Below are 144,179 nucleotides of genomic sequence, written 5' to 3' on the forward strand. Positions count from 1 at the left end.
TTCGGAACAGAGTAAAAGGAGCAGGATTCTGGGCACGATAGCATAGATTTGAGGCATAGTGTACAGACAAAAGGTAGGATGTGAGTACATTGGAGGTAAACCTAGGCATTGAGTAATGATGAGAAACTCTCTCGAGACGTTTAAACCAGGTGCTGTCATCACTTATGTAGGAGGTGGAACATGGTTGGTTAAGGCATATTGAGCAGGGCTAGAGGCTCTACAGTGAAATAAGACAGTAATGGACGAGGCATATTGATATTAGAGAGAGGCATGCGTAGCTGAGTGATCATATGGGTCCAGTGAGTGATTGGGCTGGTTGGGGACATGGCGATGCAGACAGTTAGCAGATTGGGGCGCTAGCAGAAGGGCCTTTGGGGGACGTCGCGATGGAGGAAAGTCTATTTTTGTCTCCTCGTGCGGTGACGTCGATAGACCAGTCGTGGATTAGTAGGGTTCCAAGTAGCTCTAGATTGCTAGCAGGATGGGCCTTCAGTGGATGTCGCGCCTGAGGGGGTCTGTTGGAATCCTCGGGCAGATTATGTCAGTATTCCAGTCGTAGAGGATCGGCGGGGTTCCGTGCCCCATACCGGCAGTAGAAGGGGTCCGGATATTGTAGCCCGGGAGTGGGCTTTGGTGGTAGCCCAGGAGCCCTAGCCAGGCTAGCATCAGGCTAATTGGTGCTTGCGCCGGGATGGAAACGCTAGCCAGGCGTAGTCACCCGGGATTGAGGTTAGCTAGTTGCGAAGATCCAGATGAAAAGGTGATGGAGAATGCACTGTGCATGCAGAGGGTTAACAATTTCATGGAATTGTGGTTAAGTTTAACCAAAATATGCCACAAGACCTAATTGAAGCATGCCTCCCATTCAAGTGCAGGCAATCAGCGCAATTAACCCAGCACTTTACACAATGTGACCTGGAGGCAATATGCATTTTGAACACAATTGAATCCTGAATGTTTAATTTCATATTACGAGGCATGTCTTACCTTGCTTCAAAGTAGTCTACAGGCAAAATCCAACCATGGAAACAAAGAGAATTCTTTCATAAATACCTAATAGGCTACGAGTGAGTTAAGTTTGGTAAAGCTTACAACTTATCCTACCATTTATACTGTTCTGCATGCCAGTAATGATTTTCATAATGCACATGTGGAAAAGTTTAGTTTTAACACAGTTTTTGCTTCTCATAATCAGTGGCATCTGGTTAACCTGTTAGGGCTAGGGGGCAGCATTGACACGGCTGGATAAAAAAACATACCCGATTTAATCTGGTTACCACTCCTACTCAGTAACTAGAATATGCATATACTTATTACATATGGATAGAAAACACCCTAAATTTTCTAAAACTGTTTGAATGGTGTCTGTGAGTATAACAGAACTCAAATGGCAGGTCAAAACCTGAGAGATTCCTTTACAGGAAGTGGCCTGTCTGACCATTTCTGGAACTTCTTTGCCATCTCTATCATTTACTAAGGATCTCTGCTCTAACGTGACACTTCCCACGTCTTCCATAGGCTCTCAGAGCCCGGGAAAAAAGAGAATGTCGTCATTCCAGCCCCAGGCTGAAACACATTATCGCCTTTCTCAAGTGGCCCATCAAGAGACACTAGCTTATGCGCGTGACCCCGACCGCCCCCGCCTTTGGGATTTTTTTCCTCTGTTTGCCGAAAAGGAGATTCCCTGTCGGAATATTATCGCTTTTCTACGAGAAAAATGACGTAAAAATTGATTTTAAACAGCGGTTGACATGCTTCGACGTACGGCAATGGAATACTTTGAATTTTATTGTCAGGAATTGCGCCAAGCGCGCGACACTTCTTTACTATTTCGGATAGTGTCTGGAACGCATACGAACAAAACGCCGCTATTCGGATATAACGATGGATTATTTTGGACCAAACCAACATTTGTTATTGAAGTAGCTGTCCTGGGTGTGCATTCTGACGAAGACAACAAAAGGTAATGACATTTTTATAATAGTAAATATGATTATGGTGAGTGCTAAACTTGCCGGGTGTCTAAATAAGCGAGCCCGTGATGCCTGGGCTATGTACTTAGAATATTGCAAAATGTGCTTTCACCAAAAGCTATTTTAAAATCGGACATATCGAGTGCATAGAGGAGGTCTGTATCTATAATTCTTAAAATAATTGTTATGCTTTTTGTGAACGTTTATCGTGAGTAATTTAGTAAAATGTTAGCGAATTCCCCGTAAGTTTGCGGGGGGTATGCTAGTTCTGAACGTCACATGCTAATGTAAAAAGCTGGTTTTTGATATAAATATGAACTTGATTGATCAAAACATGCATGTATTGTATAACATAATGTCCTAGGGTTGTCATCTGATGAAGATCAAAGGTGAGTGCTGCATTTAGCTGTCTTCTGGGTTTTGGTGACATTAAATGCTGGCTTGAAAAATGGGTGTCTGATTATTTCTGGCTTGGTACTCTGCTGACATAATCTAATGTTTTGCTTTCGTTGTAAAGCCTTTTTGAAATCGGACAGTGTGGTTAGATTAACGAGAGTCTTATCTTTAAATGGCTGTAAAATAGTCATATGTTTGAGAAATTGAAGTAATAGGATTTTTAAGATTTTGAAAATCGCGCCACAGGCTGCAAGTGGCTGTTACGTAGGTGGGACGAATTCGTCCCGCCTAGCCTAGAGAGGTTAATCTGGTTATTACTACTGCCCAGAAACTAGAATAAGCATATAATTATTGGCTTTGGATAGAAAACACCCTAAAGTTTCTAAAACTGTTTGAATGGTGTCTGAGTATAACAGAAATCATATGGCAGGCAGAAACCTGAGAAGATTCTGTACAGGAAGTGCCCTCTGACCATTCCTTGAGCTTCTTGACTCTTTATTGAAAACTTAGGATCTGCTGTAACGTGACACTTCCTACAGCTCCCATAGGCTCTCAGAAGCCGGGAAAAAGCTGAATGATGTCGAGGCAGCCCCTGGCTGAAAAACATTAGCGCGATTGGATAGTGGTCGGTCAGAGTACTATGAGACTGAGGCGCGTGCACGAGGCGACCCCATGTTTTTATTTTCTCTCTTTGTACTAAAAACAGATTCCCGGTCGGAATATTATTGCTTTTTTACGAGAAAAATGGCATAAAAATTGATTTTAAACAGCGGTTGACATGCTTTGAAGTACGGTAATGGAATATTTAGAAATTTTGTCACGAAACGCGTCACCCTTCTTTACCCTTTCGGAAAGTGTCTTGAACGCACGAACAAAACGCCGCTATTTGGATATAACTATGGATTATTTTGAACCAAACCAACATTTGTTATTGAAGTAGAAGTCCTGGGAGTGCATTCTGACGAACAGCAAAGGTAATAACATTTTTCTTATAGTAAATCTGACTTTGGTGAGTGCTAAACTTGCTGGGTGTCTAAATAGCTAGCCCTGTGATGCCGGGCTATCTACTTAGAATATTGCAAAATGTGCTTTCACCGAAAAGCTATTTTAAAATCGGACATATCGAGTGCATAGAGGAGTTCTGTATCTATAATTCTCAAAATAATTGTTATGTTTTTTGTGAACGTTTATCGTGAGTAATTTAGTAAATTCACCGGAAGTTTGCGGTGGGTATGCTAGTTCTGAACATCACATGCTAATGTAAAAAGCTGGTTTTTGATATAAATATGAACTTGATTGAACAAAACATGCATGTATTGTATAACATAATGTTCTAAGATTGATCTTCATCAGATGACAAAGGTTAGTGCTGCATTTAGCTGTGGTTTGGGTTTATGTGACATTATATGCTAGCTTGAAAAATGGGTGTCTGATTATTTCTGGCTGGGTACTCTGCTGACATAATCTAATGTTTTGCTTTCGTTGTAAAGCCTTTTTGAAATCGGACAGTGTGGTTAGATTAACGAGAGTCCTGTCTTTAAAATGGTGTAAAATGGTCATATGTTTGAGAAATTGAAGTAATAGCATTTCTAAGGTATTTGAATAACGCGCCACGGGATTCCACTGGCTGTTACGTAGGTGGGACGAAATCGTCCCACTGGCCCTAGAGAAGTTAAGTCTATGATTTGATAGAGCAGTCTGACTGAGCAGTGGTAGGCAGCAGCAGGCTCATAAGCATTCATTCAAACAGCCCTTCGCTGTGCTTCAAGCATTGCGCTGTTTATGACTTCAACCTGGGTGGGTATAATTTCTGGAATGTTCCAACAGGAATCTATTCCAAAACCTTCATAAATAACAAGGTTTCCAAAAAACAACGCATACAAAGTTGTATAGCGGCAGAATAAGATACCGGGTAGGGAGTGGTCTATTTCATTGCGTTTTTCACTCATCACGTTTATTCCGAAAAATGTCTGTCCTCACATGTCTGTTTGCCTATGGAGAAACATTAAGATTAAGCTACGTGGTGAGTTGATGCCTATTCGGCAGCTAGTTAGCTAGGTTTGTATGCGTTGTTGGTTGGCAACCTTTTACTTTACGTTTTTTGGAACAGATTCCTGTTGGAACGTTCCACAAATTATACCCACCCCTTCAAGCCTATCAACTCCCAAGATTAGGCTGGTGTAACCGATGTGAAATGGCTAGCTAGTTAGCCGGGTGCAGGCCAATAGCTTTTCAAACGTCACTCACTCTGAGACTTGGAGAAGTTGTTTCCCTTCCTCTGCATGAGTAACGCTGCTTCGAGGGAGGCTGTTGTCGTTGTGTTCCTGGTTTGAGCGAGGAGAGGGACGGAAGCTATACTGTTACACTGGCAATACTAAAGTGCCTATAAGAACATCCAATAGTCACAGGTATATGAAATACAAATCGTATAGAGAGAAATAGTCCTATAATAATAATATAATAACTACAACCTAGAACTTCTTACCTGGGAATATTGAAGACTCATGTTAAAAGAAACCACTAGCTTTCATATGTACCCATGTTCTGAGCAAGGAACTTAAACAGCTTTCTTACATGGCACATACTGCACTTTTACCTTCAACACTTTGTTTTGCATTATTTAAACCAAATTGAACATGTTTCATTTATTTGAGGCTAAATTGATTTTATTGATGTATTATATTAAGTTAAAATAAGTGTTCATTCAGTATTGTTGTAATTGGCGTTATTACAAAAACTAAATATAATCGGCCGATTAATTGGCATCGGCTTTTTGGTCCTCCAATAATCGGTATCGGCGTTGGGGAAAAAAAAAATATATATATATATATATAAAAAATAAAATAAATAAGTCGACCTCTAATAGAGAAGAATAATATAATTTGCAAATTTAATTCAATTTACCTCCCGATTGGACCCACCGCTACACAATCTCTGTTCTTTTCTTTTGATTTTCATAACTCTTTCATTGTCCAGAAGCCAAAATCCCAGTCATATTAGCAACCCATCTTACATCTTTACCTTCCCCCTCTAAGTTTAACCTCTCTGGGCTAGGTGGGACGAATTCGTCCCACCTACGTAACAGCCAGTTGAATCCTGTGGCGCGATTTTCAAAATGTTTGAAATACTATTACTTCAATTTCTCAAACATATGACTATATTACAGCTATTTAAAGACAAGACTCTCGTTAATCTAACCACACTGTCCGATTTCAAAAAGGCTTTACAACGAAAGCAAAACATTAGATTATGTCAGCAGAGTACCAAGCCAGAAATAATCAGACACCCATTTTTCAAGCTAGCATATAATGTCACAAAACCCCAGAAGACAGCTAAATGCAGCACTAACCTTTGATGATCTTCATCAGATGACAACCCTAGGACATTATGTTATACAATACATGCATGTTTTGTTCAATCAAGTTCATATTTATATCAAAAACCAGCTTTTTACATTAGCATGTGACGTTCAGAACTAGCATACCCCCGCAAACTTCCGGGGAATTCGCTAACAATTTACTAAATTACTCACGATAAACGTTCACAAAAAGCATAACAATTATTTTAAGAATTATAGATACAGAACTCCATGCACTCGATATGTCCGATTTTAAAATAGCTTTTTGGTGAAAGCACATTTTGCAATATTCTAAGTACATAGCCCGGCATCACAGGGCTAGCTATTTAGACACCCAGCAAGTTTAGCATTCACCATAATCAGATTTACTATAAGAAAAATGGTCTTACCTTTCCTGTTCTTCGTCAGAATGCACTCCCAGGACTTCTACTTCAATAACAAATGTTGGTTTGGTCCCAAATAATCCATCGTTATATCCGAATAGCGTCGTTTTGTCCGTGCGTTCCAGAAACTATCCGAAATGGTAAATAACGGTCGTGCGCATAGCGCATTTCGTGACAAAAAAAATTCTAAATATTCCTTTAGCGTACTTCGAAGCATGTCAACCGCTGTTTAAAATCAATTTTTATGCCATTTTTCTCGTAGAAAAGCAATAATATTCCGACCGGGAATCTCCTTTTCGGCAAACAGAGGGAAAAAAAATCTCAAAGACGGGGGCGACCAGGTCACGCGCCTAAGCCCACAGTCCCTTGATCGGCCACTTGAGAAAGGCGATAATGTGTTTCAGCCTGGGGCTGGGATGACGACATTATGTTTTTTCCCGGGCTCTGAGCGCCCATGGACGACGTAGGAAGTGTCACGTTAGAGCAGAGATCCTTCGTAAAAGATAGAGATGGCAAAGAAGTTCAAGAAATGGTCAGACAGGCCACTTCCTGTAAAGGAATCTCTCAGGTTTTGACCTGCCATTTGAGTTCTGTTATACACAGACACCATTCAAACAGTTTTAGAAACTTTAGGGTGTTTTCTATCCATATATAATAAGTATATGCATATTCTAGTTACTGGGTAGGATTAGTAACCAGGTTAAATCAGGTACGTTTTTTATCCAGCCGTGAAAATACTGCCCCCTAGCCCCAACAGGTTAAGAGATTTTTATCCCAGACCCATGGAACTGCTATCAGGTGTGCTGTTTAGAATTGCATTTTGGTTGATGTTTGAAAAATGTGTTTTATTGGCTGCATGTTCTGTTAAGATGCATTTCCATAATTTAAAGGCGATTTGTAATTCTGCGCAGTGTGGGTGGATGCCCTAATGTGTTATGCCCCAAAGCATATGGGTCTGATAAAGTTATCAAATGGAAGGTAAATTTTAATCTTCCCGGTCACGTTGTCTGATGCCACATTTTCCTAACGGAAACCCTGATCAGTGACAATGGTTGGCTGCTATTTAACCTGTCTGGGCGAGGGGGCAGTATTTTCACGGCCGGATGAAAAACGTACCCAATTTAAAACAGGTTACTACTCTGGCCCAGAAACTAGAACATGCATATTAGTAGTAGGTTTGGATAGAAAACACTGAAGTTTCTAAAACTGTTTGAATGGTGTCTGAGTATGACAGAACTCATATGGCAGGCAAAAACCTGAGAAAAAAAAAACCAAGCAGGAAGTGGAAAGTCATCAAAAGAACTACAATTCTCAAAGCTAGTGTGTGGGGTGATGTTGCACTTCCTAAGGCTTCCATTGGCTGTCTAAAGCCTTCAGAAAGTGGTTTGAGCATTTTCCTGTCACTGGGCAGATAATAGGAGCTCATTCACCGACTGGTCTGCCTGGCAACAAAGGGATTGGATATGCGCCGTCACGCCGTTCCTTCTTTTTCTTCTTGAATGAATATGCTATTGTCCGGTTGGAATATCGCAATTCTACGTTAAAAATACCATAAAGATTGATTTTAAACAGCGTTTGACATGCTTCTAAGTACGGTAATGGAACATTTTGACTTTGTCCCTCGTTCCGCGCTCACGCGTTATGCCTTTGGATAAGTGATCTGTACGCACGAACAAAATGGAGGCATTTGTACATAAATATGGAGTATTTCGAACAAAAACACTTGTGTTAGTAGCAGTCCTGGGAGTGCATTCTGACGAAGATCAGCAAAGGTAAGACAATATTTATAATACTAAGTCTGAGTTTAGGTTGCCCAGAACTTGGCAGCTGTCTGAATAGCTCACCGTGATGGCTGAGCTATGTACTCAGAATATTGAAAAATGTGCTTTCTCCGTAAAGCTATTTTAAAATCTGACACAGCGGTTGCATCCAGGGGTAGTCCATTCTTTAAATAATTGTTATAATTTTGTCAACGTTTATGATGAGTATTTTTGTAAATTGATGTGCACATTCACCGGACGTTTTGGTGGGAATACATTTTCTGAACATCACGCGCCAATGTAAAATGCTGTTTTTGGATATAAATATCAACTTTATCAAACAAAACATACATGTATTGTGTAACAATGTCCTAGGAGTGTCATCTGATGAAGATCGTCAAAGGTTAGTGCTTCATTTAGCTGTGTTTTGGGTTTTATTGACATGTCCTTGCTTGGAAAATGGCTGTGTGATTATGTTAGGAGAGTACATAGACAAAAATAATCTAATGTTTTGCTTTCGCTGTAAAGCCTTTTTGAAAAATCAGACAATGTGGTTACATCAAGGAGAAATGCATCTTTAACCTCTTACATCTAGACGTTCCGCTAGCGGAACACCTGCTCCAATATCCAATGATAGGCGTGGCGCGAATTACAAATTCCTGAAAAATACAAAAACGTACATTTTTCAAACATATGACTATTTCACAGCATTTTAAAGACAAGACTCTCCTTTATCTAACCACACTGTCCGATTTCAAAAAGGCTTTACAGCGAAAGCAAAACATTATATTATGTCAGCAGAGTACCCAGCCAGAAATAATCAGACACCCATTTTTCAAGCTAGCATATAATGTCACAAAAAACAAAACCACAGCTAAATGCAGCACTAACCTTTGATGATCTTCATCAGATGACACACCTAGGACATTATGTTATACAATACATGCATGTTTTGCTCAATCAAGTTCATATTTATATCAAAAACCAGCTTTTTACATTAGCATGTGACGTTCAGAACTAGCATACCCCCCGCAAACCTCCGGTGAATTTACTAAATTACTCACGATAAACATTCAAAAAAACTTAAATTATTTTAAGAATTATAGATACAGAACTCCTTTCTGCAACTGAGGTGTCCGATTTTAAAATAGCTTTTCGGTGAAAGCACATTTTGCAATATTCTGAGTAGATAGTCCAGCCATCACGGCTAGCTATTTAGACACCCACCAAGTTTAGCCCTGACCAAACTCCGATTTACTATTAGAAAAGTTTGATTACCTTTGGTGTTCTTCGTCAGAATGCACTCCCAGGACTGCTACTTCAATAACAAATGTTGGTTTGGTTCAAAATAATCCATTGTTATATCCAAATAGTGGCGTTTTGTTCGTGCGTTCAAGACACTATCCGAAGTGTAAATAAGGGTCACGAGCATGGCGCATTTCGTGACAAAAGATTTCTAAATATTCCATTACCGTACTTCGAAGCATGTCAACCGCTGTTTAAAATCAATTTTTATGCCATTTTTCTCGTAAAAAAGCGTTAATATTCCGACCGGGAATCTGCGTTTAGGTAAACAGACGAAAGAAAATAAAGCATGGGGTCGACTCGGGCACGAGCCTGAGTCTCACAGTACTGTGACCAGCCACTATCCAAACGCGCTACTTTTTTTTTTTTCAGCCAGAGCCTGCAAAGCCATGATTCAGCTTTTTGCCACCTTCTGAGAGCCGTAGGAAGTGTCACATAACAGCAGAGATCCCCTGTAATGGATAGAGATAATCAAGAAGGGCAAGAAATTGTCAGACAGGGCACTTCCTGCATGGAATCTTCTCAGGTTTTGGCCTGCCAAATGAGTTCTGTTATACTCAGACACCATTCAAACAGTTTTAAAAACTTGAGTGTTTTCTATCCAAAACTAATAATTATATGCATATTCTAGTTTCTGGGCAGGAGTAATAATCAGATTAAATCGGGTACGTTTTTTATCCGGCCGTGAAAATACTGCCCCCTAGCCATAACAGGTTAAAATGGTGTAAAATAGTTGTGTTTGAGAAAGTTGAATTATGACATTGTTATTTTTGAATTTGCCGCCCTGATATTTCACTGGCTGTGTCCTGTAGCGTCCCACCTAGCCCATAGAAGTTAAGTGACAGTCCTGCGACCCCCAGCGCATGACAAAAACCAACAGTACAAACCCAAAAGATATGGATCTGTTTTAAGCGATTGATCGTGTTGACTAAACATTTATACTAACGTCACCAATATGTGGTTAAAAGGATGCGTAATAACCCCAAATTGATGTGGTCAAACAGTCAGCTTGTGTAATGTACACTGAACCAAAATAAACATTAAACAACAAGATTTTACTGAGTTGCAGTTCATATTTTTTTTTTTAAATAAGTCCATTGAAATCAACTCATTAGGCCCTAATCTGTGGATTTCATGACGGGGAATACAGATATGGATCGTTGGTAAGAGTGTGGATCAGAAAAGCAGTCAGTATCTGGTGTGACCATTTGCCTAATGCAGCGCGACATCTTCGTTGATCAGGCTGTTGATTGTGGCCTGTGGAATGTTGTCCCACTCTAACCGCTGTGCGAAGTTGCTGGGTATTGGGCACATGGTCAATCTGACATTTACATTGGCCATGCAGCATTTACGGTGATATGGCCTCAGCAGAAGTCTGGGCATTCATTCATACTTCTTGCGCTTGATGGAGAAGTGCAGAGCCGTTGTCACGTGAGTGTCTTCTACAGGATGTATCGCCCTCACCTACCGTCAACCAATCATGTCTATGCTGAGATAAGGCAGAGGGCTCTGTATGTTACCAAATTTGTGAGGCGCATGGCGATGCGGTACGGAGCTCGATTTGGCCTCCACATGCATCCGGTGGCACCGCAATTGCATCACACCCTCCATATGGAGAGTCCTGGTCCAGCTGGTCTAGGCTGTCGTTGCTGCTTGCTGGTCTCGCAATTATTTTCTCACCAGCTCAAGTTCTCTTCAGTATATTCCAGCTCTAATAAATAGGGCTGTAGGTCCCCATGTAGAAGAATGTATCGTTGTTCAGCTCTTTTTGGAAAGAGGAATCAGACACACCCATTGTAGCTAATTATTTAGCAGTTGAGAATAGACTGGACAGTAACATTGCTCCCGTGAACCAACAAACTAAGTCCATCCCCGTTTTGAAAATAATGTCTTTGAGGATGGGAACAGGGAAGTATGGCTCCCGTCAAAGCTGTTTGTAACTAACCCAAGGTAGACCACTGCCTGTCGTTTCCAATGGGAAGCAATTAGTCAGTGGGCAGAACAAGCAAGGAGGGAGCGGAGTCAAGCACGAGCTAGCAAGATCCTATTGGCGCTTTCTCACATATTTCTGTTAGGTACCACCTACTTTGAAGTGTGCAATAAAGCAATTCACCCATGCACTCCTAAACTACAAAAAAAAAAGTCCCCTGTTCATAAAAGACAGTAGTTTTCTGAACAGAATTGTATTGAGATCAAATGTTTCATTGATGAACACATTTGCAGAACATCAGCCAAAATGAATATTGTGCCATCTTCTCCCACTGGGCTTCCTCACCATCATATTTTGTAGTGAATGCATCACACTTAACTTCTTATGGCTTGGGGGCAGTATATCAACATCTGGATGAGAAGCGTGCCCAAAGTAAACTGCCGGTTACTCAGGCCCAGAAGCTAGGATATGCATATAATTGGTAGATTTGGATAGAAAACTAAAGTTTTCAAAACTGTTAAAATAATGTCTGAGTATAACAGAACTGATATGGCAGGCAAAAACCTGAGGAAAATCCATCAAGGAAGTGGGATTTTTTGATGTGGGCATTTTCAATTGAATGCCTGTAGAGTATCTAATGGGTTAGGACCCAGATTGCAGTTCCTATGGCTTCCACTATATGTCAGTCTTTAGACAGGCTTGTTTTCTGAAAAATGAAGAATGAGACCTTTCTGTCAGTGGACTGTAGAATGATGCAGTGCTGATTTGCGCGCGTGACCGAGTGCACGCCCTTCATTGTTTTTCCTTTCTATTGAACATGCTGTTGTCCAGTTGAAATATTACCGATTATTTAGACAATTGACAACCTGAGGATTAATTATAAACATCGTTTGACATGTTTCGACGAACTTCACCGGTACTATTAGGATGCATTCCTCTGCATGTTTTGACCACCTTTGAGCCAGTGGATTACTGAACAAAACTCGCCAACAAAACAGAGTTTGGGATATAAAGAGGGACTTTATCGAACAAAACCGAACATTTATTGTGTAGCTGGGTCTCTTGTGACTGCAACCATATGAAGATCTTCAAAGGTAAGTGATTCATTTTATTGCTCTTTCTGACTTTTGTAATTCCTTCACTTGGTTGTAAAATGTTTGTATGCTTTTGTAAGCGGGGCGCTGTCCAGAGATAATCGCATGGTATGTTTTCACCTTAAAGCCTTTTTGAAATCTGACAAAGCGGCTGGAGTAACAAGTTAATCTTTAAGCCAATGTATAACACTTGTATTTTTTATGAATGTTTGTTATGAGTATTTTTTTATGACCATTTCTGTATTTTGAATTTGGCGCTCTGCAATTTCACCGGATGTTGTCGAGGTGGGTCGCTAGCGGAATGCCTGCGCCAGAAAGGTTAACATCCAGGGAAATATCAGTCTCTGTTCTGTGGGGAAGTCTTTACAAAGCCAGGCAAAATGCATCAACCTAGATATCCTGCAATGTCCTGGCAGATAGGAACCTTGTTGAGACAAGTCCCATAGCTCTACTGAAAGACATCTACTTGCGTGATCGTGCCATCAACGAAACACAAAGGCCACAATAACTACAAAACATGACTCCATACATTTTTCGATCAGATCGCAAGCTCAATTAAAAATGGCATCATTGGTTTTGCTCTCCTGTCATGAAAAAGCAAAAATAGAACTATAATGCATCATGTGTGAAACACCCTTTCATCTCATATGTAGGGAGACAGGAAAAAACAAAATTGTGTCTTGCGGTGAAGTTTCCCTTTAAAAAAAAAAAATCCATCACCATTATCAGACAACTTAGGATGTCCCACACCCTTACCTGGATTTTTATTTAACTAGGCAAGCCAGTTAAGAACAAATTCTTATAACGACGGCCAAACCCGGACAACATTGGGCACCGCCCTATGGGACTCCCAATCATGGCTGGTTGTGATACAGCCTGGTTTCAAACCGGGGTGTCTGTAGTGATGCTTCAAGCACTGAGATGCAGTGGTCTAAGGCACCTTCCTACATTGTCCGAAAACGTCTGAAAATGCTGGTGGAAAATAGTGTTTTATTAAAGGGAAACTACACTGCATTTGTTTTACTACGACAGTACATATTTGTCCAGTCCCCCTAGCGGCTCGCCATAAACGCTGCGCCTTCGCAGCCTGGAAGGGGAATGCTTTATGTATGAGCCGCCCATGGCACACGTGTATTACCGGGAATGCACTTCAATCCGAGACAATAGTGCAGATCTAGCGGCCACTATCGACTGCCTAGGCTACACGAGTTGTCCCATCCCCCCTCCAGCTAGGCATTATTCGGAAACACTTTGCACGTCACTTTGGTAACTACCGGACTTTTTCGCAGCAGGTTATGAAAATGGACGAAGCATGTTAATTATGAGACTGAGGTTAAGGTTATAAAAGGGTTATCGAAAATGCTATTCTAACCTGCTACTAAAATCACTTCGCTTCGAAGTGGGGTGAGAAGATTGTGTCCCGGAATTATTCTGCACTTTAGTTTAGGTTGTCTGTCACAATACCTATCAATTTAACCACTTTTGCAGTAAAATATTTTTACACAACCAACCATTTCATGAAAAGAGACACAAGTTATAAATCATGGTTGTGTTTTGTTCCACCTTGGGTGGAACATAGGGGATATCAAAAAAAGAAAAAAAGTGTAGAGCCGGCCTTGCCACTACGCACTAGCCTATAAACATTTTTGCGATATAGAGAGTAAACAGACTTGAATTCAGTCACATTAGTTAGTTAGATAAGTAGATGCCCCATTACTCATTCGATTATTTGAGTAGTTAGCTAGTCGGTATTCCCAACAACGAAAAAAAGTAATAAACATTAGCTACAAACAAAGTGGATAGCCGGTTAGTAGCATTGTTCGGCTGGCCAGAGAAGAGGCAGGGCATTTGAAACACGAGTCGACGTAGCTAAAGTTAGCTAGCTAGTTAGCCGTTAGGTTTGAGGCCAGACCCCCCCAAAAAAGCCTTACATTCCTGACTCGAGGAACAAGAGTACATAATGCCGTATTGACAAACCGGCTGGTAACGTTGGTTAAAGCTAGCTAACGTTAGCTACTTAAACACCTATGCTATCATGGCTTGCGATCCTTTCACCCCTTATCAGTTTGTGTAACGTTACCTTCTTGTGCAAACCGCTGCTCCCTTGCGCCGATAACTCCGATCAAATTCGAACAGGGACACACTTTCTTTAAAAATATTAAAGGGAACTGCACTCACGCCTCCTCATCAAATATTGCTTTGACAGGTACAAATCCAGTCAAGGCTTGTCCAAAGTAAAATGGCAACTGATAGGGGTGTTTCAGTTTTTAAGAGCTGAAAGAGAAGACGGGCGGAGTTTCGTCTTCTTCTTTGGTATAATGGCGTTCCCACATTTATTTGTGCATGCCGCCACCTATTGTGCGGTAGTGTGTGATCGTTACATTTTGTATTAAAATGACGGCAAAAAGAAAAAAATGGCTTCACCAACTCACCCCACACACCACTAATCCATAAAAATGTAAATCACCAGTTGTGATTTTAGCATGTAAATCTTGGTGGGGCAAACAAACCGAAAAAAATGGGGATGCATGCCAGCAAAGCCACTACACAACACTAAACAATACATTAATTGCACTATAACAGTAACAAAAGATGCCCACAAACTGTTAGGGCCTACACAAAGATGTCGCAAAAGCAGAGTCCCAAAAGCAGTCCCTTACAACAGAAACACCTTACCACCGTTACACCCGGCTTTCAGCGGACCCTTGTCTGGCAGTGAAACAGTTCATTCAGCCTCATTTACTGCCTTTTAAAAAAACATAGCTGATATGACTGACTTGCTTAAACAATTAAACAAATGTGGTTTCTAATGACAATTGAGATGTAAAAACTATGGCATAAAGGGACAACAAGCGGATAAGAGGCAATCCGTAATTCCGATTAAGACATTAATGAGTGAGTTTGGACGAACGTAGTCAATATAATTATTTGTTCAGCACTATTTAAATGTACAGCGACAGAATTCAGAACATGGGCCGTTCTTAGTGTTCTCCCTGCACACCAAGTCAGAACTGTAGGCGAAATTAAGAGGGAAATACCAAATTATTAGGGTGAGGCACATGGGATTCTAAAAGCTTACTACACAACATACACATAGTATTACTTTCTTAGCTACAGTATACATATCTCCCTGGCATATTACATCATTTATGTAGCAGCATACAATACATTTTTGGACTCACCTTGTTGTGCTGTGCTCACTTGATCAGGAAGGTGGCACGGCGGTCCTTCGTGGGCAAATTTTGTCATCAAACTTTGACATCAGTCTGTCATTCTCTGGATTTATGGTGCTTTCAAGACAACTGGGAATTCAGATAAAAAACAAGGTCAAATCAGTGATCTTCAGGTCATAGCTCTAGGCCCAACTTACAATACCAAGTTGGATGACCGTTCAAAATGTATTTTCCTAGTCAGAGCTCGTTTTTCCCCGAGTTCCCAATTGTCTTGAACTCACTGAAGTCAGATTTCCCAGTTCCAAGTTAACAGTTGTTTTGAGCGTGTCAGAAATCCTGTTGGATTGACAGCATGGCCGATGTTGAATGTTTATCATTTTAAGCTTGGAAAAGAGACCCTTAAACCCAGACTTGGGACCTCACAGCCACTCCACTGAATAGCAGGCTAGTGATTGCTTTGCAATGCTTGCAGTTAGCCACTGATTCCTTCCAAACCACTCATTGTTGAATTTGCGATTTCCAACTTGTTGTGTTATGTTTATGTCCAATGGCCGATGAGCACCGATACGTTTTATCTATAATTTCTGTACATTATTTCTCTTCATATGACAAGGATTAAAAAGGATTTGCCAGTAGATTGTCGACTTGATTCATGATGATGACTGCTAGCTAATATTGTGAAAGTATGATGTTGACATGATCAGTCCAATCAAAGCTACTGTAGATATAATGTGATTTGATGTCATTTTATCTGTGGCCAATGACCTTGAGCCTTTTTGGATGGGCACTTCTAATGTAACTCTATGGGAGCACCCAAGTGGCTTGAATTTTCGAGCTCTACCCTTAGATTTGGCGGTGAGCCAATCACGGCGCAAATAGAGAACATTACCCCTACGCTCCAAATTTTCCTCTGGCTGCCCCACCACTGAAAGCACTGAGCTAGGTTGAAACACCTGCCTTTTGGAGCTGCCGTACTCAAGAAAACAAAAAGAGACCATGTTTGTATGCAGCTTTATTAACTTTTTTACATTGTTTGCAAACTGATATGCGACACGTATTAATGCCCAAATAACATGCAAAACAGGCAAACCCAAATGACGGGTCGCCACTGAAAAGCACCACCCCATTCCAGAACTTTGACCCTAGCTGATCGTACACCAGGCCAATGGCCTGGGAAGACAGGACTCTTCTGTTCAACAGACCTTGTAACTCTTCTGCAGTAAACCTCATACACCCAAGCACTTCTCTACAGCTGTCACCACATCTGTTTTCTGATATTTACGTTCCATTTCTGCGGTACAGTTGATAACTATGGCAATGAATGCTAAGAAGCCAACCTTACTAACGCACAATTTTTTATTAATCTGTATTGGCTTAGGCCTACTACTCACCCTTGACCCATCATCCTCTACTCCTCACTGCCTCAGCATACACCTTCTGTCCTACTCTGACATTGGCAACCTCAACCCGCCTGTCGCACCGGGTACTTCTGATCCCCAGCAACATGGGCCTCCCCAAAATTGACATACATCTTTTTTTCCACCTATACTACACATTCCTTTGTCCCATGCCCACCTACACACTTCTCACATCTTGGAATCTCCTTCCTACACACTGTTGCAACATGACCATAGGCTTGAAATCTAAAACACCTTAGTGGGTTCGGCACAAAAGCTTTCGCAGGATAACTGACAAATCCTAACATGACTTTGTGGGGTAAAGAATCTGCTTCAAAACTCAAAAGGACTGACAGTGTCTTCTCAGTTTCACCACGCTTGCCACCGGGTCTACGTCACAAGCACGCCCATTAGACATTATCAGTGTCATTAAAAGGGAAAGTGGCGTGGTTTGGGTGTGTTCCCGCTTTGAGGATAACACAGTGCCACCGACGCGGCCCGCTCCCAAGGACTGTGGGCTCTCGTTATCCGTGGCCGACATGAGTAAGACATTTAAGCATGTTAACCCTCGCAAGGCTGCCGGCCCAGACGGCATCCCTAGCCGCATCTTCAGAGCATGCTCAGACCAGCTGGCTGGAGTGTTACGGACATATTCAATCTCTCCCTATCCCAGTCTGCAGTCCCCACTTGCTTCAAGATGTCCACCATTGTTCCTGTACCCAAGAAAGCAAATGTAACTGAACTAAATTACTATTGCCCCGTAGCACTCTCTTCTGTCATCGTGCTTTGAGAGGCCAGTTAAGGATCATATCACCTCTACCTTACCTGACACCTTAGAGCCACTTCAATTTGCTTACCACCCCAATAGATCCACAGACAATGCAATCGCCATCGCACTGCACACAGCCCTATCCCATCTGGACAAGAGGAATACCTATGTAACAATGCTATTCATTGACTATAGCTCAGCCTTCAACACCATAGTACCCTCCAAGCTCATCATTAAGCCCTAGGTCTGAACCCCACCCTGTGCAACTGGGTCCTGGACTTCCTGACATGCCGCCCCCAGGTGGTGAAGGTAGGAAACTTCCACTTCGCTGATCCTCAACACAGGGGCCCCACAAGGGTGTGTGCCCAGCCCCCTCCTGTACTCCTTTTTCACCCATGACTGCATGGCCACTCACTCCTCCAACTCAATCATCAAGTTTGCAGATGACACAACAGTAGTAGGCGTGATTACCAACAATGATGAGAGAACCTACAGGGAGGAGGTGAGGGCCCTGGCGGAGTGGTGCCAGGAAAATAAACTCTCCCTCACCCTGCTATCATCCAGAAGGTGAGGTCAGTACAGGCGCATCAAAGCTGGGACCGAGAGACTGAAAAACAGCTTCAATCTCAAGGCCATCAGACTGTTAAATAGCCATCACTAGCCGGTTACTCAATCCTGCACCTTAGAGGCTGCTGCCCTATAGACATAGACATGGAATCACTGGCCACTTTAATAATTGAACACTAGTCACTTTAATAATGTTTACATACTGCTAATGTTTACAGTATATACATACTCTCATATGTATATACTGTATTCTATTCTTCTGTATTTAGGTCAATGCCCCTCCGACATTGCTCGTCTTAATATTTATATATTTATTAATTCTATTATTTTACTTTAAGATTTGTGTGTATTGTTGAGAATTGTTAGATACTACTGCACTGTTGGAGCTAGGAACACAAGCATTTCGCTACACCCTCAATAACATCTGCTAAAAATGTGTATGTGACCAATACAATTTCATTTGATAATTTAAAGATCCATTTATTATTTGTCTTACATTTTCGGTGTTTACTAAGTCAGAAGATAAATATTTATGTTTCTACATTTATAATGGGAAAACAATTGAAAATATACCCTCGAGCGGCAATGAACATGGTTCACAGGATGAAACAAAAAACACAAGATCAGTTGGATAACAAAGCAAGCACTCTATCACGTAGGAACTACCTTAATTCTATTCACTAATCTTTCCCTATAGGACTAAGGAAAATTTTGGGAAGTTTAGTTTATTTAGGCCTATTCCTCCGGAGACAGCTTTAGTCAGTTCCACTATTTGCATAAAATATTATTTAACCGCTGGCTATAATTTTGTGTTCATAACAAGTGGGGAACTCTGAAAATACTACTTGTAAACTGGTAGAAACAAGTTGTGTGCGTTCACGCGCTTTGAACTCGTTGAGAACGACGATTGGCTAATAGAAAACAAGCTGCATTTACCATTAACTAAAAGTACAGCTATCATGCACATAAACACGTTATTGTTTTCAAAAACCATATTAATATATTGTTTATAAATAATGTTTTGTTTTATTTACCTGCAGAAAATGCTGTTATCAAGTTCATTTCCTTAGACTGTAACTTCAGTTCAGCTGCAGCATGTAGGAGAAGTCTGAGCTCAGAGATGATAGACGAGTTTCCCACTAATAATTACCAATTGGCTGGGTGTTCAAGTGGAATTTTCCCACTCCTATGCTTTTTGAAAACAAATATACAAGATGTTATGAACATGTAATGAGGCATAACACTTTAGTTGTAATCAAAGATTATCTATTGTATTGACCAGATACTCTAGTGGCCGCTCTAACAATGAAAATAAATAGTTTAATTAAAATGCTCGTCCTGCATGTGGGATCAACATCCAGCAAAAAATCATATCGCCATATTCATAACCGAACCATAACAAAATGTAATAATATTTTTTTTTCAAACATAGGACTATTTTATACCGTTTTATAGATACACCTCTCCTGAATCGAACCACGTTGTCCGATTTAGAGGAGTACATCGTCAAAGTAGCCACATCGCCATTTTCCGACCAACCACATGCGTCACAAATAACCAAAACACAGCTAAATGCAGCACTAACCTTTGACAATCTTCATCAGATGACACTCCTAGGACATCATGTTACACAATACATGCATTCTTTTGTTCGATAAAGTTCATATTTATATATAATAACAGCATTTTACATCGGCGCGTGACGTTGAGAAACTATTTTCCCTCAAATGCATCCGTTGAACCAGCGCTACAATTTACTAAATTACTATTCGAAAACATTTTTAAAATGTAATATTGTCATTCAAAGAATTATAGATTAGATTCTCGTGAATGCACCCGCATTGCCAGATTTAAAAATAACTTTACTGGGAAATCACACTTTGCAATAAAATGCTCAGAAAAATAGGCTAGGCGACAGGTTAGCGCCATCTTGGAACAATCTAATATCAAATCTACTCTTGTATACTATTGTAAATATTCCCTTACCTTTGATTATCTTCATCAGAAGGCACTTCCAGGAATCCCAGGTCCACAGCAAATGTAGTTTTGTTCGAAAAAGTTAATAATTTATGTCCCAATAGCTTCTTCTTGTTAGCGCGTTCCGAAGGCTACTCAAAATGTACCGTAGTGTGCGGGACTTGTCGTCACGAATGTGCAAAAAAAAAATATTTAAGTTCGTTCAAACATGTCAAACGTTGTATAACATAAATCTTTAGGGCCTTTTTCAACCAGAGCTTCAATAATATTCAAGGGGGACAATTGCATTGTGTTACTAAACGTTTCGAAAGGGGAGAGTAGCCAGGGGCACCTGCGTCATAATGGTAATGGCCCTCCCCCTGTGACCAAGTTCCACAGCCTCTCTTTCGGTCAGTTTGTACCGTAGAAGACTCAAACCACAATGAATCCTAACTCACAGTGTGTTTTATAGGCAAAGTGCTGAAGGTGAGTCCGCAAATCAGATTTCCACTTCCTGTTAGGATCTGTCTCGGGGTTTTGACTGCCATATGAGTTCTGTTATACTCACAGACACCATTCAAACAGTTTTAGAAACTTTAGGGTGTTTTCTATCCACATCTACTAATTATATGCATATCCTAGCTTCTGAGTTTGAGTAGGAGGCCGTTTAAAATGGGCATGTATTTTTTTCAAAATTCGCTGTAGCGCCCCCTATCCTTGGCGTGCGTTAAACCTGGAAGGCAGTCAGGGGGAGGCAAGATCAGGTGGGACCGTTCTAGCCAATGAAAGGGCAGATTCGCATACAGACAACAGGCACAACGGTTACCACTAGTTACCACTGCCACAAAGTCAAAATTGGCTGTATTGTAAAAATGTATGGACTTTTTTTTGCTTTCTGGTCTTAATTTAAGGTAAGGGTTAGGTATAAGGTTATCTGTGTGGTTAACCTGTTAGGGCTAGGGGGCAGTATTGACACGGCCAGATAAAAAACGTACCCGATTTAATCTGGTTACTACTCCTGCCCAGTAACTAGAATATGCATATAATTATTCGCTTTGGATAGAAACACCCTAAAGTTTCTAAAACTGTTTGAATGGTGTCTGTGAGTATAACAGAACTCATATGGCAGGCCAAAACCTGAGAAGATTCCATGCAGGAAGTGGCCTGTCTGACAAGTTGTGTTTCATCTTGGCTCTTTTTATTGAAGACTGAGGATCTTTGCTATAACGTGACACTTCCTACGGCTCCCATAGGCTCTCACAGCCCGGGAAAAAGCTGAACGATATCGAGGCAGCCTCTGGCTGAAACACTTTATCGCGTTTGACAAGTGGCCGATCAGAGTACTATGGGCTTAGGCGTGTGCCCGAGTCGACCCCATGCTTTATTTTCTTTCGTCTGTTTACCTAAACGCAGATTCCCGGTCGGAATATTATCGCTTTTTTATGAGAAAAATGGCATAAAAATTGATTTTACAGCGGTTGACATGCTTCGAAGTACGGTAATGGAATATTTAGAATTTTTTTGTCACGAATTGCGCCATGCTCGTCACCCTTATTTACCCTTTCGGATAGTGTCTTGAACGCACGAACAAAACGCCGCTATTTGGATATAACTATGGATTATTTTGAACCAAACCAACATTTGTTATTGAAGTAGAAGTCCTGGGAGTGCATTCTGACGAAGAACAGCAAAGGTAATAACATTTTTCTAATAGTAAATCTGACTTTGGTGAGTGCTAAACTTGCTGGGTGTCTAAATAGCTAGCCCTGTGATGCTGGGCTATCTACTGAGAATATTGCAAAATGTGCTTTCACCGAAAAGCTATTTTAAAATCGGACATAGCGAGTGCATAGAGGAGTTCTGTATCTATAATTCTTAAAATAATTGTTGTGTTTTTTGTGAATGTTTATCGTGAGTAATTTTGTAAATTCACCGGAAGTTTGCGGGGGGTATGCTAGTTCTGAACGTCACATGCTAATGTAAAAAGCTGGTTTTTGATATAAATATGAACTTGATTGAACAAAACATGCATGTATTGTATAACATAATGTCCTAGGGTTGTCATCTGATGAAGATCATCAAAGGTTAGTGCTGCATTTAGCTGTGGTTTGGGTTTATGTGACATTATATGCTAGCTTGAAAAATGGGTGTCTGATTATTTCTGGCTGGGTACTCTGCTGACATAATCTAATGTTTTGCTTTCGTTGTAAAGCCTTTTTGAAATCGGACAGTGTGGTTAGATTAACGAGAGTCTTGTCTTTAAAATGGTGTAAAATAGTCATATGTTTGAGAAATTGAAGTAATAGCATTTCTAAGGTATTTGAATAATACGCCACAGGATTCCACTGGCTGTTACGTAGGTGGGAGGATTTCGTCCCACTGGCCCTAGAGAAATTAAAGTTAGGATTAAAATCACATTTTAAGAAGAGAAATTGTAGGCAGGGTTTATGACTTTGTGACTGTGATAACGAGTGACGACTAGGCACAACTCCGATATAAAGTGTTTTTTCACAAAGTTGCCGGGATGTCACGTATCCTACTTATATCAATACACTCGTAACAACCTAACTATTACGGAACGTTTATTTGATAAAATAAGCCACACGTAGCAAATAAGCCATTCCATTTTTGTTAACCAAATTCAACACTCTTTCATTGACCTCTATACAACAACTCCTCGTTTGGTGAATGGAAAAAATAACACCTGCTGGGCCCAGTTATCCCTCTCCTTCAACGCTTCCTCTCCGGTGTAATCAGTGTTCCCGATAGATATACAATGTATGGAGCTGACAAGATTCTGTAGTCTACCTCAGTGTTTCTTACATTTACACATTTTAGTCATTTAGCAGACGCTCTTATCCAGAGCGATTTACAGTAGTGAATGCATACATTTCATACATTTTGTTTCATACTGGTCCCCCGTGGGAATCGAATCCACAACCCTGACGTTGCAAACACCATGCTCTACCAACTGAGCCACACGGGACCATTAGTCCATTGTTGACATAGTCCCACAATGTTTTGCTTGTCAGCAATCAAGTTTTCAATATATGTAACTTTCCAAATACAGAAATCACCCCCTTATGATGTAAAATGCAGCATCATATAATGCAAAATACATCATACAGGGATGATTATCAATAATAATCTCATAATGTAGGTAGCCTACCTGCACTGTATATGTGAGCTGTTGGCTAGAGCGCATGTGCCAAGACCAAAGTGGGCACATTTGCTATATAATGCAAACATTTTTGTGACAAAACCATCAGTAGAGTTGAAAATGCGATGGAAACACATTTAACTTGTATTTTCATTCGGTACATGGGAATTTAACAGCAAAAGCTATTTTTATGTGCATCACGCACAGCTTTTTATCCGCAAAAAGTCTGTTTGATGGAAACACATCTCTGGTGGGTAAATGTGCATATTTTTTCATACAGATTTTAGAATATTCACATTAAAATCTGTTGCAAATTGGATGGAAATTTAGCTTATGAAACAGATTATGACAAATGGCTTTATTTGACCGGACAGACCAACTACATCACGGATGACATGAGTTCTACAGTGTTTCCTTTATTTTGGCAGTTACACGTTAACACAGTGCAGGTATCGCAACCGTATGCCATTTATGCCTAAACAGACATTGTTAACATTCAGATGAGACAGACATATCCATATATTTAAAAGACTGTTGATGATTATTATGCATTATTAAAATGTTACAAACAAATTGTGTTACTAGTATTAGGCCATTCATTTACCACTTATTATTCACACCATCACCCTTCCATTGAAAAAGCTGATCCTAGAATAGCCATGGGCTCAATTAAAAATATTTTTTTTGACACTGTGATTTCTGATCATCATGGCAATGACATTTTATTACAACCAGACCAACCAGCATTTTTTTAAACCATCAGAATGTCAATATTTTACCATTTACTAATGATGATGATGAAAACTGTATGAAAGTGACTCCAAAGATGACAGATGTGGCATAGTTGTCAGTCTTCTATACTGAACACAAATATAAATGCAACATGCAACAACTTCAAAGATTTTACTGAGTTACAGTTCATGTAAGGAAACTCATAAAAATGTATTCATTAGGTCCTAATCTATGGACTTCGCATGACTGGGCAGGGGCAGCCATGGGTGGGCCTGGGAGGGCATAGGCTCATCCACTTGGGAGTAAGGCCTACCCACTGGGGAGCCAGGCCCAGCCAATTAGTTTTTCCCCATAAAAGGGCTTTATTGCAGACAGAAATACTCCTCAGTTTCATCAGCTGTCCGGATGGCTGGTCGCAGACGATCCCGCAGGTGAAGAAGCCAGATATGGAGGTCCAGGGCTGGTGTGGTTACACGTATTCTGTGGTTGTGAGGCCGGTTGGATGTACTGCCAAATTTTCTAAAACGGATTATAGTAGAGAAATGAACATTACATTTTCTGGCAAAAGCTCTGGTGGACATTCACTATTCCAACGTAATTTCTGGTCACAACTTGTAGACTTGTTTACGTGCTGCTGTGCGTTTTGTTGCTAACCTTACTTTGCTACCTGCCAACTTTACGGTTTTTACTTTTTAATTACCCTTTATATTTTTAGTTTTTCCCTCGCTCAACATTTTTCATTCAACTTTTTCACTCCAGATGCTTTATCTGGACATGTTTCATCAGGACCTCCACCAGCCGAAGCTAAGTACTAACATTAACATGATGCCTTCTAATTGCAGTCGCTGTACTCATAATATACAGGAGAACGATCGCCTTACGGCGAGGATAGTAGCTGTGCTGCAAGCCCAGCTTCAGACGCAATCGTTAAGCAAGGGTAATTTCAGTGTAGGAAAGGATGAAACAGCGTCTGTGCCACCAGTAAGTACAGATAGTAGTATAAATCCCCTTGCACAGTCCCCGCAGCCGACAACTTTCTCATAGCTTCTTGAAGGAAATGCTGTAGGAATGCTCAACCTGTGTTGCTCATTCACCCAAAAGAAACATTCAACCGGTTCTCCCCAATAAGCAGCGAGTCGGAGTCAGAGGCCGAGTCTTGTCTGGTCTCTACTCCTCCCGTTACGGGGTCTGAGACGCCGAAGCCTCCCACCATTAGCTCTGACAAATTGAAAACCCTAGTCATTGGCGACTCCATTACCCGCAGTATTGGACTTAAAACGAATCATTCAGCAATCATATACTGTTTACCAGGGGGCAGGGCTACCGACGTTTTAAGGCTAATCTGAAGATGGTGCTGACTTAAGCTAAAACTGGCGAGTGTAGAGAGTATAGGGATATTCTTATCCATGTCAGCACCAACAATGTTAGAATGAAACAGTCCTAGGTCACCAAGCGCAACATAGCTTCAGCGTGTAAATCAGCTAGAAAGATGTGTCGGCATCGAGTAATTGTCTCCGGCCCCCTCCCAGTTAGGGGGAGTGATGAGCTCTACAGCAGAGTCTCACAACTCAATCGCTGGTTGAAAACTGTTTTCTGCCTATCTACAAAGATAGAATTTGTAGATAATTGGCCCTCTTTCTGGGACTCACCCACAAACAGGACCAAGCCTGGCCTGTTGAGGAGTGACGGACTCCATTCTAGCTGGAGGGGTGATCTCATCTTATCTAGAACATAGACTTGGCTCTAACTCCCCTAGCTCCACAATGGAATAGGGTGCAGGCCAGGCAGCAGGCTGTTAGCCAGCCTGCCAGCTTAGTGGAGTCTGCCACTAGCACAGTCAGTGTAGTCAGCTCGGCAATCACCATTGAGACCGTGTCTGTGCCTTGACCTAGGTTGGGCAAAATTAAACATGGCGGTGTTTGCCTTAGCAATCTCGCTGGAATAAAGACCTCCTCCATTCCTGCCATTATTGAAAGAGATTGTGATACCTCACATCTCAAACTAGGGCTACTTAATGTTAGATCCCTCACTTCCAAGGCAGTTATAGTCAATGAACTAATCACTGATCATAATCTTGATGTGTCTGGCCTGACTGAAACTTGGCTTAAGCCTGATGAATTTACTGTGTTAAATGAGGCCTCACCTCCTGGTTACACTAGTGACCATATCCCCGCGCATCCCGCAAAGACGGAGGTGTTGCTAACATTTATGATAGCAAATTTCAATTTACAAACAAAAATGACGTTTTTGTCTTTTGAGCTTCTAGTCATGAAATCTATGCAACCTACTCAATCACTTTTTATAGCTACTGTTTACAGGCCTCCTGGGCCATATACAGAGTTCCTCACTGAGATCCCTAAATTTCTATCGGACCTTGTAGTCATGGCAGATAATATTCAAATTTTTGGTGACTTTAATATTCACATGGAAAAGTCCACAGACCCACTCCAAAAGGCTTTCTGAGCCATCATCGACTCAGTGGGTTTTGTCCAACGTATCTCCGGACCTACTCACTGCCACAGTCATGTTCTGGACCTAGTTTTGTCACGTGGAATAAATGCTGTGGATCTTAATGTTTTTCCTCATAATCCTGGACTATCGGACCACCATTTTATTTCGTTTGCAATTGCAACAAATAACCTGCTCAGACCCCAACCGAGGATCATCAAAAGTCATGCTGTAAATTCTCGGACAACCCAAAGATTCCTAGATGCCCTTCCAGACTCCCTCCGCCTACCCAAGGACGTTGGAGTACAACAATCAGTTAACCACCTAACTGAGGAACTCAATTTAACCTTGTGCAATACCCTAGATGCAGTCGCACCCCTAAAAAACAAAAACATTTGTCATAAGAAACTAGCTCCCTGGTATACAGAAAATACCCAAGCTTCCAGAAAATTGGAAATGGCTCCACACCAAACTAGAAGTTTTCCGACTAGCTTGGAAAGACAGTACCGTGCAGTATCGAAGAGCCCTCACTGCTGTTCGATCATCCTATTTTTCCAACTTAATTGAGGAAAATAAGTACAATCCAACATTTATTTTTGATACTGTCGCAAAGCAAACTAAAAAGCAGCATTCCCGAAGAGAGGATAGCTTTCACTTCAGCAGTGATAAATTCATGAACCTCTTTGAGGAAAAGATCATGATCATTAGAAAGCAAATGACGGACTCCTCTTTAAATCTGCATATTTCTCCAAAGCTCAGTTGTCCTAAGTCTGCACAACTCTGCCAGGACCGAGGATCAAGGGAGACACTCAAGTTATTTAGTACTATATCTCTTGACACATTGATGAAAATAATCATGGCCTCTAAACCTTCAAGCTGCACCCTATTGGACCCTATTCCAACTAAAGTACTGAAAGAGCTGCTTCCTGTACTTGGCCCTCCTATGTTGAACATAATAAACGGCTCTCTATCCACCGGATGTGTACCAAACTCACTAAAAGTGTCAGTAATAAAGCCTCTCTTGAAAAAGCCAAACCTTGACCCAGAAAATATAAAAAACTATCGGCCTATATCGAATCTCCCATTCCTCTCATTTTAGAAAAAGCTGTTGCACAGCAACTCACTGCCTTCCTGAAGACAAACAATGTTTACGAATGCTTCAGTCTGGTTTTAGACCCATCATAGCACTGAGACTGCACTTGTGAAGGTGGTAAATTACCTTTTAATGGCATCAGACCGAGTCTTTGCATCTGTCCTCATGCTCCTAGACCTTAGTGCTGCTTTTGATACCATCGATCACCACATTCTTATGGAGAGATTGGAAACCCAAATTGGTCTACACGGACAAGTTCTGGCATAGTTTAGATCTTATCTGTCGGAAAGATATCAGTTTGTCTCTGTGGATGATTTGTCCTCTGACAAATCAACTCTAAATTTCGGTGTTCCACAAGGCTTTGTTTTAGTACCACTATTGTTTTCACTATATATTTTACCTCTTGGTGATGTCATTCGGGAAACATAATGTTAACTTTCACTGCTATGTGGATGACACACAGCTGTACATTTCGATGAAACATGGTGAAGCCCCAAATTGCCCTCCCTGGAAGCCTGTGTTTCAGACATAAAGAAGTAGATGGCTGCAAATGTTCTACTTTTAAACTCAGACAAAACAGAGATGCTTGTTCTAGGTCCCAAGAACCAAAGAGACCTTCTGTTGAATCTGACAATTAACCTTGATGGTTGTACAGTCAGTCATCTCAAATAAAACTGTGAAGGACCTTGGCGTTACTCTGGAACCTGATCTCTCTTTTGACGAACATATCAAGACTGTTTCAATGACAGCTTTATTCCATCTACGTAACATTGCAAAAATCTGAAACTTTCTGTCCAAAAATGATGCAGAAAAATCCATCCATGCTTTTGTCACTTCTAGGTTAGACTACTGCAATGCTCTACTTTCCGGTTACCTGGATAAAGCATTAAATAAACTTCAGTTAGTGCTAAACACGGCTGCTAGAATCTTGACTAGAACCACAAAAATGTGATCATATAACTCCAGTGCTAGCCTCTCTACACTGACTTCCTGTTAAGGCAAGGGCTGATTTCAAGGTTTTACTGCTAACCTACAAAACATTACATGGGCTTGCTCCTACCTATCTTTCCGATTTGGTCCTGCCGTACATACCTACACGTACGCTACGGTCACAGGACGCAGGTCTCCTTACTGTCCCTAGAATTCCTAAGCAAACAGCTGGAGGCAGGGCTTTCTCCTATAGAGCTCAATTTTTATGGAATGGTCTGCCTAGCCATGTGAGAGACGCAGACTCGGTCTCAACCTTTAAGTCTTTATTGAAGACTAATCTCTTCAGTAGGTCCTATGATTGAGTGTAGTCTGGCCCAGGAGTGTGAAGGTGAACGGAAAGGCATTGGAGTAACGAACCGCCCTTGCTGTCTCTGCCTGGCCGGTACCCTCTCTCCACTGGGATTCTCTGCCTCTAACCCTATTACATGGGCTGAGTCACTGGCTTACTGGTGCTCTTCCATGCCGTCCCTAGGAGGGGTGAGTGACTTGAGTGAGTTGAGTCACTGACGTGATCTTCCTGTCTGGGTTGGCGCCCCCCCCTTGGGATGTGCCGTGGCGGAGATCTTTGTGGGCTATATTCAGCCTTGTCTCAGGATGGTAAGTTGGTGGTTGAAGACATCCCTCTAGTGGTGTGGGGGCTGTGCTTTGGCAAAGTGTGTGGGGTTATATCCTGCCTGTTTGGCCCTGTCCGGGGGTATCGTCAGATGGAGCCACAGTGTCTCCCGACCCCTCCTGTCTCAGCCTCCAGTATTTATGCTGCAGTAGTTTATGTGTCGGGGGGCTAGGGCCAGTCTGTTATATCTGGAGTATTTCTCCTGTCTTATCCGGTGTCCTGTGTGAATTTAAGTATGCTCTCTCTAATTCTCTCTCTCTTTCTCTCTTTCTTTCTCTTTCTCTCTCAGAGGACCTGAGCCCTAGGACCATGCCTCAGGACTACCTGGTCTGATGACCCCTTGTTTCCCCAGTCCTTTTATTATCCCCAGCACAGGGTGCACCTGTGTAATGATCATGCTGATTAATTTGCTTCTTGATTTGCCACACCTGTCAGGGGATGGACTACCTAGGCAAAGGAGCTCACTAACAGGGATGTAAACAAATGTATGTACATTATTTGATGGAAATAAGCATACACACAGTATGGAACATTTTTGGGATCTTTAATTTCAGCTCATGAAACATGGGACCCACACTTTGCATGTTGCGTTTATATTTTTGTTCAGTATATTTTGCGAGCCGGCCTGCAGAATGTCCAGTGGTGCTCCACTGTATTCTCATTGGCTCGCTTGCTCATGTGATGCACTCGAGTTTTTCGAATGGTGAAGCCTTGCTTCATGATGTGGTCCATTAGGTGAACCATGAGGGACACTTCCAAATGTGAACGACACCTGTAAGTCTCTGGTGTGCATCGTGTGTTTATTACCACTTGGTGAAGTTTTTGCAGATGCCCTCCAGCAGGGCATCGATCTTGGTTGTTATGGTGAGCAGCGTGATAATGACAGCCACCAGGTTTGAGTACATGGAGAGCTTCCTCGTGCTGGAGAGCTCCACCACTTGCTCAAAGATGTCCAGAAGATAGAGTGGCTTGGGGTCATTGAGGCAGTGGATAGGTGGCTTGATCTGGTAGGTCTGCCTCCTTCCTCAGGAGGTCCACCTCTGTGAAGTCCACAGGGACGGTAATCTCAGACGTAGGTTGGAAGTTTACCAAGTATCGGAAGAGCATCCCGTCGAGGTCGATGAAATAGTTTCCCTGGGCCGTTTTTTTGATTGATCATCGCTTAAATTAAAATAAATTTGTAACGAACTAAATCTTACTCAACTAATAACTATACCTACCCGTCCTAATCCAAAAGACCCCAAAAATCTTCATTAATAGACCTTAACAAATACACAACACAAATATATAGCTAGTGGGTTATTTGGAAATGACATCAGTGACCACTGCCCTACTGCATGTATCAGAGATACTAGGCTAAAAAACCCTGATTGATTTCTGGACAAACAGATGGAAAAGGGGTCTTAGAAAACAGTGCTGAGCGATTAATGTTTTTTTGAGGTCGGTTTGGTTGAAAAAATACAAAAAAAAGCTTTCGATATTTTTTAAACAATGAATACATTATGTGGGTTCAATTTTGTAACAACACAGAAGAAAACAATTGATGGCAGTGACTGACCGTTACAGTCCCTTATTAGGCTCTAACAAATCAAATCAAATCAAATTTATTTATATAGCCCTTCGTACATCAGCTGATATCTCAAAGTGCTGTACAGAAACCCAGCCTAAAACCCCAAACAGCAAGCAATGCATGTGAAAGAAGCACGGTGGCTAGGAAAAACTCCCTAGGAAAAACTCCCTAGAAAGGCCAAAACCTAGGAAGAAACCTAGAGAGGAACCAGGCTATGAGGGGTGGCCAGTCCTCTTCTGGCTGTGCCGGGTGGATATTATAACAGAACATGGTCAAGATGTTAAATTGTTCATAAATGACCAGCATGGTCAAATAATAATAATCATAGTAGTTGTCGAGGGTGCAACAAGTCAGCAACTCAAGAGTAAGTGTCAGTTGTCTTTTTCATAGCCGATCTTTGAGAGTATCGCTACCGCTCCTGCTGTCTCTAGAGAGTTGAGAACAGCAGGTCGGGGACAGGTAGCACGTCCGGTGAACAGGTCAGGGTTCCATAGCCGCAGGCAGAACAGTTGAAACTGGAGCAGCAGCACGGCCAGGTGGACTGGGGACAGCAAGGAGTCATCATGCCAGGTAGTCCTGAGACATGGTCCTAGGGCTCAGGTCCTCCGAGAGAAAGAAAGAAAGAGAGAAAGAGAGAATTAGAGAGAGCATATTTAAATTCACACAGGACACCGGATAAGACAAGAGAAATACTCCAGATGTAACAGACTGACCCTAGCCCCCCGACACATAAACTACTGCAGCATAAATACTGGAGGCTGAGACAGGAGGGATCCCATCCGATGATACCCCCGGACAGGGCCAAACAGGCAGGCTATAACCCCACCCACTTTGCCAAAGCACAGCCCCCACACCACTAGAGGGATGTCTCCAACCACCAACTTACCGTCCTAAGACAAGGCCGAGTATAGCCCACAAAGACCTCCGCCACGGCACAACCCAAGGGGGGGCGCCAACCCAGACAGGAAGACCACGTCAGTGACTCAACCCACTCAAGTGACGCACCCCTCCCATGGACGGCATGGAAGAACACCAGTAAGCCAGTGACTCAGCCCCTGTAATAGGGTTAGAGGCAGAGAATCCCAGTGGAGAGAGGGGAACCGGCAAGGCAGAGACAGCAAGGGCGGTTCGTTGCTCCAATGCCTTTCCGTTCACCTTCACACCCCTGGGCCAGACTATACTTAATCATAGGACCGACTGAAGAGATAAGTTTTCAGTAAAGACTTAAAGGTTGAGACTGAGTCTGCGTCTCTCACATGGGTAGGCAGACCATTCCATAAAAATTGAGCTCTATTGGAGAAAGCCCTACCTCCAGCCGTTTGCTTAGAAATTCTAGGGACAATTAGGAGGCCTGCGTCTTGTGACCGTAGCGTACGTGTAGGTATGTACGGCAGGACCAAATCGGAAAGATAGGTAGGAGCAAGCCCATGTAATGCTTTATAGGTTAGCAGTAAAACCTTGAAATCAGCCCTTGCCTTAACAGGAAGCCAGTGTAGGGAGGCTAGCACTGGAGTAATATGATCAAATTTTTTGGTTCTAGTCAGGATTCTAGCAGCCGTATTTAGCACTAACTGAAGTTTGTTTAGTGCTTTATCCGGGTAGCCGGAAAGTAGAGCATTGCAGTAGTCCAGCCTAGAAGTAACAAAAGCATGGATTAATTTTTCTGCATCATTTTTGGACAGAAAGTTTCGGATTTTTGCAATGTTACGTAGATGGAAAAAAGCTGTCCTTGAAACAGTCTTGATATGTTCTTCAAAAGAGAGATCAGGGTCCAGAGTAACACCGAGGTCCTTCACAGTTTTATTTGAGACGACTGTACAACCATCCAGATTAATTGTCAGATTCAACAGAAGATCTCTTTGTTTCTTGGGACCTAGAACAAGCATCTCTGTTTTGTCCGAGTTTAAAAGTAGAACGTTTGCAGCCATCCACTTCTTTATGTCTGAAACACAGGCTTCTAGCGAGGGCAATTTTGGGGCTTCACCATGTGTCATTGAAATGTACAGCTGTGTGTCTTCCGCATAGCAGTGAAATTTAACATTATGTTTTCGAATGACATCCCCAAGAGGTAAAATATATAGTGAAAACAATAGTGGTCCTAAAACAGAACGTTGAGGAACACCGGAATTTACAATTGATTTGTCAGAGGACAAACCAGTCACAGAGACAAACTGATATCTTTCTGACAGATAAGATCTAAACCAGGCCAGAACTTGTCCATGTAGACCAATTTGGGTTTCCAATCTCTCCAAAAGAATGTGGTGATCAATGGTATCAAAAGCAGCACTAAGATGTAGGAGCACGAGAACAGATGCAGAGCCTCGGTCTGACGTCATTAAAAGGTAATTTACCACCTTCACAAGTGCAGTCTCAGTGCTATGATGGGTCTAAAACCAGACTGAAGCGTTTCGTATACATTGTTTGTCTTCAGGAAGGCAGTGAGTTGCTGCGCAACAGCTTTTTCAAAAAAATTTGAGAGGAATGGAAGATTCGATATAGGCCGATAGTTTTTTATAACCATCATTTATTCACATTACTTTACTTAAATAAAATATTTTGGTTGTGTATATTACATATTTGTTTTTAGTATGATGATGACTATCATTTCATTAATACAACCCCAATGATGTTAGTGGCTGCCCATTACTGCTTATCACTTATTAATTAACCATCCTTCATTCACATTACTTTAATAAAATATTTTAGTTGAAATGGGATGACTGAATTTCCTAAAAATCTGTAATGGAATTACTGCAATTCAATTTGCTAATTGGGAGATCATAGTAGTCACAAACCACCTGCTACTGTCCTCCCTTCCACTGGAATTCTGTTATGTTCAGCTAATAGCTTGTCTTTCTCTTTTTGTCGTCTGGTGGTCAAAGCAAGTGTGAAAACAGTTTGGATAACCACTCTCTCTCTCGCCAGTTAATGTCACATCTCCCGGCTCTTACTGACACCTACCCATGAGACCCCTCTCTTTCCATTTAATGTAACCAGCATCCTTAATCTGTCCTTTGGTCTGATAGGTTGAAATTTTAGATTTTGGGTTCCAACCGCCGTGTCTTCGTGAGACGCAGAATAGGGGAATGAATGATCTCTGTATGTGTGGTTCCCACCGTGAAGCATGGAGGAGAAGGTGTGATGGTTCTTTGCTGGTGACACTGTCAGTTATTTATTTAGAATTCAAGGGACACTTAACCACCAGGGCTACCACAGCATTCTGCAGCGATTCGCCATCCCATATGGTTTGCTCTTATCTATCATTTGTTTTTCAACAGGACAATAACCCAACACACCTCCAGGAAAAACCCTTGAATGCGTAGGTGTGTCCAAACTTTTGACTGGTACTGTATATAATTTCTTTACCCCTCAAATTAAATAAGGTCCCACACCTCCCCACAAAATGTTGGCACCCCATATGGGGTGTTATAGGCCTATACTTTTTAAAAGAAAATTCCACCCAAAAACTATATTTTGGTATTTGTTTAATTAGTCCATTGTTGTCATTATCCTAAATGTTTTGCTTTTACTCAAGTTTCCAAGATATGTACATTTCAAAATACAGAAGTCATCCCGATATGATGCATTTAGCATCATTGGACTCGCGGTAGCGCCGTAACGCTGGCTAGCGTATTAGCTCGATTTGGGCCTACCCCCACACCAAAGCTAGTTAGCGTTGCTAGCTAACGACTCAGAATAATGACCATACTCACCCCTGGATGTGTCAATTGCCAACAACTGACCCAGAAATTCGCTGAATTGGAGGGTAGAGTGTTCGCTGAATTCATCAGATTAAAGAAGATGAACATCTGATTGACTCTTTGCTTGAGTCTGCCAAAAATGTGGTGAATGAAGCCACTTGCCGATGGCTTGTCAACATGGCCTCGGAAGAGCCTGCAGCTGTGAGACATACATTGATCCCGCTTGAAGAGCATTGGCCATTACCGGGAGCTACATTCAAGCACATAGCCTGCTCCACTCCCTCTGCTCCACCTCAGGAGCCATGGATTACTGTACGGAAAGCAAAAAACCTTGGCAGGAAAACGCCAAGGCAAAGTGATGCCTTGGAACTGGGAAACAGATACCGGGTATTGGAAGAGTCTGAGATTTCTGCCGCTGGCACCAAAGGAACAAACAACTTTGCCCGGAAGCAAGTGGACCCTGCCATCTAAACAATTTACAATGAAACAGCTCTACAACTAGCCCCAAACAACTTTGCCTGGAAGCAAGTGGACCCTGCCATCTAAACAATTTACAATGAAACAGCTCTACAACTAGCCCCAAACAACTTTGCCTGGAAGAAAGTGGACCCTGCCATCTAAACAATTTACAATGAAACAGCTCTACAATTAGCCCCAAACAACTTTCTAGGAGGAAGATAACTCAAGAGAGACGCAACTTAAAATTTTACCAAGCAGTAGTCCCAATGTCCTTATTGTGGGCTCATCCATGATCCAAAATGTTTCTATTAGGAAAGCAGAAACCAATTGTTACCCATGTGCCCGGATCCAGGACATTGACTGTATGATCCCGCTACTCATTAGTGAACACCCGACTGCTTCAGCTATCACTGTCCATGTAGGGTCAATTGATATTAAACTACAGGAATCTGAGCAACTCTTACATCTAGATGTTCCGCTAGCGGAACACCTGCTCCAATAGCCAATGATGGGCGTGGCGCGAATTACAAATTCCTAAAAAATACAAAAACTTAAATTTTTCAAACATATGACTATTTTACACCATTTTAAAGACAAGACTCTCCTTTATCTAACCACACTGTCCGATTTCAAAAAGGCTTTACAACGAAAGCAAAACATTAGATTATGTCAGCAGAGTACCCAGCCAGAAATAATCAGACACCCATTTTTCAAGCTAGCCTATAATGTCACATAAATCCAAACCACAGCTAAATGCAGCACTAACCTTTGATGATCTTCATCAGATGACACCCCTAGGACATTATGTTATACAATACATGCATGTTTTGTTCAATCAAGTTCATATTTATATCAAAAACCAGCTTTTTACATTAGCATGTGACGTTCAGAACTAGCATACCCCCCGCAAACTTCCGGTGAATTTACTAAATTACTCACGATAAACGTTCACAAAAACATAACAATTATTTTAAGAATTATAGATACAGAACTCCTCTATGCACTCGCTATGTCCGATTTTAAAATAGCTTTTCGGTGAAAGCACATTTTGCAATATTCTCAGTAGATAGCCCGGCATCACAGGGCTAGCTATTTAGACACCCAGCAAGTTTAGCACTCACCAAAGTCAGATTTACTATAAGAAAAATGTTATTACCTTTGCTGTTCTTTGTCAGAATGCACTCCCAGGACTTCTACTATAATAACAAATGTTGGTTTGGTCCCAAATAATCCATTGTTATATCCAAATAGCGGCGTTTTGTTCATGCGTTCAAGACACTATCCGAATGGTAAAGAAGGGTGACGAGCACGACGCATTTCGTGACAAAAAATGTCTAAATATTCCATTGCCGTACTTCGAAGCATGTCAACCGCTGTTTAAAATCAATTTTTATGCCATTTTTCTCGAAAAAAAGCGATAATATTCCGACCGGGAATCTGCGTTTAGGTAAAAAGACGAAAGAAAATAAAGCATGGGGTCGACTCGTGCACACACCTAAGCCCATTGTCCTCTGATCGGCCACTTACCAAAGGCGATAATGCGTTTCAGCCAGAGGCTGCCTCGATATCATTCAGCTTTTTCCCGGGTTCTGAGAGCCTATGGGAGCCGTAGGAAGTGTCACGTTACAGCAAAGATCCTCAGTCTTCAATAAAAAGAGCCAAGATGAACAAGAACTTGTCAGACAGGTCACTTCCTGTATGGAATCTTCTCAGGTTTTTGCCTGCCATATGAGTTCTGTTATACTCACAGACACCATTCAAACAGTTTTAGAAACTTTAGGGTGTTTTCTATCCAAAGCCAATAATTATATGCATATTCTAGTTTCTGGGCAGGAGTAATAATCAGATTAAATCGGGTAAATACTGCCCCCTAGCCATAACAGATTAAAATGGACTTTAAATCACTGATTCATACTGTGCTTAAATCAGGTAAACAATACATTATTTCAGGTCCTCTCACATTGTAACGGTCGTCGTACGTAGTGGACCAAGGCGCAGCGGGTTGAGTGCTCATAGTGACTTTATTGAACATGTAACAAACAAAACAAGAAAACGATCGAACGAACAGGATTACAGGCTAAACACACAGCTATGCAACCACAACTTCCCACCAAGGGACAGGTGAAAACAGGCTACCTAAGTATGACTCTCAATCAGCAACAACGATGTACAGCTGTTCCTGATTGAGAGCCATACCAGGCCAACACAAAGAAATACACAACATAGATAGATCCTAGAATACGAAACAATAGAACATAACCCAAAACCCTGGAATACTCTAACCAAACACCCCTCTACATAAACACATATGCTAACAAACCCCGAACCACATAAAACAAATACCCCCCTGCCACGTCCTGACCAAACTACAATAACAAATAACCCCTTTACTGGTCAGAACGTGACACACATCTCCACACTCTACGAATAATAATTTCAGTTGTATACGCCAGCTACACATCTGGCTTAAAGGTTATTGTTGTTCAATAAGCATACAATATCTGGACAATTTTACAGCTTTCTGTAACGCCCTGGCCATTGAGGGGTTTTTGTTCTTTATTTTGGTTAGGCCAGGGTATTACATTGGGTGGGCGTGTTCTATGCTCATTTTCTATGTTGTCTGTTTAATTGATTTTGGCCGTGTGGCTTCCAATCAGGCACAGCTGTTGTTGGTTGTTGCTGATTGGGAGTCACACATAAGTGCCTGTTTTTCCGTTGGGGTTTTGTGGGTAATTGTTTCTGTTAGATTATTTCCTAACAGGACTGTTTTGCTGTCATGTTTTTGTTCAGTTTTGTATAGTGTTCTTACGTTAATTAAAATCATGATGAACACTAACTCTGCTGCGCCTTGGTCTACTCTCTCTCCCGACAGCCGTTACAGAATTACCCACCAAAAATGGACCAAGCAGCGGAGGAAGGAGCAGCGCAAGGAGATGAACCAGGAGAGGAGCTATCTGGAATCATGGACTTGGGAGGAAATGCTGGACGGTAAAGGACCATGGGCTCAAACTGGGGATTATCGCCGCCCGCAGTGGGAGATCGAGGCGGCGAGAGCTGAGAGGCGCTGGTATAAGGAAAGGGAGCGCAGCAGACACGAGAGGTAGCCCCCAATTTTTTTTTGGGGGGGGGCACACGGGGAGATTGGCGGAGTCAGGCGGTAGACCTGAGCCAACTCCCCGTGCTTACAGGAGGCAGCGCAGTACTGGTCAGACACCGTGTTATGCGGTAAAGCGCACGGTGTCCCCAGAACGCGTTCGTAGCCCGGTGCGCTACAGGCCAGCCCCCCGCAAGTGCCATGTGAGTGCAGGCATCGAGCCAGGGCGGATGGTGCCAGCTCAGCGCATCTGGTCTCCAGTGCGCCTCCTCGGTCCAGGTTATCCTGCGTCGGCGCTGCGCACTGTGTCTCCGGAGCGCTGGGAGGGCCCAGTTCGCCCAATGCCTGCACTACGCCCGTGCCGGGCCAAAGTGGGCATTCAGCCAGTAGTGTGGGTAAGGAGCCTACGTACCAGAACTCCAGTGCTCTCCCACAGCCCGGTTCATCCTGTGCCTCCTCCTCGGACCCGGCCTCCAGTGGTTCTCCCCATCCTGGTTAAGCCTGTGCCTCCTCCAGGGACCAGGCCTCCAGTGGGTCTCCCCATCCTGGTCTCTCCTGTGCCGCCTCCACGGACCAGGCCTCCAGTGGGTCTCCCGATCCTGGTCTCTCCTGTGCCGCCTCGACGGACCAGGCCTCCAGTGGGTCTCCCCATCCTGGTCCGTCCTGTGCCTCCTCCTAGGACCAGGCCTCCAGTGGGTCTCCCCATCCTGGTCAGTCCTGTGCCTGCTCAACGGACCAGGCCTCCAGTGGGTCTCGCCAGTCCGGAGCCGCCAGAGCCGCCCGCCAGCCGGGCGCAGCAATCGCCGCCTGCCAGCCGGGCGCAGCCAGGGTCGCCCGCCAGCCGGGCGCAACCAAGGTCGCCCACCAGTCCTCTGGCACGGCCAGGGGTGCTACCCAAGTGGGCAACGCCGAGGGTGGTGCGGAGGCCACGTCCCGCACCTGAGCCGCCGCCGTAAGAAGGCCCACCCGGACCCTCCCCTTCAGAGTCAGGTTTTGCGGCCGGAGTCCGCACCTTGGGGGCGGGGGGGAGTTCCAGTCGTTACACTTTCCTAAATTGATCAATTAAATTGACCATTTATTTATCCGGGATGGATTACATCTGAGTGGGTATGGTACAAGCATTCTCTCCTCAAACCTGGCTCTCACTATAGCCTCATACAGGGCATGTGAGAATTGATAATATATAGCCATGGGGGTTGATACTTGGAATTGGTCGATTCCCCATCAGACTATACTCATTGCTCCCCTCCCAGCTTTAAATATCTCTACAGGTGCTGCTAAAATGGATTAAACTTTTGATTAACTTTGTTATTGTACGCTATTGTCAAGGTAGCGTGTTGCCACTTCCTCGCACAGGCAGAGGGGTATTGTTAGAAGTAATCTCGTCTCCATCCAACTCAGGCCTGTCAGTAGCTACACGAGGAAGCGTCGCTCATCTGATATTACCTTGAATGCTCCATCTGATATGACCTCTCGAAATAGTGGCCTTGGAATTATTAATTTGAATGCTAGAAACTTGATCGAAAAATGAGATTTTACTGAAATACTGGTCTCACACTCACATGCTGACATATCGATTATATCTGAATCCTGGCTCTGTGTCTCTTTTCCAGACTCAGATGTTCTGTTAGCTGGGTATAATATCTACAGAGCAGACAGAGTGGGTAGAGGTGGAGGTATTGCCATATATGTTAAATGCAACCTAGATGTCACTGTGTCCATTTCAACTTCTGTTTTGAAACAGTATGAATGCTTAGTTTTAAATGTGGTCCTTGGTCATAATGCACTATTAACGCTAGCGGGAGTTTATCGCCCACCCTCAGCTCTGGTATCTGCTCTATGCAATTTGTTTGAGTTAATGTCTAATTATACAAACTCTGAATTATTGATTATCGGAGATCTCAATCTTGACTGGCTGATGCCAGCATCGCTTAAATTAAAATACATTTGTAACTAACTAAATGTTATTCAACTAATAACTATACCTACCCGTCCTAATCCAAAAGACCCCCAAAAATCTACATTAATAGACCTTATCTTAACAAATACACCTCACAAATATATAGCTAGTGGGTTATTTGCAAATGACATCAGTGACCACTGCCCTATTGCATGTATCAGAGATACTAGGCAAAAAAACCCTGGCCCCCGTATAATTCTAAAGAGAAACTATAAACACTTCTCAGAGCAAGCCTTTATCCATGACCTTTATTACTCAGAGCTTTTATCCGTAAACTGCATAATGGACCCAGTTTTAGGGTTCTGCATAATGGACCCAGTTCTCTTTCTTTTCATCAATTTTTACCTTCATGGCTGATAAAAACGCCTCGTTAAAGCGACTTAAAAATAGAAAAATAGAACTAATCCTTGGTTCTCCTGTGACTTGAAAATCATTTTCCTGCAGAAGAATGAAGCATGCATTTAGGCAAATGAGAAATAAATGGAACGGAGGAATAAAAAGGCTAAATCTAGGTATTTTCTTGATGCTATGACAGAGTCTGCTGGTGATCCCTCTAAATTCTGGAAAACTGTTAACTCACTTAAACGAGGAAACTCCTTGACTTCCCTGCTGAAGCAAATTACATCGGAATCTGGGATAATCAGTGACCGAACGGAAATTTGTGATGTTTTTAATAAGCATTTTATTTCTGCTGGTTTTCTTTTTGAAAGAAAAAATGGCCAACATGATCCTGACCAGTCTATTGTTTCAGTCCCTCAGCCTTCAGCTGATGTGGAAAACAGTAAACTGGTTTTTAATTTTCAAAACGTCACAGAAGATGAGGTCTTATCTGCACTATCTGCTATAGATTCTAAGAAATCATTAGGTGCTGACAATCTGGATCCATATTTACTCAAGTGTGCGACACCTATTATTGCTAGTGCAGTGACGCATGTCTTTAATCAAACATTAGTCGTAGGTAAGATTCCTAAAGCTTGGAAATAAGCTTTTATTTTACCACTCCTCAGGGAGGTGATGGTAGTGAATTGGATAATTATCGGCCCATCTCTAAGCTCTCCTGTTTGACAAAAATTCTAGAGTTATTGGTGAATAGGCAACTACAATATTTTTTAACTGTTAACAATACTCTTTCTATCAATCAATCTGGCTTCAGACCTAAACACAGTACCTGTCACGTTCGTTAGATGAAGGATCGGACCAAGGCACAGCGTGAGTAGCGTTCCACATAATTTATTATAAAGTGAAACGTAATGCAATATAAAACAAATAAAGAATAGACGAACCGTGACTCCATCGGAGGCGGTTCTGGTGTGGGACGAAGAACCCTCTCATCCTGCAAACCCGCCATCATAGGAGGCAGCTCTGGTGCAGGACGAAGAACACTCTCATCCTGCGAACCTGCCAGCATCGGTGGAGGCTCCGGGCCACCGACCGTTGCTAGAGACTCCGGACCGCCGACCGTCGCTGAAGGCTCCGGACCGCCGACCGTCGCTGAAGGCTCCGGACCGCCGGCCGTTGCTGGAGGCTCCGGACCGCCGACCCTCTCAGGAGGCTCCGGACTATGGGCCCTCTCAGGAGGCTCCGGACTGTGGTCCTTCCCAGGAGGTTCCGGACTGTGGTCCTTCCCAGGAGGTTCCGGACTGTGGGTCTTCCCAGGAGGTTCCGGACTGTGGGCCTTCCCAGGAGGTTCCGGACTGTGGGTCTTCCCAGGAGGTTCCGGACTGTGGGCCTTCCCAGGAGGTTCCGGACTGTGGGTCTTCCCAGGAGGTTCCGGACTGTGGGCCTTCCCAGGAGGTTCCGGACTGTGGGCCTTCCCAGGAGGTTCCGGACTGTGGGCCTTCCCAGGAGGTTCCGGACTGTGGGCCTTCCCAGGAGGTTCCGGACTGTGGGCCTTCCCAGGAGGTTCCGGACTGTGGGCCGTCTCAGGAGGTTCGGGACTGGGTTCTGTCGCCGGAAGCTCCGGACTGGGAACTGTCGCCGGAAGCTCCGGACTGGGAACTGTCGCCGGACTGGACAGGTGCACTGGAGGCCTGATGCATGGGACCAGTACAGGTGGCACCAGACTAGTGACACGCACCTCAGGGAGAGTGCGAGGAGGAGGCACAGGACATACCTGACTGGGAACACGCACTTCCGGGAGAGTGCGAGGAGCAGGCACAGAATGTACTAGACTGGGGAGGCACACTGGAGGCCTGATGTGTGGGACCGGTACAGGTGGCGATCCTGTCCTGCCTGGATTTCCTCCCAAGTCCAGGATCCCTTCCCATCCAATATCTCCTCCCAAGTCCAGTATGTCCCCCACTCCTGGTCACGCTGCTTGGTCCTGGTTGGATGGGATATTCTGTCACGTTCGTTAGATGAAGGATTGGACCAAGGCGCAGTGTGAGTAGTGTTCCACATAATTATTATAAAGTGAAACGTAATGCAATACAAAACAAATAAAGAATAGACGAACCATGACTACAATGCAACTATACATAAACAATATCCCATAACCCCCAAGTGAAAAACAAGCTACTTAAGTATGACCCCCAATTAGAGACAATGATTACCAGCTGCCTTTAATTGGGAATCATACCAATCACCAAACATAGAAAAACTAAACTAGAACCCCACATAGAAAATAACAACTAGAAAACCCCCTGTCCCGCCCTGACCTACTCTACCATAGAAACTAAAACCTTTCTATGGTCAGGACGTGACAGTACCACTACCACCACTGTACGTGTTGTAAATTATATTACTAATGCCCTAGATAATTGAAAGTACTGTGCCCCTTGTTCATAGATTTGTCTAAAGCTTTTGACACTGTAGACTATGCAATACTTTTGGGTTAGCTGTCGTTAATAGGACTGGGATCGGATGCCTGTCGTTGGTTTCATGACTATCTAAAGGATAGAAGTCAGGCTGTTAGAGTCGACGGCATCCAGTCGGAGCCATTGGAGTTGGTCCCACAAGGTTCGATACTGGTCCATTACTGTTCACGCTCTACATAAACAATGTCGGTAATGAGATACGAAAGTGTAAAATTCATTTATATGCTGATGACACTGTCATGTACTCTATCGCTTCAATGGCTGACCAAGCATTATCACAATTGGAGACAGATTTTAAGATTTTACAAGGGTCTTTTATACAGCTGAAATTTGTTTTAAATTGGTGGATCAGCGCCGCTTGCTCCTGGACGCGCTCCTCTATCCCCATACCAGGGGCACCTGCTCCTGCTGACTCCATATGGTTAGTTGTGGTATTCTGTAAAGGGTGCGTAACTGGTGGCAGGAAAGTCAGACGCAGGAGAGCAGAACTTGGTAATAGCCGGAGCAGTTTAACCTGTTGGGGCTAGGGGGCAGTATTTGCACGGCCGGATAAAAAAACGTACCCAATTTAATCTGGTTACTACTCTTGCCCAGAAACGAGAATATGCATATAGTAGATTTGGATAGAAAACACTCTAAAGTTTCTACAACTGTTAGAAAGCCTTCCCTGTAGCTCAGTTGGTAGAGCATGGTGTTTGCAACGCCAGGGTTGTGGGTTCGATTCCCACGGGGGGCCAGCACAGAAAAAAAATGTATGAAATTGTATGAAATGTATGCATTCACTACTGTAAGTCGCTCTGGATAAGAGCGTCTGCTAAATGACTAAAATGTAAATGTGTCTGTGAGTATAACAGAACTCATATGGCAGGCCAAAACCTGAGAAGATTCCATGCAGGAAGTGCCCTGTCTGACAATTTGTCGTCCTTCTAGGGCATCTCTATCAAAAATACAGCATCCCTGCTGTAAGGCTTTCATTGGCTCTCAGAAAGTGGAATGAGAGCTCTGCAGTCTCTGGGTGAAAAAAAGCAGGAGTTTTTGTGAGTGGTCAGGCAGGGAACACTGACACTGGAGCGCGCATGCATGAGAGGACTCCATTTTTTTCTTTCTCTCTTTGAACGAATACAACGCCGCCCGGTTGGAATGTTATCGCTATTTTACGAGGAAAATCGCATAAAAATTTAGTTTGACATGCTTCGAAGTACGGTAATGGAATATTTTGAATTTTTTTAGTCACAAAATGCGCCCGTGCGTCACCCTTTGGATACTGACCTCAACGCACGAACAAAACGTAGCTATTTCAATATAACTATGGATTATTTCGAACCAAAACAACATTTGTTGTTGAAGTAGAAGTCCTGGGAGTGCATTCTGACGAAGAACAGCAAAGGTAATCCAATTTTTCTTATAGTAAATCTGAGTTTGGTGAGGGCCAAACTCGGTGGGTGTCAAATTAGCTAGCCGTGATGGCCGGGCTATCTACTCAGAATATTGCAAAATGTGCTTTCACCGAAAAGCTATTTTAAAATCTTACACCGCGATTGCATAAAGGAGTTCTGTATCTATAATTCTTAAAATAATTGTTATGTATTTTGTCAACGTTAATCGTGAGTAATTAAGTAAATTCACCGGAAGTTTACGGTGGGTATGCTAGTTCTGAACATCACATGCTAATGTAAAAATCGGGTTTTTGCTATAAATATGAACTTGATTGAACAAAACATGCATGTATTGTATAACATAATGTCCTAGGACTGTCATCTGATGAAGATCATCAAAGGTTAGTGCTGCATTTAGCTGTGGTTTTGGTTTTTGTGACATATATGCATGCTTTGAAAATGGCTGTGTGATTATTTTTGGCAGGGTACTCTCCTGACATAATCTAATGTTTTGCTTTCGCTGTAAAGCCTTTTTGAAATCGGACAGTGTGGTTAGATTAACCTCTATGGGCAAGGCGGGACGAATTCGTCCCACCTACGTAACAGCCACCTGAATTCAGTGGCGCGATTTTTGAATCGTTTGAAATACTATTACTTCAATTTCTCAAACATTTGACTATTTTACAGCTATTTAAAGACAAGACTCTCCTTAATCTAACCACACTGTCCGATTTCAAAAAGGCTTTACAACGAAAGCAAAACATTAGATTATGTCAGGAGAGTGCCCAGCCAGAAATAATCAGACACCCATTTTTCAAGCTAGCATATAATGTCACAAAAACCCAAACCACAGCTAAATGCAGCACTAACCTTTTATGATCTTCATCAGATGACACACCTAGGACATTATGTTATACAATACATGCATGTCTGTTCAATCAAGTTCATATTTATATCAAAAAACAGCTTTTTACATTAGCATGTGACGTTCAGAAAAAGCATACCCCCCGCAAACTTCCGGGGAATTTACTAACAGTTTGCTAAATTACTCACGATAAACGTTCACAAAAAGCATAACAATTATTTTAAGAATTATAGATACATTACTCCTCTATGCACTCGATATGTCCGATTTTAAAATAGCTTTTCGGATGAAGCACATTTTGCAATATTCTAAGTACATAGCCCAGCCATCACGGCTAGCTATTTAGACACCCGGCAAGATTAGCCTTCACCAAAATCCTATTTCCTATAAGAAAAATGTTCTTACCTTTCCTGTTCTTCGTCAGAATGCACTCCCAGGACTTCTACTTCAATAACAAATGTAGGTTTGGTCCCAAATAATCCATTGTTATATCCAAATATCTTCTGTTTTGTTCGTGCGTTCTAGACACTGTACGAATGGTAAATAACGGTCGTGCGCATGGCGCATGGCGTGACAAAAAATGTCTAAATATTCCATTACCGTACTTCGAAGCATGTCAACCGCTGTTTAAAACCAATTTTTATGCCATTTATCTCGTAGAAAAGCGATAATATTCCGACCGGGAATCTGCAATAAGCTAAACAGCCGAATGAAATTTCTCCACGGGGGCGAATCGTGCATGCGCCTCATTCAATGGTCCTCTGATCGGCCACTTGGATAAGGCGATAATCTGTTTCAGCCAGAGGCTGCCTCGTCATCGTTCAGGTTTTTCCCGGGTTCTGAGAGCCTATTGGAGCCCTGGGAATTGTCACGTTACAGCTAAGATCCTTACTCTTCAATAAACAGATGCAAGACGCACGACTCCTTGTCAGACAGGCCACTTCCTGCATGAAACCTTGTCAGGTTTTTGCCTGCCATAGGAGTTCTGTTATACTCACAGACACCATTCAAACAGTTTTAGAAACTTTAGGGTGTTTTCTATCCAAACCTGAATATGCATATTCTAGCTTCTGAGTTGGTGTAGGAGGCAGTTAAAAATGGGCACATATTCTTTCCAAAATTCTCAATACTGCCCCCTAGCCCAAACAGGTTAACGAGAGTCTTGTCTTTAAAATGGTGTAAAATAGTCATATGTTTGAGAAATTGAAGTTATAGCATTTATGAGGTATTTGTAATTCGCGCCACACGATTCCACTGGCTGTTGACTAGGTGGGACGCAAACGTCCCACCTTGCCCAGGGAGGTTAATAGTAAAACCAACGGCATAAGAAATCCAAAATATGGGCACAATAACCCAACGCGCACCAGTCAAACAAATGTGCACTTACAACAAACAATACCACACAAAGACATGGGGGGAACAGAGGGTTAAATACACAACATGCAATGAGGGAAATAAAAACCAGGTGTGTTGGAAAACAAGACAAAACAAATGGAAAATGAAAAATGGATCGGCGATGGCTAGAAGACCGGCGACATCGACCGCCGAACACCTCCCGAACAAGGAGAGGCATCGACTTCGGCAGAAGTCGTGACATAGAATTATAATTTCTAAAACCAGGTCTCAAGCATGGATTACACTTGAGGCCCATGAGATTTTCACAGAGTTCGGTATGGCTGCCTTTTCCTGTTAAGCTTTTTGCTTATGGAATAGCCTGCAGACTAAACTTAAACTTGAGACTCTTGTCCCCCTTGCCCATTTTAAACATTTATTGGACGATTTTTATTTTGTATTGCTTGTAACTGCTTCAGGTAATGTGTAAATGTAACAATCTGCTGCTGTATTTTTTGTTGTTATCTGTGATCGTTTTGTTTGTCTTGTGTAGTTTCATAATCATTGTACCTAAACTGTATGTGTAAACATGTATACGCAGGGCCCAGCTGCAAAAGAGATGGTCTCAGTCTGTGTTCCTTGTTTGAAATAAAGGTATAATAATATGATACAAAACGCAGTATCCTACTGTATGATGAAAATCATTTCAGACTATTCTGTTAAAAGAACTAAAGTCTATGCACATTTTAATCAAAATTCGAATCTTAATTGGTTTATTTCAAACTGTCCTTTTGTGAAACGCAGCTGGGAACTAGTTCTGTATGATGGCGAGTGGTGGAGTCAATAAACAAGAATTGGAGGATCCTGCATAATTATTTAAATCTCTAGCGTGGGAACATTTTTGGCTTCCCAGTAGATTACAAAGGTGATGGATAGAGTGTTGTGGATAAAACTTTAACAGTATGTCGCCATACTCAACAGGAATAGCCTATGTAGCTGCCAACACCTCAAATATGTGGACAAATTTACACCCACATCACCCGAGTATACTGGAGCAAGAAGGAAATGCAAAGAAAGAACTACACAACATCTTTTCCCCTCCGCATTCTAGAAGGCCTTGGCAGCTGATTCTAACCGGGCCAAAGAAATTACAAGAGCGATAGGTAGGCTATGTTTATATTTTTTTACAGTCTTTGATTTATAGTGGATATGTCCCCATTCTCGGTTTTTGAGAATATGGGGTTTCAGCACCTTGTGAAAGTGCTCAAGCCACGTTACGAACTTCCCGTTTTGCACCCATTTCAGCAAACAGGTAGTACGCACTCTATATAAGCAAACCAAAGCATAAGTTTTCAATTAATTGGCCAATGCGCGCTTACTTAACAGTGACAGCCCATCACATTACCCCGGAGTGGGAGATGTACTGTGCTACCGACAAGCCCTCTTTATGAGTCACAAGTGCCCATCTGGCACTGAAGGAAGCAGTGTCGTGGTGCGTTCGTATCCAAGTGGAAAGTGGGAATTTACCACATTTGACTGGGGAAAATCCACTTGAATGGCCCTCAAACTTTTAATTACAAGTGGGAAACTCGTCTATCATCCTGAGCACTCACTTCTCCCTCATGGTGACCTCTGACGTCACCTACTAAGGAAATGGCCTCTGTAACATTATTTACGACAATTAAATTGAACAACAAAACATTATTTATGAAAAGCAATCTATTAATGTGGTTTTTGAATTCTATAATTTGTTTACAAGCATGTTATCTGTATTTCTAGTTTATGGTTGACGCTGGGCCAATAATCAGTACAGTACCCAGTAGAGCACACTAGAATTGAGTGAATTTTAATTTACTGTATTGTACTGTACTCTATTTCAGTGGTTCCCAACCTTTTTTTAACAGTGGCACACCTTGTTGGGATAAATAAAAAAATCTGCTGCACACCTAAAATGTCCCTATTAATAAATGTGGTTTTTACAAATTCCCTGCTGGTAACTTATCAGCACCTCACAACTCTGAGCTGCACACTCCACTTCCCATCCCCCACAACCGGAGCCTAGGGGGTGCCATAAACCTGCTTCTCAAACTCTTCCTGACCTGTGTTCTGATAGGTTGCTATGGAGGTTACTAGGGGGCCAGACATCTGCCCATCCTCTTGACTCTGCAGGTCCAACACACAAACACACTCAATTCCTGCAAATACTGCTGAGGAGTATTTCTGTCTGTAATAAAGCCCTTTTGTTGGGAAAAACTCATTCTGATTGGCTGGGCCTGGCTCCTCAGTGGGTGCACCCACGCCCAGTCATGTGAAATCCATAGATTAGTGCCTAATGTATTTCTTTCAATTGACTGATTTCCTTATATGAACTGTAACTTAGTAAAATCTTTGAAATTGTTGCATGTTGCATTGATATTTTTGTTCAGTATAAATTACCATCAACCCCACAAGAATTTGGTTGGTCATCTGAATAGCCTAACTAGTTTTGCTGCAGCCTGGGGCAACATTGAAGGGTTTCCACTAGATCGCAAAGCCACAAAGTAAAAATTGGCTATATTGTAAAAATTCATGAAAACAAAAATCTGCTTTTTTGTCTTAATTTAAAGTTTTAGTATTAGGCATAAGGTTACCAGTGTGGTTAAGGTTAGGTGTAAAATCACATTTTAGCGGGGTTTATGACGTTGTGGCTGTATAAACTATTGACGACCACATTGACTCGAGCTACAGAGCAAGATATCAGTCTAGCTAACTGTACTCATTTAAAAGAAACCACACAAGTGGCTTACGGGGAGAATCAATTAAATAATAAGTGTAACCTTTAACTTACAGCTATTTTTTGATTTTGTGTTATCAACTATACTGAAATAATGTTACATCAGCTGTAAATTGTGCTAGTTAGCACATTAGCTGACTTGGTTTGGTAAACCCAAAAATACATTACACAAGCATATCAAAACAAGCCTTTGCAATGTTACCCCTTTCAGAGATTTAACAAGTGTTTAATTCATGACGACTGTTAGCTAGCTAGCTACTTATCTAACTCGTCAAAGGTATGTATTTTATGTCTACGGTGTCCATAGCAATACCTAGCAGAGGCAATTATGTTAGCCAGTTGATGATGTGGAGACGCGCCGCTACAGTCAAGCTTGCGCTGGGCGTTTTGCATCAGTCGGCGTCACACACTGACTGTACTTCATCCGTGTGTTGATCCAATCAATGTATGTGACAATTAGCTTAGCTAAGGGACAGGCTTTGTCCCACCTCAAACTGGTCAATATGTAAACAATGTAGCACGTATATTCTCTTATTGGGTGATGAATGGTCTTGGATTATATGAATAAACTCATCACAGACTTTTTGCTCTTCAGCAGATGGGGAAGTGGTGGTTTCAGTTTGGAGCTTGATGTGCTATCTATGACCAAATGAACCCACCTGACATTGCTGAACACGCACCAGTGTCAATATGAGCAGGCTAGCATTTTTCGTCAGTAGCTGGCACCAGAGGCACAACTTTCACTGGGGACAATATGTCCCCCCCACATTCTGTAATTGCATTTTGTCCGCCCCAGTTTTATCATTGGAATATGATATAAAACAAGGCACTGGTGTGCTTTAGGATCATGCGGACACCTCCGAGTGGTCGGGTAGGCTGTTTGGAGTGTTTAAGAGACTTGGATTTAGGACCACACGGACACCACAGAGTGGGCTGACAGGCTGTGTGAAGGCAAAGCTTCTAGAAGGCTGGCTCTTTAGTTGCGTGATGTAGCTGGTGAGGTAACTGCTGCTTAACTTAAAACCTCTTACATCTAGACGTTCCGCTAGCGGAACTTAAAATCCAATGCTAGCGCCCGGCGCGAAATACGAAAAACCTTAAAAATGCTATTACTTCAATTTCTCAAACATATGACTATTTTACACGATTTGAAAGACAAGACTCTCATTAATCTAACCGCATTGTCCGATTTCAAAAAGGCTTTACAGCGAAAGCAAAACATTAGATTATGTTAGGAGAGTACCCAGCCAGAAATACATCACACAGCCATTTTTCAAGCAAGCATATATGTCACAAAAACCAAAACCACAGCTAAATGCAGCACTAACCTTTGATGATCTTCATCAGATGACACTCCTAGGACATTATGTTATACAATACATGCATGTTTTGTTCAATCAAGTTCATATTTATATAAAAAAAACAGCTTTTTGCATTAGCATGTGCTGTTCAGAACTAGCAAACCCACCGAAAACTTCCGGTGAATTTACTAAATTACTCTAGATAAACGTTTACAAAATACATAACAATTATTTTAAGAATTATAAATACAGAACTCCTTTATGCAATCGCGGTGTAAGATTTTAAAATAGCTTTTCAGCAAAAGCACATTTTGCAATATTCTGAGAAGATAGCTCGCCATCACGGGCTAGCTAATTTGACACCCACCAAGTTTGGCGTTCACTAAACTCAGATTTACTATAAGAAAAATGTGATTACCTTTGCTGTTCTTCGTCAGAATGCACTCCCAGGACTTCTACTTCAACAACAAATGTTGTTCTGGTTCAAAATAATCCATAGTTATGTGCAAATATCCTCCGTTTTGTTCGTGTGTTCAGGTCCCTATCCGAACGGTGACGCGCGGGCGCGTATCGTGACAAAAAAATTCAAAATATTCCATTACCGTACTTAGAAGCATGTCAAACGCTGTTTAAAATACATTTTTTATGCTATTTTTCTCGTAAAATAGCGATAATATTCCAACCGGACGATGTTGTTTTCGTTCAAACAGGTGAAGAAAAACATGGAATCCTGTCGTGCGCACGCATCTCTAGGCTCTGAGCCACTAGGCTGACCATTCACAAACAGAGCTGCTGAACCTTGCCCAGAGACTGCAGAGATCCCAATCCACTTTCTGGCGCCTTCAGAGAGCCTATGGAAGCCTTAGAAATTGTCATGTTACAGCAGAGATACTGTATTTTCGATAGAGATGACCTAGAAGGACAAGAAATGGTCAGACAGGCCACTTCCTGTATGGAATCTTCTCAGGTTTTGGCCTGCCATATGAGTTCTGTTATAGTCACAGACACCATTCAAACAGTTTTAGAAACTTTAGAGTCCTTTCTATCCACATATACTAATTATATGCATATTCTATTTTCTGGGCCAGAGTAGTAACCAGATTAAATCGGGTACGTTATTTTCACCCGGTCATGAAAATAGTGCCCCCTATACATAAGAAGTTAACAGGGGAAAAAAATCGCTAGTGTTTATTCGCAGTGCTGAGCTAGTATTTTAACTAACATGTAAAGTTAGCTAATGTTTCATCCCCTCGCGACTGAGGTGATTGAATAAGCTAAGCTGGTGAGTAGCTACCATAGCCAGGTCAGCTCTTGCCTCTAATTATCTGTCAGATAGTGATATGAGGTGGCTATTATTACCATCTAACAGCTGGTGTTTGTATGGACATATTTTGTAGCCTTTGTTTTGTCATGTTTCAGAAGTAAATTAACCTGGCAAGATTCCTCAGTTGATGAGAGTGCAGACCAAAAGTTGGCTTACATTAGCTATTATTTTTGCCTCAATCAAACTAAACCTGAATCAAATTATGTAACCATCGGCCAACGGGTTGAAGATTGATATTCTGATGTTTTTTCAGTGCAATGTGAGTTGTATTAGTAAGTATGTCAACGTAAGTATAACTTAAGAAATAGGTTAAATTACCAGAGATTCTCACATAGCCCTTACATTGTATTACTGGGCTATATCAACCAATATGCTAGATGTAGTTTGAAGAGAGCAGAGTTGGAGACAATTGCACTTTCTCTTGAGCTATTTGTATAACCTACCTTTTATGAGTGGGAAGATTTTCAGACAGGGAAATATGGAGGATCAATGTTTAAGCCTATTTCTAGGGAATGTAGTAAACTATAGCCTAATCATAGGTGTATTTAGGAAGTACATTTCCATGGAAAGATAACTGTCCCGTGCTTCTCCGCCATGTATACAAAAACTGTAGCCTACTCTATTTAATTGAGACCACATGCACACCTGATCTTGTAGGTACAGCATGACTACTGACCTGGAGGCAGCAAGAATGATGACAATGACATTTGCTATTAGTGATGGGTCGTTCGCGAACTAATCGACTCTAAGAGCCGGCTCTTGTAGGTGAACGTTGCGAGCCGGCTCGCATATCAGAAGAGCCAAATATATTTATAAAAATATATATTTTTTAGATATGAATAATCATCAGATTTAAATCAATAGAATTAACTTACATCTAGACGTTCCGCTAGCGGAACACCTGCTCCAATAGCCAATGATGGGCGTGGCGCGAATAACAAATTCCTCAAAAATACAAAAACTTCAATTTTTCAAACATATGACTATTTTACACCATTTTAAAGACAAGACTCTCGTTAATCTAACCACACTGTCCGATTTCAAAAAGGCTTTACAACGAAAGCAAAACATTAGATTATGTCAGCAGAGTACCCAGCCAGAAATAATCAGACACCCATTTTTCAAGCTAGCATATAATGTCACATAAATCCAAACCACAGCTAAATGCAGCAATAACCTTTGATGATCTTCATCAGATGACACCCCTAGGACATTATGTTATACAATACATGCATGTTTTGTTCAATCAAGTTCTTATTTATATCAAAAACCAGCTTTTTACATTAGCATGTGACGTTCAGAACTAGCATACCCCCCTCAAACTTCCGGTGAATTTACTAAATTACTCACGATAAACGTTCACAAAAAACATAAATTATTTTAAGAATTATAGATACAGAACTCCTCTATGCACTCGCTATGTCCGATTTTAAAATAGCTTTTCGGTGAAAGCACATTTTGCAATATTGTCAGTAGATAGCCCGGCATCACAGGGCTAGCTATTTAGACACCCAGCAAGTTTAGCACTCACCAAAGTCAGATTTACTATAAGAAAAATGTTATTACCTTTGCTGTTCTTCGTCAGAATGAACTCCCAGGACTTCTACTTCAATAACAAATGTTGGTTTGGTCCCAAATAATCCATTGTTATATCCAAATAGCGGCGTTTTGTTCGTGCGTTCAAGACACTATCCGAATGGTAAAGAAGGGTGACGAGCACGACACATTTCGTGACCAAAAAATTCTAAATATTCCATTACCGTACTTCGAAGCATGTCAACCGCTGTTTAAAATCAATTTTTATGCCATTTTTCTCGTAAAAAAGCGATAATATTCTGACCGGGAATCTGCGTTTAGGTAAAAAGATGAAAGAAAATAAAGCATGGGGTCGACTCGTGCACACGCCTAAGCCCATTGTCCTCTGATCGGCCACTTACCAAAGGCGATAATGTGTTTCAACCAGAGGCTGCCTCGATATCATTCAGCTTTTTCCCGGGTTCTGAGAGCCTATGGGAGCCGTAGGAAGTGTCACGTTACAGCAAAGATCCTCAGTCTTCAATAAAAAGAGCCAAGATGAACAAGAACTTGTCAGACAGGTCACTTCCTGTATGGAATCTTCTCAGGTTTTTGCCTGCCATATGAGTTCTGTTATACTCACAGACACCATTCAAACAGTTTTAGAAACTTTAGGGTGTTTTCTATCCAAAGCCAATAATTATATGCATATTCTAGTTTCTGGGCAGGAGTAATAATCAGATTAAATCGGGTACGTTTTTTATCCGGCCGTGAAAATACTGCCCCCTAGCCATAACAGGTTAACTAATTCAAAGAACAAAAAAAAAATAATAATAATATAGGCCTAAATGCTCAAGCGAACACATTCGTTCTGACTGTCTGCTCAGACTAACAGCCTCACCTGTTGTTCCTGTCAATCAGACATGCAGTGTCAACCAATGAACCAAAGATGCGTGAGGGAGGGCTGAGCCAACTCACTCACAGTCACACACCTAGCAGCCGAGGAGAGAGAGGAAGGACAGCTGTGAAAACAACAGCTGGAAAATGAGTCGGAAGCACAGTAGCATTTGGATGCATTTTAATAATGTAGACAATGTTAGAGCACATTGTAGAATTTGTCAAAACAAAATCTCATATTAAGCTGGTTCTACGCACAACCTACACCGGCATATGTGAACTGTGCACCCAACTGTGAAGCTAGCTGTAGCAAGAAAGTAGCGGGCCTGCTAGTGATAGTGGTGGAGCCAGCAACTATACACAGATGTATCCACTCAGTCAGCTAGACCTACTCCGCGACCCACAGCAACGCAGTCTTCTATGGACCAGTTTATGCCAAAGTCTATGTCTGTAGAAAAACAAGGCCAAATTATATTGCATTGGCTAAAATGATTGCCACCGATTTCCAGCCATTTTCGATCGTGGAGGACAGAGGTTTTAGATATTATAGAAATAGTCTAAATCCAATGTACACAATTCCAAACACAAAAACCCTTTCAAAATCACTTATTCCACAACTGTATGAGAGCACACAGGCTTCAGTGCGGGATAAAGTCCAAAATGCTACTGCAGTTTGTCTTACCACTGACTGCTGGACATCAAGGGTAACCACTTCTTAAATGTCGGTTACATGTCACTTCATTGAATATTTTTCAATGTCTAGTTGTCTTCTGGACTGCTTTGAGTTCAGCGACAAACACACCTCAGAGAACTTGGCAGAGGAACTGTTAAGAGTGGCCAGAGAATGGCAAGTAGATGGAAAAGTGGTCTGTTGTGTTAGCGACAATGCAGCTAACATAACCAAAGCCATGAAAATGTTCAAATGGACCCATCATCCATGTCTTGCCCACACAATCAACCTGATTGTATAGATGCTCTGAAGGTGATGAAGCCCACTGTAGACAAAGTGAAAGCAGCTGTGGAATACTTCCACAGGAGAACAGTAGGTGCTGAAAAACTAAACTCTACACAATGCCAGATGGGGATGCCTAAGCTGAGGCCTAATCAAGACTGCACTACAAGGTGGAATTCAACATTTTATATGTTGACGCGGTTTCTTGAGTCAAAGGATGCCATCATCTCTAACCTGGCCACTGTCAATGCACCTGCTGATGCTCTGACCCAAGAGGAATGGGAGGTGGTGGAGGAGGTGTGCAGAGTCCTGGAACCCTTTGAGCAGATCACTGTGGAGATCAGTGGAGAGAGGTACAGTAAGCAGTTATTACTACATCATTATATAATCCAGTATTATATATGTATATGAGCAGTAGATGAGAATGTAGTATCAGTAGACAAAACATGAACGTGAACTTATAAGTTACTGTTCTCTCTTTTCAGCTATGTGACAGCCTCAAAAATGATACTCCTTTGTAAGGGTCTGCAGCGAATCATAGCCAGCCACCAGAGAGAAGCAAATGTAACCACAGGACATGTGACAGAGTTGTCATGACGTTGCCCTCTCTCTGGGAACAGGGAGCACAGTTGACCCCCTCCCCCTTGCACCATCCCCCTACCTACCTCTCCCTACCCAGGCCCTGTGAAAACGGTCGTAAAATTCTAAAGGAGAATGTCCTGCCGCATGGCCCAGTTGAGACAGAGAGGGGTTTCATAGAGAGACAAAGGAAATTCTTCCAACTCACAGAATTGGGGAACCGAACGACATTTATGTTCTGGAGAAGGTATAAAAGATCGGTGAAGAATCCAGCTACGAACTGGTCCGCTTGGTACAATTTTGTGAGGCTCATTAGAAACAATATTGCCATATTACCATAATAATGTTTATATAATAGCCTCAGCTATGGGACTTACATCTAAATGGTTGTATACAATGATTTAATAAGATTAAAGCTATTTGGAATATGTAGAGTGGCTATGTACTGATGTTAATGTGATAGAATTGTATTTCTGTTCAAAGCTTAACTCAGTCATCGGCACGCCCCCAGGGACACAGACAAGACCTGGCGTCATGAGACAGCCTTTTTCTGTCATTCCGAATAAAACACCCACCCAGGGTTACTTTCTTCAGACCAGGCCTCCACTCCGAGTTGGCCAATAGGTTTGACCATCCAATTCCTCTACTGAAAGTTAACTACACCACGTGGTTAACTTTTAGACTATCGATACCGACAGAATAAGAACAAGTCTTTGATATTCATTATTAGTCTGCAGCTAAGTACTCGATATCATCGAACGCGAAGACCGACGAAACATCCATTCTATAACGACATTAATGAATGTCGCTTTGAAAGATCCATTCTAACCGATAGAGAGAGAGAACGCGGACAAAACTCTCCAACAGGACAAAAACTCTCCAACAAGGATCCCGACGACACACTGAGCGTAAATATATATTGATTGCAATTGTTCCCGAATGAGTGAGTGTTCATGTGCAAAGGCTTAGCATATCAATTGTTAATATTTATCAACTCTGTGTGCCTTCTCCGCTGCCCCCACCCCCTTTATTTGTTTAACAGGCCGCCATGCCTGTTTAGCCCACTAGGACACATTACTCCACCAATGCTTTGTGACAATAACCAACTGTTTGTACGCTTTCTGTGAATTACTTAGTTTAGTAAATACATGATTTTAAGACAATTGATGTATGGATGACTTTTAGTAAAGGCTGGATTCGTGCAGATCCAACAATTTACGACGTTTGGAATGAGACTGGACGCGAGGTAAAATACACCATTTAAACCAGAAGATAATTGGCCTATAATATAATATATAATTTTATAATATAGGAAAGTTATATTAGGAAAATTATAACTTTGTAATCTGAATATTTTCCTTGGTGCCCCAATCTCCTAGTTAATTACAGTTAAACGATGAATCAGTTTAATCGCATAATAATAATAACAGGGAGTTATTTTGATAAACATGTCTTCAGTTTAATGGTGCCCAAAGACACGACAGAGTTGACACCCGATGTTCATCAATGGACAGAAAGTTCCACAGAATGGAATATAATCACATGTTATCAGAAACCGCTGCACTTGACCCCAGATTTAAGAAGTTAGCCTTCAGTGATGCCAAAGCGATTGATGAGGCTCGTCAAAGAATAACCTCAGCAGCAGGGATGGACTGCCCCAGCAGTCAGCTGGCTCAGGCACCAGGGCAACAGGAAGAAGAGGGAGCAGATGGAGCAAAAGCACCAGCAGTAGTGCCACAAACGTCTGTTGTTTGGATGCTGTTTGACTGCAGTGCATCTCCTCCTCATGGACTGCACCAGGTTTGACAGTTCTTGCTGTGATATGTTACCCCACTCTTCCACCAAGGCACCTGCAAGTTCTCTGACATTTCTGGGGGTAATGGCCCTAGCCTTCACTCTCCGATCCAACAGGTCCCAGATGTTCTCAATGGGATTGAGATCTGGGCTCTTTGCTGGCCATGGCAGAACACTGACATTCCTGTCTTGCAGGAAATCACACACAGAACGAGCAGTATGGCTGGTGGCATTGTCATGCTGGAGGGTCATGTCAAGATGAGCCTGCAGAAAGGGTACCACATGAGGGAGGAGGATGTCTTTCCTGTAACGCACAGTGCTGAGATTGCCTGCAAATGACAACAAGCTCAGTCCGATGATGCTGTGACACACCGCCCCAGACCATGACAGACCCTCCACCTCCAAATTGATCCCACTCCAGAGTACAGGCCTCGGTGTAACGCTCATTCCTTCGACAATAAACGCGAATCCAACCATCACCCCTGGTGAGACAAAACCGCGACTTGTCAGTGAAGAGCACTTTTTGCCAGTCCTGTCTGGTCCAGCGATGGTGGGTTTGTGCCCATAGGTGACGTTGTTGCCGGTGATGTCTGGTGAGGACCTGCCTTACAACAGGCCTACAAACCCTCAGTCCAGCCTCTCTCAGCCTATTGCGGACAGTCTGAGCACTGATGGAGGGATTGTGCATCCCTGGAGTAACTCAGGCAGTTGTTGTTGCCATCCTGTACCTGTCCCGCAGGTGTGATGTTCGAATGTACCGATCCTGTGCAGGTGTTGTTACACGTGGTCTGCCACTGCGAGGATGATCAGCTGTCCGTCCTGTCTCCCTGTAGCACTGTCTTAAGCATCTCACAGTACGGACATTGCATTTTATTGCCCTGGCCACATCTTCAGTCCTCATGCCTCCTTGCAGCATGCCTAAGGCACGTTCATGCAGATGAGCAGGGACCCTGGGCATCTTTTTTTGGGTGTTTTTCAGAGTCAGTAGAAAGGCCTCTTTAGTGTCTTAAGTTTCTTTAACTGCGACCTTAATTGCCTGTCGTCTGTAAGCTGATAGTGTCTTAACGACCGTTCCACAGGTGCATGTTCATTAATTGTTTATGGTTCATTGAACAAGCACGAGAAACAGTGTTTAAACCCTTTACAATGAAGATCTGTGAAGTTATTTGGATTTTTATGAATTATCTTAGAAATACAGGGTCCTGAAAAAGGGACTTTTCTTTTTTTGCTGAATTCATTTTAATGAGACACACATACTTGGCGTATTTCAGCTCTCACGCCCAACTAGGAGAGGTAGGCTACTGAAGTTGAAGCAGCGAATTCTGAGTGTGTGAATAATTTGAAAATGTGTGGTTTTAATACAATAGGTAGGCTAACACGTACAAAGCAGAAAGAGGACCATTTCAAAATAATCTGTGCGACAACAAAAATATTTTCATCCCAAAGTCATCTGTCTGACTGCCCGCTCCTGCCTGCAGCATGAAAAATGCCAACCGTGCCAATCTCTGCCCTCTAGTGCCCTCTATTGCATTCAATACACAACACTATGCTCATCATGTCTTTGCAGGATCAGATGGTGACAGTGGTCCCAGCAGACCCAGACAGCCAGGAAAGACCAGTCTACAGAGCTCAGGTGAATTTTGCATTATATTCAGTGAATGATACAAATTTCCATCTTGAGTTGATGGGTAGACCTACAGTAGCTACAGGACAGCAGCTTAACCTTAAACTACAGTCTGGGATCTGGGAATAATGGTCATTTAAATTATTGAACCATTGATTCTATTCTTGGATTATATAATGAATAAATGTGACCCGACTCAGGAAACTTGGCGTATGTTATAAGTCACGACTTCATAGTAGAGCCGTTTGAACGTACAACATTTTTTTTTTCATCAAAAGGCAGGAATGCCTTCTCGAACATATGAACGTTCATTTGCCTTAATATCAAACTTGTATGCCATTGGTAAATACAAATAAAATTGTTAAATTTGAGCCAATTTGGTTCAACCACCAAAAAAGAGCATCCTTAGAGAGCATCCACTAGCCATGATTGTCTGAGATAATGAGTGGGCTGGACATGCCAAGAGATGAGTTTGGATTGGTCTGTCATATAGTACTCGTCTGTCTATTGGAGCTGGTCAGTATGTGTCGAAGGCGGCTTTTAAAAAAATGTATTGTATTGTAAAACTGCATAAACCTAATGTCAAGTTAAAGTGTACTGTTAGCTAGCCTCTCTAGGGTAGGTGGGACGAAATCGTCCCACCTACTCAACAGCCAGTGGAATCCCGTGGCGCTACTCAACAGCCAGTGGAATCCCGTATCTAAGGTATTCAAATACCTTAGAAATGCTATTACTTCAATTTCTCAAACATATGACTATTTTACACCATTTTAAAGACAAGACTCTCGTTAATCTAACCACACTGTCCGATTTCAAAAAGGCTTTACAACGAAAGCAAAACATTAGATTATGTCAGCAGAGTACCCAGCCAGAAATAATCAGACACCCATTTTTCAAGCTAGCATATAATGTCACATAAACCCAAACCACAGCTAAATGCAGCACTAACCTTTGATGATCTTCATCAGATGACAATCCTAGGACATTATGTTATACAATACATGCATGTTTTGTTCAATCAAGTTCATATTTATATCAAAAACCAGCTTTTTACATTAGCATGTGACGTTCAGAACTAGCATACCCACCGCAAACTTCCGGTGAATTTACTAAATTACTCACGATAAACGTTCACAAAAAACATAACAATTATTTTAAGAATTATAGATACAGAACTCCTTTATGCAATCGCTATGTCCGATTTTAAAATAGCTTTTCGGTGAAAGCACATTTTGCAATATTCTGAGTAGATAGCCCAGCCATCACGGGCTAGCTATTTAGACACCCACCAAGTTTAGCCCTCACCAAAGTCAGATTTACTATAAGAAAAATGTGATTACCTTTGCTGCTCTTCGTCAGAATGCACTCCCAGGACTTCTACTTCAATAACAAATGTTGGTTTGGTTCAAAATAATCCCTAGTTATGTTCAAATATCCTCTGTTTTGTTCGTGCGTTCAAGACACTATCTGAAGGGTAAAGAAGGGTGACGCGCCCAACGCGTTTCGTGACAAAAAATGTCTAAATATTCCATTACCGTACTTCGAAGCATGTCAACCGCTGTTTAAATAAATTTTTATGCCATTATTCTCGTAAAAAAGCGATAATATTCTGACCGGGAAACCCTGTTTACGTTCAAAGAGAGAGAAAATAAAAACATGGGGTCGCCTCGTGCACGCGCCTCAGTCTCATTGTCCTCTGACAGACCACTTACCAAAGGCGCTAATGTTTTTCAGGCAGGGGCTAAAAAGACATCATTCAGCTTTTTCACGCCTTTTCCTTATATCAGCTGATATCTCAAAGTGCTGTACAGAAACCCAGCCTAAAACCCCAAACAGCAAGCAATGCAGGTGTAGAAGCACGTTACACTTTGCCAAAGCACAGCCTCCACACCACTGGAGGGATAACTTCAATCATCAACTTACCATCCTGAGACAAGGTTGAGTATAGCCCACAAAGATCTCCGCCACGGCACAACCCAAGGCGGGCGCCAATCCAGACAGGAAGACCACGTCTAACATTAAGTAGCCCTATTTTGAGATGTGAGGTATCACAATCTCTTTCAATAATGGCAGGAATGGAGGAGGTCTTTATTCCAGCGAGATTGCTAAGGCAAACACCGCCATGTTTAGTTTTGCCCAACCTAGGTTGAGGCACAGACACGGTCTCAATGGGGATAGCCGAGCTGACTACACTGCCTGTGCTAGTAGCAGACTCTACTAAGCTGGCAGGCTGGCTAACAGCCTGCTGCCTGGCCTGCACCCTATTTCATTGTGGAGCTAAGGGAGTTAGAGCCAAGTCTATGTTCGTAGATAAGATGAGTGCACCCCTCCAGCTAGGATGGAGTCCGTCACTCCTCAACAGGCCAGGCTTGATCCTGTTAGTGGGTGAGTCCCAGAAAGAGGGCCAATTATCTACAAATTCTATCTTTTGGGAGGGGCAGAAAACAGTTTTCAATCAGCGATTGAGTTGTGAGACTGTAGAGCTCATCACTCCCCCTAACTGGGAGGGGGCCAGAGACAACTACTTGATGCCGACACATCTTTCTAGCTGATTTACACGCTGAAGCAATGTTGTGCTTGGTGACCTCCGACTGTTTCATCCTAACATTGTTGGTGCCGACGTGGATAAGAATATCCCTATACTCTCTACACTCAGTAGTTTTAGCTTTAGCCAGCACCATCTTCAGATTAGCCTTAACATCGGTAGCCCTGCCCCCTGGTAAACAGTGTATGTTTGCTGGATGATTCGTTTTAAGTCTAATACTGCGGGTAATGGAGTTGCCAATGACTAGGGTTTTCAATTTGTCAGAGCTAATGGTGGGAGGCTTCGGCATCTCAGACCCCGTAACGGGAGGAGTAGAGACCAGAGAAGGCTCGGCCTCTGACTCTGACTCGCTGCTTAATGGGGAGAACCGGTTGAAAGTTTCTGTTGGGTGAATGAGCAACACCGATTGAGCATTCTTACAGCATTTCCCTCCAGAAGCCATGAGAAAGTTGTCGGCTGCGGGGACTGTGCGAGCGGTTTTATACTACTATCTGTACTTACTGGTGGCACAGACGCTGTTTCATCCTTCCCTACACTGAAATTACCCTTGCCTAACGATTGCGTCTGAAGCTGGGCTTGCAGCACAGCTATCCTCGCCATAAGGCGATCGTTCTCCTGTATATTATGAGTACAGCGACTGCAATTAGAAGGCATCATGTTAATGTTAATACTTAGCTTCGGCTGGTGGAGGTCCTGACGAACCACGTACAGATAAAGCGCCCGGAGTGAAAAAGTTGAAGGAAAAAAAAAAGTTGAGTGAAGGAAAAACAAAATATAAACAGTAATTAAAAAGTAAAAACCATAAAGTTGTCAGGTAGCAAAGTAAGGTTAGCAACAAAACGGATTTCAGTGAGCTGTTCTTTCTCTCCTAGATGTCTGGAAGTAGCTGGCAAGTTAGTACAGCATGCTCGGATCAACCCTTAAAGAGATGGGTGGGGCTAAGGCGTAAGAGAGTGTGAACAATGCTGAATGGTGTAGAAAACAGGTGTAGAAAAAAAGGGCTCTCCAATAGTAGTACCAAAACATTGAAAGACGGTTTTCTCAAAAGTGACTTTCAAAGCAGAATTACTTTCCCATTGTTTCCTCAAATGCAGTGTATGATATACCATTTTGTACTGATTCTCTACTTTTAGCCAATGTAAAAAACTGAAATTCAAGTTTTGCTACATAATACCAAATCCAGGTAGTGAGTCACAAATGTACACCAAGGTAATTCTTTGTCATGCCTCATTTTAGGAAGATCAGATGGTGACAGGGATTTCGGCATAGTCAGGCAGCCAGGGAAGACCAGTCTGTGACAGAGGTGAGGTGAATTTTTGCAGATACAACACCTCCAAAGTCGATTTCCAAACTGTATCAACGGTTGATAGAAGCTTTTCCAAATGACAAAGCATGTCAAACAAAAACATGAGGAAGACCTGGGAGACGCTATTGATGATGATGAATGGATACAGATATGTTAAAATGCCCAGTCATGTTCATATAATCTCAGACATAAATGACTACAGTTTAAGACCATTCATAGAACATACTATATGCCAGTGAAACTGTATATCTTGCACTCAGAAATGGTATTGTACTGTTGGAGGTGTAAAGCACAAAAGGGGACATATTTGCATATGCTGTGGACTTGTGAGGGCTGGCTGAATTCTGGCAAAGAGGATGTTCTTTTATCTCAGCATGTCTACAGATTCTCCCTTCTCCTTGTTTGCTTGGAAATGTTGATACTGGAGACTGTTATAAGAAGAAACTATGTAACCTAGCATTTATAGTGGCTAATAAATGCATTGCCTGTCATGACCATCGTATGAATAATTGGACCAAGGCGCAGCGTTAGTAGAGTTCCACATAGTAGAGTTCCCCCCCCAAAGGAGCGGACTCCGACCGCAAAACCTGAAACTAGATGGGGAGGGTTAGTGTGGGCAACTAGCGTCGGTGGCGGCTCCGGTGCGGGACGTAGTACCTGCTCAGACCACGGATCCAGCCATGGAGCCGGGCTGAACGCCGTGCCCGGACTGGGCACCAGCGCAGAGGAAGGCTCCGGCCATGGAGCGGGACTGGACGCCGTGCCTGGACTGAGCACCGGCGCAGAGGAAGGCTCCGGCCATGGAGCGGGACTGGACGCCGTGCCTGGACTGAGCACCGGTGCAGAGGAAGGCTCCAGCCATGGAGTGGGACTGGACGCTGTGCCTGGACTGGGCATCGGCGCAGTGGAAGGCTCCGGCCATGGCACCGGCGCAGGAAGCTCCGGGCCGTGGACCGTCACTGGAGGCTCCGGGCCGTGGACCGTCACTGGAGGCTCTGGGCCATGGACCGTCACTGGAGACTCTGGGCCGTGGGCCGTCACTGGAGGCTCTGAACTGTCGCTGGAGGTTCCGGACTGTAGACTGTCGCTGGAGACTCTGGACTGTACACACGCACTGGTGGACGAGTGCTGGGAGCCGGCACAGGACGTACCGGGCTGGGGAGGCGCACTGGAGGCCTGGTGCGTGGAGCCGGCACGGGTTGAACCGGACTGATGACACGCTCCTCAGGGAGAGTGCGGGGAGCCGGCACAGGACGTACCGGGCTGGGGAGGCTCACTGGAGGCCTGGTGCGTGGAGCTGGCACAGGTTGCACTGGACTGATGACACGCTCCTCAAAACGCCTGCGCTGCAGCATACTCCTAGCCAACATCTCTCTCCGATATCCCTCCTCAAACTGCTCCATCGACTCCCAGACGGTCTCTGGCTCTCTCCTCGGCCGACCGACCCTTGTGGCCCCCCCCAAAATAAATCTTGGTGTTGCCCTTGGGTTGTTTGTGGCCGCGGACCCCGGCGTCGTCGCTGTCCTCCTTTACTCCTTAGCGACTCCCGCCAAGGAAGGGTCTCGCATCCACCTAGTATCTCTTCCCATGACCAACTCTCCTTCACCTCCTGGGCACGCTGCTTGGTCCTGTTTAGGTGGGATATTCTGTCACGACCGTCGTATGAATAATTGGACCAAGGCGCAGCGTGAGTAGAGTTCCACATTTTAATGATAGTGAAACTTCCAAAACAACAAAAATATAACGATCGTGAAATACATAGCGCACATAGACACTCATAAAAAACAAAAAAGGACACACTAAGTATGATCCCCAATTAGAGGTAACGATATTCAGCTGCCTCTAATTGGGAACCATACACACACACACCAACATAGAAATATAATACCTAGACACCCCCCTAGCCACACCCTGACCTAAAACACCATAGAGAACCCCGAGGGCTTTCTATGGTCAGGGCGTGACATTGCCATTAATTGGAAGGTTGAAAGGTTCCTCCCACAATGTATGGAAGAAATGTCAAGTTATGTACAGTATCACTCGATTTGTTTTGAGATTAAGGCTACACTGTGAAACTTTCATAAGGTCTGAATGCCTGATTTGGAATACTGTATGACAAAAGGAGTCTGCATTGAAAACATGCCCACGTCAGGGGAGATTTAGGCAATCCCTAGCTGCTGCGCTGCTCAGTCCTGGCCCCAGGGGTCTGCTGTAATCTTGTTACTCTGGCCTTGGCCTAACACACCTGAAACCAATAATTAATGTTTCACTAAGATCCTAAAGCTGAAGGGGGGGTGTTGGGTTGGGGCGTTACAGGACCGTGGACCCCTAACAGCAGGACGGGGTGACCTAGGTATATAGTGTGCAAGTAAAAAGAGCTCTACAGTACAATTAGGCCTATGATATGAATTACATTACATTTACATTTACATTTACGTCATTTAGCAGACGCTCTTATCCAGAGCGACTTACAAATTGGTGCATTCACCTTATGATATCGAGTGGAACAACCACTTTACAATAGTGCATCTAAATCTTTTAAGGGGGGGGGGGGTTAGAAGGATCACTTTATCCTATCCTAGGTATTCCTTGAAGAGGTGGGGTTTCAGGTGTCTCCGGAAGGTGGTGATTGACTCCGCTGTCCTGGCGTTGTGAGGGAGCTTGTTCCACCATTGGGGTGTCAGAGCAGCGAACAGTTTTGACTGGGCTGAGCGGGAACTGTGCTTCCTCAGAGGTAGGGGGGCCAGCAGGCCAGAGGTGGATGAATGCAGTGCCCTTGTTTGGGTGTAGGGCCTGATCAGAGCCTGAAGGTATGGAGGTGCCGTTCCCTTCACAGCTCCGTAGGCAATCACCATGGTCTTGTAGCGGATGCGAGCTTCAACTGGAAGCCAGTGGAGTGAGCGGAGGAGCGGGGTGACGTGAGAGAACTTGGGAAGGTTGAACACCAGACGGGCTGCGGCATTCTGGATGAGTTGTAGGGGTTTAATGGCACAGGCAGGGAGCCCAGCCAACAGCGAGTTGCAGTAATCCAGACGGGAGATGACAAGTGCCTGGATTAGGACCTGCGCCGCTTCCTGTGTGAGGCAGGGTCATACTCTGCGAATGTTGTAGAGCATGAACCTACAGGATCGGGTCACCGCCTTGATGTTAGTGGAGAACGACAGAGTGTTGTCCAGGATCACGCCAAGGTTCTTAGCACTCTGGGAGGAGGACACAAGGGAGTTGTCAACCGTGATGGCGAGATCATGGAACGGGCAGTCCTTCCCCGGGAGGAAGAGCAGCTCCGTCTTGCCGAGGTTCAGCTTGAGGTGGTGATCCGTCATCCAATTACATGGAGGGTGTACTGTTTCTATGTGTTTCTGTGTAGGTGTATGTGTGTTTTCATGCAACTTTTGTTTTCCAAACACTTCCCTTGAGACATAAAAAAAGATGAGAAGGAAGTTGTGTTTGGGAGAGAGTTGAATTACTGACTAGACTGGTGGGGGTCGGGTGTGTAGGCGGCTTGGGTTGGCTGGGCTGTCTGGCTGAAGGATGGGACTAAAAACAAATAAAAGATAACTATTGTAATACATACTGTGTCTGTAAAATGTATTTAGTATCTATAAGCTGGAAGTAGAAGCCTAAGTGTTGTTGTCCATTAGTTTACTCCAATTAGGGGAGGGATGGTAGGGTTAGGAGAAAATAAACGAAATATATAAAAAATGATATATGGGGGATTGGAAATGATGCAGACAATTACATTGATGGAAGCCAGAATCTATCTGCAGTATTAAAGCTGATCAATCTCCAGAAGAAAACATATACAGTGCCAAAAGTTTGGACACACCGTTCTCATTCAAGGGTTCTCTTTATTTTTACTATATTCTACATTGTAGAACTGTCATGCTCGTTGTTGGAATGAGACCAAGGTGCAGCGTGGTAGGCGTACATCTTTCTTTTATGAGATGAACACCAACAAAACAACAAAATACAAAAACCAAACGTAACGTTCTGCAGGCTTCACAGCAGCTATACAAAAACAAGATCCCACAATCACAGGTGGGACAAAGAGCTGCCTAAGTATGATACCCAATCAGAGACAACAATAAACAGCTGCCTCTGATTGGGACCATACTAGGCCAACAAAGAAATAGAAACATAGATATGCCCACCTAAGTCACACCCTGACCTAACAAAATAGAGAATAAAAAAGGCTCTCTAAGGTTAGGGCGTGACAAGAACAATAGTGAAGACATCAAAACTATGAAATAACACATATGGACTCATGTAGTAACCAAAAAAGTGTTAAATTAAACTATATTTATTATTTGAGATCGCAATTGTGTTGAGGTCGGGTGATTGTGGAGGTCAGGTCATCTGATGCAGCACTCAATCACTCTCTATCTTGGTCAAATAGCCCACACATAGCCTGGAGGTGTGTTGGGTCATTGAGATATCAGCTGATGTAAGAAGGGCTTTATAAATACATTTGATTTGATTTGATTGTCCTGATGAATCAATCTAAACACACTACCCTGTAATGGGGTAGTCGCCTCTTCACTGTTGACTTTGAGGCTGGTGTTTTGCGGGTACTATTTATTGAAATCTGCCAGTTGAGGACTTGAGGCATCTGTTTCTCAAACTAGACACTCTAATGTACTTGTCCTCTTGCTCAGTTGTGCACCGGGGCCTCCCACTCCTCTTTCTATTCTGGTTAGAGCTAGTTTGCGCTGTTCTTTGAAGGGAGTAGTACACAATTTTGTACGAGATCCTCAGTTTCTTGGCAATTTCCTGCATGGAAAAGCCTTCATTTCTCAGAACAAGAATAGACTAACGAGTTTCAGAAGAAAGGTCTTTGTTTCTGGCCATTTTGAGCCTGTAATCGAACCCACAAATGCTGGTGCTCCAGATACTCAACTAGTCTAAAGAAGGCCAGTTTTATTGCTTCTTTAATCAGAACAGTTTTCAGCTGTGCTAACATAATTGCAAAAGGGTTTTCTAATGATCCATTAGACTTTTAAAATTATAAACTTGAATTAGCTAACACAACGTGCCATTGGTTGCTGATAATGGGCCTCTATACGCCTATGTACAGTGGTTCCTCCTTTAAAAGTTGCTCCATACTGTGGCACAACTTGCGTGCTGCCGCAGATTTCTGTGGCATAACATTAAATTGTCAGCCGTTTTTTCTGTTACTGCAAGTTATTGCGAGTTTGACCATAAGAAGGCATCTTTGAGAAGCATTTGATAGTATTCCGTATTGACATTACCAGAGAATTTAAAACGTTTTTTTTGTAATAACATAGTATATGTGATTTGAAGAAATTTGGCTTAATTAGTTTGATTAATATTATGGTGTTAATATTCAGAGAAAAACGAAAAACGAAACTCTCAGGGTTTCCGTTAGGATGGAGTGGAAATTATGGTGCTGTCACGGCTTCCGGCGAAGTCGGCTCCTCTCCTTGTTTGGGCAGCGTTCGGCGATCGACGTCACCGGCTTTCTAGCCATCGCCGCTTTATTTTTCATATGTCCATTTGTTTTGTCTTGTTTCATACACACCTGGTTTTCATTCCTCAATCAATCTACATGTATTTAGTCCTCTGTTCCCCATCATGTCTTTGTGTGTAATTGTTAATGGTGTATGTTCACGTGCGATACTTTTATAGTTTATGCTCTGTGATTTTGGGCACTTATGTCATTTTTTGTGCCTATTGTTGAACGGAATAAAAGTGTGCCTGTTTACTCTACTCTGCTCTCCTGCACCTGACTTCGCCTCCCTTACACAGCCTTAACAGGTGCTGTACAATGTGACGGAAGGGAGTAGGCTACAGGACTGGAGGATTCTGAATTGTTTGCCTTCATTAGACAACTTTGTTCCAATATTTCTGTAAATCAGTGATATTTATTCCCATAGTAATTTGTTATGCATCCATAACTAAATCAACATCTGCAATTTGAAAGAGTATTATTCTATCATTATTTTATTTATTAAATGTGTTTTTGTTTATTAGGCTATTGTGCAGTCTACAATACATACTGTAGTAAACATGGGACAGTGCCTAATTCCTTACGTAAGGGAGAGCAGGCCATATCTGTACTACAGAATGCGGGGCACACAGGAGACTGGTGTTATTTCATAGTTGTGATCCTGGAATGAGTAGGTGTGTCCAAACATTTGACTGGTACATGCTTAATTAGCTTGATTAATATTATGGTGTTTCAATTCCATGAAAAATGAAAAACCCTCTGGGTTTCCGTTAGGATGGAACAGAAAATATGGCGCCGTTCAACATGACACTCATAAATCAGAGCGTTGTCAGATTGTCAGTTTGTAAATTCAGACCGTTTCGCTCTTGGAGCGCACACTGGACGTTCGGGCCGAGGAGTAGGGTTGATTTGAGCGTTCTGGCTTTACAACGGCAGTCAAGCACCCAAGCTAACGTTGGCTAGCTTGCTAGCTACTTCCAGACACAAATGAGACCACTCTGACCATTTTCCTCGCCCTAGCAGAGCTGGTTAGGCAGTTTTCATGTTAACCAGAGCGTTAGTGACTGTACTGCTGGAAAAATGTAATTACGATTTTTTTGACAACGTTTACTGACACCAGCCATATTCAACCTGTGTTGAGCACTCGTAAATTCATTATTCCGTACTCTGGTACACTCAGACGAGAGTGCTCTGAAATCGGTGTAGATAAGCAGTAGTTATCTACTGGTAGTAGTTAGATAACCTATAGTTAATATTCTGGCAAGTTTGATGTATAACTACTAACGTTAGGTAGCTAGCTAACATACCGGTAATTACTGCTGTAATGATATGCTATGTGGTTCGTAAGGACAGCGTAGCTCACAAATTGTCAACCAACATAATGTGTAAGGTAACTTATTTGAAAAGTCATTACTTTATTACATTGAGTAGCAAGCTACCCCTTGGTCATTAGGGCAAATCTGGTCTATGAGAGGAGTTTTTTCCCACACCTAGCTCGGCTATTAGACTATTCTTTAGTAAAGGTTGAATAGTCTATTGTTCGGGTATTAGCCCCCCTCCCCAACTTGCAACAAATTGTTGTTGTTCCAATCTCGTTCCTTTCCCTCTTCCACGCGTCATTATTCTGTGCCTGAGTGGCTCGCTTGTGGGCGTGCTGGCAGGATATGGCAGCATCTTTGGTTGTGCGTTAAGAATTCTGCACGTTTGTATGAAGGTGTGGTTATTCACAGGTAAATTGTTATACACTATGGAGGTACATTTGTGTCTTTTCGTCAAGAGCAAAACCTTTTTTATTTTCAATCAAAAATAATTGTTCTTCCGACACAAAGGAAGTCATAGCGGACACCTACGAAGAAGGACTGTGTGATGATGGCATCTCAGGTAAGCAGTACTGGGCGTTCTTCTGTTGAACTTTTACATAGCTAGTAGTTAGCTCCTACAATTCAGTGTCGGTTCATAACATTCTACTATATTACATACATACAGTTGAAGTCGGAAATTTACATACACCTTAGCCAAATAAATTTAAACGCAGTTTTTCACAATTCCTGACATTTAATCCTAGTAAAAATTCCCTGTCTTAGGTCAGTTAGGATCACCACTTTATTTTAAGAATGTGAAATGTCAGAATAATAGTAGAGAGAATGATTTATTTCATTTCAGCTTTTATTTCTTTCATCACATTCCCAGTGGGTCAGAAGTTTACATACACTCAATTAGTATTTGGTAGCATTGCCTTTAAATTGTTTAACTTGGGTCAAACATTTCAGGTAGCCTTCCACAAGTTTCCCTCAATAAGTTGGGTGAATTTTGGCCCATTCCTCCTGACAGGGATGGTGTAACTGAGTCAGGTTTGAAGGCCTCCTTGCTCGCACATGCTTTTTCAGTTCTTCCCACAAATTATCTATAGGATTGAGGTCAGGACTTTGTGATGACCACTCCAATACCATTAACAATGTCTACACTGTATTTCTGATCAATTTTATGTTATTTTAATGGACAAGAAATGTGTTTTTCTTTCAAAAGCAAGGACATTTTTAAGTGACCCCAAACTTTTGAATGGTAGTGTGTCAAACAAAAATGACTGATTTCAAAGTTTAACAAATCATACAACTCTATGCACAAGGACTACTTTGAACAATTTCAATTCAACATTTTACAAAAAAACTTTTACTCGAAGAACTGTTCAGATGCTAAGTTTGGTAAAAATTATTTTAAAATCTCCCTGAGTTTATGTGTCCATGTTTTCCTAAAACTCTGTTAAATAACTACTCTGAATTAAGATTCAAAGATGTCTGCAGAAATAATGGGGTGTCAGCTATGACATGACACATTGACTTTGAAAAAATAACACTTATTATTGAACTACAGTAGGTGAAGGGAATTTACACCTCTAACAGAATTACGGTAACATAATTTCATCATAGGTCTCTGATGTGTACTACACAGAAATACCTAATTATGGATATGAAGTTCATTCTATAGCCTAAATAGACAAAGGTAGAAATTTGCAATATCCTACTTTGCGTATTATTATTATTTGGGTATTATTATAATGAGCTCTCTAAGAGCTAGCATCGATTTTGTGCACTATATTATTATTGTGATCCTCACCAGTAACCAAATATGTTGTGGTTGTAACGGCTGTCGTCGGGAATAGAGGACCAAAACGCAGCAGGAATGTGGATGCTCATCTTGTATTTATTTTAAAATAAAGAGAACACCAAAATAACAAAATGAAGACCGCACGAACAACAAAACAGTCTTGTCACGCTCACACAGGCAAAACAAGAAACAATCTCCCAAAACACTACACCAAACAATTACCCATATATAGGACTCTCAATCAGAGGCAACGAGAAAGCACCTGCCTCCAATTGAGAGTCCAACCCCCCATTAACCTACACATAGAAATACCACAAACCAGAAAGAACATAGAGATACAAAACATAGAACATAGACCAAAACCCGGAAATAATAAATCAAACACCCTACTACAGAAATCACCACCCCGAACCACATAAACAAAATACCCTCTGCCACGTCCTGACCAAACTACAATAACAAATAACCCTTATACTGGTCAGGACGTGACAGTGGTTATCTCACATTATTCAAACACCACAATCAAATTATAACTTTTGTACTCTATAGATTAAATGTTGCAAAAATAATAATCTGAACATCTTGTCAGTACAAAACTCAAATATTTTGGCATTTCTCTGCATCCTTGACAATCTCTAATCAATGTCCAAAAAATGCACACGTAAACCTTCACATCATCTTCTCTCGTTTGTGGCACCAATTTGAAGGGTTATTACATGCTGACCACACTGCTCTTATTACGTGCGCGAGCGTTGCAAAATAAATGTACAAATATTTGTTCAATCATTTCATCAAAACTGCTCACTTGCGCCAACAAGCGTCTGCATAGCCAGGCGCTAAAATAGAACTTGGTTCTATTTTTGATGTATGACGCACAGCAAGTCCCGCCTCTCCCATCTCCTCATTGGTTTTTATGGGCATATACCCACGTGGGTGATTGAAAGATTAACTGAGGTCCACACTCCAGTCCAGTTGGTGGTAGTTGGTTGCCAACTGCCATATAAAGTCCAAAGAAGAAGAAGAAGACTGAAGGAGGAGTAGAGGACCTTGTGCATTTCGGGGAACTAAATAACATCCCAATTGTTATATCCCAGGACAAATTAGCTAGCAACAGCAAGCTAGCTAGCTAAATTCCCATGAAATGTTTCATGCGTTTTGACCTGTCCCCAAATGAATAGTTTGTTTTGATATTTCAACCTGTGGGTCCTGATCGCATCTGGTGTGGATGGATAAAATCAACATGCTCATGATGGCGCACGACGAGGGTCTGAGTTCGTTTTGAGTGTTCACACTGCACAAAAATGATAAGGCAACCGCACCGAGTTCACCAAAATTGTCTGAAAGGGACCAAGTGTGAAAAAACCCTTAGATTTATCATAGAAAAAACTGAGCATTGCTTTGTGTCAGTGGTTGCAGCTTTACAATGCAGAAAACTGCTCTTCTCTAGGCCAAAATGTTCAAAATAAGATATTTTACCTGAGCTAAAAATAAATCTTTCTGACAGTTGCGAGACGCTCTTAAAGCGATACACACAAATGAACCATCATAAGTAAGGAACTATGAAAATAGTTCATATAAACCCTATTTAATCTATACAAAAAAACTTGGTCACAGAAAATATGGTTTGCAGTATGGATCAGCTAAGATGGAGGTCATTACCAGTGAAAGAGAGCGACCCGGCTCAACATATTTGACTTGTTTGTAACTCACTGACACCACCCTCGGTTAGAGAGGAATAAAGCAGCCCAAGACTTAACAGACACAATAACTTTATTCAGTCAAATCGGAGGGCATGTTGTCCGGACCTCTGGCAGTCTATGGGGTACCACAGGGTTCAATTCTCGGGCCAACTCTTTTCTCTGTCTATATCAATGATGTCGCTCTTGCTGCGGGCGATTCCCTGATCCACCTCTATGCAGACGACACCATTCTGTATACATCTGCCCCTTCTTTGGACACTGTGTTAACTAACCTCCAAACGAGCTTCAACGCCATACAACACTCCTTCCGTGGCCTCATACTGCTCTTAAACACTAGTAAAACCAAATGCATGCTTTTCAACCGTTCGCTGCCCGCACCCGCCCGCCCGGCTAGCATCATCCCCCTGGATGGTTCCGATCTAGAATATGTGGACAACTATAAATACCTAGGTGTCTGGTTAGACTGTAAACTCTCCTTCCAGACTCATATTAAACATCTCCAATCCAAAATCAAATCTAGAATCGGCTTTCTATTTCGCAACAAAGCCTCCTTCACTCACGCCGCCAAACTTACCCTAGTAAAACTGACTATCCTACCGATCCTCGACTTTGGCGATGTCATCTACAAAATAGCTTCCATTACTCTACTCAGCAAACTGGATGCAGTCTATCACAGTGCCATCCATTTTGTTACCAAATCACCTTATACCACCCACCTCGGCTGGCCCTCGCTACATATTCGTCGCCAGACCCACTGGCTCCAGGTCATCTGTAGGTCTATGCTAGGTAAAGCTCCGCCTTATCTCAGTTCACTGGTCACGATAACAACACCCACCCGTAGCACATGTTCCAGCAGGTATATCTCACTGATCATCCCCAAAGCCAACACCTCATTTGGCCGCCTTTCCTTCCAGTTCTCTGCTGCCAGTGACTGGAACGAATTGCAAAAATCGCTGAAGTTGGAGACTTTTATTTCCCTCACCAACTTTAAACATCAGCTACCTGAGCTGCTAACCGATCGCTGCAGCTGTACATAGTCCATCTGTAAATTGCCCACCCAATCTACCTACCTCATCCCCATACTGATTTTATTTTATTAACTTTTCTGCTCTTTTGCACACCAGTATTTCTACTTGCACATCATCATATGCTCATTTATCACTCCAGTGTTAATCTGCTAAATTGTAATTATTTGCTCCTATTTATTGCCTACCTCCTCATGCCTTTTGCACACACTGTATATAGACTTTCTTTTTTTCTACTGTGTCATTGACTTGTTTATTGTGTTATTGGCTTGTTTATTGTTTACTCCATGTGTAACTCTGTGTTTTTGTCTGTGTCACACTGCTTTGCTTTATCTTGGCCAGGTCACAGTTGTAAATGAGAACTTGTTCTCAACTAGCCTACCTGGTTAAAACCTGTTGGGGCTAGGGGGCAGTATTTGCACGGCCGGATAAAAAACGTACCCGATTTAAACTGGTTACTACTCTTGCCCAGAAATGAGAATATGCATATAATTAGTAGATTTGGATTGAAAACACTCTAAAGTTTCTAAAACTGTTTGAATGGTGTATAACAGAACTCATATGGCAGGCCAAAACCTGAGAAGATTCCATACAGGAAGTGCCCTGTCTGACAATTTGTTCTCCTTCTAAGGCATCTCTATCGAAAATACAGCATCTCTGCTGTAACGTGACATTTTCTAAGGCTTCCATTGGCTCTCAGAAGGCGCCAGAAAGTGGAATGACATCTCTCCTGTCTCTGGGCGAAAAACAGCAGGAGATTTTGTGAGTGGTCAGGCTGAGAACAGTGACACTGGAGATGCGCATTCATGAGAATTCTCCATTTTTTTCTTTCAGCCTTTGAATGCAAACGTCCCACCTTGCCCAGGGAGGTTAAATAAAGGTGAAATAAAAACGCAGGAGAAGATCAACAGGGGAATACACATGGGGATGTACATGGAGATGAAAAGTAGGAGAGGTAGTGGAATGGTAGTGGTTTAGTAAATGGACAGAAACAGAGGTAATGAATACACACATACCTAATGAATACACCAAGTGTCACGGCTGTTAGAAGGAACGGACCAAGATGCAGCGTTTTCGTAGTTCCACATCTTTATTTCAATCTTGAAACTGAATGCAATACATAAGTTACTTGAAACACAAAAACAACAAACCGTGAGGCAGGAGGAACAAACACTCACAAAATATAATCACCCAGAAGAACAGGTGGGACAAACATCAACTTAAATAGGACCTCCAATTAGAGACAACGACAACCGGCTGCCTCTAATTGGAGGTCATGCCAAACATAAAAACCAACATCGAAATCCCAAACTAGAAATTGAACATAGAAATAGAAAAACAGACACACCCCCTGTCACGCACTGACCTACTCTACCATAGAAAATAACAACTTACTATGGTCAGGACGTGATACCAAGGTACAAACACACAGATACAGAATCTTACAGAATATAGCAGTAATAAATGTCAAAAGACTGTATAGCTTGCATATGCCACCTGCAGAGTATTACACAACACAGTAAACTAAGAGGGACAACATACAATAGGCAACAGTAGTAACTATGAAGAACAATACACAAATGTCACACAACTCACTTTGGGCACGCACAACATCCAACAAGTCCAGCGATATGAGTGAGTCCAGTTGTTGATAGGCAGAGACAGACATGTTGCTCTTTGTGACTGGTTGAGAGAGACTGCAAGTATTGTGTGACCTGCCAACACAATCTCACACTTAATTTGTGCAAATATGTACAAAAAGTATTTCAGCAATTTGAGGAATTTTTGGGGCATTGTCGGGTCTTTGGCATCATTAAAGTGAAGAATGTTATTTCATCAAATCAATTCTCTGTAATTATTATTACGTGATTAAACTAATCATGTAAATGTAATTAACTAGGAAGTCGGGGCACCAAGGAAAATCTTCAGATTACAAAGTTATAATTTTCCTAATATAACTCTTCAGATATTTTAATATCTGATCAATTAGTCTTCTAATTAATTAATTATTTTTTACCTCATGTCAGTCTCATTCCAAACGTCATACATTGTTGGTTATCTGCACGAACCTAGCCTTTACTATGAATCATCCATACATCAATTGTCTTAATAATTTATTTACTAACTAAATAATCACAGAAATGCATAAACAAACAAACAGTTGATATGGTTACAAGTAAATGATAGGGGAGGTTCCCTATTGGGCTAAGCCGATATGACGGCTTGGTGGACAAAGGGAAGTGGGTGTGGACTGAGATGGGCGCGAAAGACAAAAGATTCACTACACAATTGATAATTATATTAATTGAAATGCTAATCCTTGCACATGAATGCTCATTCATTCAGGAATAATTGCAATCAATATACACTGCTCAAAAAATAAAGGAAACACTTAAACAACACAATGTAACTCCAAGTCAATCACACTTCTGTGAAATCAAACTGTCCACTTAGGAAGCAACACTGATTGACAATAAATTTCACATGCTGTTGTGCAAATGGAATAGACAACAGGTGGAAATTATAGACAATTAGCAAGACACCCCCAATAAAGGAGTGGTTCTGTAGGTGGGGACCACAGACCACTTCTCAGTTCCTATGCTTCCTGGCTGATGTTTTGGTCACTTTTGAATGCTGGCGGTGCTTTCACTCTAGTGGTAGCATGAGACGGAGTCTACAACCCACACAAGTGGCTCAGGTAGTGGAGCTCATCCAGGATGGCACATCAATGCGAGCTGTGGCAAGAAGGTTTGCTGTGTCTGTCAGCGTAGTGTCCAGAGCATGGAGGCGCTACCAGGAGACAGGCCAGTACATCAGGAGACGTGGAGGAGGCCGTAGGAGGGCAAAAACCCAGCAGCAGGACCCCTACCTCCGCCTTTGTGCAAGGAGGAGCAGGAGGAGCACTGCCAGAGCCCTGCAAAATGACCTCCAGCAGGCCACAAATGTGCATGTGTCTGCTCAAACAGTCAGAAACAGACTCCATGAGGGTGGTATGAGGGCCCGACGTCCACAGATGGGGGTTGTGCTTACAGCCCAACACCGTGCAGGATGTTTGGCATTTGCCAGAGAACACCAGATTGGGAAATTCGCCACTGGCGCCCTGTGCTCTTCACAGATGAAAGCAGGTTCACACTGAGCACATGTGACAGACGTGACAGAGTCTGGAGACGCCGTGGAGAACGTTCTGCTGCCTGCAACATCCTCCAGCATGACCGGTTTGGCGGTGGGTCAGTCATGGTGTGGGGTGGCATTTCTTTGGGGGGCCGCACAGCCCTCCATGTGCTCGCCAGAGGTAGCCTGACTGCCATTAGGTACCGAGATGAGATCCTCAGACCCCTTGTGAGACCATATGCTGGTGCGGTTGGCCCTGGGTTCCTCCTAATGCAAGACAATGCTAGACCTCATGTGGCTGGAGTGTGTCAGCAGTTCCTGCAAGAGGAAGACATTGATGCTATGGACTCAGACCTGAATCCAATTTAGCACATCTGGGACATCATGTCTCGCTCCATCCACCAACGCCACGTTGCACCACAGACTGTCCAGGATGCTTTAGTCCAGGTCTGGGAGGAGATCCCTCAGGAGACCATCCGCCACCTCATCAGGAGCATGCCCAGGCATTGTAGGGAGGTCATACAGGCACGTGGAGGCCACACACACACTACTGAGCTTCATTTTGACTTGTTTTAAGGACATTACATCAAAGTTGGATCAGCCTGTAGTGTGGTTTTCCACTTTAATTTTGAGTGTGACTCCAAATCCAGACCTCCATGGGTTGATAAATTGGATTTCCATTGATTATTTTTGTGTGATTTTGTTGTCAGCACATTCAACTATGTAAAGAAAAAAGTATTTAATAAGATTATTTCTTTCATTCAGATCTAGGATGTGTTGTTTAAGTGTTCACTTTATTTTTTTGAGCAGTATATATTTACGCTCAGTGTGTCATGGTGATCGCTGTTGGAATCGTCCGTCTTTCTGTTGGAAAGCTCTCTCTCTCTGCTTACCTGAAGTCTTTAGTGGTTAGAATGGATACTTCAGAGTATCATTCAGAAATTTTACTATAGACTAGTTGTTTCAGCTGTTGTCGGTCCTCGCAATCCAGGTTGACATCATTTCTAGCTGCAGACTAGTAATTAGTATCTAAGATTTTCTCTTATTCTGTCAGCATCAATAGTCTCAGAGTTTAACCATTTCCACTAGTGTAGCCAATGCTCCACGTGATATGGTTAGGAATTCAACAACCATTACAACCTTAGCTTATACTGAGGTGTTTGTGGTCTCTACTCAAACCTTCGCCCCCTCGGTGATCGAGGTACGCATGGTCTCAAGAGGATTTCTTCAGGTGGGGGATTTATTCCTAACAGTTGAAAAGGGCTGTCCCATGAGCCAGATCATGTCTGTGCTCATAGGGGCAAGCCAATGACTTAGTTAAACTTTATAGGGAATACAATTCTCTCACATTAACAGTTTAAAATCACATTACATAATATCACAAATAGTTTCATCTTTAGTCATTCAGTTTATACAATAATTAAACACAAACCTCATAATGGAGGCTCCTGTATAAACGGAGTTATGGTAATGTGGCTGTATTGTCTTTCATGAGGTCACAAACATGAAACAAAATGGACCGGGTCATAGCTGGCTTCTCAACCGACTGTCTACACATTCTCCAAAACATGGATATTGTTCAGTTCTCAAGTTCTGTGATGTAGAAGAAGTTCCTTTGTTCTCTCTGTGTCTCTTTCTGCATGGCCAGGAGGAGAGTCTCCTCCAGGAATTTACGACCTGAGATAACAGAACCTGGGTGTTGGAGGGAGAAAGGGGGAAGCCACTCGCTATACCCAAAGAGGTCCACATCATGACAGCATATTGTGTGGCTTAATTCGTGTGAAAAAACACTTTTTTATGCGACTTCATTCGAAGGAAAATAGACACATTTTTGTGTGACTTCAATCATAGGAAAATAAATTTTTTGGTGCAAACTTCAGAACAATCTTTTGAAAGTTATTAGAACAATGCAATATGGGCAATGGTGTTCTACATTGCCTTTTTTTTGTGTCCCACATTTATTTAGATAAAAAAACGAACGTGTTATCAATTCAATATTGTTAGTCAACCAGGTTGTCTGAAATAATTATAATATAATAGTAGTCTTAATTGTTTTAAAAAAAAATTATTTATTAAATGCCAATACTGTTTTCTATGCTTGTTTTAGCTTAATACTTTGGAGTACTGGTACACTTGTAGTCATAATGCATTTAATACAACACTCCACTTTTTTGTGTACATTACACCATTTCTTTCATAATGCATTTTATACAAGGCTATGTCGAATTTTATGAGGGTTGCCCGATTGGAGAAAAAAATACAGCTTTGAAAGAAATTGGGTACCGATGAAGGTATTTGATTGGTGAATGGCGATACATTTTTGGCATTTTTATACATGTACTTCATTTCCACTAAAGAAAGCAATACTTTTCAACACACTACTGTAAATAAATGGACACTACCTGTTATAAAATGGAAATTGCTCTCTGTAAATAAATGGTGAGAAATGCTCAGTTTGAAGCCATTCAGCTATGGGTTTCTCAGCCCTATAATAATGATAAACCTTAAAAAGGGTTAATTTAACTTTTTCACACATACCAACAAACAGGTGTGATTATTCTACAGTGGTGCCTGCAACGTATGCTCAAACCGGTGGGATTAGAATGCTTATTTAGCATACACAATCATCCAAACCGGAAAATGTAGGCTACATCAGTCCTAGCGCTAACTGAACAAAGATTGACGTAACACAAGCCGTCATATTTAGATAACTCTCAGCTGACAGAAACTACAATATGAATTCGGTAATAGCAATTACTATTTATAATTAATCACATCACGGGTGAGCTCAATATTGATCGAAATAATTGAATAAAACACTTTCTAGAAATCAAAAGTAATCAGATGATGGGTAGCGCCGCCATGTTTGTTTTTTCGGGTCAACCAAAGATAATAAGAGTAGACAAGATGATTTTGGTCTATTTGCAGTACGCATGTTGAAGGGGGTGTGTCGTCTACGATCATTCACTTCCCTTCATTCACTTCCGGAAGTTCACTCGAATGATGAGTGAACCATTCCTTCACCTCATTATAACATCTTTGGTCTGACAGATGTTTATGTGACACCCAGAATGCATTGTATAATTTCAACAAACTTGGCGCCACACATAGCTGTCAAATAGGTTAGCATTAGCTCTTAAAGTCAGTACAACCTTAAAAAAGTATTTTACACACATCATAGGTGTCCATTATAATCTATACAATAATCAGAATGCATTATTTGTCACCAGTTCTTGAAAATGTGAATAAAACTGTAAATACATCATGCTCCAAACATACATATTACATGCTACAGTAGAAACGACAACACGATACACAGAAACTAAGCCACTTACTTTGATAGGAATGTACACATGTCCAAATTATAATTGCAAGGAAAACAACAATGGAGGCAATGCGAGTGCCAGACAGAAAATGTGCCAGTTTGAGCAAGACTGAGTAAATGTCTGCATACTTGATGTGCAGAATAAATGGGGAAGGGCTTTCCTCGAAGAGCCTCAAACATAAATTGTCCGCAACACTGAAATGGGCTACTTCTATTTGAATTAACGATGAGGCGGAACACAACACAATTCAAACTATTGTTAGAAAATAAAACTTTTTAAAAAAATAATTAGAAATGGACAAGTTGTAACATAGCCTGTAGCATTAGCTCATTATGATCAGTACAACCTCAACAACCTGGGCAAGAGGAATACCCATGTAAGAATGCTGTTCATTGACTATAGCTCAGCCTTCAACACCATAGTACCCTCCAAGCTCATCATTAAGCTTGGGGCCCTGGGTCTGAACCCCACCCTGTGCAACTGGGTCCTGGACGTCATGACGGGCCGCCCACCAGGTGGTGAAGGTAGGAAACAACACCTCCATTTCGCAGATCCTCAACACAGGGGCCCCACAAGGGTGCGTGCTCAGCCCCCTCCTGTACTCCCTATTCACCCATGACTGCGTGGCCACGCACACCTCCAACTCAATCATCAAGTTTGCAGATGACACAACAATAGTAGGCCTGATTACCAACAATGGTGAGACAGCCTACAGGGAGGCAGTGAGGGCCCTTTGTAGAGTGGTGCCAGGAAAATCTGTTTAACTTCCGGTTTGGAGCGAGCAGTCGCACTACGCTTCGCTCCACAGGTAATATTACACTTCATTACATTACAACGGTTTGATTTGTTTGATCTGAGCAATTTTTCTTAGCTAGCTACATAGCCGTTTTTGTATCAAAGATAATCGTGTAGTTTAGAGTAATTAGAGTAATTATCGAGGTTAGCTATCTTCGTCCTCCTAACGTAGTCATCACTGCTAGCTAGCTAGTCAACACTGCTAGCTAGCCAACCAGCTAACTTCTACCGACTAGCAGCACTGTAGAAACTATTACATTACAACGGAACGACTTGATTAGTGTAGTGTTAGTGTTAGTTAGCCAGCTACATAGTTATCTTTGCTGTCTTTGCATCTAAGATAATTGTGTAGTTAGAGTAATTATCGAGGCTAGCTAGCCAGCCGCGACGCGACGCCAGACTTAGTCAACACACCTAGTCATCATTAACCCACTGCTAGCTAGCCAACCGTTACCGACTAGCAGCGCTGTAGATACTAATACTTTACAACGGAATGATTTGACTAGTGCAGTGTTAGCTAGCTAGCTACATAGTTGTCTTTGTCATAGCTTGATAATTGTATAGCTTAGTAATTATCGAGGTTAGCTAGCCAGCTATTTCCGTCCCCCGCGACGCCATTTTTCCAAACCCAGCCAACTATTACCGACGAGCAGCATTGTAGAAACTAAATACATTACAAAGGAACGTCTTGATTAGTGTTATGTTAGCTAGCTACAAAGTTGCTTTTGTATCATGACAAGGTGTAGTACTGAAACTATCGAGGTTACCTAGCCAGCTACACGTTCAAAGTCAACAACGCAGCCACTGCTAGCTAGCCTACTCCACCAGCCAGCAGTACTGTATCATTTTCGTCATTTTAGTCAATAAGATTTTTGCAATGTAAGCTTAACTTTCCGAACATTCGAGACGTGTAGTCCACTTGTCATTCCAATCTCCTTTGCATTAGCGTAGCCTCTTCTGTAGCTTGTCAACTATGTGTCTGTCTATCCCTGTTCTCTCCCCTCTGCACAGGCCATACAAACGCTCCACACCGCGTGGCCGCTGCCACTCTAACCTGGTGGTCCCAGCGTGCACGACCCACGTGGAGTTCCAGGTCTCCGGCAGCCTCTGGAACTGCCGGTCTGCGGCCAACAAGGTTGAGTTCATCTCAGCCTATGCTACCCTCCAGTCCCTAGACTTCCTGGCACTGACGGAAACATGGATTACCACAGATAACACTGCTACTCCTACTGCTCTCTCCTTCAAGCTTAACATCCTTATCATTTATCGCCCTCCAGGTTCCCTTGGAGAGTTCATCAATGAGCTTGACGCCTTGATAAGTTCCTTTCCTGAGGATGGCTCACCTCTCACAGTCCTGGGTGACTTTAACCTCCCCACGTCTACCTTTGACTCATTCCTCTCTGCCTCCTTCTTTCCACTCCTCTCCTCTTTTGACCTCACCCTCTCACCTTCCCCCCCTACTCACAAGGCAGGCAATACGCTTGACCTCATCTTTACTAGATGCTGTTCTTCCACTAATCTCATTGCAACTCCCCTCCAAGTCTCTGACCACTACCTCGTATCCTTTTCCCTCTCGCTCTCATCCAACACTTCTCACTCTGCCCCTACTCAGATGGTATTGCGCCGTCCCAACCTTCGCTCTCTCTCTCCCGCTACTCTCTCCTCTTCCATCCTATCATCTCTTCCCTCTGCTCAAACCTTCTCCAACCTATCTCCTGATTCTGCCTCCTCAACCCTCCTCTCCTCCCTCTCTGCATCCTTTGATTTTCTCTGTCCCCTATCCTCCAGGCCGGCTCGGTCCTCCCCTCCTGCTCCGTGGCTCGACGACTCACTGCGAGCTCACAGAACAGGGCTCCGGGCAGCCGAGCGGAAATGGAGGAAAACTCGCCTCCCTGCGGACCTGGCATCCTTTCACTCCCTCCTCTCTACATTTTCCTCTTCTGTCTCTGCTGCTAAAGCTACCTTCTACCACTCTAAATTCCAAGCATCTGCCTCTAACCCTAAGAAGCTCTTTGCTACCTTCTCCTCCCTCATGAATCCTCCTCCCCTTCCCCCCCCCTCCTCCCTCTCTGCGGATGACTTCGTCAACCATTTTGAAAAGAAAGTTAACGACATCCGATCCTCGTTTGCTAAGTCAAACGACACCGCTGGTCCTGCTCACATTGCCCTACCCTGTGCTTTGACCTCTTTCTCCCCTCTCTCTCCAGATGAAATCTCACGTCTTGTGACGGCCGGCCGCCCAACAACCTGCCCACTTGACTCTATCCCCTCCTCTCTTCTCCAGACCATTTCCGGAGACCTTCTCCCCTACCTCACCTCGCTCATCAACTCATCCTTGACCGCTGGCTACGTCCCTTCCGTCTCCAAGAGAGCGAGAGTTGCACCCCTTCTGAAAAAACCTACACTCGATCCCTCCGGTGTCAACAACTACAGACCAGTATCCCTTCTTTCTTTTCTCTCCAAAACTCTTGAACGTGCCGTCCTTGGCCAGCTCTCTTGCTATCTCTCTCAGAATGACCTTCTTGATCCTAATCAGTCAGGTTTCAAGACTGGGGATTCAACTGAGACTGCTCTTCTCTGTGTCACGGAGGCTCTCCGCACTGCTAAAGCTAACTCTCTCTCCTCTGCTCTCATCCTTCTAGACCTATCTGCTGCCTTTGATACTGTGAACCATCAGATCCTCCTCTCCACCCTCTCCGAGCTGGGCATCTCCGGTGCGGCCCACGCTTGGATTGCGTCCTACCTGACAGGTCGCTCCTACCAGGTGGCGTGGCGAGAATCTGTCTCCGCACCACGTGCTCTCACCACTGGTGTCCCCCAGGGCTCTGTTCTAGGCCCTCTCCTATTCTCGCTATACACCAAGTCTCTTGGCTCTGTCATGTCCTCACATGGTCTTTCCTATCATTGCTATGCAGACGAAACACAATTAATCTTCTCCTTTCCCCCTTCTGACAACCAGGTGGCGAATCGCATCTCTGCATGTCTGGCAGACAAATCAGTGTGGATGACGGATCACCACCTCAAGCTGAACCTCGGCAAGACGGAGCTGCTCTTCCTCCCGGGGAAGGACTGCCCGTTCCATGATCTCGCCATCACGGTTGACAACTCCCTTGTGTCCTCCTCCCAGAGTGCTAAGAACCTTGGAGTGACCCTGGACAACACCCTGTCGTTCTCATCTAACATCAAGGCGGTGCCCCGATCCTGTAGGTTCATGCTCTACAACATTCGCAGAGTACGACCCTGCCTCACACAGGAAGCGGCGCAGGTCCTAATCCAGGCACTTGTCATCTCCCGCCTGGATTACTGCAACTCGCTGTTGGCTGGGCTCCCTGCCTGTGCCATTAAACCCCTACAACTCATCCAGAATGCCGCAGCCCGTCTGGTGTTCAACCTTCCCAAGTTCTCTCACGTCACCCCGCTCCTCCGCTCTCTCCATTGGCTTCCAGTTGAAGCTCGCATCCGCTACAAGACCATGGTGCTTGCCTACGGAGCTGTGAGGGGAACGGCACCTCCGTACCTTCAGGCTCTGATCAGGCCCTACACCCAAACAAGGGCACTGCGTTCATCCACCTCTGGCCTGCTCGCCTCCCTACCTCTGAGGAAGCACAGTTCCCGATCAGCCCAGTCAAAACTGTTCGCTGCTCTGGCACCCCAATGGTGGAACAAGCTCCCTCACGACGCCAGGACAGCGGAGTCAATCACCACCTTCCGGAGACACCTGAAACCCCACCTCTTCAAGGAATACCTGGGATAGGATAAAGTTATCCTTCTAACCCCCCCCCCCCCCTTAAAAGATTTAGATGCACTATTGTAAGTGGTTGTTCCACTGGATATTATAAGGTGAATGCACAAATTTGTAAGTCGCTCTGGATAAGAGCGTCTGCTAAATGACTTAAATGTAAATGTAAAATAACCTCTCCCTAAATGTCAACAAAACTAAGGAGCTGATCGTGGACTTCAGGAAACAGCAGAGGGAAAACATCCCTATCCACATTGATGGGACTGCAGTGGAGAACCGCAGCCTCTTTAACCTCAGGAGGCTGAAGAAATTTGGCTTGGCACCTAAAACCCTCACAAATGTTTACAGATGCACAATTGAGAGCATCCCATAAGGCTGTATCACCACCTGGTACGGCAACTCCACCGCCCGCAACCTCAAGGATCTCCAGAAGGTGGTGCAGTCTGCCCAACGCATTACCGGGGGCAAACTACCTGCCCTCCAGTACACCTACAGCACCCGATGTCACAGGAAGGCCAAAAAGATAATCAAGGACATCAACCACCCAAGCCACTGCCTGTTCACCCCACTATCATCCAGAAGGCGATGTCAGTACAGGTGCATCAAAGCTGGGACCGAGAGACTGAAAAAAACCTTCTATCTCAAGGCCATCAGACTGTTAAACAGCCACCACTAGTACATTAGAGGCTGCTGCCTATAGACATAGACTAGAAATCACTGGCCACTTTAAGTAATGGAACACTTGTCACTTTGATAATGTTTACATATCTTGCATTACTCATCTCACATGTATATACTGTATTCTATATTATTCTACTGTATCTTAGTCCATGCTGCTCCGACATCGCTCGTCCATATATGTATATATTCTTAATTCCATTCCTTACTTAGATTTGTGTGTATTGGTTATATGTTATAGATATTACTTGTTAGATATTACTGCACTGTCGGGGCTAGAAGTATAAGAATTTCGCTACACCCGCAATAATATCTGCTAAACACATGTATGTGACTAATAAAATGTTATTGTCAGGTTATTAGATGTATAAGCTTCTCTAACAAAAGAACACCATGGTTATAATAACACTTTAAACAGGAAGAAAGTGAAAGGGACTCAAACCAGGGCTCATACTTGGCAAAGTGAGCTCTAACGGCCATTGCCATGAAAGCCTAGTAGGCCTCTGGGCAGAGGCAGTAAGCTTACAGTGCTAGCATATGCCTTGTTACAATAGCCTAAGTATATAACATGATTGACACGACCGTAATCATCATCATGAAATGGCCTTGGAAGTGCCATAAGTGTAAGCCAACATAATTCATTATTTTACAATAACCTGTTTAACTGCATTGATATGGCTTAATTGGTCATAGTCCAAACTCGTTATAGTTGCAAATGCCATGCAGTTGCAACAGGGGAATTTAAACCAAACAGATTTTTTGCAGGTCTTCTGTTTACCCACATTTATTGACAAATTAATTTCCCATCATGAAAATGTATCCCCATTCCCCAATCAAATACCTTCATCGATACCAAAATAAAAATGCAGACAAATACAGCTTTTTACTCCAATCTGGCAACCCTCATAAAATCTGACATAGCACCAGAATCACAAAGTATTAAGCAAAAACAATCATAGAAAACAGCACAGGCATTAATAAAAAATATAGTATGGTGACAACCTGGTTGATTAACAATATTGGGTTGTTAACACGTTTTGCCCCCCAAAAATCAATTTTCCTACGAATTAAGTCACACCATTTTTATTTTCCACACTAATTAATCCATACAAAAACGCACCAAATCTGCTGAAATAGTTTTTGTACATATTTGCACGAATTGAGTGTCAGATTGTGTTACACCTCTTAAAGAGCATTTAGTATTTTTTCTTATTTTTTCTTATTATAAAAAAACAAACAAAAAACAGAAATATACAAACAAGATTACATAACCCTAACCTAACAGGTATTACATATCAAGATACATTTTCAATTTGTCAAAAAGTTTTATGGTGGGTATTGCTTTTTTGTTTATACATTTACTGATCATTTTAAAAATTGGGTTTTGTTCTCCGCTCCACTTGATTTTATGGATAAAGAATCTTCCATTAAAAATAAATAAATGAACATTGAAAGTTAAATCGTGGTCCATATAATTTGAATCAAAATAAAACATAATATTAAAGTCTCTCAAATTAACATTAATGTTGTTTCTTTTAAAATAAAATATTCTAACTCACTCCAAACTCTTCTGACATAAGAACAGTCCCAAAATAAATGGTCAAGAGTTTCTGGGTCACAACCACAAAATGCACATTTGTTATTAATAGCTATTTTAAATCTGTGTATAATAAAGGTCTTTACATGGTAGATTCTATGAATGAGTTTGTATGATTCTTCTTTCACCTTATTAGATATACAATATTTGCCAGACAACCACAAGACTTTGTTCCAGTTCACTCATCCTAGGGCTGCATTCCAGTAAATTTTAGTAAAATAGTAAAATCTTGACATAGTTTTCTTATATACATATTATTACATTTATAGTTTAAAATGTCAATTCCTTCTAGCTGTATTTAGGCCACAACATCCTCAACAGTTACACTTGGAGTATGTTTATATTCTCCTTAAAGAAGAATAGCACCTTTAGGGACAGCTCTAATGTCACGTCCTGACCAGCAGATGGAGCTGTTGTTGTAGTTTTGGGGTCAGGACGTGGCAGTCTTGTGTTCTGTGTTGGTCTTGTGACTCCTAATCAGGAACAGCTGGGGATCGTTGTTCCTGATTGGGAGTCATATATGTAGGAGTATGTTTGTCACTTGGGTTTGTGGGTAGTTGTTTTTACACTGCGTGTATAGCCTGTAAAACTGCTACTGTTGTCACCGTCATTGTTTTTTCAAGTGGATGCTTTACTCTTTTTTTGGTAATAAAATAACCATGAGTATTCACATACCTGCTGCGCCTTGGTCCATTCATGAAGACAAGCGTTACAGAACTACCCACCACCAAAGGACCAAGCAGCAGAAGAGGAGGAAGCCACAGGAGAAGGAAATGGAAGAATGGACCTGGCAGGACGAGAGAAAATTCTGGGCGGACAAGTTAAGGGAGCTAAGGGAACCCGAGAGGCAGCCCCAAGATTTTTTTGGGGGGGGCACACGGGTAGTTTGGCCAGGCCAGGGAAGAGCCGTAAGCCAGCTACCCGTGACTACAGGGAGGTGCGTCGAGGTGGAGGGCGCCATGTTACGCTGAGGTGCGCACCATCTCGCCTATACGGACGCACAGCCCAGTGCGCCCAGTACCAGCGCCCCGCAGGTGCCAGGGCAAGAGGAGCATCGAGCCGGAACGGGTGATGCCAACCCTGCGCTCAAGACCGCCAGTGCGCCCTTTCGGTCCGGTGTTTCCCGCCAGACGCACTAGCATGGAGGTGCGTGTCTCCAGGCTGGCACGTCCTATACCAGCCCCACGCATCAGGAGTCTAGTGTGTCAACCCAGCCTCGCCAGTCAACAGTCACCAGAGCTGCCCGCCAGTCAACAGTCGTCAGAGCTGCCCGCCAGTCAACAGTCGTCAGAGCTGCCCGCCAGTCAACAGTCGTCAGAGCTGCCCGCCAGTCAACAGTCGTCAGAGCTGCCCGCCAGTCAACAGTCGTCAGAGCTGCCCGCCAGTCAACAGTCGTCAGAGCTGCCCGCCAGTCAACAGTCGTCAGAGCTGCCCGCCAGTCAACAGTCGCCAGAGAGGTCAGACTGCCCTGAACTGCCGGAGTGGCCAGACTGCCCTGAACTGCCAGAGTGGCCAGACTGCCCTGAACTGCCAGAGTGGCCAGACTGCCCTGAACTGCCAGAGTGGCCAGACTGCCCTGAACTGCCAGAGTGGCCAGACTGCCCTGAACTGCCAGAGTGGCCAGACTGCCCTGAACTGCCGGAGTGGCCAGACTGCCCTGAACTGCCGGAGTGGCCAGACTGCCCTGAACTGCCGGAGTGGCCGGACTGCCCTGAACTGCCGGAGTGGCCGGACTGCCCTGAACTGGCAGAGTGGCCGGACTGCCCTGAACTGGCAGAGTGGCCGGACTGCCCTGTTCTGCCGGAGTGGCCGGACTGCCCTGTTCTGCCGGAGTGGCCGGACTGCCCTGTTCTGCCGGAGTGGCCGGACTGCCCTGTTCTGCCGGAGTGGCCGGACTGCCCTGTTCTGCCGGAGTGGCCGGACTGCCCTGTTCTGCCGGAGTGGCCGGACTGCCCTGTTCTGCCGGAGTGGCCGGACTGCCCTGTTCTGCCGGAGTGGCCGGACTGCCCTGAACTGCCAGAGTGGCCGGACTGCCCTGAACTGCCGGAGTGGCCAGACTGCCCTGAACTGCCGGAGTGGCCAGACTGCCCTGAACTGCCGGAGTGGCCGGACTGCCCTGAACTGCCGGAGTGGCCGGACTGCCCTGAACTGGCAGAGTGGCCGGACTGAACTGGCAGAGTGGCCGGACTGCCCTGTTCTGCCGGAGTGGCCGGACTGCCCTGTTCTGCCGGAGTGGCCGGACTGCCCTGTTCTGCCGGAGTGGCCGGACTGCCCTGTTCTGCCGGAGTGGCCGGACTGCCCTGTTCTGCCGGAGTGGCCGGACTGCCCTGTTCTGCCAGAGTGGCCGGACTGCCCTGTTCTGCCAGAGTGGCCGGACTGCCCTGTTCTGCCAGAGTGGCCGGACTGCCCTGTTCTGCCAGAGTGGCCGGACTGCCCTGTTCTGCCAGAGTGGCCGGACTGCCCTGTTCTGCCAGAGTGGCCGGACTGCCCTGTTCTGCCAGAGTGGCCGGACTGCCCTGTTCTGCCAGAGTGGCCGGACTGCCCTGTTCTGCCAGAGTGGCCGGACTGCCCTGTTCTGCCAGAGTGGCCGGACTGCCCTGTTCTGCCAGAGTGGCCGGACTGCCCTGTTCTGCCAGAGTGGCCGGACTGCCCTGTTCTGCCAGAGTGGCCGGACTGCCCTGTTCTGCCAGAGTGGCCGGACTGCCCTGTTCTGCCAGAGTGGCCGGACTGCCCGGTTCTGCCAGAGGTGCCCGCCTGCCCTGATCTGCCAGAGGTGCCCGGCCTGTCAGGATCAGCCCGAGTGGTCCTCCTGCCCTCCGGTCCAGCCCGAGTGGCCCGCATGCCTTCCGGCCCAGCCCGAGTGGCCCGCATGCCTTCCGGCCCAGCCCGAGTGGCCCGCATGCCTTCCGGCCCAGCCCGAGTGGCCCGCATGCCTTCCGGCCCAGCCCGAGGGGCCCGCATGCCTTCCGGCCCAGCCCGAGTGGCCCGCATGCCTTCCGGCCCAGCCCGAGTGGCCCGCATGCCTTCCGGCCCAGCCCGAGTGGCCCGCATGCCTTCCGGCCCAGCCCGAGTGGCCCGCATGCCTTCCGGCCCAGCCCGAGGGGTCCTCCTGCTCCCCGGCCCAGCCCGAGGGGCCCTCCTGCTCCCCGGCCCAGCCCGAGGGGCCCTCCTGCTCCCCGGCCCAGCCCGAGGGGCCCTCCTGCTCCCCGGCCCAGCCCGAGGGGCCCTCCTGCTCCCCGGCCCAGCCCGAGGGGCCCTCCTGTTCCCCGGCCCAGCCCGAAGGGCCCTCCTGTCCTCCGGCCCGGCTCGAGGGGTCCGTCTGCCTGGTGCAGCTATCGGCTCCACCAAAGTGGGCGACGCCGAGGGTGGAGCAGGGTCCACGTCCTGCACCGGAGCCACCTCCAGGATAGGTGGGTTGGGGAGGGAGGTTGTAGCACAGTGCCGTCCGTGACGGCAGCCACCCTCCCTTCCCTCCCTTATTGTTTAGGGGTTATTGTTTATGGGTTTTGTTGGGGATTTTGTTGGTTGGTGTTTTTTCGTTGTTAGGTGCATTCCGGGGTCTGCACCTTGAGGGGGGGTACTGTCACGTCCTGACCAGCAGATGGAGCTGTTGTTGTAGTTTTGGGGTCAGGACGTGGCAGTCTTGTGTTCTGTGTTGGTCTTGTGACTCCTAATCAGGAACAGCTGGGGATCGTTGTTCCTGATTGGGAGTCATATATGTAGGAGTATGTTTGTCACTTGGGTTTGTGGGTAGTTGTTTTTACACTGCGTGTATAGCCTGTAAAACTGCTACTGTTGTCACCGTCATTGTTTTTTCAAGTGGATGCTTTACTCTTTTTTTGGTAATAAAATAACCATGAGTATTCACATACCTGCTGCGCCTTGGTCCATTCATGAAGACAAGCGTTACATCTAACAACTATTTGAAACAACTCAGGAGTGAATATAACATTGTCTCATGAATTCTGCATAATCATATAGTTGTCCATCATTATTCATTAATTGTGTGCAAAGCTGTCATAAAGGCAAAGGTGGGCTACTTTAAAGAATCTCAAATGTAGTTCTTTGGTTACTACATGATTCCATATGTGTTATTTCATCGTTGATGTCTTCACTATTATTCTACAATGTAGAAAATAGTAAAAATAAATGAAAAACCCTGTAATGAATAGGTGTATCCAAACTTTTGACTGATACTGTACTGTATGTCTGCCCTTCATAAAACTAGACTGGGTATCATCAATGAATTGGTCAGGACCTTTTTCAAGTCTTTCTGCAACGATGGATGTGATTGGTCTCCAATTTTCCAACATCTTAGGTTCTTTATTTGGTTTGGGGATTTCAGAAATGAGGCCTTGTGTCATAGAAACAGGCAGGACCCCTAAATCAATTGCCTCTTTAAAAACATTCAATATAAATTCAACAATAACCCCCTGAAAATATTTATAGAATTCACTAATAAAGCCATAATTCCCTGGAAATTTGTTCTCTTAACTTGCTGATACATTTTTTTATTTCATTAATACAAATACATTAATCACAAGACTTTTGGAAGTCTTCATCTATGAATTTTGCATAGTCTTTGACAGAGTCTAGAAAGGCAGATATGTCACTAGTAGGACAGGCATTACTGGTGTAAAGAATACAATAGAATTCTGAAACATTTTGAAATATCTTTGGGGTTTTCATTTTCTATATTAAGCTTATGAATAGAGGTAAATTCAGATTCTTTTCTCTTTAAATTGTAAAAGTATTTTGTATTTTTTTCACCTTCCTCCAACCATCTCCTTCTTGATCTTACAAATGCTCTTTTTCCTCTCTCTTCATACATTCGGTCCATTTCTAGAAACTGACCCTTTCCTTCTTCATCAAGGTCCTCTATAGATATTAGAGAAGGTATTTCCTTAACCTGTTTATCTTTCCTCAATTTTTTAAGTTCAGCAATTTGTTTACATATCTTCATGGCTGTTTCTCTTATTTCATACTTATATTTCCCATAAGACTTAAATAGTTGGGCTTTCCTCCCATTTTCTTCTATAATATCAAACATCCATCTTGAAATCTTCCAACAGTGTACTAATGAGTTTCCAAAAACTCTGATTCGGTTTATTAACTTCAGATCCATTAATATTCAAAGATAAGAATATAACTTTATGATCAGTAAGAATTGATGGTTCAATGCATACCTTAACTACTGTGTTATCTAATGAATTAGAATTCAACCAGAAGTCAATTCTTGACTGTCTGGACATGTCCTTGTTACTCCAAGTGAAGTCCTTTTTATCAGGATATTTAGATCTCCAAATATCGACAAATCCAAGACCAAAACATAGATCATTTTACTCAGGATTAACAATCTTGGATCTGTTAGGAGGGGGATATCTGTCAATCATCACATTAGATACAGAATTAAAATCTCCACTGAAGATAATTTTGATATCCTGAAATACACCTATAACTCTATTAATCTCTTCTCAAATTCTTGAAATAATATCCTGTTGTTTTGTTTGTTCTTGGATGCATAAATATTCACTAATAAAATCATTTCACTGTTAATAAAATTCACTGTTAAAATTAACCAACGTCCAGAGTGGTGAGTCTTACTACTGATGACTGTCCCTTTAAATGCACCTCTTAAAACTGCTACACCTGCAGAGTGGTTGTTGCCATATAATAACCAGATATCGTTACCCCATTGTAACGGCCGTCGTCAGAATTAGACCAAGGTGCAGCAGAGGATGTGTTCATCATTAGAATTTTAATTAAAAAAAGAGAACACTTTACAAAAACTAAACAAAAATGACCAGAAACAGTCCTGTCAGGAAACACACTGAACAGAAACAATTACCCACAAAACCCAAAGGAAAAACATACTCCTTATGTGTGACTCCCAATCAGCAACAACGAACTTCAGCTGTGCCTGATTGGGAGCCACACACGGCCCAAAACAAAGAAATACAAAAACATAGAAAAAGGAACATAGAACGCCCACCCAAAGTAACACCCTGGCCTAACCAAAATAAAGAACAAAAACCCCTCTCTATGGCCAGGGCGTTACAGTACCCCCCCCCCAAGGTGCGGACTCCGACCGCAAAACCTGACTCTGAAGGGGAGGGTCCGGGTGGGCCTTCTTTCGGCGGCGGCTCAGATGCGGGACGTGGCTTCTGCTCCACCCTCGGCGTCGCCCTCTTAGGTGGCGCACCTGGCCGTGCCGAAGGTCTGGTGGGTGACCCTGACTGCGCCCGGCTGGCGAGCGGCGATGGCTGCGCCCGGCTGGCGGGCGACCCTGGTTGCGCCCGACTGGTGGGCGGGATGGTTGCGCCCGGCTGGCGGGCGACCCTGGTTGCGCCCGACTGGTGGGCGGGATGGTTGCGCCCGGCTGGCGGGCGGTGATGGTTGCGCCCGGCTGGTGGGCGACCCTGATTGCGCCCGGGTGGCGGGCGGCGATGGCGGCTCCGGACAGGCGGGCGGCTCTGGCGGCTCCGGACAGGCGGGCGGCTCTGGCGGCTCTGGACAGGCGGGCGGCTCGTGTCTGCTGCGCTCCCTTTCCTCATACCAGCGCCTCTCAGCTCTCACCGTCTTGATCTCCCACTGCGGGCGGCGATAATCCCCAGCTTGAGCCCATGGTCCTTTACCGTCCAGGATTTCCTCCCAAGTCCACGATTCCAGATAGCTCCTCTCCTGGTTCTTCTCCTTGCGCTGCTCCTTCCTCCGCTGCTTGGTCCGTTTTTGGTGGGTAATTCTGTAACGGCCGTCGTCAGAATTAGACCAAGGTGCAGCAGAGGATGTATTCATCATTAGAATTTTAATTCAAAAAAGAGAACACTTTACAAAAACGAAACAAAAACGACCAGAAAGAGTCCTGTCAGGAAACACACTGAACAGAAACAATTACCCACAAAACCCAAAGGAAAAACATGCTCCTTATGTGTGACTCCCAATCAGCAACAACGAACTTCAGCTGTGCCTGATTGGGAGCCACACACGGCCCAAAACAAAGAAATACAAAAACATAGAAAAAGGACCATAGAACGCCCACCCAATGTAACACCCTGGCCTAACCTAAATAAAGAACAAAAACCCCTCTCTATGGCCATTGATTTTTCCAAAAAGATAGATCGGAAGAACAAGCATCAGTCTTGTAGAATGTAAAATTCTGCATTAAACCGTTTGCAATACAGGAAAATAACCTTACATTTGAGTAAATTACGTATACCCCTGACATTAATTGAACAAAGAGATGAAGACAAACTTCAACCAACCACCTTGTTATGCTAATATACGATTTTCCTAAGGATATGTAACTCAAAAGGATTTCCATCCCATTATTAACCCCCCCAACAAAAAACAAAGAAATACTGGTCATAAAGTTACCAAATAATTCTTACTCCCACAAGGGGTGACATTGTGTAGACCTTACAATAAGCAGTTATTCACCCATAGTCAGTGTTTAGTTTACCAGTTTTCAGGTCAGCCTTTTCTCATTCAAGTGTTTGTGTAAATTCTTTACAATAAAAAGTTAGACTCTGGCTCTCTCAAATGTTCTGATTTGTCCGCATTTCTTTCCCATCGATGATCACTCTTGCACCGACAAAAAAATTCAGTTTTCCCTGCCTTTCGAGCTGCAGCCACCACCAGCCACAGTTTCTCTCATGTAATTTAGTTTGCTGAGATCAGGTCCTCTGTGATCCTCAATTTTTGCTTGATGAGGAACTCACAATTCTTCACTCGCCTCCAGAGAAGATCCCGTGTAGATCTGTTGGTGAACTGGATGATGGTTGTCCTTGGTCTCGTCTTGATCCTTGAAGTTTGGCTTTTGATTCGGGAATGACAGTTCCACAGATGTCAACGACTCTGCATTTGATGTCCTCACACTGGAGCCTCAGGTTCCACCTGCACTGGTATCTCTCCGCCTTATTCACCTTTTGCTCAAGTTCAGCCACCTAATTTTAATTTTCCTGGCAGATAACTTCCACAAGTTGACTGTCACACCAGCCTTCGCTTTGGCTCCCCCTCCTGTCCAGCTCAGGCGTTCGGCGTCGCCGGCCTTCTAGCTGCTGCGGAACCTACTGCTGGCAAACGCCCTTCACTCATTAACCCCAGACTTGTCTCGTCATCATTACACACAGTTGTTTCCAATCCCCACTCTATCACTGTATTTATACTCCCTCTGCCATTTGTCTTTGTCGGTCGTTGCAAATGTTACTTGTTTTCCTGAGACGAATCTCGCCTACTATTTCCTGAGTACTTTATATTTTGTACTTTGGGTTTGCCCTGTGCCTTTTTGTTTATGAAGATATATTTTGACCACAACATCGTTTGGGTTTAGTCCTGCTTCGATCTATGGTGCTAAATAAACTCAGTAGTTCTAAACCTACGACTGCCAACTCCTCCCTACACCAGTGACATTGACTTAAATCGGCTTGAAAATCTATGGCAAGACTTGAAAATGGCTGTCTATCAATGATCAACAACCAACTTGAGAGAGCTTGACAATTTTTCAAGAATAATGGTCAGATATTGTCCAATCCAGGTGTGCAAGGCTCTTAGAGATTACCCAGCTGTAATTGCTGCCAAAGATGATTCTAACATTGTTTTGACTCATGGGGTCAATCCACTTTGAGGCTCAAGTACTCAAGAAAGTACCTTTCCCAGAATTACTCCTGAACCTGTATACGCATACATTAGCAACACCTGATCTGGAGCTGGGATTGTGTCTATCCCTAATAAAGGCAGAAAGTAATCAGTTAGATATCTGGGTACAAAACCATAAATTCTCCTGTAAATCAAACCCAGTCTAATCTGGGACACCCTAGCCTCAACAAGCTGAGTTGAGTTCCTGAAAGCAGTTGAGTTCCTGAAGTGAGTACGTGGACTCACCTTCAATATTACCCAGCTTATTCTGGGCTATCTGGAGCTTCCCCTTCAGGAGCTTAGATAATCAAATCAAACTTAATTTGTCACATGCGCTGAGTTCAACAGGTGTAGACCATACTGTGAAATGCTTACCTACAAGCCCTTAACCAACAGTGCCTTTTGGTCCTAGGCTTGGCACTCCGGTACCACTTGCCGTGCGATAGCAGAGAGAACAGTCTAAGGTTTGGGTGACTGGAGTTTTTGACCATTTTTTGGCCTTTCCTCTGACACCGCCTGGTATACAGGTCCTGGATGGCAGGAAGCTTGGCCCAAGTGATGTACCCTCCGGCACCATTCTGTGGCCCCCAAACCAGGAAGTACTAACGTAGTCAAAATGGAATTGAATGAGGGCAGTGGCTAGATTCCTTATCAAGCAGCTTGGACTTTCTAGCCAAAAACTTAGTGCTGGCATTAATCTTCCCTAGCACTTTAGTGGCCATGCTCACACCTCCCAAAGCTTCCATCAAGGATGCATCGCAGGTAGCTAAAAGAGGTTTTAGTAGTCAGCACCTCACCCCCTAACACTACTCTAATTCCAGAGGACCTACACAATTTAGGTCTGGACCCTAAAATAATTGCACAGAGTGCAGAGATGGCTTATTATCTCCAAGCCATTAGCTAATGTTAGTAAGCTCTGTGCTATGTATGCTCTCTAACATAGTTTTACTTTTGTGAGACACCAGAAGTGTAGAGTCCTCCACATAAAGCAAACGACGGCAAGAACATGCATCTTTCATATTGTTTATATACAGTAAAAACAGTAGATGCCCAAGCACTCTCCCCTGCGGAACGCCATAAGTCATTGTCATTGCCTGAGAATTTGAAGCATTAACCTCTACTACTTGCTCCCTACCTGACAAATAGGACACTACCCAGCATAGAGGGATACTGCTTAACCCAGCGTATCCAGTTTGGAGATTAGGAGACAGTGGTTAACTGTATCAAAGGCCTTCTGTAGGTCAAGCAGTACCATTCCACAGAGCTTTCCCTCATCAATCTATTTCCTGATGAAGTCAGTCAAGTAAAGTAGACATGAATCAGAGGAGTATGATTTTCAGTCGGGTTTTAGAAAAACATACATTAGACTTTGTTCATAAATGTGCTCATGTACAACTTTCTCCAGGATCTTTGATGTTATACTGAGGATAGATACAGGCCTATAATTCCCAGGGTCCGACATTGTCCCCTTCGTATACAGAGGTACTGTATAACTTTAGCTTGTTTCATGTCCCTGGGAAAGATGCCTTGTTCAAGAGAGAGATTAACAATATGCGTAATACAAGGGGCAATTTTCTCAGCAGAATCTCTAAGAAACCTTTTCGGAATATTATCCAGGCCTGTGGCTTTGGAGCATTTAGATCCAATCTGACGTTATAAGCAATATCCGATATTGCAAAAGCACAGATCCCCACCTCCGATCCTTCCTGACAACAGAGTAATTGCCTGAGACACAAACATGTCTCTGTAAAACATGACACCCACCTCTGATTTGTGAACCAACAGGCATATCTCATTTGGTAGTAGGCTTCGGACGTTTAAGTGCACAAAATGTAAACCTTTCTTCCCAAAGGTATTTCTGAATTCCCAATCCACTTGTAACTTGCACTTGCATCCTCCTGCTGCACCGTCTCCGGTGGCCTCTCTGCTGCCATGGAGCACCGTGTCCCCGTCACTCGCCTCTGGTGGCCTCCGCACCGCTGCGGACCCCCCTTCCACTGGTGCGCTCTCCGTCCAAGGTAAATCCTCTGGTCCCACTCCACCTTCAATGCTCACACACCCCGCGGTACAGCACCTCGACAGCAATGGTAAGTTTCATTGACCCCATGCCCAAAGCTAAGATTGCTGCATTTTAGATTAATCCACTGCGGGCATTCCAAAAATACCAGAGCTTTTGCTGTTACTCTTAACCCAACATTTGCAGGAGGAGCATGGGTGCATAGGCTGTTTGACAGTGTTCGTGATAAACTGAGGTCCAGGCCATTGATGGATATCACCTGATAAAAGAAAACAGAGTTATTACAAGATCTCCACACTATTAATTTGAGATTTCAGACTGGCCTTCAATGATCGTTTTGGTTTGTGTCAAGGTGCTATGAAAGTTTGATATATAACATTCCTTCAAAATCCGAAGTGCTGGATGCCATTAAGTGTTGGCATGACTGAAAAGTTATTGAGAATTTACCGTTTTTCATCTAGATTGCAGATGCGATTATTTCCAGTGATATTTAGAGTGGTCATAATAGTTTGTAGGTCACACCAATCGGACTCTACAGATGTTTTCATGACAAGACCAATTTTCGGGATGCCTCATGGTCTGACAAACACAGCTCAGTGCGACATATGCGGATGCAGTGGATTGAGACACATCCAATGCAAAAAAAGATTTTAAACTGACATATTTTCATGGGGATTTTTTTATTATGTTACTTATATTGACGCACTGGTGTAACACACCTAAATGTGGAAAAAGTCAAGGCGTGTGAATACTTTCTGGACGGACTATAAGCATTAATTGGCTACAGTAAACATAACTGAAGCTTAAAGCTTGATACAGTGCATTCGGAAATTATTCAGACCCCTTGACTTTTTCCACATTTTGTTACGTTATAGCCTTATTCTAAAATTGATTAAATTGTTTATTTCCTCATCAATCTACACACAATACCCCATAATGACAAAGCAAAAACAAGTTATAAGAAATGCTAGCAAAATTATTAAAATAAAAACCTGATATCACATCTTACATAAGTATTCAGACCCTTTACTCAGTACTTAGTTGAAACACCTTTGGCAGTGATTACAGCCTCGAGTCTTCTTCGGTATGATGCTACAAGCTTGGCACACCTGTATTTGTGGAGTTTCTCCGATTCGTCTCTGCAGATCCTCTCAAGGTCTGTCAGGTTGGATGGGGAGCGTCGCTGCACAGCTATTTTCAGGTCTCTCCAGAGATGTTTGATCGGGTTCAAGTCCGTTCTCTGGTTGGGCCACTCAAGGGCATTCAGAGACTTATGGGTTATGGGATAGCAGCCAATGTGTTGTGTTCAATACCTACATTCCAAGAGTCTTTTGAAAGAAACATGCAGAGGTTGACATTAACCTGTTGATCCACTCCTTCAGACAAGGAGACTGAAAATGTTGTGTTGTTTGATGCAAGAAAACACTTTACAAAAATGAAAGGCATTACTCCCATACCATTATTAAAGATAATCAGACAAATTATGATAACCTTTGTCTATTGGCTACTTAGCTCATTCTTGCCTGTCTCAAAATACAACACTGCCCCTTTATGACAAAAAAAAGCTCTTTACCTGACTTGCTTTTCAAAGTCAAATGTCTAGAAATGTACACGTTTTGTGCTCTTGTAGGAAGCAGTCACTCCCCTATTGCTGACTACAAATGATCTATAACTGGGCTAATAACTCACTAACTTGCTAAGGATGTGAACAAAATGTGCACACGTGGCTACATGCAACTCTTGCTTTGATCTTAAAACAAATGCATCTACTCATGACCACAGCTGTAAACAGTCCAGTTCAGAGTAAATGGCACAGATCCATATATGGCAATGCCCTATTTGCATATAGGCCTACTACAGCTCTGATTGGTTATGCCGCATCGGGTCTGTGTAGAGTATGGTCTGAGTCCTGCACAATAGAATCCTACTCTGATGCGTTTGCCTATAACAAAATCTCGTGTATAGTTAATTTTGTTACATTGTTGCATATAAAAAAAGTGGCTAATATTGTGTTGATTGGATCACTATTGCCACAGTAAAGGGAAATGTTGATTGTGCTAACTAACAGGAAAAACTTTAGAAAGTTGAGGTTGAAGTTCAGTCTCGTGCTTCTCTCCATGGGCTTATATCTCTTCTGTTAAATGTTATGGGATGCATTTTCTCCATTGTTTTATAATAGTAGGCCATTATTGGTAGGCCATTATTGGTAGGCCATTATTGGTAGGCCATTATTGGCGTTGTGTGGGCGAGCAGTTTGCTGATGTCAACGTTGTGACGTCAGCAAAGTGCCCCATGGTGGAGGTGGGGTTATGGTATGGGCAAGCATAAACTACGGACAATGAACACAATTGCATTTTACCGATGGCAATTTGAATGCACAGTGATAATGTGATGAGATCCTGAGGCCCATTGTGAGGCCCATTTCTTAAATTTAATTAAACAATTTTTTTTTAAGGTATCTGTGACCAACAGATGCGTATCTGTATTCCCAGTCATGTGAAATCGATTGATTTGGGCCTATTGATTTTTTTTCAATTGACTGTTTGCCTTATATGAACTGTAACAGTGTCACGGTTGTCGTCGGGAATGGAGGACCAAAACGCAGCAGGAATGTGGATGCTCATCTTCATTTTTTTTAAACTAAAGTGAACACCAAAATAACAAACAACGAAGAACTAACGATCAACACAACAGTCTTGTAAGGCTCACACACGCAAAACAAGAAACAATCTCCCACAAACACTACACCAAACAATTACCCATATATAGGACTCCCAATCAGAGGCAACGAGAAAGCACCTGCCTCCAATTGAGAGTCCAACCCCCATTAACCTAAACATAGAAATACAACTAACTAGACTAAACATAGAAATACATTAACATAGAACAGTGCCCCAAAACCCCGGAATACATAAATCAAATACCCTTCTACAAAACCACCACCCCGAACCACATAAAACAAATACCCTCTGCCACGTCCTGACCAAACTACCATAACAAATAACCTTTATCCTGTTAGGGCTAGGGGGCAGTATTGACACGGCTGGATAAAAAACATACCCAATTTAATCTGGTTACCACTCCTACCCAGTAACGAGAATATGCATATACTTATTACATATGGATAGAAAACACCCTAAAGTTTCTAAAACTGTTTGAATGGTGTCTGTGAGTATAACAGAACTCAAATGGCAGGTCAAAACCTGAGAGATTCCTTTACAGGAAGTGGCCTGTCTGACCATTTCTTGAACTTCTTTTCCATCTCTATCTTTTACTAAGGATCTCTGCTCTAACGTGACACTTCCCACGTCTTCCATAGGCGCTCAGAGCCCGGGAAAAAACAAAATGTCGTCATTCCAGCCCCAGGCTGAAACACATTATCGCCTTTCTCAGGTGGCCGATCAAGGGACTCTGGGCTTATGCGCGTGACCCGACCGCCCCCGCCTTTGTGATTTTTTCCTCTGTTTGCCGAAAAGGAGATTCCCTGTCGGAATATTATCGCTTTTCTACGAGAAAAATGGCGTAAAAATTGATTTTAAACAGCGGTTGACATGCTTCGAAGTAAGGTAATGGAATATTTAGAATTTTATTGTCACGAATTGCGCCATGCGCGCGACACTTCTTTACCATTTCGGATAGTGTCTGGAACGCACGAACAAAACGCCGCTATTCGGATATAACGATGGATTATTTTGGACCAAACCAACATTTGTTATTGAAGTAGCAGTCCTGGGTGTGCATTCTGATGAAGACAACAAAAGGTAATCAAACTTTTATAATAGTAAATATGATTATGGTGAGTGCTAAACTTGCCGGGTGTCTAAATAGCGAGCCCGTGATGCCTGGGCTATGTACTTAGAATATTGCAAAATGTGCTTTCACCAAAAGCTATTTTAAAATCGGACATATCGAGTGCATAGAGGAGGTCTGTATCTATAATTCTTAAAATAATTGTTATGCTTTTTGTGAACGTTTATCGTGAGTAATTTAGTAAAATGTTAGCGAATTCCCCGGAAGTTTGCGGGGGTATGCTAGTTCTGAACGTCACATGCTAATGTAAAAAGCTGGTTTTTGATATAAATATGAACTTGATTGAACAAAACATGCATGTATTGTATAACATAATGTCCTAGGGTTGTCATCTGATGAAGATCATCAAAGGTGAGTGCTGCATTTAGCTGTCTTCTGGGTTTTGGTGACATTATATGCTGGCTTGAAAAATGGGTGTCTGATTATTTCTGGCTTAGTACTCTGCTGACATAATCTAATGTTTTGCTTTCGTTGTAAAGCCTTTTTGAAATCGGACAGTGTGGTTAGATTAACGAGAGTCTTGTCTTTAAATAGCTGTAAAATAGTCATATGTTTGAGAAATTGAAGTAATAGGATTTTTAAGGTTTTGAAAATCGCGCCACAGGCTGCAAGTGGCTATTACGTAGGTGGGACGCAAGCGTCCCATCTAGCCCATAGAGGTTATACTGGTCAGGATGTGACAAACAGTAAAATCTTTGAAATTGTTGCATCTATATTTTTGTTCAGTATACATTTGAACTTATCAACATTGAGAAGACAACCGGGCAAAGAAAACATTTCCACCGATCTCACATCTGAATCAACTGCATCTCACCACTACTAAAGGACACCAATAAGAAGAAGAAACATGAGCAATGGACAATCTGTCCTTTGGTCTGATGAGTCCAAATTTGAGATTTTTGGTTCCAACCGCTGTATATTTGTGAGACGCAGAGTAGGATGATCTCCGCATGTGTGGTTCCCACCGTGAAGCATGGAAGTGTGTGGGTGCTTTGCTGGTGACGCTGTCTGTGGTTTATTTAGAATGCAAGGCAGCATGGCTACCACAGCATTCTGCAGCAATACTAATGTTTTTCAACAGGACAATGACCCATCACACCTCCAGGCTGTGTAAGGGCTATTTAACCAAGAAGGAGAGCAATGGAGTGCTGCATCAGATGACCTGGCCTCCACAATCACCTGACCTCAACCCAAATGAGATGGTTTGGGATGAGTAGACTGCGGAGTGAAGGAAAAGCAGCCAACAAGTGCTCAGCATACGTGGGAGCTCCTTCAAGACTGTTGGAAACGCATTCCAGGTGAAGCTGGTTGAGGGAATGCCAAGAGTGTGCAAAGCTGTCATCAAGGCATAAGGTGGCTACTTTAATGAATTGAAAATATATCTATTTAGATTTAACACTTTTGTGGTTACTACATGATTCAATATGTGTTATTTCATAGTTTTGATGTCTTCACTAGTATGCTACAATGTAGGAAATGGTCAAAATAAAGAAAAACCCTTGAATGAGTAGGTGTGTCCAAACCTTTGACTGGTACTGTACATCAACTAATGATTGATCTGCACAGACTTTCAGGCTCAGGCAGTGGGTCATACAGCCCAGCTGTTGCACCTGCTCCCTCTAGGCTTTAAGATAAATTGTGCCAAAAGCTTGCTCTTACTAACGCAGCAGCAAATCTATTTTTGAAGATCTCTGGACTCTAGCCTGTCGGGCAGCCCTCACCATGGTTTGAGCGACTGCTTTTCATCACTACCTCTCAGTATTTTGCCTGGCAATATTAGTCACGCACTTGGTGTCTGATGTGTCTTGCACTCATGACCTCCATGATTGTGGTTGTCCTGCTTGGCCTCCGCCTGATGAGACTTTCAGTTTTGGGCGACCTCACTCTGCTTGAACCCGTCTCTCCACCGGCACAGACAAGTGCTTCTCTCTGAAAAGTGCCCATTGGCACTTCAATACTTGATAGACACATCCCCCTTGACGCAGGGCTGCCCCACTTGGAGAGTCCCCATGCTCAAGGTAGTGATGACAACTGCGTCACTACATGGATGGGAGGCAGTTCACGAGGGGCATACAGGGAACGGCATATGGTCAGACTATTTCAGTACATTCTGTATCAACGTTCTCAAGCTCTATACTGTGTTACTAGCCCACAGGCACTTTTGTCCATTCCTACAGAGCCAGCATGTCCTGGTCAGACAATGTCTCGGAAGACTTCACTTCAACTTCACTTTCTGTAAGAGAGATCTTGCTATGGCGTACAGGACATCTGTGTCTCAGAGCAACACGTGCCAGGCAGAAAAAACTCTGGTGTGGATTTACTGTCGCTGGGGAACCCAGGGGAGTGGTGGGGTGTGGTGACTTCAACCCGAAGTCGTTGAGGTGTGGGGATGCATCGCAGGTCAACGCACACTGTCGCCTGTTCTTCACAATGAGAGATCACAACACTCCTCTAGGCATGGATGTGCTGGCCCACAAGTAGCCAGATGTGCTTCTGTACACCTTCACTCCCATGGGCCTGTCCCCCCCCCCTCCCACTCTGGACAGAGAGCGAGCGAACAGTCTGTCCCTCATCCTGATGGCCCCACATTGGCCGCAAAAAGCTATGGCTGGTGGAGATTGTATCTTTCCTGTACACGCAACCATGGCGCAGAGTAATATTTGATGTGAGTTAGTTCCCTTTCACTATTCCATGCATGCCGTTCTCTCCTTCAAAAAGGAATCGCATGACAGGGGCAAGGCCTTTTCCACTGTTAACTTCTTTGGGATAGGGGGCAGTATTTTCACGGCCGGATAAAAAACGTACCCGATTTAATCTGGTTACTACTCCTGCCCAGAAACGAGAATATGCATATAATTAGTAGATTTGGATAGAAAACACCCTAAAGTTTCTAAAACTGTTTGAATGGTGTCTGTGAGTATAACAGAACTCATATGGCAGGCCAAAACCTGAGAAGATTCCATGCAGGAAGTGCCCTGTCTGACAATTTGTTGTCCTTCTGTTACATCTCTATCGAAAATACAGCATCTGTGCTGTAACGTGACACTTTCTAAGGCTTCCATTGGCTCTCTAAAGCCGCCAGAAAGTGGAATGGGGTGTCTGCTGTCTCTGGGCAAAGTATAGGAGCAGAGTTTGTAAGTGGTCAACCTGGGGACAGTGATACTGGACATGCGTGGTCACGAGAACTCGCCATGTTTTTCTTTCTCTCTTTGAATGAATACAACGTTGCCCGGTTGGAATATTATCGCTATTTTACGAGAAAAATAGCATAAAAATTGATTTTAAACAGCGTTTGACATGCTTCTAAGTACGGTAATGGAATATTTCAAAAAAATTGTCACGAAATGTGCTCACGCGTTACCCTTCGGATAGTGACCTGAACGCACGAACAAAACGGAGGTATTTGGATACAACTATGGATTATTAGGAACCAAAACAACATTTGTTGTTGAAGTAGAAGTCCTGGGAGTGCATTCTGACGAAGAACAGCAAAGGTAATCAAATATTTCTAATAGTAATTCTGAGTTTAGGTGACCCCGAAGTTGGCGGATGTCAAAATAGTGATGGCCGGGCTATGTACTCAGAATATTGCAAAATGTACTTTCGCCGAAAAGCTATTTTAAAATCGGACATAGCGATTGCATAAAGGAGTTCTGTATCTATAATTCTTAAAATAATTGTTATGTATTTTGTCAATGTTTATGATGAGTAATTTAGTAAATTCACCGGAAGTTTTCGCTGGGTATGCTAGTTCTGAACATCACATGCTAATGTAAAAAGCTGTTTTTTGATATAAATATGAACTTGATTGAACAAAACATGCATGTATTGTATAACATAACGTTCTAGGAGTGTCATCTGATGAAGATCATCAAAGGTTAGTGCTGCATTTAGCTGTGGTTTGGGTTTATGTGACATATATACTTGGTTGGAAAATGGCTATGTGATTAATTGTGTCTATGTACTCTCCTAACATAATCTAATGTTTTGCTTTCACTGTAAAGCCTTTTTGAAATCGGACAATGTGGTTAGATTAACGAGAGTCTTATCTTTAAAATGGTGTAAAATAGTTGATTGTTTCAGAAAATTTAATTTTGGTATTTTAGTTGGTTTTGTATTTCGCGCCGTGCGATGCCATAGGCTGTTGGCTAGGGGTTCCGCAGATGGAACGGGGTTCCGCTAGCGGAACGTTTGTCCTCAACAGGCTAAGGTCTACTTGGCGGCCATCACAACCTGACATGTAGGACTAGGTGAGACGACGATTGGGACTCACCTCCTGATTTGTGGTTTTATGAAGGAAGCGTGCTGTCTCCATCCGGTCTTCAAGCCACTTGCCCCATCATGCGACTTGGCACTGGTTCTGGATGCGCTGACAAGCGATCACTTTGAACTCCTGGAGATGGTGGATTTTAAGACACTCTCTTATAAGACGACCTTGTTTCTCCTAACACCACATTCATTCCTAAAGTTATTCCCATGACTTATAGCAGTCAAGCCACTGACCTCTTTTCCTTCTACCTTCCAACATTCTCTTCTCTAGAGAAGCGGCGCAGAACACAATGTGCTCCATCATGCTGGAAAAGGCATTGTTCATCACCAAACTGTTCCTATATGGTTGAGGGAAGTTGCTCTAGGAGGATGTGTTGGTACCATTCTTTATTCATGGCTGTGTTCTTAGGCAAAATTGTGAGTGAGCCCAGTCCCTTGGCTGAGAAGCAACCCCACACATGAATGGTCTCAGGATGCTTTACTGTTGGTATGACACAGGACTGATGGTAGCGCTCACCTTGTCTTCTCCGGACAAGCTTTTTTCCGGGAGCCCCAAACAATCGGAAAGGGGTTTCATCAGAGAAAATGACTTTACCCCAGTCCTCAGCAGTCCAATCCCTGTACCTTTTGCAGAATATCAGTCTGTCCCTGATGTTTTTCCTGGAGAGAAGTGGCTTCTTTGCTGCCGTTCTTGACACATTTTGCTTTGGGGGTGTTTTTCTGCTAAGGGGACAGGACAACTTCACCGCATCAAAGGGACGATGGACGGGGCCATGTACCGTCAAATCTTGGGTGAGAACCTCCTTCCCTCAGCCAGGGCATTGAAAATGGGTTGTGGATGGGTATTCCAGCATTACAATGACCCAAAACACACGGCCAAGGCAACAAAGGAGTGGCTCAAGAAGAAGCACATTAAGGTCCTGGAGTGGCCTAGCCAGTCTCCAGACCTTAATCCCATAGAAAATCTGTGGAGGGAGCTGAAGGTTCGAGTTGCCAAACGTCAGCCTCGAAACCTTAATGACTTGGAGAAGATCTGCAAAGAGGAGTGGGACAAAATCCCTCCTTTAGATGTGTGCAAACCTGGTGCCAACTACAAGAAACGTCTGACCTCTGTGATTGCCAACAAGGGTTTTGCCACCAAGTACTAAGTCATGTTTTGCAGAGGGGTCAAATACTTATTTCCCTCATTAAAATGCAAATCATTTTATAATATTTTTGACCTGCGTTTTTCTGGATTTTTTTGTTGTTATTCTGTCTCTCACTGTTCAAATAAACCTCCCATTAAAATTACAGACTGATCATTTCTTTGTCAGTGGGCAAACGTACAAAATCAGCAGGGGATCAAATACTTTTTTCCCTCACTGTATGTATATATGTGTGTATATATATATATATTTTTTTTTTTCTCAGAACAATAACCATGTTTGTTTACTTGATTTGTACTGTTCTGTAGTTTCGACCCAATGATTCGTTTGACAAACAAAGAACTTTGCACCCTGCAGTCCCAGGCATGGGTCAAAGCTGGTGAGACATTCAATGACGTCATCTTCACAGACTAATCAACCGTGGCCCTTGAGCAATTTGCTCAAAATTGCTACAGAAAAAAAGGAAGAAGATCAAGCAAGCCGAGTCCCAAGCATCCGCTAAACTCCATGTGTGGGGGGCAATTTCTCGCCAGGGACCAGGTAACCACTGTAGCCTTCTCAAGCTTTTTAATTAAGTGTTTTGTGGTGATATTATGCGGACACGGATTGAGCCTAAGCCTAGACTAAATTACACTTTTAAACTGGACTAACTGAAATTGCATTTCTCAAACATCGTTTAAAATAGTCTGACTTGCCCTAGCCTAGATCGAAAAAGTCTGATTTCCAGAATGATGATTAGAGTTAATATACTGAACAAAAATATAAATGCAACATGCAACAATTTCATTGATTTTACTGAGCTACAGTTCATATGAGGAAATCAGTCAATTGAAATAAATTCATTAGGCGTTAATCTATGGATTTCACATGATTGGGAATACAGATATGCATCTGTAGGTCACAGATACCTTAAAAAAAATGGGACTCACAATGGATCTCGTCACCGCATTTTTGTGCATTCAAATTGCCATCGATAAAATGCCATTGTGTTGATTGTCAAAAGCTTATGCATGCCCAAAACACAACCCCACTGCCACCATGGGACACTGTTCACAATGTTGACATCAGCAAACCACTCGCCCACACAACGCAATGCAGCGTGGTCTGTGGTTGTGAGGCCAGTTGGACGTACAGCCAAATTATTTTAAACAACATTGGAGGTGGCTTATGGTAGAGATATTAACATTAAATTCTCTCGCAACAGCTCAGGGGGATTTTCCTGCAGTCAGCATGCCAATTGCAAGCTCCCTCAACTTGAGACGTCTGTGGCATTGTGTTGTGTGACACACATTTTACAGTAGCCTTTTATTGTCTCCAGCACAAGGTGCACCTGTGTAATGATCATTCTGTTTAATCAGCTTCTTGATTTGCCACACCTGGCAATTGGATGGATTATCTTGGCAAAGGAGAAATGTTAACTAACTGGGATGTAAACAAAATTGTGCACAACATTTGAGAGAATAAGGTTTTTGTACGAATGAAACATCTCTGGGATCTTTTATTTCAGCTCATGGGACTAACACTTTACATGTTGTGTTTAGATTTTTTTGTTCAGTGTATATCTAAGGGAAGGCTTAAATTAAACCTTTCCAGAGGTTAGTGTCCTATCTCTGTTTTTTTAAGCATCCTCAGGTCAGCACCAAGTGCACATCGTTCATCTAATTAGGCTATACAATGATTATACTGGTTAGTCATTACTTAACTTAGTCTGGTACTTCCTAATCTAGAACTAATTCATCTGAAGTTAATTAAGCAACATCTCAGAAAGCCATTTTTTTAAATCTGGATTAATTTAAATAGAATTAGCTTAGCCCTGATTTAAATAAACTCTGTCTGGGAAATCGCCCCTAAAAGTGTGTCTTGACATTATATGATTGTAGCACACTGGTCCATCATAAAAATGTCTTCACTGAAGTCGTTATTCTGCAGACTGAAAGAGAGGAAGGCAAAGGCAATGTCAGAGAAATCATGGACTTTTCACATGACACAGACTGTGACAAATTTCACAACAGCAGTAAGGATTATGAAATATACATGACAAGACATGTCTTTTGGGGGTGGTATTATCAAAATCTAAAGGTGATAATGTATGAATGCTATTGTATAGAACCTTCATATACTTCTATAATGTATCAGTGGCATCCACCACTGCATTGGCTCACTCACTTTGTTCACTTGCTCCAGGTGCTCCAACTTGCAGCGTTTGTCTCCTAGTTCAACCCAGAGGTGTTTGGCTCCTTTGTCTCCTACTTTGTTAAGGCCCACAGACAGCGTTCTCAGTCCAGAGGTCCCACTGCTGATCAGCAAGACACCCAACTCCTTAAAGGACAGGGGAGTCAACTCCCAGCAGACCAAGCTGGAACAAAATATCGTCATTGGTTCTGATACAAAGGTGTGAATCATCTCGTTTCCAAGGGGATTCCAAGACTACAACAGATAATTATAGTTATTACATTACATAACGCCTGGTCGGTGAGGGTGTTCTGTGTCAGGTTCAGTATTCTCAGCCCTGATTGGCCAGAGCAGTGCAGTGCAGTTGACAAGGCCACCATGGACCCTTCTGTCAACTCTCACATCGGTAGCTTGGACAAAACAAAGTTAAGTAATTACAGGCTAATAACGATATTTGAACTGTTAATCATAGGTGTATTCTTCTTCCAAAAGGGTAACATTACAATATCTGTGCTAGAATATGTACTGAAGCTCCTGCAGTTAGCAGTGAGGGCTTCCAAGTGTTTGGCTCAGATTCCTGGTCCCAGAGTGTATTCCCCTCAGCTCCATCACACTGAGATGGGATTTCTCCGAGGTCAGTACTGCCACCAGGTCCCCACAGTAAGCCTCTGTTAACCTGCACACTGGAAGTCTACAGAAACCAATCATCATCCACTGAGATTACAACAGACCAAGAGACTTTACTATTACGTAATTCAATAGAATTGGCCAAATGCCAATTTGAGTCAGTCATAAATTAGAATAATGTTATAATTAAGTTTATGGTGTCATAACTTAAACTGAAATGCTTCACCACCACCAATATTGGATTGTGCATTACATTTGAATGACATGATGCAAACCCTGTCCATTTCATATTCTGTGAAGTAAGATGGAACTCACTTTAATATGTGTATGTTGCAGTGACCAAGTCCTGTGCAGAGAACTTTAAACCCTGTGTCACCCATGCCATTGTAGGACATATCTAGCCATGTGGTCCTTTCCTGGCTGAGGGCTGAGGCCAGGTGAAAGAGAGTCCTAGCACTGAGAGAACTCTGAACCAGGCTGTGGACAAAACAGAAGGAGAGATGTGCCTGAGTATGCAGCTCTGGTGATGGTGTAAGAACTGTAAACATTTTACAAAATGTTTACTTTTTGTTGGGTAAAAGTTTTGGAGTTAATTTCTTCGACGTAGCCTACAAACCATTGAAATGTTATGTTTGTGTGTATCAGATTGTACACATATCGTATGTTTAGCATAAATGCTGCTTTGGTTGGGTTCATGCAAGTGACTGATTGCATGTGCATGGGAGGAATCCTCACTATCACTGTATAAGAAATTTGGCAGTATGCCCAGAACATTGCTCTGGGAGTCAAGAGGAGTATCTCAGTTTCAAAGTAAAAAAAAAAACATATCCAAAAACAAATTGGGAAATTAAATTATTATATACTAATATAATTTCTCAGAGAAATGAACAAAATAAACTCAAAACAATCTCTAAAAGATAGGTGTCAAAATTATTTGAAGCCATTTTCTTCTTTTACCCCCTTTTTCAATCTGGTCTCATCGCTGCAACTCCCCAACGGGATCAGGAGAGGCAATGGTCGTGGCATGCATCCTCCGAAACATGACCAACCAACCACACTTCTTAACACCCACCCACTTAACCCGGAAGCCAGCTGCACCAATGTGTCGAAGGAAACGCCGTTCAACTGACAACCGAAGTCAGACTGCAGGCACCTGGCCCACCACAAGGAGTCGCTGCAGGCACCCTCCCCTAACCCGACGACGCTGTGCCAATTGTGCACCGCCCTATTGGACTCCCGGCCATGGCCGGTTGTTACACAGACTGGGATCGAACCCGGGTCTGTAGGGACGCCTCAAGCACTGAATTGCAGGGCCTTAAACCGCTGCTCAACTCGGGACGACTGCACCCATTGTCAACACCTTTCAATAACTCACCTTGCGAGGATAACAGCACTGAGCCTTTTTCCTAAATATTTTATGAGATTGGAGAACAGATTGGGAGGGAGGGATCTTAGACCATTGCCCCATACATCTTTCCAGATCCTTGATATCCTTCGTCTGCCCTTATGGACTGCCCTCTTCAATTCAAACCACACATTTTCAATGGGGTTCAAGTCTTGAGACTGTGATGGCCCTTGCAAAAAATATATTTTGTGGTTCAATTGATCATTTCTTTGTGGATTTTAATATGTGCTTGGGGTTATTGTCTTGCTGGAAGATCCAAGTTTCAATCTCCTGGCAGAGGCAGACAGATGTTTGGCTAAAATGTCCTGGTACTGGGTGAAGTTCATAACCCCAAGCACATATGAAAACCCAGAAAGAAATGGTTAATTGACAACAAAATATACATTTTGAAATGGCCACCTCAGTCTCTGGACTTTTCGCCTGGTGTCCTGTGGTGTCCAGTATTTTCATTAATTCAGAGCAAGAGGAGCCAATAAAAAGTGTCAGAAGCTTGAAACAGAATACGTTTTCGCAAATGAAAGAAAAGCAAATCAGAGCAGATGCTTTATATATATATATATATATGTATTTTTATTTTTGTGGACTGTACAATATATTCTGGGATGGCAGTTTTATAGAGCAGGGGGAAAAAGGAAGTGATGTGCAATATCCTTTATGGCCAAGATTCAAGCTCTCCTTTATTGGGAACTAGTTGATGATCCAATGAATGATGATCCTATACATGTTACAGGCAGCAGGGTCTACATAGTTTCGATTAGCGAACTATGGAGTAGGCAACGGTAAGCCATAGGAGGTTGGTGGCACCTTAATTGGGGAGGATGGGCTTGTGGTAATAGCTGGAGTGGAATGGTATCAAATACATGGTTTCCATGTGTTTGATGCAATTCCAATTGCTCCGTTCCAGACATTTTTATGAGCCGTCCTTCCCTCAGCAGCCTCCTGTGCAGGTGGCTGCTCTAGGCTACTCTATGGTAGAGGACAATAAGATAGCCCTTGTTGGGGGTCAATGAAAGTCGTTGTCTTCTATACAGAAAGTCACACACTGTTTGTTTCAGGGTTTCAATGCAACAAAACAAAATGCTCAGCCTCTGATGAGAACTGAAGTGTAACATTCTGTTGTTGGAGCTTTTCTGATTGGCCAGTAGATGTCTGTAATGGTCCATGGGATGTATAGCTAATAACTTATCTTCAGTTCAAATGGGCACTTTAACAGTGGAATATGGAGCTGGGTATTCATGGCTCTACTAAAACTTTATTAGAAGGCAACTTAGAGTGAGAATGGCTGTAAAGGAGCACACAAAGGAAAATTCCAACTTAACTCAGCATCAAAATGAGCTCTGATCACCACAAAATGTCTGTTTGTCATGATTTAACTGCTGATGTATTATTGAAAATAGAAAAACAAAACTTATTAAACAAATTGTTCTGATCAATGTGGGCAGAGAAATGTAGACCTTTTTGCCAATGGTGGAAAAAGTATCCAATTGTCATAATTGAGTAAAAGTAAACATACAGTACCTAATAGAAAAGTCACTCAGTAAAATACTACTAGAGTAAAGTCTAAAAGTATTTGTTTTTAAATATACTTAAATATCAAAAGTTGTAATAGCTAAAATATACTTAAGTATCAAAGTAAAAGTATGTGCTATAAATCATTTAAAATTCCTTACATTTTGCAAACCAATTGGATAGCCAGGGCCAGCGGCACACTCCAACACTCAGACATAATTTACAAACTAAGCATATGTGTTTAGTGAGTCCGCCAGATCGGAGGCAGTAGGGATGCCCAGGGATGTTCTCTTGATAAGTGCGTGAGTTGGACCATTTTCCTGCCCAGCTAAGCATTTAAAATGTAACAAGTACCTTTGGGTGTCAGGGAAAATGTATGGGAGTAAAAACGACATGTTTTCTTTAGGAATGTAGTGAAGTATAAGTAAAATGTATTAAAAATATCATTATTAAAGTACAGATACGCCAGAAAAATTCCTTAAGTAGTACTTCAAATCACTTTTACTCTATTAATTTACACCACCGTTTATCGCATCAAAGGAAACCCTTAGAAACAAACTGTCTACTCAAGGTTTGTGTTGGAATGCTCTCTTGCTGTTTCAGATAGAAGGAATCTCATGAATGAAATGTTTATCAACACTGACTGTCTGTCCTGGGCTTTTGTCATCAATCTTACAGATAGATTTTCTTTATGTCGACCTGGTATGTTGACCACAATAGGAAGTACTTCAGTTCTGCATGTTCTTTCACACTGGGCACAGACATCAGTTCAATGTCTAGTTTGGATTTACATTTGGTTGAGTTGTCAACTAACGTGAATTCAACCTGAAACCAACAAAACATGTCACCATGATTTAGGTTAAAAGTTGGGTGAAAAAAAAGACGAAATGCCCTTACGTGTATTACCTATTCTTTTATAGTCTAGCCAATTATGGCTTTTTGCTCATCAAAACGGCAACCTTCGTTGGGTAGGGTTCAGTGGTCTTGTGTCTAGAACCCTGAGTTTTCTATGAAGAAGACATGACCTGACGAGGAAAAACTCTAGACCCTAGTTGCAGCTCATAATAAAGTTTATCTGGTCTGGTCTGCCTGAAACTGTCTTGATTCTCTATGATTCCCCTTTCAACATATGTATGTTATACACGAGAGATTAATATCGTTATGTGCTGTTATTTTCTATGCATTTTGATGGAGGGGAACTGGGTTGATTATTGACTGAAGCGTGTCGCACCTGCCTGGTTAAAATTTGTTTTTCATGTGTTTGTATGTGGGGCGCTCGCCTCAAATAATCACATAGTTTGCTTTCGCCGTAAAGCCTTTTCGAAATCTGACACCACGGCTGGATTAACAAGAAGTTAACCTTTATTTTGATTTATTACACTTGTGATTTTATGAAAGTTAAATATTTATAATACTGTAGTTTGAATGTCGCGCTCCGCAATTTCACCGGATGTTGACCAGGTGGGACGCTACCGTCCAGGGAAAAGGAACAGTCAAAGAGAACGGCTTGTGGACTATGAGGTGATTGGTGAATTCCCCCTTCTTTCCCCGTGTACAAAAATCCCAAATAAACTTCCTCTTAGCATTCTAGTTGTGCTACTAGTGCTTGTTTTGTTATTGAACTTGGTGATATGGAAACCCCAAAACCTTGATCCTGCTACAGTATATTCACCTAACCTTGGATTTCCCCCTCACAAAAAGCAGCACCACCTTCCTCTCCTATTAAATTCTGTTATTACACCATGAAAAAAAAGGCTTTACAGCAAAAGCAAAACATTAGATAATGTTAGAGGAGTATATCGTCAAAGTATTCACATAGCCATTTTCCGACCAACCACATGCATCACAAATAACCAAAAAACAGCTAAATGCAGCACTAACCTTTGACAATCTTCATCAGATGACACTCCTAGGACATCATGTTACACAATACATGCATTCTTTTGTTCGATAAAGTTCATATTTATATATAAAAACAGCATTTTTCAGTTTTTTCTGCCTGGCACGTGTTGCTCTGAGACACAGATGTCCTGTACGCCATAGCAAGATCTCTCTTACAGAAAGTGAAGTTGAAGTGAAGTCTTCCGAGACATTGTCTGACCAGGACATGCTGGCTCTGTAGGAATGGACAAAAGTGCCTGTGGGCTAGTAACACAGTATAGAGCTTGAGAACGTTGATACAGAATGTACTGAAATAGTCTGACCATATGCCGTTCCCTGTATGCCCCTCGTGAACTGCCTCCCATCCATGTAGTGACGCAGTTGTCATCACTACCTTGAGCATGGGGACTCTCCAAGTGGGGCAGCCCTGCGTCAAGGGGGATGTGTCTATCAAGTATTGAAGTGCCAATGGGCACTTTTCAGAGAGAAGCACTTGTCTGTGCCGGTGGAGAGACGGGTTCAAGCAGAGTGAGGTCGCCCAAAACTGAAAGTCTCATCAGGCGGAGGCCAAGCAGGACAACCACAATCATGGAGGTCATGAGTGCAAGACACATCAGACACCAAGTGCGTGACTAATATTGCCAGGCAAAATACTGAGAGGTAGTGATGAAAAGCAGTCGCTCAAACCATGGTGAGGGCTGCCCGACAGGCTAGAGTCCAGAGATCTTCAAAAATAGATTTGCTGCTGCGTTAGTAAGAGCAAGCTTTTGGCACAATTTATCTTAAAGCCTAGAGGGAGCAGGTGCAACAGCTGGGCTGTATGACCCACTGCCTGAGCCTGAAAGTCTGTGCAGATCAATCATTAGTTGATGTACAGTACCAGTCAAAGGTTTGGACACACCTACTCATTCAAGGGTTTTTCTTTATTTTGACCATTTCCTACATTGTAGCATACTAGTGAAGACATCAAAACTATGAAATAACACATATTGAATCATGTAGTAACCACAAAAGTGTTAAATCTAAATAGATATATTTTCAATTCATTAAAGTAGCCACCTTATGCCTTGATGACAGCTTTGCACACTCTTGGCATTCCCTCAACCAGCTTCACCTGGAATGCGTTTCCAACAGTCTTGAAGGAGCTCCCACGTATGCTGAGCACTTGTTGGCTGCTTTTCCTTCACTCCGCAGTCTACTCATCCCAAACCATCTCATTTGGGTTGAGGTCAGGTGATTGTGGAGGCCAGGTCATCTGATGCAGCACTCCATTGCTCTCCTTCTTGGTTAAATAGCCCTTACACAGCCTGGAGGTGTGATGGGTCATTGTCCTGTTGAAAAACATTAGTATTGCTGCAGAATGCTGTGGTAGCCATGCTGCCTTGCATTCTAAATAAACCACAGACAGCGTCACCAGCAAAGCACCCACACACTTCCATGCTTCACGGTGGGAACCACACATGCGGAGATCATCCTACTCTGCGTCTCACAAATATACAGCGGTTGGAACCAAAAATCTCAAATTTGGACTCATCAGACCAAAGGACAGATTGTCCATTGCTCATGTTTCTTCTTCTTATTGGTGTCCTTTAGTAGTGGTGAGATGCAGTTGATTCAGATGTGAGATCGGTGGAAATGTTTTCTTTGCCCGGTTGTCTTCTCAATGTTGATAAGTTCAAATGTATACTGAACAAAAATATAGATGCAACAATTTCAAAGATTTTACTGTTTGTCACATCCTGACCAGTATAACCTCTATGGGCTAGATGGGACGCTTGCGTCCCACCTACGTAATAGCCACTTGCAGCCTGTGGCGCGATTTTCAAAACCTTAAAAATCCTATTACTTCAATTTCTCAAACATATGACTATTTTACAGCTATTTAAAGACAAGACTCTCGTTAATCTAACCACACTGTCCGATTTCAAAAAGGCTTTACAACGAAAGCAAAACATTAGATTATGTCAGCAGAGTACCCAGCCAGAAATAATCAGACACCCATTTTTCAAGCTAGCATATAATGTCACATAAACCCGAACCACAGCTAAATGCAGCACTAACCTTTGATGATCTTCATCAGATGACACACCTAGGACATTATGTTATACAATACATGCATGTTTTGTTCAATCAAGTTCATATTTATATCAAAAAACAGCTTTTTACATTAGCATGTGACGTTCAGAACTAGCTCCCCGTTTCAACTGGGCGTTCAGTACAGCACAACTTCCGGTGAATTTACTAAATTACTCACGATAAACGTTCACAAAAAACATAACAATTATTTTAAGAATTATAGATACAGAACTCCTCTATGCACTCGCTATGTCCGATTTTAAAATAGCTTTTCGGTGAAAGCACATTTTGCAATATTCTAAGTAGATAGCCCGGCATCACAGGGCTAGCTATTTAGACACCCAGCAAGTTTAGCCCTCACCAAAGTCAGATTTACTATAAGAAAAATGTTATTACCTTTGCTGTTCTTCGTCAGAATGCACTCCCAGGACTTCTACTTCAATAACAAATGTTGGTTTGATTCAAAATAATCCATAGTTATATCCAAATAGCGGCGTTTTGTTCGTGCGTTCAAGACACTATCCGAAAGGGTAAAGAAGGGTGACACGCACAACGCGTTTCGTGACCAAAAAATTCTAAATATTCCATTACCGTACTTCGAAGCATGTCAACCGCTGTTTAAAATCCATTTTTATGCAATTTTTCTCGTAAAGAAGCGATAATATTCCGACCGGGAAAGCGTGTTTACGTTCAAAGAGAGAGAAAATAAAAACATGGGATCCCCTCGTGCACGAGCCTCTGTCTGATGGTCCTCTGATCGGCCACTTACCAAAGGCGCTAATGTGTTTCAGCCAGCGGCTGGAATTACATCATTCAGCTTTTTCCCGGGTTCTGAGAGCCTATGGGAGCCGTAGGAAGTGTCACGTTACAGCAAAGATCCTAAATGTTCAATAAACAGAGCCAAGAAGCTCAAGGAATGGTCAGAGAGGGCACTTCCTGTACAGAATCTTCTCAGGTTTTTGCCTGCCATATGAGTTCTGTTATACTCACAGACACCATTCAAACAGTTTTAGAAACTTTAGGGTGTTTTTTATCCACATCTACTAATTATATGCATATCTTAGCTTCTGAGTTTGAGTAGGAGGCCGTTTAAAATGGGCACGTATTTTTTTCAAAAATCGCTGTAGCGCCCCCTATCTTGGGCGTGCGTCAAGAGGTTAAGCGTCTCACAGTATGGACATTGCAATTTATTGCTCTGGCCACATCTGCAGTCCTCATGCCTCCTTGCAGCATGCCTAAGGCACGTTCACACAGATGAGCAGGGACCCTGGGCATCTTTCTTTTGGTGTTTTTCAGAGTCAGTAGAACGGCCTCTTCAGTGTCCTAAATTTTCATTACTGTGACCTTAATTGCCTACCATCTGTAAACTGTTAGTGTCTTAACCTCTCTGGGCTAGGTGGGACGTTAGCATCCCACTCTATTCAACAGCCAGTGGAATCGCGTGGCGCAAAATACAAATACCTCAAAAATGCTATAACTTCAATTTCTCAAACATATGACTATTTTACACCATTTGAAAGATAAGACTCTCGTTAATCCACCCACATTGTCCGATTTCAAAAAGGCTTTACAGCGAAAGCAAAACATTAGATTATGTCAGGAGAGTACCCAGCCAAAAATAATCACACAGCCATTTTCAAAGCAAGCATATATGTCACAAAAACCCAAACCACAGCTAAATGCAGCACTAACCTTTGATGATCTTCATCAGATGACACTCCTAGGACATGCATGCATGCATGTTTTGTTCAATCAAGTTCATATTTATATCAAAAAACAGCTTTTTACATTAGCATGTGATGTTCAGAACTAGCATACCCACCGAAAACTTCCGGTGAATTTACTAAATTACTCATCATAAACGTTTACAAAATACATAAATTAATTTTAAGAATTATAGATACAGAACTCCTTTATGCAATCGCTTTGTCAGATTTGAAAATAGTTTTTCGGCGAAAGCACATTTTGCAATATTCTGAGTACATAGCTCAGCCATCACAGGCTAGCTATTCAGACACCCGCCAACTTCGGGGCTCACTAAACTCAGAATTACTATTAGAAAAATTGGATTACCTTTGCTGTTCTTCGTCAGAATGCACTCCCAGGACTTCTACTTCAACAACAAATGTTGTTTTGGTTCCAAATAATCCATAGTTATATCCAAACACCTCCGTTTTGTTCGTGCGTTCAGGTCACTATCCAAAGAGTAACGCGCGAGCACATTACGTGACAAAAAAATTCTAAATGTTCCTTTACCGTACTTAGAAGCATGTCAAACGCTGTTTAAAATCATTTTTTATGCTATTTTTCTTGTAAAATAGCGATAATATTCCAACCAGACAACGTTGTATTCATTCAAAGAGGGAAAGAAAAAAATGGCGAGGTCTCGTGAATGCGCATCTCCAGTCTCTCTGTCACCAGGCAGTCCACTGACAAACTCTGCTGCTGTTATCTGCCCCGAGACAGGAGACGTGTCAATCTGCTTTCTGAAGGCTTTAAAGAGCCAATGGAAGCCTTAGAAAGTGTCATTTAAGACAGCGCTACAGGGAGACAGGACAAACAGCTGATCGTCCTCGCAGTGGCAGAGCATGTGTAACAACACCTGCATAGGGTTGATATATCCGAACATCACACCTGCGGGACAGGTACAGGATGGCAACAACTGTCCGAGTTACACCAGGAATGCACAATCCCTCCATCAGTACTCAGACTGTCCGCAATAGGCTGAGAGGCTGGACTGAGGGCTTGTAGGCCTGTTGTAAGGCAGGTCCTCACCAGACATCATCGGCAACAACGTCGCCTATGGGCACAAACCCACCGTCGCTGGACCAGACAGGACTTGCAAAAAGTGCTCTTCACTGATGAGTCGCAGTTTTGTCTCACCAGGGGTGATGGTCTGATTCGCATTTATCGTTTAAGGAATGAGCGTTACACCGAGGCCTGTACTCTGGAGCAGAATTTATTTGGAGTTGGAGGGTCTGTCATGGTCTAGGGCGGAGTGTCACAGCATCATCAGACTGAGCTTGTTGTCATTGCAGGCAATCTCAACGCTGTGCGTTACAGGGAAGATGACATCCTCCCTCATGTGGTACCCTTCCTGCAGGCTCATCCTGACATGACCCTCCAGCATGACAATGCCACTAGCCATACTGCTCGCTCTGTGCGGGATTTCCTGCAAGACAGGAATGTCAGTGTTCTGCTATGGCCAGCGAAGAGCCCGGATCTCAATCCCATTGAGCACATCTGGGACCTGTTGGATCGGGGAATGGCTAGGGAACTTGCAGGTGTCTTGGTGGAAGAGTGGGGTAACATCTCACAGCAAGAACTGCCAAATCTGGTGCAGTCCATGAGGAGGAGATGCAGTACTTCATGCAGCTGGTGGCCACACCAGATACTGACTGTTACTTTTGATTTTGACCCCCCCTTTGTTCAGGGACACATTATTCAATTTCTGTTAGTCACATGTCTGTGTATCTTGTTCAGTTTATGTCTCAGTTGTTGAATCTTGTTATGTTCATACAAGTATTTACACATGTTAAGTTTGCTGAAAATAAACGCAGTTGACAGTGAGAGGACGTTTTTTTTTTTGCTGAGTTTAGAAGATGGAGAACAAAGTGGAATATGAAGGCCTGGCCTGTCATTACCTTCAACATCCTGAATATGGTGCCCTTTCTAAATTCAGATTGTCTTAGTTGCTCATATTAGATGGAGACTTAATCCTTGTTTATACCTGGTGCTAACATGCGTTCAATGTTCTGATCCTATCCACATTCTGATTGTGCCCTCAATGCATCTACACAGGGAATCAAAATATGTCTCATATCCATCCACTGTGACCAACTTTCTTGGTCTCTCCCTTTATGAAAAAATATTTTTAAATAATATTTCTTTATTTTAAGAGACATTGATGCCTTAGGTCAATGGTGCCACCTGTCAATGAAATTAGAGGGTGTGATCAGATTGCTTTAAATGGTTTTGCTGTCCAGATCCTTCTAAACTTGTAAGATTGCCAGACACAATGTGTGTCTGTCTACCTCCGGAGGTGGTCAGGAAGATCACAATCAGATCACAATGCATAAATGGGGTTTATAGGACAGAATACGAGTTTTGTCAATGGCCAAGAAAAAAAGGAATTTAGGGTATTCATACTGATCGAGCTTCCTCATACATTAATGCAAACTATTTATATTGTTACCCAGGCGCTATACTCCTAGGAACTCTTTCTCTCTGGGTTCACAGCAGGGGATGCTCATAAACGGTTTTCTGTCACCACCCCTCATTTCAATCTCAGTTTACCAGAAACCCACAAAGGTGTGAAGAAGGTCAGGGGAAATAGGAATGGTTGTGTGTGTGTGGTGGCATACCAAGACCAATGTACCCCCTTCCCTCATTGTGTTTGTATGTGTTCACAAACCGATTGGCTGTGCCTACAAGTCTCCAATGTTCTGCATCCCCTTGCGCATAATTATTCTCAATTGAAAGGGATGCAGAGCTATATGTCACTGTAATGGAGCTCAGTGGTCGCAGAGGTTTGCAGTTGCGGCAGACACAGAATAGGGCAAAGTGCAACAGGAAATAAGTTGTGGGCAAAGCTGTCCTAGTGTCTTAAATACTGACATTTAAAAAATAAAAAATAAACAATACAATTTGTTACTATCCCGGCAGCAAGTTGCCTGTAGAGAGGTTTTGTGGTTGTTCCTAAGCAACTTCTGGTCTCCGAAGGCGATGGGAAAGTTCACATTCGGAGGCTTTCAGATTTATAATACTGTGTGAAAAGTGAATGTTTACAAGGCTTAAAGAGTGACTGCCCCTACAACCATCTAATGTCTTTGAAAGTGGCCTACTGCATGTGGCATCGAAATGAGTCAGAAGCATTTATTCTAGTGTAAAAATTGAATACAAAGTGTAAATAGGAAAATGTTGGTGAAAGTCAGTCTGGTCTAATATGGAGTTTGGAACCTCAGTGCATCACAAGGAGTAAATTAAGGTTGAGTTTAGATTACAATTGTCAACCAATCATGCCCCCTTTTGCCAAGTTCCGTGCAAATGTACAAATCGCCCCTCCGCCGACTTCGCTTCCCTTTATTGAATGGGGTTTCGTTGTTTCACCGCCCCCAACCAACTTCCAGTAAGATGTACAGCCAACAACTATGGTTTGCATGCCCTGCCGAAGGACAACATCATTTGGAATAGGTGATTGGAGTTCATTGGTCCCCATTGGTGGTGAGTATACCGGTAGCTAGACCATAGACTGCTGGTTATGTATCTGGTTATGTACAGTTGAAGTCGGAAGTTTACATTACACTTAGGTTGGAGTCATTAAAACTCGTTTTTCAACCACTCCACAAATTTCTTGTTAACAAACTATAGTTTTGGCAAGTCGGTTAGGACATCTACTTTGTGCATGACACAAGTCATTTTTTCCAACATTTCTTTACGGACAGACTATTTCACTTATAATTCACTATATCACAATTCCAGTGGGTCAGAAGTTTACATACACTAAGTTGACTGGGACTTTATTAAACAGCTTGGAAAATTCCAGAAAATGATGGCATGGCTTTAGAAGCTTCTGATAGGCTAATTGACAGCATTTGAGTCAATTGGAGGTGTACCTGTGGATGTATTTCAAGGCCTACCTTCAAACGCAGTGCCTCTTTGCTTGACAACATGGGTAAATCAAAAGAAATAAGACAAGACCTCAGACCAAAAAAATTGGAGACTTCCACAAGTCTGGTTCATCCTTGGGAGCAATTTCCAAACACCTGAAGGTACCATGTCCATCTGTACAAACAATAGTACACAAGTATAAACACCATGGGACCACACAGCCTTCATACCGCTCAGGAAGGAGGACTGTTCTGTCTTCTGGAGATGAACGTACTTTGGCGCAAAAAGTGCAAATCAATCCCAGAACGACAGCAAAGGACCTTGTGAAGATGCTGGAGGAAACAGGTACAAAGGTATCTATATCCAAAGTAAAATGAGTCCTATACCAACATAACCTGAAAGGCCGCTCAGCAAGGAAGAAGCCACTGCTCCAATATCGCCATAAAAAAGCCAGACTACGGTTTGCAACTGCACATGGGGACAAAGATCGTACTTTTTGGAGAAATGTCCTCTGGTCTGATGAAACAAAAATAGAACTGTTTGGCCATAATGACCATTGTTATATTTGGAGGAAAAGGGGAGGCTTGCAAGCCGAAGAACACCATCCCAACCGTGAAGCACGGGGGTGGCAGCATCATGTTGTGGGGGGCTTTGCTGCAGGAGGGACAGGTGCACTTCACAAAAAAGATGGCATCATGAGGTAAGAAATTTATGTGGATATATTGAAGCAACATCTCAAGACATCAGTCAGGAAGTTGAAGCTTGGTCGCAAATGTGTCTTCCAAATGGACAATGACCCCAAGCATACTTCCAAAGTTGTGGCAAAATGGCTTATGGACAACAAAGTCACGGTATTGGAGTGGCCATCACAAAGCCCTGACCTCAATCCTATAGAACATTTGTAGGCACAATTAAAAAAGCGTGTGAAAGGAAGGAGGCCTACAAACCTGACTCAGTTACACCAACTCTGTCAGGAGGAATGGGCCAAAATTCACCCAACTTATTGTGGGAAGCTTGTGTAAGGCTACCCGAAACGTTTGACCCAAGTTAAACAATTTAAAGGCAATGCTACTAAATACTAATTGAGTGTATGTAAACTTCTGACCCACTGGGAATGTGATGAAAGAAATAAAAGCTGAAATAAATCATTCTCTCTGTTGTTATTCTGACATTTCACATTCTTAAAATAAAGTGGTGATCCTAACTAACCTAAGACAGGGAATTTTTACCAGGATTAAATGTCAGGAATTGTGAAAAACTGTGTTTAAATGTATTTGGCTAAGGTGTATGTAAACTTCCGTCTTCAACTGTATATTTTTACAATCATTATCACAATCAGTGCTAGCATAGCTGACATTAGCTACCTAGCTAGCTAGCTTGCTAATGTTAGCCTACCTCAATACAACTCGGATTTGGCTTGGAAACATGATAGATACCGTTTCAAAAGAAGGCAAATAATTAGTAGGAAAACCATTTGTCATGATTGTGATGTAACTAAATTGACTTTAGATGCAATATATCTTAGCATTGCAAGCTATTTTTTACAAACTTTTCTAGTAAAAGTTATGGCAGTAATTGCCATCTCTCTAAAGACATTTGACGACATCATAAGTGTTTACAACTAATTATTTACCCAGTTTAGCAATGTCATTGTATTTCCATGCCACTCTAATTTAGTATAATTTAGACAAAATAGTCACATTAGCATCCAAGATGCAACAGATTTAGTGCACAAATAAATATTGGATGCAGCTATGGCGGTACAGGCTAACTCATGTTTGACTACAACAGTGTACTATCTAGCAGCAACAAATTCAAACCAACCCAGGGTCATAGCAAAACATGTCACAGTTGGTTGCATAGTCAAACGGCGTCAACGGCCTGAATCTAATCTAATCTGGAGCCAGTCAGTCTACATCTGTAAAGCATAGAATTTGCCCCCAAATGAGATTACATTATTCCTCGAGCTATGTTTGTAATTGAGGGATGATGGCAAGCGTTGACCCAGTTTTTCTGTTAGACAAAGTACACAGTTGGGTGCCAGACTGAAAAGTTGTATTAAAAAATACCCAGCTTGATAAAATGGTAGGCTAATTCCCCAGCCAAGCAGATATAACTAGTAGAGTCATTTTGGTTGTGAAGTGCATTAGCAAAAAGCTTTGTCCATCCTTTAGAACAAAATACAATTCACCACTGTCTATTATATTATCCTGTCTCAGGTCCTCCCAGTCAACACTACCTCATAAGATTGCTTGCTGCAGTTGTTCAAGAGATGTTATGTTTACAGCCGAACATGTATCATAGAGAAGACCAGCAAGGGGGCCCTTATGGTGGAAATTACAAGATTATGTTATAATGCTGTTATTGCATCAAATGGTTGTTTTATGCAACAGAATAAGGCATTGTTAGAATGCTCATCTGTGTTTGTTCTACTGAGGATGGGCCTCTGGAAGATTTACAATGTCTTTGGGTGATATCCCGCATTCCAGAGCATGAGTTAATGTTTCTGTACTGGGGTACCAGGTAGAGATGGCTCCAGTATGTTGTTGTGGGCCAGACACTGGTCTCTACACAATGAGAACTGTTTTAACAGCAGATACTGTCTGCTGTGAATTCTAAGTATCTTTCATAGAAATCTTAACCTTGTGACCCATTCCATAGATCTGTTGTGTGTCATGTAGACTGAAGGAGGATGAACTTTGCTATAAAATGCTGTAGCTCAAACCAGCTATTATCGACCAGCTCCATTACTGCAGTAATTAAATAATAAAGTTTGATTGTTTTGAAGAAATCCAAAAGTCTCTCCTTTTGATTACAATAATTCCACCACACCCCTCATCAGCATCATGCAGACATTCCTTCCCTGTGAGCATTCCTATGAACGGAACAGTCAGCCACATGTCGTATCCGGCCAGAAACCTTGATCTGTCAGCAGCAACAGCTTTCACAGGCTCATCATTTGTACAAATACTGAAGGTAACCCACTGTATTACTTTGATACATTTGATAACCCAATTGTCAAACATCCTTTATCCTGTTGGGGCTAGGGGGCAGAATTGACAATTTCGGAAAAAATATGTGCCCATATTAAACTGCCTCCTACTCAAACTCAGAACGTAGGATATGCATATTATTAGTAGATTTGGATAGAAAACACTCTGAAGTTTCTAAAACCGTTTGAATGGTGTCTGTGAGTATAACAGAACTCATATGGCAGTCAAAACCCTGAGAGAAATCCTAACAGGAAGTGGAAATCTGATGTGTGGAATCACTTTCAAGCCTTTGCCTATGAAACACACTGTAAATTAGGATTCATGTAGCACATCCTACGGCTTCCACTAGATGTCAACAGTCTTTACAAAGTGGTTTGAGTCTTCTCCTGTAAAAACTGACCGAACGAGAGGCCTGGAAAGTTTGTCACAAGGGGAAGTCCATTTCTACTATGATGCGCGTGCCCGTGGGTACTCTCTCGTTCCGAAACGTTTTGTAAGACAATGCAATCGTCCGCCTTGAAAATTATTGAAGTTCTGATTGAAAAAGGCCCTAAAGATTTATGCTATACAACGTTTGACATGTTTGAACGAACGTAAATAATATTTTTTTGCACTTTCGTGACGACAAGTCCCGCGCCCTTCATACATTTTGAGTAGCCTTCGGAACGCGCTAACAAGAAGGAGCTATATGGACATAAATTATGAACTTTTTCGAACAAAACTACATTTGTTGTGAACCTGGGATTCATGGAAGTGCCTTCTGATGAAGATAATCAAAGGTAAGTGAATATTTACAATAGTATATTTGATTTTAGATGGTTCCAAGATGGCGCTAACCTGTATCGCCTAGCCTATTTTTCTGAGCATAGTACCTCGTTTATTGCAAAAGCAGAAAACCAGCTAAAATTATGCTCTAACCTTTGACAATCTTCATCAGATGACACTCCTAGGACATTATGTTAGACAATACATGCATCTTTTGTTCTATCAAGTTCATATTTATATCCAAAAACAGCGTTTTACTATGGCGTTGATGTTGAGGAAATATTTTCCCTCCAATACCGCCAGTCAATCAGCACAACAAATTAAATAATTACTATTCGAAAACATTGGTAAAATATTATATTGTCATTCAAAGAACTATAGATTAACATCTCTTGAACGCAACCGCATTACCAGATTTAAAAATAACTTTACTGGGAAATCACACTTTGCAATAATCTGAGTACTGCGCCCAGAAAAATAGGCTTTGCGATACAGACTAAGCGCCATGTTGGAGAGATCTAAAATAAAAAATACTATGTAAATAATCCCTTACCTTTGATTATCTTCATCAGAAGACACTTCCAGGAATCCCAGGTCCGTAACAAATGTAGTTTTGTTCAAAAAAGCTAATAATTTATGTCCAAAAAGCTCCGTGTTGTTAGCGCGTCCTGTAGGCTACTCAAAAACATGAACGACGCCCGCCGGACTTGTCTTCATCAAAGAAGGAAAATATATATTTATGTTCTTTCAAACATGTCAAACGTTGTATAGCATAAATCATTAGGGCCTTTTTCAATCAGAACTTCAATAATATTCAAGGCGGACGATTGCATTCTCTTTTAAAACGTATTGGAACGAGAGTACCCAAACATGCACTCGCACGCCAGAGTCGTATCGGCCATCCGCTTATGACCAACGTTCCAAGTCTCTTGTTCGGTCAGTTTTCACAGTAGAAGACTCAAACCACTTTGTAAAGACTGGTGACATCTAGTGGATGGCGTAGGAAGTGCTCAATGATTAATACGTCCCTGTGTGTTTCAATGGCATAGGCTTAAAAGTAATTCAACACATCAGGTATCCACTTCCTGTCAGAATTTGTCTCAGGGTTTTGACTGCTATATGAGTTCTGTTATACTTACAGACACCATTCAAACAGTTTTAGGAAATTCAGAGTGTTAATAATATGCATATCCTAGCTTCTGAGTTGGTGTAGGAGGCAGTTAAAAATGGGCACATATTATTTTCAAAATTCTCAATACTGCCCCCTATCCCCAACTGCCATTGGCAATAGAACAGTGACTATGTGTGACAAACAGGCATGATAGTGATGTCTCTGAATGGAGAGAGACCTGGCACTCAGCATTAAAATTTTACTTGACAGTTATTTTTTATTATTGAATTGAATGATATCAGTCAATAGGATCACCAGGATCAGCGAACTCCAACTGTATATGGGACACCACACAGGAAGGTATGACCACTCTGACATGTTTGCCAAGGTAGCCCCATTGCCACCAGACAAATTGTTGATTGGCACAGTATCTGAAAGATGAAAGGTGCACATTGTTATAATAGCAGAATACCTTTCTATGGTGTTATGTAAAGGGTTGTTTATTCTACATGGACCTGTTAATACATTTGAAAGTTATCAAAACACTTAGTTTAGAATAAATGCAGCAATTGCATTCTTCTTATATTTCTCTGTAGGCTACTGACCTATTCAACACTTCCTCTGGTATCTCACCATACATCTGCATGTAGTTATTTTTGCTGTGGTTGAGTGGGGGGAAACAGCTGTGGGCAAGGTTCTGAAAGATGGGTGTGTCTTAGGGGTGGCAAGGAATTACCCAAGAAACACCCACGTCAAACCACACCCCCCAAGCCAACTCACATTTGGATTCTGTCGTGGTCGCCAGCATTTCTTGACGAGCTAGCCAAAAAATGTGGCCAAATCAGAGGGTGCAGTTCTCCTTTAGGTGAACCAGGATGGCATAATGCTTTTGTTGTATGGATCAGTAAATTACGTGACTCAACCTTGTGTATAGACCACAATTACTCATATTGTTGTCCTGTGCAGTGCTTAACTATTTGACAATAGTCTCACATGCAATGAATCAAGTGGTGAATTATTTATTTTGTTCCATTTAAAATCCTTGGTTTGTCTTTTTCCTAAAAGGTTAGGCCTTTCTTTCTGAGAATAAGGAGGAGCTTTGCACTCTAGTTGTGTTCGGGCTCTCTCAATCTCAGCAGAAGTGAAACAATTGCGATGGCAACATGCAGGAAGAGGGAATTGGAAGTCTGAAGGAAAAATAACACAGGGACCTCGACAAAATGTCTGCTTCATTGTCCTGATATTTCTAATTATAAATATGATTATTTCTGAACCAATTTTCAGTGATACCAGCATACAGTGCATTCGGAGCGTATTCAGACCCTTTGAGTTTTTCCACATTTTTCTACATTAAAGTCTTATTCGAATAAGGTTTATATATTTTTTCTCACCAATGTACACACAATACCACATAATGACAAAGCAAAAACAGGTTATAACATTTTTTTTTGCAATTGAAATAAAAATAACAACATAAATACCTTATTTACGTAATTATTCAGACCCTTTGCAATGAGACTCAAAATTGAGCTCAGGTGCATCCTGTTTCCATTGATCGTCCTTGAGATGTTTCTACAAATAGATTGAAGCCCACCTGTGGTAAATTCAATTGATTGGACATGATCTGGAAAGGCACACACCTGTCTATATAAGGTCCCACAGTTGACAGTGCATGTCAGAGCAAAAACCAAGCCATGAGGTCGAAGGAATTTTCCGTTGAGCTCCGAGACAGGATTGTGTCAAGGCACAGATTTGGGGAAGGGTATGAAAACATTCTTAAATGTGAACCTGATGGTCAGTCTGACAGAGCTCTAGATTTCCTCTGTGGAGATGGGAGAACCTTCCAGAAGGACAACCATCTCTACTGCACTCCACCAATCAGGCTTTTATGGCTGAGTGGCCACACGGAGGGCACTCCTCAGTAAAAGGCACATGACAGCCCACTTGGAGTTTGCCAAAAGGCACCTAAAGGACTCTCAGACCATGACAAAACAAGATTTTCTGGTCTGATGAAACCGTAATTGAACTCTTTGGCCTGAATGCCAAGGATCACATCTAGTGGAAACCTGGCACCATCCTAACGGTGAAGCATGTTTGTTGCAGCATCATGCTGTGGGGATGTTTTTCAGCGGCAGGGACTGGGAGACTAGTCAGGATCGAGGGAAAGATGAACAGAGCAAAGTACAGGGAGATCCTTGATGAAAACCTGCTCCAGAGCGCTCAGGACCTCAGACTTGGGCGAATATTCACCTTCCAACAGACCCTAAGCACACAGCCAAGACAATGCAGGAGCGGCTTCGGGACAATCCTCTGAATATCCTTGAGTGGCTCAGCCAGAGCCCGGACTTGAACCCGATCGAACATCTCTGGAGAGACCTGAAAATAGCTGTGCAGCAACGCTCCCCATCCAACCTGACAGATCTTGAGAGGATCTGCAGAGAAGAATGGGAGAAACTCCCCGAATACAGCTGTGGCAAGCTTGTAGCATCATATCCAAGAAGACTCGAGGCTGTAATCACTGCCAAAGGTACTTCAACAAAGTACTGGGTAAAGGGTTTGAATACTTATGTAAATATAATATTTCAGTTTTTTACATTTAATAAAATAGCAGATTTCTAAAAACTAGTTTTTGCTTTGTCATTATGGGTATTGTGTGTAGATTGTTTAAAAAACAACAATTTAATACATTTTAGAATAAGGCTGTAACGTAGCAAAATGTGGAAAAACGGGTCTGAATACTGTCCGAATACACTGTATTTTCAATCCTTTGTGCTCCATGGCATTTATCCCTTCAACAAACCATGTAATTGATAAACCCAAACATGATTATACGGCACTATATAAAAAAATTAATATATTTCAAACTTTTTTTTAACTCCAATTTGTTATCTGAAAAGCAGGACATCAAGACAATAATGCCAAAGTAACCTCTGACCACAACCCTGACCCCGCTCCAAAAACATTTTGTTCTTTAAAAACAACAGCATTTTGTTTTCCTCCTCACTGTAGTGATTAATCATGTTGTCCAATTAGAGAAGCAACTGAGGAACTGTCCTCGTGCATCTCCTCCATCATCTTAAAGGCCATTGTTTACAAGCACAATTTCCACTGTTTTTATACCAGAGAAACAGGAAGAAGCAAGGAAAAACAGACAGAGAGGAACCAAGAGGGGAAGAGGATGATTTCTGGGCCTGTAGCGTGCCACTGAGGTTTTAAAGTTGGATGCAGAAGTAAGTAATGCAATGGGCCCAGACATCTTGGCTTTGTGGCATGAAGCATAGACAACACTTAGCCCAATGCGGTTTTGGTTGCAATAACAGGCTCTCCCCCTTGACAACAGAGCCGGTAGAACGTTCCCTGGTGGAAATGTACTCCCATTCTCTTTTTCTCATGTCTGCAGTCCCTCCTCAGAACAGTATATGGGAGAAGAGAGATGTTGTTTTCAATTCAGCTACATTTCCTTATCTTCACTCTTCAGCAATAGATCCTTTGCAGAGATGTGATTCAATTGCCATGTTCTGTGTTTGGTGTTGTTGCAGTGCTGTTCCATACAGTACATAGCCTACCATCTGTCTGCCTTTCATGCCAGGGAACAGCTCTGCTCATTTTAACGTACATAACACAATTAGTTCATATGGAAGCTTCAATACATACCAAACAGATGTACAGTGCTGCAGACGGTACTGGGCTTAAATAGGGTACGGTTAGTGAAACAGCATATTTGTTGGACATGAAAAGCAGACTTCAGTGGATTACGAGTAACATTGCTGTCCCGGGATACCACCCCCATCTTGCGCAAACGCACATCTGTTTCTATGGGCACAAGCACCGTTCATGACACAAACTGTTCACACCCTGCTTATTTCCTGCAATTCTACAAATGTTGTCATTGGGTGCAGAGAAAATGTTGCAGTTTAAAAGCACATTTTCTTGAAATTCTATACATTTTTCCTTGTGTAATGTGTATTCATGTGATATTTGAGTGACTTGAACATTACTACAAAATATATGGCCTAAAAAACCTAGCTAAGAAAAGTTAGATGACATGGGCTAGTTGATCTGGTCGTTTCTGACAAGTTCTAAATAGCTCTATGGTATGCAATGTATGACATGAGGAAAACTGAAGATGCGGTATCCAATTTCAAAATTGCACCTTGTGCATTCTACAATTACAACTTTCAAGAGTAAGTTGAAAGCCGGACAGAGGTTACATTTTTTAAATAAATGGTCTCGCCACACAGTTTGGGAACCACTGGACTAGAGTAAGGGACATAAATAACATCCTGACCTGTGCCCTTGTTGTCACGTCCTGACCAGTAAGGGGTCCTTTTGTTATGACAGTTTGGTCAGGGCATGGCAGGGGGTGTTTGTTTTGTGTGTTTTTTTTGGGGGGGGGGGGTTGATCTGTTATTCTATTTCTATGTTTAAATATCTAGTGTTTCTGTTTCTATGCTGGAATTGTTTGGGGTTGGTCTCTAATTGGAGGCAGCTGAATCTCATTGCCTCTGATTAGAGACCATATTTATGTAGGGGTTTTCTCATTGTGTTTTGTGGGTGGTTAATTTCTGTTTTGTATTACTTACCTGACAGAACAGTTTGGCTAGTCGTTATTGGTTTCTTTGTTTCAGTGTTCAGATCAAAATAAATAGATGAGCACTAACCACGCTGCGCCTTGGTCTACTCCTTCAGACGGCCGTTACACTTGTCTGCGTGTTTACCTGTCCTCCCAGGAGACAGAGGGACAGACAATAGACATCATTCACCGCTGCTGTCAATGTCAATAACCTAATTTGCTATTATTTAAAGATTACTACCAGAGAGATAGAGGTAAGCAGTACACCGGGGCTACATATTTGACCATGGTTACTGATCAAAACCTTAGAAAAACCTTGACAAAGTACAGGCTCAGTGAGCACAGCCTTGCCATTGAGAAGGGTAGACACAGGAAAACCTGGCTCTGTGTAGAGGAAAGGCTGTGCAATCACTGCACAACAGCAGAACCTGAGACGGAGCTGCATTTCCTGACCAAATGTGAAAAATATAAAACAATTAGTGTCATTTTCCAAAATTTGAAACCCTTATTCAAGGTTTCAAAGACCTCTCTGATGAGGATAGGCTACCTGTCCTGTTGGGGGAGGACGCAGAGAGCTGTGGGTTGGCAGCACACTACATTGCTGCCTGCCATAAGTTGAGGGACAGTGTCTGACAGACCAATCAAACCGCACATGTACTTAACTGTATGCTTATTGTTATTGTTGAATGTATGGTTATTTTGACCCTTGGTTATTGTTGTTACTGTTGTCCCGTTGACAATTTTGATTCTTATTTTTATATTGTAAATATCCAAAATAAGCTTTGGCAATATGTACATTGTTACGTCATGCCAATAAAGCGAATTGAATTGAATAGTGGTAAGCCCCCATACTTAGCCAGAGACTGACCTGGAAAGCTATCTCTTTACTCAGTCCCTCACCATCTCTCCTTTCTCTCTCTCTTTACTATGTCCCACTCTCAGTCAATTAAGAAAAAAATATTATTTACAATGATGGCCTGTGTCTCCCTCACCTCTCTCTTGCTCCCTCTGTAACAGTCGTCGTACGTAGTGGACTCTGGCTGAATACCTCTGGCTGAGGCACGTCGCTGTAGAACTCGGGCTGAAGCACTTTGCTGTAGACCTCGGGCAGAAGGACGATTCTGGGAGCTCCGGACTGTAGGGCGACTCTGGGAGCTCCGGACTGTAGGGCGACTCTGGGAGCTCCGGACTGTAGGGCGACTCTGGGAGCTCCGGACTGTAGGGCGACTCTGTCTGCGCCGATTCCGGACTGTAGGGCGACTCACTCGGTTCCGGACTGTAGGCCGTCTCACTCGGCTCCGGACTGTAGGCCGTCTCACTCGGCTCCGGACTGTAGGCCGTCTCACTCGGTTCCGGACTGTGGGCTGTCTCACTCGGTTCCGGACTGTGGGCTGTCTCACTCGGTTCCAGACTGTGGGCTGTCTCACTCGGTTCCAGACTGTGGGCCATCTCTAGACGGGGCACTGTCGTCAGACACTCTGGACGGGGCACTGTTTCCGGACACTCTGGACGGGGTACTGTTGCCGGAAGCTCTGGACGAGGCACTATTGCCGGATGCTCTGGACGGGGTACTGTCGTAGGAAGCTCTGGACGGGGACTGCGCATTGAAAGCCTGATGCGTGGGGCTGGTAGTGGAGGTACCAGACTGGAGACACGCACCCCAAGGCTAGTGCGAGGAGCAGGAACAGGACGAGTTGGACTGGGCTGACGCACTGGAAGCCTGGTGCATGGGACTGGCTTTGGATACGCCAGACTGAATACACGCACCTCAGGGCTAGTGCGAGGAGCAGGAACAGGACGAGTTGGACTGGGCTGAAGCACTGGAGGCCTGGTGCGTGGGACTGGCTTTGGATATGCCAGACTGGATACACGCACCTCAGGGCTAGTGCGAGGAGCAGGAACAGGATGAGTTGAACTGGGCTGACGCACTGGAGGCCTGGTGCGTGGTGCTGGCTTTGGATGTGCCACACTGGAAACACGTACCTCAGGGCTAGTGCGAGGAGCGGGAACAGGATACACTGGACCGTAAAGGTGCACTGGCGGTCTTGAGCGCAGTACTGGCACCACCATTACTGGCTGGATGCCCGCTTCCCCTTGGCAAATGCGGGGCGCTGGCACCACGCACACCGGCCTGTGAATGCTCGGCCTCGATGCCGTGCGCATCACCCCATAGCACGGGGCCTGACCAGTAACAGGCTGCCTCCGGTAACCACGGGGAGTTGGCTTGGGGCTTAACCCTGGCCCAGCCAAACTACCCGTGTGCCCCCCCCCCAAAAAAAAAAAATTTATTGGGGCTGCCTCTCAGGATTAAATGCCAATCGTGTACCCATATAACAGTCCCGGTCTTCGCTCCACCTTCGCCATTCCTCCCTTGCTGTTTCCACCTGTCTCCATGGGAGGCGATCCCTTCCAGCCTGGATCTCCTCTCATGTGTAGGATCATTTTCCTTCCAAGATGTCCTCCCAAGTCCAGTACTCCTTGTAGTCCACCTGCTGCTCCTTCCTCCGCTGCTTGGTCCGTTGGTGGTGGGAAGTTCTGTAACGGTCGTCGTACGTGGTGGACCAAGGCGCAGCAGGTTGAGTGCTCATAGTGACTTTATTTAACACTGAACAAACAAAACAAGAAAACGATCGAACGAACAGAATTGCAGGCTAAACACACAGCTATGCAACAACAACTTCCCACCAAGGGACAGGTGAAAACAGGCTACCTAAGTATGACTCTCAATCAGCAACAACGATGTACAGCTGTTCCTGATTGAGAGCCATACCAGGCCAACAAAGAAATACACAACATAGACAGAACATAGAAATACGAAATAAAGAACATAACCCAAAAACCCCGGAATACTCTAACCAAACACCCCTCTACATAAACACATATACTAACAAACCCCGAACCACATAAAACAAATACCCCCCTGCCACGTCCTGACCAAACTACAATAACAAATAACCCCTTTACTGGTCAGAACGTGACACCCTCCCTCTTCCACTCTCTTTATTTCTAATCTGTCTCATCTTGTTCACTCTTCTTCTCATGTCATCTCAATCCCCTCCCAATCCCTAATGTCAATCGTCTCATTGCTCACACACAGAGACACACACGACACCCCTCCTGCAACTTTGACACCACATGAAGGCAGTGGCACTCTCTTTAGAACATATAATCAGTATTAACACCCCTTTGCCTTGAGTTTTAACGGCACAGTGTCAATCAGACTGATTTCTATGGTTTAGTAATCATGATCAAATCCTCTCTGTGACATCTGAGACCTGACAGGTACATCCCCATCTTCAAACAATGTCTGACATTTTGTGATTAAATTACGATGCTTAGTGGGCACGGGTCCAGGGATTATTTAATAAAAGGCAATATATGTTGAGCTAAGCTTTTTGTCAAGAGGATCACAAGATTGTGTCCTGAAAGGCAAGGGATTTAGGCCCTAGCGTGGGGAGTCCTTTCATACTCTTTCTTTCCCTTTCCTCAATGTCAAACCATGACCAAGGCCACGCAGAAGTTGAAGATGAAGATGTATATACAATTTCAATAACAGTGATTATAGTGTAGGAGGCTTATCTACTAGGAATTCTGTTTATTTCCATGCTCTGCATTGAAGCTCCTCTTGACATTGTGTGAGAGTCAGATGCTTACACTTCACATGACTTAGCCGAAGTATTATGGGATTAAACCTTACATGCTCACTTAAAGCATTAGGCACCAAAACACAGACATCAGGCTCCCCTTGAATAACATCTGATATTCATGTTTGTGCATACAGTGTGTGTTTATATCTGTGTGTTCTACATGCATGTCTCTACTTTCTTTTGACATTTCATTTTCAGACAAGTGTGAAGTTTCACATGTTCATTTTTCAGGTGTTTTTTATTTTTTCACACATTTATTTTTCACCACTTCCAGCTATATCTGGGCTCCCATCCAGGGACCACCAACCAGAACTGACCCTGCTTAGCTTCAGAGGCAAACAAGCAGTTGGATGCAGGGTGGTACAGTATGTTTGTCACGACTTCTCCCGAAGTCGGTCCCTCTCCTTGTTCGGGCGTCGTTCGGCGGTCGACGTCACCGGCCTTCTAGCCATCGCCGATCCATTTTTCATTTTCCATTTGTTTTGTCTTTGTCTTACACACCTGGTTTCAATTCCCCAATTACTTGTTCATTATTTAACCCTCTGTTCCCCCATGTCTGTTTGTGAGTAATTGTTTGTATGTAGTACGGTCCATTAATGTGGGCAAATAATTTTGTCCTCGGCTTCAGAAATGTTGCTTGAAATTGATGGCACAAAAATAACTAACTAAGTACCATACCACCATCATGCCTGACCGTTGGTACAAGGTTCTTACTGTGGAATGCAGTGTTTGGTTTTCACCAGGCGTAATGGGACCCATGTCATCCAAGAAGTTATACTCTGACCATAGAACATTCTTGATGATCATCCAGGTGCCTACAGGTGCTTTTTGTCAAACTTCAGTCAACTTTTTGGACAAGATAGGTCCCATTATGTCTGCCAAAAACCAAACACTGCATTCCACAGTAAGAACCTCATACCAATGGTCAAGCATAGTGGTGGTACTGTGAAGGTTTGGGAATGCTTTAATGCCTCCGGACCTGGACATTTTACCTTAATAGAAGGAACCATGTATTCTGCTCTGTATCAGAGAATTCTACAGGAGAATGTCAGGCCATCTCTCTGAGCTGAAGCTGAAGCGCAGCTGGGTCATGCAGTAAGACAACGGTCCAAAACACATAATAAAGTCCACATGAAAATGGCTAAAAAGTAACAAATTAGAATTTTTGGAATGGCCTAGTCAAAGTCCAGACCTAATCCCAATTGAGATGTTGTGGCAGGATTTGAAACGAGCAGTACATGCATGAAAACCCACAAATGTCGCCGAGTAAAAGCAGTTCTGCATGCAAGAGTGGGACAAAATTCCTCCACAGCGATGTGAGAGACTGATCAACAACTACAGAATGCATTTGGATGCAGTCATTGCAGCTAAAGGTGGCACAACCAGTTATTGAGTGTACATTTACATTTAAGTCATTTAGCAGACTCTCTTATCCAGAGCGACTTACAAATTGGTGCATTCACCTTATGATATCCAGTGGAACAACCACTTTACAATAGTGCATCTAAATCTTTTAAGGGGGGGGTTAGAAGGATTACTTTATCCTATCCTAGGTATTCCTTAATAAAGAGGTGGGGTTTCAGGTGTCTCCAGAAGATGGTGATTGACTCCGCTGTCCTGGCGTCGTGAGGGAGCTTGTTCCACCATTGGGGTGCCAGAGCAGCGAACAGTTTTGACTGGGCTGAGCGGGAACTGTGCTTCCTCAGAGGTAGGGAGGCGAGCAGGCCAGAGGTGGATGAACGCAGTGCCCTTGTTTGGGTGTAGGGCCTGATCAGAGCCTGAAGGTACGTGTAAGGGGGCAATTACTTTTTCACACAGGGGAATTGGGTGTTGCACAACTTTGTTAACTAAATAAATAAATAATTCTATATATTTTTTTGTTGTAAATTCAGGTTCCCTTTATCTAATAGTAGGTTTTGGTTGAAGATCTGATAACATTAAGTATCAAAAACATGCAAAAATACAGAAAATCAGAAATGGGGCAAATATGGGTCTACATTTTATGTGTGTACTGTACGAGTTATTAATAATGTTTGTGTGTGCATTTGTAGCTGTGTGTGTTTATGTATTTGTGTGTAGATGCTCCCTTTGAAGTGAGTCACAAGTCTGATAGTCGGGGACCAGGCTGGCCAGCTGTGAAGGAAGATTCAGACAGCAAGCGTCTGCATGTGAGAGACAAAGAGGATTACATCGTCACCATGTGACTGCCCTCAGACAGACCTCTAACAATAGACAGACCTCTAGGACCAAGCTGGTAAACGAAGGCAACAACCCATGCATGGAAAATCACTGGAGAACATCCCTCCCTAGACTACCTCCATAGTCAGATAACACTTCTTGTCGTGAGTTAACCCTTAAGTGGTGTTCATGTTTTTGTTATTCACCAATGTTTGCGGGTCTAATGAACCCACAACATTATTGGGTTTTTAAAACAATACAGCCATAACAATTCACGTAAAAAATACTTAATACTTAGATGTTGACTTATATCAATTACAAACAATATAGACAGCATACATGGTTAATATTTGCCATTTACCTCTGCTACATCACATTTATCAATAAAGCGCTATTAATTTTTTGATAAAATATGATTTCTCTAAATAAAAATCAATGATAATCAAATCATGTGTGGAATAAATCAAGTTTATATTGAACAAATATAAATGAAATAAGGTTTTCATTACTATTGATGTTCATTGCTTTGAACTGAACAAATTGGAAGGACCAATTTGACATACAGTATTTTATGGAAATGATAAATGAGCCCCATTGAACACAAATTAAGGCCGGTCTACACACCACATGAGGGACAGAGTTTTACTGTATACTGTAAATGTATTTCTTGCACTTGATGCATGTGTATGGTGTCTTCCTGTTCTTCATGGGTCCACACACATTGCAGCACTTCTTCTTGTTGCTACTGGCTGCAATCTAGAATGATGAAAACACTTTGTTCAGAAATGTTACTAACATCTCACTCACATATATAGTTACAGCTCCCGAGTGGCGCCGCTGTCTATGGTACTGCATCTCAGTGTCATAGACAGATGTCAGATGTCTCAGATGACAGATGTCTCAGATGTCACTACAGACACCCTGGTTCAAATCCAGGCTTTATCACAACTGACTGTGATTGGGAGTCACACAGAGAGGTGCCAAGTGTTGTCTGGTGTCGGCAGTCATTGTAAATAAGAATTTGTTCTTAATTACCTCTTTGGGCCAGGGGGCAGTATTTTCACGTCCGGATGAAAAGCATGCCCAGAGTAAACTGCCTGCTACTCAGGCCCAGAAGCTAGGATATGCATATTATTAGTAGATTTGGATAGAAAACACTCTCAAGTTTCTAAAACGGTTTGAATGATGCCTGTGAGTATAACAGAACTCATATGGTAGGCGAAACCTGAGAAAAATCCAACCAGGAAGTGGGAAATCTGAGGTTTGTAGTTTTTCAAGTGATTGCCTATCCAATATAAAGTGTAAATGGGGTCATATTGCACTTCCTAAGGCTTCCACTAGATGTCAACAGTCTTTAGAACGTTGTTTCATGCTTCTACTGTGAATGGGGAGAGAATAAGAGCTGTTGGAATCAAGTGTGTGGCAGAATGCAATGAGCTAAGTCACTTGCGCGGCCGTGAGAGAGAGCTGCATTCCTTTTAATTTCTAAAGAAGGAATTGTCCGGTTGGAATATTATTGAAGATTTAGGATAAAAACATCCTAAAGATTGATTCTATACATCGTTTGACATGTTTCTACGAACTGTAATTTAACTTTTTTTACTTTTCGTCTGAACTTAGTGCTCACGCATTGTGCATTTGGACTGAACGCGCAAACAAAAGGGAGGTATTTGGACATAAATATGGACTTTATCGAACAAAACAAACATTAATTGTCACGATACGCGCCGGCGCGTCACCCTTCGGATAGTGTCTTGAACGCAAGAACAAAAACGCAGCTATTTGGATATAACTATGGATTATTTGGAACCAAAACAACATTGGGTGTTGAAGTAGAAGTCCTGGGAGTGCATTCCGATGAAGATCATCAAAGGTAAGTGAATATTTATAATGCTATTTCTGACTTTTGTTGACTCCACAACATGGAGGGTATATGTATGGCTTGTTTTGGTGTCTGAGCGCTGTACTCAGATTATCACATGGTGTGCTTTTGCCGTAAAGCTTTTTTGAAATCTGACACTAATTGTGGTTGCATTAACCTGTTTAGGATAGGGGGCAGTATTTTCACGGTCGGATAAAAAACATACCCGATTTAATCTGGCTATTACTCCTGCCCAGAAACTAGAATATGCATATAATTATTTGATTTGGATAGAAAACACCCTAAAGTTTCTAAAACTGTTTGAATGGTGTCTGTGAGTATAACAGAACTCATATAGCAGGCCAAAACCTGAGAAGATTCTATATGGGAAGTGCCCTGTCTGACCATTTCTTGGCCTTCTGTAGCCTCTTTATCGAAAATACAGGATCTCTGCTGTAACGTGACATTTTCAAAGGCTCTCATAGGCTCTCAGAAGGCGGCAGAATATGGATGATAACTCTGCAGTCCCTGGGCGAAAAACAGTAGGGGTTTTGGAAAGTGGTCGTTCTGAGAACAATGACACTGGTGCGCGCGTGCATGTGACGACTCCATTTTTCTTCGTTCAGTGTTTGAACGGATACGACGTCTCCCGGTTGGAATATTATCGCTATTTTACGAAAAAAATCGCATAAAAATTGATTTTAAACAGCGTTTGACATGCTTCGAAGTACGGTAATGGAATATTTAGATTTTTTTTGTCACGATACGCGCCGGCGCGTCACCCTTCGGATAGTGTCTTGAACGCAAGAACAAAACGCAGCTATTTGGATATAACTATGGATTATTTGGAACCAAAACAACATTGGGTGTTGAAGTAGAAGTCCTGGGAGTGCATTCTGATGAAGAACAGCAAAGGTAATCCAATTTTTCTTATAGTAAATCTGAGTTTGGTGAGTGCCAAACTTGGTGGGTGTCAAAATAGCTAGCCATGATGGCCGGGCTATCTACTCAGAATATTGCAAAATGTGCTTTCACCGAAAAGCTATTTTAAAATCGGACACCGCGATTGCATAAAGGAGCTCTGTATCTATAATTCTTAAAATAATTCTTATGCTTTTTGTGAACGTTTATCGTGAGTAATTTAGTAAATTCACTGGAAGTTTTCGGTGGGTATGCTAGTTTTGAACAAAACATGCTAATGTCAAAATCTGGTTTTTGATATAAATAAGAACTTGATTGAACAAAACATGCATGTATTGTATAACATAATGTCCTAGGAGTGTCATCTGATGAAGATCATCAAAGGTTAGTGCTGCATTTAGCTGTTGTTTTGGTTTTTGTGACATTATATGCTAGCTTGAAAAATGGGTGTGTGATTATTTCTGGCTGGGTACTCTCCTGACATAATCTAATGTTTTGCTTTCGTTGTAAAGCCTTTTTGAAATCGGGGGGCAGGTCCTGTGTGGACAGCCATACCCTCTGCCCGATGCGGTAGCGTGGAGCTGGGGTCCGGCGACGGTCCACTTGTCGACGATACCTGGAGTTGGTCTTGAGAATAGCCGCCCTGGCTCTTCTCCAGGTACGTCGACAGCGGCAGTCAAACATCTGGGCCAAGGGTACGCTGACCTTCTGCTCTTGTTCAGGGAAGAGTGGAGGCTGATACCCCCATGGACCACTCGAAAGGGGAGATTCCTGTGGCAGAACTGGGAAGAGTGTTCCGGGCATACTCCACCCAGACCAGTTGATGGCTCCAGGTAGTGGGGTTGGTTGAGACCAGGCACATTAATGTGGTCTCCAGGTCTTGATTGGCTCGCTCCAACTGACCGTTAGTTTGGGGATGGAATCTGGATGACAGGCTGGCCGATAACCCAATAAGGGTGCAAGATGCCTTCCAGAACTGAGACGAGAACTGAGGACCCCGATCGGAGACCATGTCTACCGGGAGTCCATGGATCCGGAAGACATGCAGCACCATAAGCTGGCTGTTCCCTTGGCAGAAGGTAGTTTGGGGAGAGGGATGAAATGGGCAGCCTTGGAGAACCAGTCGACTACCGTCAGAATGACAGTGTTGCCATCAGACGGAGGGAGCCCAATGACTAAGTCCAGAGATATATGAGACCATGGATGATGAGGAACTGGTAGTGGCTGCAGGAGGCCAGAAGGAGCTTGCCGTGGAGTCTTGTTTTGAGCACACACAGTGAATGTGGTGATGAAGGCAGAGACGTCAGGGACCATTGTGGGCCACCAGAAATGTTGTTGAAGGAAGGCTAGTGTATGACAGGACCCTGGATGACAGGTCAGCCTGGAGGAATGAGCCCATTCCAGGACCCGGGACCAGACTGGATTAGGGACAAACAGCCGGTTAGCCGGGCCCCTTTCAGCTCCAGGCTGGGAGCGTTGTGCCTCCCGGATCGGGTTCTTAATACCCCAATCCACAGTGGCAGCAAGGCATGAGGTAGGGAGAACGGTTTCAGAGGTCGAGGGTGTGGCAGAGGAACTGTATAGGCGGGAGAGGGTGTCGTGCTTCACATTCTTTGACCCTGGGCGATAGGAGATGGTGAAGTTAAATCTGGTGAACTGGAGGGCCCACCGGGCCTGCCTGGAGTTGAGGCTCTTGGCTGTATAGAGATATTCCAGGTTTTTATGGTCGGTCCAGACCAGGAATGGCTGTTTTCCTCCTTCCAGCCAGTGCCTCCACTCTTCCAACGCCATCTTCACCACCAGGAGTTCTCGGTTGTCAACATCGTAGTTCCTTTCAGCAGGATTGAGACGATGGGACAGGAAGGCACAGGGATGAAGCTTCTGGTCCTGGGCAGATCGCTGGGACAGGATGGCCCCCACTCCAACATCCAAAGCACCCACTTCCACCACAAATTGACACAAGGGGTCCGGATGGATGAGAATGGGTGCTATTGTGAACCGATGCTTCAGGTCCACAAAGGCTTTGTCGACAGCTGGAGACCATTTGAACGGTACCTTGGGAGAGGTGAGTGCCGAGAGGGGAGCCGCCAGGGTGCTGTAGTCCCAAATGAAATGGCGGTAGAAGTTTGCAAAACCAAGAAACCGTTGCAACTGCACCCTGGATGTTGGTTGAGGCCAATCCACCACTGCTTTCACCTTTCCAGGTTCCATCTGAACATTGCCATCAGCAATGACATATCCCAGAAAGGTGATACTAGAGTGGTAGAATTCACACTTCTCAGCTTTCACGAACAGTTGGTTCTCCAGGAGGCACTGAAGGACCTCTCTGACATGAAGAACATGTTACTGTGCAGATCGGGGAAAAAACAGGATGTCGTCAAGGTACACGAACACAAACCGGTTTAGCATGTCCCGAAGCACATCATTAACCAAAGCCTGGAAATCAGCAGTGAGTCCAAATGGCATGAACTGGTAGTCATAATGTTCACTGGCTCTGTTGAAGGCTGTCTTCCACTCATCCCCCTCGCGTATCCAAACCAGGTGGTAGGCATTTCGATGGTCCAACTCGGAAAATATGGTGGCCCCCTGGAGAGGTTCAAACGCCAAGGAGAGGAGAGGAGAGGTAGGGGGTAACGATTCGTTACAGCAATGTCATTCAGTCCCCGGTAGTCAATGCATGGACGTAGGGTCTTGTCCTTCTTCTCCACAAAGAAAAACCCTGCACCGGCAGGAGATGCAGATTGATGGACCTGGGAGTACCTGGGAGAAGATCAATGGCACAATCATAAGGACAGTGTGGGGGAAAGGAAGTAGCACGTGCCTTACTGAACACTTCCAGGAGATCATGGTATTCTGTGGGGATAGCAGAGACATCCACAGTCCAGCTAACATCCTGAGGAAGATGATTTGAGGAAGGCTGTGCTGCTTGAAAGCAGTGGGAATGGCAAATTGGGCTCCAAACCAGGATGGAGCTTGTGGTCCAATCAATCATAGGATTGTGCTTTTGAAGCCAGGATAATCCCAAAACAACCGGAACATGGGGAGATGTAATGAGGAGGAACTGTATTGTTTCACTGTGGTTACCAGAAACCCGTAATTGAACGGGCACAGTACTATGGGTTATTTCCCCTTTAGAGCAGCTGTCCAGTGCCCTAGCTTCCATGGGCACAGAGAGAGGCTGAGTGGGAATACCAAGCTCCGAAGCTATCTTGGCATCCATAAGATGTTCATCAGCCCCAGAGTCAATGAGCACTCAGAGAGACTTAGATTGGTCTCCCCACAGCACAAGAGCAAAAATGGGTGTGCGGGTGATGGGAATTAGGGAACACCCAGTCTGACTCACCATAGTACTGGTACCCACTAAAGACAAGGGTTTCCTAATAGGGCAGATAGCTATAAAGTGTCCTGCCGCTCCACAGTACAGACAACAGTTACTGTTCATCCTCCGTGAGCGCTGCCAAACTGATAGCCTAGTTCATCCCAACTGCATAGGCTCAGGAGTATCCAACTCACCCGTCGTAGATTCACGAGAGAGAAAAGGTGACTTCGACT

At 43.0% G+C, this 144,179-nt stretch overlaps 2 pseudogenes; both read right to left on the reverse strand.

The window, feature by feature from the left end:
* LOC106571858 (uncharacterized) overlaps positions 1-6,140 on the reverse strand; it is a 21,968-nt pseudogene extending 15,828 nt beyond the window's left edge.
* Positions 6,141-29,700: 23,560 nt separating this feature from the next.
* LOC106571881 (BTB/POZ domain-containing protein KCTD6-like) lies at positions 29,701-109,701 on the reverse strand (annotated as a pseudogene).
* Between the last annotated feature and the right edge of the window lie 34,478 nt (positions 109,702-144,179).

Source organism: Salmo salar, chromosome ssa15 (assembly GCF_905237065.1).
Source record: "Salmo salar chromosome ssa15, Ssal_v3.1, whole genome shotgun sequence".
In the NCBI taxonomy this organism is placed as follows: domain Eukaryota; kingdom Metazoa; phylum Chordata; class Actinopteri; order Salmoniformes; family Salmonidae; genus Salmo; species Salmo salar.